Genomic DNA, 144179 nt, shown 5'->3' with positions numbered 1-144179 from the left:
CATCCTCTGTCAACACTGGCACTCTGGTTCACCCATGCCACCCTCTGGCTGGCACACCCATGCCACCCTCGGTGTCATCACAGCACCCTCTGGTTGCCCAGTGAGTGTACATTATTGTGGCAAAGCACACCTGCTAAGTGCTTTCAGTTTTGCAAAATTAAATTACAACAACACCTGCCCTGCCTCAACTGACATTAATGAAGGCTGGCACCTGCTTGTCTGCTCCCTTTACTTTGTGTTGCAATGTAAAAATTTTTTTACAGGATCTTTGTTGGCAATGGCATACTTGTAACTATTCTGTGACTGTCAGAGCAGGGTCACACAATAGTTGCAAGTAGGCAACGAATTCTGGAGGGCCCCTTCAGGAAGCACTACAGGGAATGGTTACAAATGATGAGCTTAACTTTTGCACCTGCTCACATTGGTTTTGCTTTTGCAAAAATCGTTTTTCGGTAATTTCGCGCTATTCGCGAGGCGCGGCGTCGTGCGAAATCGTCCGTGGAAGCCGTGAACCCGTGCGAATTACCCCAAGGTCGAGTATGGGCGCCGCCATTTTGTTTGCGTGACGTATTTCCGTTTCCACCCGCTTTGTGTAATCTCGCGGAATGAGCGCCTTGCGAATACAAGTTCGCACGAGTTCGCGAGAGAAATCGCGTGCGAACTTACTTACGCGCACGTGATCGGGCCGCCATCTTGTTTTTCATTCATTCCTATGTGTCTGGGCATGGTGTTTCTATCCTCTCTATATCTCTGCCATCCTTTCCTTGTTTTAATATTTTTTGAATCTATTTAACTTATTATCTATCCCTCTAGTTTTCTAGCTCTATATTTTTGTGTTTTAGGCTACTTTTGTTTACTTTTCAACTACTTTTTTAAACTTTTATTTTCTTCTTCCCTAGTCTTATTCTTTTTCATTTTTTCTCCTTGTTGCTACCACCTGCCCAGACCATGGTGAAGCCAGCAGTCAAGCTGCCCAAGACGGGCCCCGCAGCCCGTGCCCGGCTCCCGTGTGGCCGTTTGAGGGCGGAAATGGTGGTGCCCAGGGACATCTTCAGCCCTGATGAGGTGGGCGCACTGGTTTACTATGTACAGCGCCGCCTCCCCAGGACCATCGCGGCAGGCGGCAGGATCGCTGGTGGCTACAACAACCGCCAGGAGCGACGGAAGCGGTGGGAGGAGGTGTGCCGGGCCCTGCTTGACATCTCGGGGGTCCAGCGCACCTACAACCAGGTGACCCACCGCTGGACGGATCTCCTGGACTGGGAGCGCGACCTGCTCGACCTGCTGGGAGTGGAGGTCCCCGGGCTTCGTGAGGAGTAGTAGCAATTTTTTCATCACTCACTACTCTGTTTTTTCTCCTGCTCTGTGTGTTATATTGCAAATGTTTGTTTCAACTTTTTTACAAAGAGCAATAATGCTGCCGATTACATTGATAGTAGAGGTAAATTAATATTTCAAAATCTTCTGTGCATTTCAGGTGCACTGCTCTCCTTCTCTGTGGCGGTGCCACTGCTTATTTGTTTTCTATTTGGTGTTCATTTAATTGGGCTGAGTAATGTATGAGTGTACTTTACAGAACTGCGTAATGCTAGACACAAAGGGGCAGATTTACAAGCCCCTTACGCCACGTTTACGCTGCCTTACCTGACGCAACAGCGACGTAAACGTGGCGCATCCCTGCGAGTCATGTACAACGTGATGCATCTAGAGAGATGCGCCACGTTAAGGCCTGTGCCTGAACCACAATGGATGCGTTCCCACGCGGGGGGGGTGGGGGGGGGGGGGGGGTCAGGCAGCTGTGCGCCTCGCAAAAGTGCCTGCGTGAAATCTACAAGATTTAACGCAGGCACTTCTGCGACGCTGCTACGTCAATTCTTTATGCCTGTTTGCTTGAAGCAGGCGTAAGGACTGATGCGGTATGTTGAGTATTGGGCAGCCCTGAGCATTGCTAGAGTTGCATCGCGCCTGCGACGCGACTCTAGAGATGCGCCCCTCTTTTGTCACGAGATGCGTCACGCATCTGCCTACCCTTGCGCCAGGGTGTGCCGCATTGTAATTGCGGCGCATCTGCCGTGACGCAAGGTTAGTTTTGCGTTACGCATTTGTTCTGGCGCACCTCTGGAGGTGTGCAGCCCAGAACTCGTAAGTATGCCCCTAAGTGTCAGATTTCCAATTACCTGCGCATCCCTGCAAAGTGTGCGGCACGCCAGCACCACCCATGGTGCGCCGTATTTACAATGCGGCACACCATGGTCCCGAAACGTCACCGAAGCGTTACGCATCGGTGCCGTAAAGGCGGCTCAATGATGGAGTTGCGTCGCAACGATGGCGCAGCTCCAGCAATGCTGCGTCAAGCCGTACGTCTGCTTCATGCAGGCACAGGGTTTGAGTGGCGCATCATTGTCCTAAATGACTGATTGAAATTTTATATATTCCCCATAGCCACTTTTAGCATGCGTTCATGCGCAGGAACGCCCTCCCTTGCGCTGGAACGCTCCCTTATAGCGCAGGGCTTTAGAATGGAATGCATCTCCCATATGCGTCACGTTGTTAATATACGCCACACCATGGCGCCTCTCTTGTTGTGGCGCTGCGTCACAAAAGTGACGCAAGAACGGAGCAAAAGAGCTGCAAGGGGCTTGTAAATCTGCCCCTAGAGTAGAGGCTCAGGTGCAGTCCTTCCTTTGTAGCCCTCTTTTTGGCTGAAATAGTTGGTTCTTGTTCTTTCTAAATGTTTGATTTGGTTGACAAGGACATCGACAAGCAGCAATCATCAATGTTTTCTGTTCTTTCTTTCATGTTGAACGTCAGGTCCCCCCAGGGGCAAGCGGACGGAACAGGAGGATGCTGTGGCTCCAGAGGAGGAGGATGCAGGCCAGGGCGGCGAGTACTCCTTTGCTGGCCCCAGTAAGTTTTCATTTAAATATAGAGGACCTATTGTTGTCCAAGCGTTCCTAATTTAATTTTTTTGAAATAGTGTTTAGATAGGAGCACAATCCATAATACTACTGTTGCAGGGACAATTCTCCACAAACCGAACTATGGACACTAAACACCAGAGTAATAATATTTCAGAGTGGCGTGTTTGGCGCACTGTATAAACCTGGTAGTGTCAGAGGCACGGACTCCTCCTTGCAAAAATTGCAAAACCTTTCGCTCAGTCACTCTAGTCTGGAGGACCAAAAACCACAGAGTCTATTCAAATTTGAAAGCTTTATTAAAAGTAAACACATATATTAAAATTAAGTTAGCTGGAAATGGAAAAGTGCTTGGTGCTGAGTTGATGAGTAATGGAACACATTTCTTGTGGTCGAGCCGAGCTTTCACCTGGTTTGAAGTTGATATTGCTCTTGTCCTTAGAAGACCAGCTTCTGTCTGTTCAGAGACAAATGGTGTGTGTTAAAATTAAGCAAGCATTCATCAATTGTGACAAAAAAGATCAGCAAGACAACAGCCTTCCCTGGAAGGAGGGACATTTTTAGAGTAGACAGTCAATTACTTTTTCTGTTGTTTTCACATTTCTTCATTCCTTGACCAAATACTAGTGAGTGGTGTAATCTAACATTCTTAAATCTACTTTGTAGGTGGAACATCTGGTGGCGGGGCCAGCTCGGATGTGGTGGTGGTGGTCGACTCCGAGGACAACCCTGGGGAGGAGGCGGCGCAAGTGGCCCAAGAAGATACTGTGAGGAAGCAGACAGTGGTGCTGGCGGGTAGAGGTAAGCTGGATCATGGTACTATCTGACTCTTAGATAGCATATGATGTGTATCTACAGAGAGTAGACGGTCACTGGATGAACTACGTGTTACTTTGAAGAGCATGTAACACCGCACCCGCACGTCCGTTCCAGTGTAGGAAAGGCAAGGAAAAGAAGTTGTAATTTTGTCAAAAAACTACCATGAATAGTAGCAGTAGTTTTTATTGCAAGCACAGCATATATCCGGTTAATAGTACGGTGGCCACTCCCCACCTCTTAATAATTTTAGTAGTAGTACGTCATTCATGTGTGGATGTATCACTGGTCACTCAATAAAAAGCAAATCACCTGAAGTCATCCCATATGTAAGCAAATACATCCCATGTGAAGTGATAGATAATCCCATTATTTATCTCCTTGATTTTCCTTTCCTAGTACTCATTTGCACTGTAGGGTGAAAGTTAAATTAATTAAGCAGTAGCCCTTTTAACAGAGTATTCTCAGTGCCACTCGTAATAGAAAAGTAAGAGCTTCACCACCTGCATGTACTGGACCGGTACAGTAACGCAAGTGTATGTCACTCATCATGGCGTGCGTCTGTTATTTTTCTCTGGTGCAAGTTCACTGCTCTGGCATTATGCCGGCTTGCAGATAACGTACCAAACAATTTTCCTAAACAGGAGAGAAGAAGAAGAATAAGACTGGTGTGTACTGTCATAGTCTACTCTAATGGAAGTCCATAGTGCTCGTACAATTTGTTCCTTAAACTCCCACTAATGTTAGAGCAAGGATGAAGAAGTGGGAGGTTACATAGATACTGGCCATGGGCGTCCACAGAAATGTTTCCAGGGGGGGGGGGGGCAACATCATCACCATCTCCTGACATGATTGAGCACAAGTATTAAAAACATTTTTTTTAAATCTAACACGACATAGAGCTTAAATAAACAAAGAACCCCATAGGGGGAAGAGAAAAATCTTGTGCGGCACCACATCAGACGACCTGGCAACTACATTAAAACAGAGGGGAAAACTAAAAATGCCAGAAAAAAACAATTCTAAATCAGGAGGATGTGGTTATAGAGCATGGGTCCTCACAAACTTTCTCTCTGGGCCAAATTGACAGTGTGGTTTGTGGCCAAGGGCCGCACCGATGGGGGCAGGGTCAGTGGGGGAGGGGGGCGGATCTAGAGCAACAAAAAAAACTATGACCATGAGGTTGAACTCATGCCCCTGCAGGGGACGCCTTCGTCCACTGAGCCACCAGACCTGGCATACACACATCTTTCTTTCTCTCTCTCTCTGTCTCTCTCTCTGTCTCTCTCCCTCCCTCTCTCTCTGTCTCCCTCCCTTTCTCTCTGTCTCCCTCCCTCTCTCTGTTTCCCTCTCTCTCTCTCTCTCTCTGTCTCCCTCTTTCTGTCTCCCTGTGTCTCCCTCTACCTCGCTGTCTCTCTCTCTGTCTCCCTCCCTCTTCCTCCCTCTGTCACCCTCTGGCTCCCTCCCTCTCTCTCTCTCTCCTTCTGTCTCCCTCTCCGTCTTCCTCTCTGTCTGTCCCTGTCTCTGCCCCTATCTGTCAGTCTGTCCCTGTCGCTATCTGTCCCTGTTTCCCTCCCTCTGTCTCCCTCTCTGTCTCTCTGTCTGTCTCTGCCTGTCTGCCCCTTTCCCTGTCTCTGCCTCCATCTGTCTCTGTCTCTCTGTCTGTCTCTGTCTCCCTCCCTCCCTCTCTCTCTCTGTCTCCCTCCCTCTCTCTCTCTGTCTCCCTCCCTCTCTGCCTGTCTCCCTCTCTTGCTCTCTCTCCCCCTCTCGCTCTCTCTCTCTGTCTCACTCACTCTGTCCGTCTCCCTCTCTCTCTGTCTCCCTCCGTCTCCGTCTCTCTGTCTCCCTCTGTCTCCGTCTCTCTGTCTCCCTCTCTGTCTCCCTCCCTCTGTCACCCTCAGTCTCAATCCCTCTCTCTCTCTCCCTCTGTCTCCCTCTCCATCTCCCTCTCTATCTCTCTGTCCCTGTCTCTGCCTCTATCTGTCTGTCGGTCCCAGCCTGCTGTAATTACCATATTGTCACTGGGCCAGCACTGGATGGACCTGCGATCCAGGGGGGGGCAAGCGCCCCCCCTTGCCCCTCCCTGCGGACTCCCATGATACTGGCCTCAATAGTTTTGTACTGCGCTGGCTAGTTGCTAGTTGTACTGTGACACAACTTTCTGCTGAATCATTTTGTGTTAATCATATTCTTAAAGAGCATTGGTTACAGATTATGTCTTTCTTTCTTCATATAGTTGGTCGTACTAAAACATCCAAACCATCCAGGAGTATGCAGGCTCTACTGGCCCGGCAACGGAGGCTGGATGCCACTGTTGCCGAATATCGGCGGCTGGTGGAACTGGAGGGGGAGGACACGCAGTCCAGTACATCTTCTGGGACACCTGCATCCTCCTCCGCGCCCCCACGTTCTGCCGGTCAGCGCAGTGCTCCGGCGGTACGGAGCCGGGCTGGCAGACGCCACCGCCGAGCAGCAAAGGCTGCCCCTCACAGTACTCTCAAGGCTCGCTTGCGCCGTGCAACCCACAGAGTGTCCAACCTGGAGGCGGAGGTCCGCAAGTTGAAGGAAAATCAAAATTTGTTGGAGGGCCTCCGCTTAGACCACGCCATCCTCCGGGAGCAGTACGATGCCCTGGCCCTAAGGCATGATGCCCTGAAGGCCAAAGTCCACAGCATGCATCCCTAGAGTGTCCCTTGCCCATTTTTTAGAGACTTTTGGGGGGTGGGAATTGGGAGTTGGGGTTTTTGGGGACTTTTGAAGGACTATTTATTTGTTGGGGTTAGGGAGGGTCTTGCGGGAGATTATTTTGTTAGGGATATAAAAATATACTTTTTCAAACTTTATCTGAGCATACCTGTTTTTTACTACTTTTGAGCCTGGTGGGTGGTGGTTTTGCAGTAAGTTCGTTTTACTGAACACTGTCATTGTGTTGGTTCACGTGTAATTGGCCAAATGTTTTCCAAAGTAAATGCCTGTCACAGAGTAAGTTAATTCAAGAGTCCTAGGACTTTACTAGTACCACTGTCACTCTTTCGCCTCTCCTAATACTCCATTATACTACCTCCCATCCAAACGCTTATCTTACCTGCAATTTGTGTTTGAGGGCTGGCTCCACCTGGAATTCACAGTGTCCTAAAGCGTTCTGCAGCAGGGCCCCAACTGGAGTTTCCCAGCGTGGATTTTCTGCAAAACAAAAGCAATCAACATTAGAAATGTGGCAGCGGTGCTCACAGACCCCAAAACCCACACCCAAAAACCTAGAAGCCCCACAGACAGCACCCCTAAGACAGGCAAGCGAGCAATAACGCCTAAACGTTCACGTGTAATTGGCCAAATGTTTTCCAAAGTAAATGCCTGTCACAGAGTAAGTTAATTCAAGTGTCCTAGGACTTTACTAGTACCACTGTCACTCTCTCGCCTCTCCTAATACTCCATTATACTACCTCCCATCCAAACGCTTATCTTACCTGTAATTTGTGTTTGAGGGCTGGCTCCACCTGGAATTCACAGTGTCCTAAAGCGTTCTGCAGCAGGGCCCCAACTGGAGTTTCCCGGCCTGGATTTTCTGCAAAACAAAAGCAATCAACATTAGAAATGCGGCAGCGGTGCTCACAGACCCCAAAACCCACACCCAAAAACCTAGAAGCCCCACAGACAGCACCCCTAAGACAGGCAAGCGAGCAATAACACCTAAACATTCACGTGTAATTGGCCAAATGTTTTCCAAAGTAAATGCCTGTCACAGAGTAAGTTAATTCAAGAGTCCTAGGACTTTACTAGTACCACTGTCACTCTCTCGCCTCTCCTAATACTCCATTATACTACCTCCCATCCAAACGCTTATCTTACCTGTAATTTGTGTTTGAGGGGTGGCTCCACCTGGAATTCACAGTGTCCTAAAGCGTTCTGCAGCAGGGCCCCAACTGGAGTTTCCCGGCGTGGATTTTCTGCAAAACAAAAGCAATCAACATTAGAAATGTGGCAGCGGGGCTCACAGACCCCAAAACCCACACCCAAAAACCTAGCAGCCCCACAGACAGCAACCCTATGACAGGCAAGCGAGCATTAACGCCTAAACGTTTTCACCTCCCATTTCCTCCTAACCAATTTCATCCCTTAATAGACCTTGCCAGCAATGGCCCAGCCAAGACCCGTAAACCCAGGCGCAAACAAGTTTGACACCCCCAAACAGCCAAAAAGCAAATCCGGGAAAAAAGCCACACTTATCAAAATGTATTTAAATGAGGACTCACTACTTCCAGTCCCTCTTTAGGTGACTTGTCAACGTAAGTTTCTTCATTGTGCGGAATCCAGGCATCAGCATTACGGGGAATGAATAGGGTGAGTCTGGAGGAGGAGGATAGACGACCAGGACTGAGTTCTTGTCAACTTGTGAACCTGAGGAATGCTGCGGCATCAAAATCAAGACAGTTCTGCTGATGGGCTTGTTGTTGTGATTGGGTGATTACAGTTTTGTTGTGAATGTGATCAAGCACTTGCTAAACAAAGAAAGACAGACACACAGGAATAAAAGTGAATAAGGATGAAAAATAAAGTTAGTGATTCATTGACTCATTTTCAGAACTCGCTGTCAGGGAAGCAGAACTCGTCTTCAAACTCTGCAAATTGAGTCGGTAGTACTTCTGGTAACTGAGGAAAACTTCCCTCAGGTAGGTCGGTGTCCTCTTCTTCCTGCGTGCATTCTCGTACTTTGTAATCTGGTGGTATGAAGTGCTGGTTCATCTTTATCATGGTGAGCCGCTCCACATTTGCGGGCAAGAGGCGGGACCTTTTGGAAGTCACAATGCCACCAGCAGAACTAAAAACACGTTCTGAAGACACGCTTGCAAGTGGGCAAGACAAGTAATTGATAGCCAGGTTGGTGAGGTCTCGCCTTATGTTTCTTTTCCCATGCCAATACGCCAATGGGTCCTCAGTAATATCGACCGCTGTTGAGTCATCCAGATAGGCCTGCACCATTGAAACAATGTTCTCCCGGATTCCTGTACTTTGCACTTCTGTGTCCTTTCTGGGACAAGCAAACCCTAGCTGACTTAGCCAATCCTCTTCAGACATATCGCCTGGGCCTGGTGTAGATGATACGGTTGCTGGTGTGGTTAACGGCTCAGAGGAAAAGTCACTCACTTCTGCCACAGGAACAGATGCAGAAGTGCTTTTTTGGGATGCCTGATGGCCTGCTGATTCACTACTAGTCTTCTCCTACAGTTTCCTTCCGCTCTCTTTCAAAACGAATGGCTGACTGAGCTAGCCAACCTTTGTACTCTGTAACATCTGATGTTTCAAAAGGAATTAATACTTTGCCAAACAATGCCTTTTTGTAACGTGGATCCAGAATAGTAGCACAAATGTAGTGCTGTTGTTTCTTGATATTTACAAGCCGTTCATTGCTAACTAGGCATTGTAATAATCTCTGCGCCAACTCATATGCTTCATTCTTTCCAGCATCCTTTAATTTTGAAGACACCGCCTTGACTTGGTGCTCGAGCTTCAGCAACAATGGGATAGCTTTTCCCAAATTACAGTCCTCCCTGTTGGACTTCACGCGTGAAGACCTCAAAAGGACGAAGCATGTCTGCCAGGCTTTTAACTAGCTGCCATTGCTCCACCGCTAGCATCATTTCTGTCGTAGCACCACCCAGGTTGTAGACATACTCATTGACTCCTGGAAACAGCTCATGCAGACGCTCAAGCATGTAGAAGGTTGAGTTCCAACGTGTTGCCACCTCCTGGATAAGTGCTTTCACTGGCATTCTACGTTCATTTTGCTTGCGCCTCAGCTCCTTCCGGGCCTTAAAAGAATGGTTGAAATGTGTGCATATTCTTCTGCAGATGGTCAGTATTTTGTCGACTGCAAGTTCTTTTTTCAAGAACTTTTGCACGACCAGGTTTATACAGTGCGCCAAACACGCCACTCTGAAATAGTCACCGTCCTCCATGGCCTTAACTACATTGCTGCCATTATCAGTGGCAACATAACCAACCTTGCATTTTCTTGGAGGCAGCCATTGCGAGACCTTTTTGTTAAAGTCATCCAAAATGTTGTCTGCAGTATGACTTTTCTCCATGCCAAACATGGCTAATGTTGCATGTTTACGAGCACCCTTAAAAATCTCGACCAAGTCACCACCTGCATTTATCTGTTTTGCAACCCCTGAAAAAGAGACCCAGTGTGCAGTGATGCACATGTATTCAAGGGCTTGGCAACTGGTCCACATGTCTGTTGTCAGGTGTATAGTGTGAACAGCACTCTTCTGCAAAGATGCCCCAATCAACTCAAGCACCTCTTTATGTAGTGCTGGAACAGCAACCCTGGCAAAATAGAACCAGCTAGGAACCTTCCATTTAGGGGCCAGTGTTGCCACGAGTTCAAGAAAACCCACACCTTCGACAAACGAAAAAGGGAGAAGGTCCACCGCTAGCATTTTAGCCAGCTTAGTGTTATACAGGCGCACAATTGGGTGGTTGCGTTGAAATGGCGCATCTGAGGAGAACATGGCTGTAATGGTGCGCTGGACAAATTTACTGGATGATGCTGATGACTTCTTCGACCCAGTTGTGCTCAGTGTTAACATTTTCCGCATTGGTGTGTCTCCCAGACTCTCATGTCTGTCTGCTGCATGGCCGGTGTGGCTGGAATGACGTGTGTGATGACTATGTCATTGCTGTCATCCTGTTCATCAACATCAGAATGCACCACTTCATCAAGTCCGACGTTCGGATCCATAAGTATGTGCTTTCCGGGGCCCTTCCTTTTAACATTTGATACCTTTCTCAGCTCATGGTGTGCCTCCCTCTCAGATGTCGGAGATGGTTGCCAATCTAGATCCAGATCATCTGATGGAACGGGGCTTGAAGAGGAACTTATACACACCCTCCTTGATCTTTTCCTTGCTGGGGAGCTGGGAGAAAATGAATCATCAGGAGGAGTGGCTTTGTCTTCCTGACATGATACACCGGCTCCAAAGTCAATTTCCTCCTGTGCCCCTACTTCTGGAAGAACAACCATTGTGGGCACTTGCACCGCTCCATGCGCCGCTACATGGGCCTCTTCACTGACCTCTACTTGCAACTCTCCATGGACCTCTCCTTCTCGGTCTTCTCCTTCTCGGCCTTCTCCTTCTCGGCCTTCTCCTTCTCGGCTTTCTCCTTCTCGGCCTTCTCCTTCTCGGCCTTCTCCTTCTCGGCCTTCTCCTTCTCGGACAGCTCCTTCTCGGACAGCTCCTTCTCGGCCTGCTCCTTCTCGGCCAGCTCCTTCTCGGCCAGCTCCTTCTCGGCCAGCTCCTTCTCGGACAGCTCCTTCTCGGACAGCTCCTTCTCGGACAGCTCCTTCTCGGCCAGCTCCTTCTCGGCCAGCTCCTTCTCGGACAGCTCCTTCTCGGACAGCTCCATCTTGGACAGCTCCTTCTCGGACAGCTCCTTCTCGGCCAGCTCCTTCTCGGACAGCTCCTTCTCGGACAGCTCCTTGCGCATGTACTTGTGCTTGTACTAGTAGCCCATGCAGTTGTTGTTGCGGCTTTGGTTGTTGAATAGGACTTGTAAGATGAGTTACAACCTGTGTTGATTGTGTGCTGCTACTTTCTTGCGATGAGCCAACATCACTGGTCGTTGGTGATTGAACCACTAAACAGGCTACCTGTGCAGCACTCATGGTGGACTTTTGTTTTTTCCACAAAAATTTAGTGGTCGAGGCACCAGTCTCCTTGGTAAGTGGTGCCACTTGCTTCTTCTTCTCCTTAGTAGAGACATCTTTCTTGCAAGAGGAGCTACGGGCACCTCTTTTTGGAGCCATCTTCTTCAGATGTCGGAACAGCAGGCCGCAGCAGGACTTCTTCCTGGCACTGATGCTCAACGATGATGCGGAGTTCTTGACTTTGTGCACCTAAAAGCAAAGGAAGACAGGGGAACATCAGTTAAATATATGTTGCATATGTAGCGCTTCAATTAATAGTTTGCAAGTAGGCATTTATGAATACACACGTGCACACCACAATATGGAAATATCAAAAATAAGAATTGCTACATTTTTGGGAAACAGGAATTTAACATTGATCCACGAGAGCCCACAGAGAGGGTTGTAGTTTCATGTACCACTGACTCCCCCTGGGCACAATGGGTGAAAGCAAGGCAAAATGGGTGCAGGCCTATGGCACAAAGCTCACTGCCTGCTTTCGAAATGGCCGCTTGACCCCCATCCACATGGCCAGGACCATGCCTCAAAATGGCCCCCACCAACATAGCCAGCCCCCAACCCCTACTCCAAAAAGTCAAAAAACACAACACAAATCACCACAATCCAATGCCATTCATCAAGTTTCAGAAGGTTTATGCTGCCTGCTGGTGGTTTTCTGGTGCAGAATTGCAATTTTTGCAATTTCGCGAGTGCGAGATTGTTGCTTCACGACGCGAACGTTGCGAAAAACCCGCAAAATCCGCGAACAGACCGATTCTGGGCCCCCTGGGCATAATGGATAAAATCAGAGCACACTGGGTGCAGGCCTATGGAACAAAGCACACAACCTGGCTTCAAAATGGCCCCTAGACCCCCACCCACACGGTACCAGGCAATAAAATGGCCCCCACCCACATAGCAAGCCCCCAACACCACCCCAAAAAGTCGTAAAACACACAAAAATCACCACAATCCAATGCCATCCATGCCCTGGGCAGAATCATGTTAAAATTCAACAAAACAGTTGTATCATGCACCCATAACTAAGCCTGGTCCAACTGGATACTGTGGCTAGCCAGTAGCCACTATATAATATTTTACTTAATGTTTTGAAAAAAGTTCCAAAATTGTAGCTAATGCCCCAAACAAACATCAACTTATCAACTTACTTGTGAAATCAAATTTCTAATCCAAAAGTAATCCAAAGAAAGTCAAAAAGGCCTCAAATCCAAATATCTAGCAGCATCCACAATAAGTAATCCTTCCCAGTCAAGATCAAATTCAAAATGGACAAAGCAATGGGAGGAGCTTGCTGGACAGGAACAGGAAGAACTTGGTGACTGGGGCACTTCCTTCACCCCCCCCCCCCCCCACAAAATGGACTCCTTGCAATTAATTATGGTGCCTGCTGGTGGTTTTCAATTCATGTGCAGAGTTGTAATTTTTGCAATTTCACGAGTGCGAGATTGTTGCTGCGCGGGACGCGAGCAGTGCGAACACAAGCAAAATAATACGCAGCTCGCGAACTTGCAGATTTTCGGTAAATCCGCGGGAGTTCTAGGCCCCCTGGGCATAATGAATGAAATCAGAGCAGACTGGGTGGGCCTATGGCACAAAGCACACTGCCTGACTTCAAAATGGCCGCTTGACCCCATCCACATGGCCAGGACCTGCAGGACCATGCCTCAAAATGGCCCCCCACCAACATAGCCAGCCACCAACACCACCCCAAAAAGTCGAAAAACACAACATCAACTTATCAACTTACTTGTGAAATCAAATTTCGAATCCAAAAGTAATCCAAAAGGCCTCAAATCCAAATATCCAGCAGCATCCACAAAAAGTAATCCTTCCCAGTCAAGATCGAATTCAAAGTGGCCAGGAAATTGACTAAGCAATGGGAGGAGCTTGCTGGACAGGAACAGGAAGTTGGAGACTGGGGCACTTCCTTCACCCCACCCCAATGGGAGGAGCTTGCTGGACAGGAACAGGAAGTTGGAGACTGGGCCACTTCCTTCACCCCTCCCCAATTGTAATTTTTGTAATTTCACGAGTGCGAGATTGTTGCTGCCCGCGCCGCGGGCCGCGAGCAGTGCGAACACAAGCAAAAAATCCGCAGTGCGCGGATTTGCGGATTTACCGAAAATCCGCAAAATCCGCGAGCCGAACGGATTTTACGCCCATGCCTAATTTTCGGCTTTACCGACCGGTATTTGGTCACCTACATCTGGCCCTTTGTATCCTAAATGACGCCCTGTATTTTAATTTTTTGTTTGACCGCCTGTATAGCCCGTTTCCTTCAACTGCTGTGATTGTTTTTTATTGTGTACTTCCATTGCAGATTTAAAGCGCTCTGATACCCTCGGGTGGAACCAGCCCTATATAAAACCTTCTAAATAAAATAAATAAATGGTTGGTGTTCAGAAAGGTCATGGGTGTTTGTACTAACTTCATGTACTTACGTTCGGCTTGGATTTCTACTCACATTTAAGGTGGCAAGAATCAAGAATCAAATGGAAATATCTTTCATTCATCAAAAGTGCATTATAAAAAGAGACCATGGGGCTGACTGCTGATTAAGTCGCATCGCCACAGAAGGCCCTTAACACAGTTGCAAATAAACAAGATAATTTTATGAGCGATAGGGTTGTAAATGGTTCCAAGTCTCATGTCAAGACTGAAGGGAAAGTACGCCATCTGGCAGCTCGGTTATGTAAATCAGTATCAGTAGTGGATGTTTATTTTACATAGTCATAATAATATAAATAATTACACACAGTATAGTGTTGATGGTGGTGAACGTCTCAAGTTTCTCTTTTGCTTAATTTCAGAAGTAACCGCCTGTGTCCCTTTTCACTGTTCAAACAACAGTGCTGTGGATGGAAATGCACATCCGCAAACATCAGCACTGATTGACAATGTCATTTGAGAGGAGGACGCCCCATACCAGAGCCAGTAGGAGGGAGTATAGGACATCACAGTTGTACAGTGTGATGTCCAACCAAAGTGTTCTCTCAGTGAAATCACTGGAGAGAGAGATAAGCACACAAGGGAGGGACATGTACAGATATACCCCAATAACGAGCCAGCATTTCTAAATGGCACATGAAACAACCAATGGCAATTGGTGGGTGTTAACATGTATCAAAAGGAGAGCGAGGAACAGAGGTAGCTAGTGCACTTCCCCGTAAAGTAATGGAAAATAATCAAAAAGAGCTAGCTGTACTGGTGATGCTCATGTGATGTGTGTCAGGAAAAACATATTAGTTTTGCATGTCAAGAAAAACGTATTCGTTTTTATGAAGGCCCTCACCCACCAAGCTAGTTGGTGGTATGCTTCATCATCGGGCCCCACCCAAGGCACTGAGTGTGCCTCGGGTGTACTGCGATGTCTGTTTACAGCAATGCAGTAAGTGTTTGGTGAGTATGCAGTGATGGTGTTAAGAGTGAAATTAAAAACTGTCCATATGGGTGTGCCAGAGCCCAAAGAAGAGGATACACCAGGTCGAGGCTCGACCTATGAAAGTGAAAAAGAAGTGTGCATGAAGTGCAAAAAAGGAAGTGAGTGGTCCCTATAGCACTGTGAAGCGCCAGTCTTTGTAGAAAATACCAACCACAGAAAACAACTTAGTTATGTTTCTAGCTCAAATGCACAAAACCATTGAAATGTCGCTAGTTATGGTTTGTGGTGGAAAGAAACCATAACTTGCATGTCTTCTTTGCATTGTAAATGACATCACACATGATTTCATAGATAACACCATAAGTGACAACATTTATTACAGCACTTCTGTATGTATGTAGTATACAGTATTTCTATAGCGTGAACCTAGGCAAAAGGCAGTGGAGTGCTGTACATGGTCAAAGACAAGCATAAATACAGCGAGTAACACGAGTGGAAGCTGGGATATTTATTTATTTATGTGAAAAGTTTTGTAAAGTGCGATTATAACCCGTACGGGTATCAGAGCGCTCTACAAAAGAGTGGATGCGAAAGGAGGTAGAGGCATGAATACAACAACATAAATGACCTTAACAAACACAAAAAGAGCAACAACCCATCTTATGGGACATGTGAAGTTTCAGGTGAGCAACAAATCTTATGCTGCATGTGGAGAGACAAAATTACACCGACGAGCATAGGTATCAAAGATTATCCACTGGAAATAAAAGTTAGATAAGGTGACCTCAGGACTATTGCTGTAGATGATCATTCAGGAGTAATCATTTAACTTTGTTTTTGAATGAGGCGGTACAGGGGTTAGATCTAATCTCGGGAAGAAGAGTGTTCCATATTCTTGGCGCAAGACCAGAGAAGGCACGGTTGGAGGTTCTTTTCTTTTTGAATTTGGGAGGTTTGAACAGGAGGGTGATGGAGCTTTTTAGGGTCCGATTCACACCAGATAGTGCAAGTTTTATAGCTCGGTAAACGGGGGTGTTATAGTAATTAGCTTTGTTGTGAAAGGTTAATGCATTGTAAAGTACTGTTCTTTGAAGAGGTGACTCTCATCTCTTTCCCAAATTGGCGAAGCGTTGGGACAGTCTGATGATCATGGAGATTCTAGGTGCATAGATTCTGCATGGAGATTCTAGATTCCAGATTCTGGGTGCATAGATGGAAAGATCTCCTGCCTTGTTTTTCTTTTTTATACTTTAGTCTGCTGTCAGATTTAAAAGAAAAAGAATTGTATTTTTTATTACGAGTTCGGATCAAGGTACAATATAGACACTTATACATAAAAGCAAAATAAAGTGCAATGTGAATACGTGTTCAATGTTACATTTAGCAACCCTTCAAGAATACTTAGGTACATTCTAGCATAAACAGTAGGCTTAATACGATTAGAAGGAACAGATTCTATTTATAAATAATCGAATGTTGCACAATTCCCCATTTCACAATAAAGAGGTATAAAGTATAAAGTGACATGTGTATATATTTAGTTTGGAATTGAGTTAAACAACTAAACACCTACATTTACATCAAACGACTTTTTCAGACTAATATTTCCTATGGGTCTCCAACATTTCTCAAACTTCCTAAGAGATACTGTTCTTAGTGCACAGCGCCTTTCTAGTTCTTTGACTTTACACAGTTTTGCTCTCCATAGTTGAAACTATGGTACATTTTTACTACGCCAATTCGGTAAAATTTGAGATCTGGCCACTAGGGCAGATATATATAGACATTCTTCTTGCGTATTACTCAGCGTTTGATTTGGAGAGCATCCCAGGACTGAAAAATAATTTCCGATAGCTATAGATTGGCCAATGTTACTTCGTAGATATTTTTCAATTTCCTCCTATAAGTTTTCTATTTTAGGGCAATTCCAGACAATATGTGACCATGTGCCCCCTCCTATTTTTGCACATCGGAAACATATATATACTATGTAGAAATGCAGGGGTTCTATAGAGTAGCCATTTTGAATAAAATTGCATTCTTTTAAGGTTAGCTCCTCTAATTACTGTGGTGTAAAGTCTGTTAATTCTCCTCCAAGTTGTTCTTGGGATCCGAATCCTTTCTTTTTTACACCATTTATCTTGCATGTTCTCATAGCTAGAAACCGATGTATTATCCTTAAAGATTTTTATCCCAGCCCTTACTGATCGCTTTTCGGGGTTTTCCAGAGCTTCCCTTATTCCTGAACTTGTTGTTAAAGTTCCTGTACCTATTTTTTCTAGAAAGTGCTTTCTTTTAATGTATGACCCTTTGAGCATGTCCTTGGAGTGGGGCAGCCTGATTTCTATCTCAGGCCACTTTTTCCAAGAGTCTAGGTTAAGGAACTCTTTTATTTGCCTATTTCTACTTTCCTCCCACTTTCTCAATACAGCGGGCTGTAGTAGTTTAACCTCCCCCGTATAGAGATCAGACAAACTCGTCATAGCGTTTATTGTCAGAATCCTATAGAAGGCTAACAATTAAGCTCTTTGTTTAAGAATCCATTGGAGTACTTTGTACGCCACTTTCTTTGGATCTTTCACTATTCTTGTAGGGTCCTAAATTTAATATTCTATTAAACTTTTATTCATAAAAAAGTTATCTATTTCCAAAATGTCGAGTTGGGTATGTTGGAACCGGGGCTGCCAGCCCACTTAGGGTAGCATGGACCTGGGTGGAAAGGCTAAATCTGGAAGGCGAATGTGTTGTGCTTGCATCACACTCACTACAACACCCCAGCGCAGACCCACCAAAAATGACACCACACCGTTTTAGTTAAATAGAAAATTTGTGAGATTTTATCTTTCTGCTTTGGATCAGGAAAATGAAGTACATCTTGCTTATTAAAGTGGTACTTAGGACAATATATTAATCAAACTGCACATTACATTTCCTTACAACAATCTGGGCACCTGGTTTCCAAAGTACAAATAAACGCTCAGTCAGTGAGCATGAATAACACCCTTAGATCACCTGTGCCAGGATGCCAGATAAATTAATCAGATCAGTACATTGCTTATAACTGTAACATTAGCAGTCATTCACTTGCGCAATCAAAGTTACATCAAAAATCTTTCTTGACAGGCTTCAGCATCTACTCGAATTAGGCTAAAGAATGAATTTGGAGAAACATCATACTGGCTGTTAAGTCAAGGGACATGGTCTCTTTTTCTTTATTGTGCCCAAGTTGAGTAGCGGAGAGGTATCACTTCCAAAGGGGAATTATACGCTGGGACACCACTATTTTAATTTAGGCAAGTCAAGCTGTTCAAAAGAGATCTGTCCTCGGGGCCAAGTTCTTACCAACCCCGATCTTAAACTGTTCCTCCCCCCCACCCCTCTCAGCCCGGATACCTCTGCGCCCGTCTGGTGCTTTCCTTGCTGTCCTAGGGCAGAGTCTACGGCCGAACTCTCCCCCGTTTTCTCCCGCTCCGGTCTTTCTTTTCACCAAAGACGGCGGGGATTCTGCTGGTCCGCCGAGACACTCAAGGCCCTCCTCACTCTCTGCTCCGGTTCTACCCGAGAAGCAGCCCGGCCTCTCAAAGACTGCTGCAGGCTCCGTCTTGTCAGGGAACTCCAGAATGACAGGGTGTGTGGAGACGCGCGGGGCGGGAGTCCGGTTGCCAAGCGACCCCGCCCTGGGTCTCTTTCTCAGCCGGCGGTGCTCACCTTCTCCTCACGCCTGACGCGGAATATCAGCACATGGCACCTCTGGGAGGTCACCCTGCGGTCAGAAGAGGAGGGGGCTCAAAGGGCACGATCAATTCTTCTCTGAATGAACCAGTATTTGAAGGGTACCAACAGGATTAGCGCTTACTCATAAGGCCCAGCTTGAGACCCCACTCTACCGCAGAGATTGTGGTGGGCATTCTTTCTTTCAGGTAGCCCTACTCAGCCACAACACCACCCTCCAAGGCTTCTGAGGCCATGGCCAGGTCCTCTCACCAGTTTCTGAGGTAAATTAGTTATTTTTTTGAAGTGGCCCCACCGGGGCTTGGTCCTGACAAATTCCTCACAGGCAGGGCCAGATCACACTGGCACGAGGACAGCTCCCACAACCAACTTGCATCCCTAAGAGCAGTCAGATTAGCCTGAGTCACAATCCCCCTCACACTGCAATCTGCACTCCAGCCAGCCCAGTCGTGACAAAATGGCCGCCCAGTGTCCTCCCTTATATAGCCTAGGCCTGGGTCACTAGAGTGGACTAGAAGGTTCTGGAACCCTCTAATGTTATCCTATGGGCCAGAACTCTGAGGTAATTCCTGACAGGCGTCCATCTTAGGAACCCTCTCTATCCACCATTTTAGGAAGGCGCACATGTACCTCAGCACTGGTTAGCAGTGGTGGGGCACCCGGAGACCTAAAGCCACACAAAAAGGTTGGTGGAAAAATAATGGGAGGCAGAAAGGGACCAAAAAAAGAATAAAATAAGGGGAGACTACCCAAAGAGCTGACAGGTCCAACACGCGTCCCCCCAGCTGAAAGTGGGGAGAGCTACCCAATCCCTTGGGAGTTCTCGTCACTAAGGCCGAAAAACCTCGAGAGACCGTCAGCGTTGGCATGGTCCACTCCAGGTCAGTGTTCCACCCTAAAGTCCATTCCCTGTTGGGAGATGAACCACCTTAGCAACTTGGGATTCTCACCCCTCATTTGCATGAGCCAACGGAGAGGTCCTCTAACAGGGTGCCCATACAGAAGCTCAAAGGGGCTGAAGCCCACCCCCTTCTGTGGCACTTCCCTGTATGAGAACAACAAACAGGGTAGGAGGATGTCCCATTTCCTCCGCAGGCTATCAGGCAGACTCCTGATCATGCCCTTCAAGGTTTTGTTAAACCTTTCCACCAGACCATTGGTCTAGGGGTGGTAAGGAGTGGAGAACCTGTAAGTGACTCCACATTCCTTCCACGTAGCCTGCATGTATGCAGACATGACGTTGGCCCCCCTGTCGGACACAACTTCCTTGGGGAAACCCACTTGGGTAAAAATCCCCCATCAGGGCCCGAACCACCGCAGGTGCAGTAACGGCCCTCAGAGGAATAGCCTCTGGGTACCGAATGGCATGATCCACCAATACTAGGATAAACCTGTGACCGGCTGAAGTGGGTGTATCTAGTGGCCCAACAATGTCAATGCCCACCCTTTCAAAGGGGGTGCTAACGACGGGCAGTGGATCCAGGGGAGTGTTCAGCTTAACCCGTTTTCCCACTGGCTTGACAGGACACACACGGTCTACAAAAAGTGTCGGACGCAACCCTCATCTGAGGCCAATAGAAATGGGGGACAAGCCGGGCAAAGGTCTTGTCTTGGCCCAGGTGTCCTGCCAAAGGAATTTCACGAGCCAGCTCCAAAAGGAGGGCTCGGTAACGCTGGGGAATTACCAAGGCCATGGGACGAACCGTGCACCGGAGCCTTGGGTTCACTGTAGACGAGGCCTTCCTCCCAGTAGATGTGAAAGTTCCCTGAAATATTACCTGCTGCCTGGGCTTCGGCCTGTCGCCTTAGACCCTCAAGGGTAGGGCATTCCATCTACCCTTAACAAAACTCCTCCCTGGTAGGTCCACCCTCCACTTGCCACTCTGTAGGGATTGGTAAGTCCTCCAGGGAGACAACATCCCCCACCGTGGACTCCGGGACCAACACCTCAGGTGCCCCATCCATCTCACGGGGTTTGGATGCCGAGGCAGGTTTTCCCCGTCCCGGATCTTCCCCTTGTTGGCAGCTGGCTGTGCCTTTGTTCCAGGCTCCAGCCCTTGCGAACTCCCCATCCGGGCAGTCGCAGACCTCGTGCTTGCACAGGTCCAATCAGGTGATCCCAGCATTTTCGTATGTGTCTGGAACTCTACCTCTTTCCAAGCATTGTGCTCAAGGTCATTTCCCAACAGACAATCAACTGGCACAGCAGGGCTCACTGCAACTCGTAGAAGACCTGCAACCCCTCCCCACTAAAAGGGAACTTCAGCCACAGGATAGTGACCCATTGTGCCGTCAGCCATCACAACTGGGTGGAGTACGTTGGGAATCACCTGCTCTGGGGACACTAGCTGTCTTCTCATGTGCTGGCACCTGAGTCCCTCAGAGCCTCCCCCTCTGGCCATTGATGGTGACCCATTGCCTATACTTGGTAGTATTTGGAGGCACATGGACCTTAGGAACCATCTCACTGTCTCCCAAGAATACTAGGGTCAGCCCTGCCCACTCACCCCCCTTGTCTAGGGGCAGCACCTCCCCGAGCACTACACTTACCACCCCTGGGGTTTTTCCTCCAGTGGGAGGGTGCGCTCTCTTTGGACACTTGGAATCTCCTTTATAGTGTCCAGCCTCACCGCACTCATAGCACCGGACAACTCTGGGCTGCTGACTTTGGTCAGGATAGGTGGGTTTCTGGTAGCCAGATTGGGCTGGGGAACCAGACTCCTTGCCTTGTGAACTATTTTGGGGGCCTTTGTAGAACTCCTTCTATTTATCTTTCCCCTCTTTCTTCTGGGAAGACCCCTGTCCAGCTCTTTGGGAGTCCCCCCAGATCCCTTAGTAGATACTCTGGTACTAGCCCAAGTGTCTGCCTCCTCTGCAAGCTTTCTAGGGTTCGTCAGCTTGCTGTCCACCAGGTGTTGGCGCAGCTCCAGAAAACATTTCTCGAGGAGGTGCTCCTTTAGGAACAGATCATACAACCCCTCGTAATCAGTAACCTCACTGCCCTGCACCCAGCCCTCTAATGCCTTTCTAGCATAGTCCAAAAAATCTACCCAGTTTTGCGTGGGTAGCTTGTGGCTATTCCGGAACTTCTGCCGGTATTTTTCAGGGGTCAGCCCAAACTTCCTGACTAAGGCAATCTTCATGGTGGGGTAATTGGTCTGTTCCTCCTGTTCTAAAGCTAGAAGGGCATCCCTCCCCACAGGAGGCATGTATTTATACAGGTCACCCCCCCAGTGACTTTCAAGAACCCCATGGGCTCTCAATGAGACCTCAATGAGACTTACCAATGTCGTCCCCTACACTAAAACTAGCGACTACATCTTTGGGCGGGTAGAGTCTAGGCTCCCTGGTAACTTCTTTAGGTATGCTGCCACCAATGGGATTACTAGAGGTCCCTATCTGTAGGGCTTTAAGATCCAGTTCCCTTAAAGTAAGTTCATGGATGAACCTCCTCTCCTCCCGCTCTTTCTCTAATCATGCTAGCTCCAATTTTAGCTGTCTCTTCTCCCTCCTGTCCGCTAATTCTGCTGAGGACAGGCTCCTTCCAGACACACTACTGCCCGCCCTCGAAGGTGTCCCAGGACCTGGTAACAGATTCCCATCTTCAGTTTGGTACAGCAGGTCTAATTCTGCGATGGTGTCAGGCTCCATTCCTTCCTCATCCCTCCCCCCATCCGGGTGAGCTACTACCCATGCTCTCAAGCTGGTTTGAAGTTCTGCTTTCTTTGCACCACGCCTAAAGAACACCCCTTCCTCCTGGCAAAATTCCTTAAGCTGCGCCACGGAGTAAGTTTCGAACTCAGCCAGCTCGAACTCCATCTTGCCAGACGGGCCCTCAGAGATTTGCATAGGATTGACGAGACACTTAATAGAAAGGCGTCAAATAGGAGCTACTTACAACCACCACCTCAAGAAAAGATTTTGGAAAAACCAAAAATGTCAATTGAAGAGACTAATTCTTGGAAAACCAAATTGCCAGACAGAGAAAGAACAATTAGGTGTAAGGTGAGTGGTGCACACTAAGGGCCCGATGTAGGTAGGCCGTTACCGATCGGTAACGGCCGAAAATACCGATTTTTGGCCCTTACCGATCGGTAAACAGCCATCAAGATGTAGGGAACAAAAAAAACAAATAATCGGAGTGAAATCCGAATCGGAATGAGTACCGAATGGGAAAGAATCCGATACGTACATACCGAAAATCGGATATGTAACGAATCGGTAAAACACCGAATCGGATGCAAACACCGAATCGGTCCATGTTCCGAATCGGTAGTGACACCGAATCGGAAAATTACCGAATCGGTCCATGTACCGATTCGGTAGTGACACCGAATCGGAAAATTACCGAATCGGTCCATGTACCGAATCGGTAGTGACACCGAATCGGAAAATTACCGAATCGGTGCATGTACCGATTCGGTAGTGACACCGAATCGGTACATGGACCGATTCGGTCCATGTACAGAATCGGTAGATAGACCGATTCGGACATGAGCCGAATCGGAAAACATACCGATTCGTATGAATCGCCGATCGGGAAATTCCCCGATTCCGACAGATGGGGAGATGTAGGGAGGCACAGAAACACCGAAATCGGCTCAAAATCGGTAGAATTCACTCGGTATTTACCATGGATTCCAATCAGGTGGTAACCAACTCCAACCCATATAAACAGTCCCAAAATGCATTGCAACTTGCAGGATGGCAGCTTTTTATGTCATTGCGAGGCGGCTACGGCTACAGCAGGAAGGACAGAGGGAATGGCTAAGAAATGAACAGGTCTACAGACAGAGGATAACCCTGTTCATGCTCACAGAGGCAGAGATACTACAGAGATACAGGCTGGACTCTGACACCATACTTGAGCTCATCAGGGATCTCAAACCATTCTTGGACCACCACACCCCAAGGGCACACGCCATCCCTGCGCACATCCAGGTGCTATGCAGCCTACACCTGCTAGCGTCTGGCAGCTATCAAAGTGGAGTTGCAGCAGCAGGAGGGGTGAGCCAGAGCAGCCTGTCAAGGTTCTTCCACACATTCCTTGACGCCATGATACACAGGATGGACCAATACATCTTTTTCCCTGCAACCCACGCAGAACTGCTACAAACTAAAGCTGACTTCTACCAGATGGCACAATTTCCCCAAATCATTGGTTGCATAGATGGCACGCACATTCCGATTTGCCCACCAGCGGACACCGAATACATATACCGCAATCGGAAGTCTACACACACCATCAACGTGCAGGTGATCTGCAATGCAAAGTGCACCATCACAGACCTGGTAGCAAAATTTCCAGGGAGTACCCATGACTCCTATATTTTCCAACAGAGCGGCATCTATGCACGGCTGATGGCTGGCGAATTTGGTGAAGGATACCTCCTAGGTGAGACACATCATCAGACCCCCATAACACATAGTAGCTAGGTGGAATACATGTATGCATGTGTGTAATGTAACCCCTTTCTCTTCCAGGCGACAGTGCATATGCCCTCCGCTCATTCATGCTCACCCCCTACCTCAACCCCTCCACACCCAGCCAAAGGAGGTATAACCGGGCCCACATACGCACAAGGAATGTTGTCGAACGGACCTTTGGCATCTGGAAAAGTAGATTCAGATGCCTGCACAAGAGTGGAGGTGCAAGGCAGTATACCCCCATCACCTGCTGCAAGATCATAGCTGTTTATGTAATGTTACACAACCTTGCGGTGAAGAAGGGCACTGAGGTGGAGTTGTCTGACTACGAGGACCATGACGACGACGAAGCTGTGCCACTGACACAGCCAGCTGGGGTGTGTACACCAAGTGATGGCAGATACAGACGTGAGGAGATTACTGAGAACTATTTCTGAGTGAGTACAGATGCAAAGACAGCTAAATGGTGGTTGGGAAAAAACAAATTTTAATACTGTTGCAACACAGTTACTGCACTGATGTGCAACAAAAAATGGTGTAAAGGAAAATAAAACAAAAGTCCAAGGATCAGGTTGCTTCACCCGCCCTTGCAAGGCTATTTCTTTGCCCGCTTGCCAGACCCACTGGGGTGTCCCTCAGCCCCCTCTGAATGACCAGCAGCATCTGCGGAGCGCCTGGTGCTCCTACGTGGCTCAGACGCAGCGCTGGCCGGGCTGCTGCGGCTGCTGCTGTCCCCAGCATCACCCAGGTCCAGGGCAGGATTTGAGGCTGTGTTCGAAATGATCATGGCCTCCATAGCAGTGGTGATCCGGGCCATCCCCCTTGTGAGCTCTGCCGTATTCTGACTCAGGCTAGATTCCATGTTTGCGCTGCGCTGGCACAGTTGTGCCGTCGCCGCAGCAAGGCGGCTCATGCAGCGGTTCTGTACCCGGGCATCCCGCCTGCGCACCAGCTCCTGCTCCTCCATTCTGCTACACAACTGGGTTATGGCAGTGGTTAGCCTGCCTAACCCTGCTGCCACCTCCTTATTTGATTCCACGAAGGCCTGAAATCCCTTTACCGTTTCTCCCATCTGCAGGTTGTGCTGCAGGAGCTGGCGTTGGCAGGCCATCGTGGATTTTGCCTGCTGCCTCTGTATCTTCACCATCTTTCCCTCGAGGCCCAGGAATACACTGCCCTCCCGTGCTGGTGCAGCAGTGGTGGTGATGGCACGGCACCGGGCACTGCTGCTGCCGGCCTGCTGAGTGGGCTGGGGTGCCACTGGTGGGGGTGTGGTGCTGGCCGCTCCCTGAGCCCCTGCTCCCAGGACAGGTGGTACTGGTGGCAAAGCCATGGTTGTGGCAGGAGCTGGTGTAGGTGGAATGGTGTCCCTTGTAGGGGAGTTCTCTGGGGAGAACTGCAAGGGGGGTGTGCTGGCCATTTGTGGGGAGTGCAGTGCTTCGAAGTCTATCACCAGGTCTCCCTCCATATCAAGCCCTAGGGTGTTTCCGTCCTCCTCCTCCTCCTGGGCAGCCTGGCTGGTGCTCGGCCCTGCGAGTGCAGTGTCAGATGGTGCTGCTGCCTCTGATGACAATGTTGGTCCGCCTGATGGTGCCCCTAGGTACAAAGAAGCATTTGTAAACTGAGTGCCGATGTATTACAGTCAGTACAATTAAAGCATTCCACATGTCCTTGCATCTCCTTAGACTGTGTCACACTGTTTCCTGTCTTGTGATTCTGCACTGCCATATTTTGCTAACTTCTGCTGATTACATGTACCATGATGCTTGTCTCTTGTATGTTGGTGACAGTACTGTGCTGGGGTTTGCCTATGCATTGTGTCTAATGGGGATGTGTCTGGTAGGGTGTGTCATGATGCGCATGCTTCTTACCTGTAGCTGTAGCTCTCGCAGAGCTGTCCAGGGTCCCAATTCCACTAACACTCTCACTCTCAATGGTGCTGGAGACCAGTTCCTCCAGCTCGGTGAGGGGTGGCGCCGGGTTCCTGCCTCCTCCAGTGACTCCAGCCTGCCTCTGGATCTCTGCCATCTTCCTTTTTGTGAGGCTGCGGATGTCGTAGAATCTCTTCTTGAGTTCATCCACGGACCTGGGGGTGACACCCACAGCATTCACCTTTTGGGCGATTTCGGCCCAGATCCTCCTCTTGGTGCTGTCTGGCACATTGAGGGACAGCTTTCCAAACAGCTGGCGGTGCACCCTCACCACCTCCTCGACCAACACCTGAAGCTCGGTGGTGCTGAACTTCGGCTTCCTCTTCTGGGAGGACTTCTGGCTCTCGCTCTGGTCTGCCATGTTCTTCACTACAGTTCACAACCTCCTACTCCCACTGCTGCTAACTGTGAGTGTTGAGCTCAGGCTGGCTCTCCAGAAACTTCTTAATTAGCTGCACCTGCCAGGGTTGCCACTCCCTGTTTGGGTGGGGGAGGGGGAGCCACCTCATTGGCTGAATCGGCTTTTGCCGAATCGGATTTTACCGAATCGGATTTTACCGAATCGGTAAAATCCGAATCGGTATTATCCGAATCGTATTTTACCGATTCGGTTTCTTCAATGCATTCCTATGGGCCTTTTCGCCATGGGTGTGTTTTCATGGCTACGATTCTATGATTGCCGAATCGGATTTTACCGATTCGGCTATTTCCGATTCGGTGTTAGCCGAATCAGGACTATCCGATTCGGTGTTAGCCGAATCGGTAATTTCCAATTCGTTGTTAGCCGATTCGGTACTTCCCGATTCGGTCCATGCCGAATCGGAACGTACCGATTCTCATTACCGATGCCGACCGAATCGGTATTCATTCGCATTTTTTTTGCTACATCTCGTTTTCCGATTTCAGAATACCGATTCGGACCGCCTCGGTATTTTGAAATCGGAAAATCCCTTTTACCTACATCGGGCCCTAAGTTGCTGTAGGGTGTATGCAAGCACAAATCCGATCCCACCACTGAGCACCAATATGTTGGAACCGGCGCTGCCGGCCCACATAGAGTAGTATGTTCCTGGGTGGAAAGGCTAAATCTGGAAGCCGAATGTGTCATGCTTGCATCACACTCACTACAACACCCCAGTGCAGACCCACCAAAAATGACACCACACCGTTTTAGTTAAATAGAAAATTTGTGAGATTTTATCTTTCTGCTTTGAATCAGGAAAATGAAGTATATCTTGCTTATTAAAGTGGTACTTCGGACGAAATATTAATCAAACTGCACATTACATTTCCTTAGAACAATCTGGGCACCTGGTTTCCAAGTACAAATAAACGGTCAGTTAGCGAGCATGAATAATACCCTTAGATCACCTGTGCCAGGATGCCAGATAAATTAATCAGATCAGTACATTGCTTATAACTGTAACATTAGCGGTCATTCACTTGCGCAATCAAAGTTACATCAAAAGTATTTCTTGACAGGCTTCAGCATCTACTCGAATTAGGCTAAAGAATGCATTTGGAAAAACGTCATACTGGCTGTTAAGTCAAGGGACATGGTCTGTTTTTCTTTATTGTGTACACGTTGAGTAGCAGGGAGGTATCACTTCCAAAGGGGAATTATTAGCTGGGACACCACTATTTTAATTTAGGCAAGTCGAGCTGTTCAAAAGAGATCTGTCCCTGGGGCCCAGTTCTTACCAACCCCGATCTTAAACTGTTCCTCCCCCCTCCCCTCTCATCCCGGATACCTCTGTGCCCGACTGGCGCTTTCCTAGCTGTCCTAGGGCAGAGTCTGCAGGCGAACTCTCCACCGTTTTCTCCCACTCAGGTCTTTCTTTTCACCAGAGACGGCGGGGGATTCTGCCGGTTAGCAGAGATACTCAAGGCCCTCCTCACTCTCGGCTCCGGTTCCACCCGAGAAGCAGCCCGGCCTCCCAAAGGCTGCAGCAGGCTCCATCTCGTCAGGGAACTCCAGAATGACAGGGTGTGTGGAGACGTACGGGGCGGGAGTCCGGTTGCCAAGTGACCCCGCCCAGCGTCTCATTTTCTGCCGGCGGCGCTCACCTTCTCCTCACGCCTGATGCGGAATCTCAGCACACAACATCTCTGGGAGGTCACCCCGCGGTCAGAAGAGGAGGGGGCTCAAAGGGCACGACCAATTCTTCTCTGAATGAACCAGTCTTTGAAGGGTACCAATAGGATTAGCGCTTACTCATAAGGCCCAGCTTGAGACCCCACTCTACCGCTGAGATCGTGGTGGACGTTCTTTCTTTCACGTACCCCTACTCGGCCACCACACCAACCTCCAAGCCTTCTTAGGCCAGGGCCAGGTTACCCTCACCAGTTTCTGAGGTAAATTAGGTATTTCTTTGAAGTGGCCACACCGGGGCTTGGTCCTGACAAATTCCTCACAGGCAGGGCCAGATCAACAGGCACGAGGACAGCTCCCACAACCAACTTGCAGCCCCTAAGAGCAGTCAGATTAGCCTGAGTCACAATTCCCCTCACACTGCAGTCTGCACTCCAGCCAGCCCAGTCGTGACAAAATGGCCACCCAGTGTCCTCCCTTATATAGCCTAGACCTGGGTCACTAGAGTGGACTGGAAGGTTCTGGAACACTCTAATGTTATCCTATGGGCCAGAACTCTGAGGTAATTCCTGACAGGCGTCCATCTGAGGAACCCTCTCTATCCACCATTTTAGGAGGGCGCACATGTACCTCAGCACTGGTTAGCAGTGGTGGGGCACCCGGGGACCTAAAGCCACACAAAAAGGTTGGTGGAAAAATAATGGGAGGCAGAAAGGGACCAGAAAAAAGAATAAAATAAAGGGAGACTACCCAAAGAGCTGACAGGTCTAACAGGGTAAAAAATCTGTGTTTGTGGTGTGCAAAATTTGGAAAATAGTATTCTCTTATGTTTGGGAGGGACAACCCTTCTTCCTTCGAAAAAATTTTAAATGCCTAGTGATACTCTTTTATCTTGGTGCTTTGTTAGCCCACAGAAAAGATGAGAGCAAAGTATCTCTATCCTTAAAAAATATATCTGTAGAGCGCATGGAGCTGCTGCAAATAATAAGTTAAACTGTGGTAGAATAGACATTCGGATAAGTGCAGCTCGTCCTAAAATAGATAATGGTAGTTGATTCCATTGTGTTAAAAGGTGTTTCACTTTTTGTATCAGGGAAATACAATTCAGCTGAAACAGCTCCTCTACTTTTTCTGTCACATATATCCCTAGGTATCTCTTTGGGCGTAGAGTGTACGTTGGCCTTAAATTGGGCAGTAAAGTATCCACGGAACAGCTGCATAAAATACTTTCCGTCTTGGCCTTATTTATTTTGTATCATCTATTGCTTAAAATTCAGAAAAGATCCCTATGATCTCTTCTTGGGTATGATCCTTGGAGTTTAAAAAAAGAACAATATTGTCCGTATAAAGTTTTATATTAGTCATACCTTGTAGAGGTGTGGTATGTATCATTTTTTATCTTAAAGCTATTTCCAGAGGTTCAATAAAAAGGGCAAATAAAATAGGGGAAAGGGTGTCTTGTACCCCAATTTATTCTACAAGATCCTACATTTATTGAATTAATGAATATTTGCACCTGTGAGCCTTTATAGAGTTTGCTTATTAATTGTATAAAACCTTCTGCGAAACAGAACTTTTCAAAGATAATGATAAGACAGTTACAGGATACTAAATCAAAGGCTTTCACAGTGTCTAAAAACCACACCTGGGTCTCAATTCTATTCTATGGAAGCAGTCCAGGGCTTCTATTAAAAATGTTGTGCTTGTCGAAAGCTGTCACCCTGCCACAAATCCGCATTGATCTGTGTGAATAAGGGACCCCACAATTCTATTGAGCCTGTTTGTAAGAGGTTTCGTAAAAATCTTATAGCCAACGTTAAGAAGACTGATGGGCCTATAAGAATTGACGTTTTCTCTCTGTTTATCTTTCTTCAAAACGTTGACTAGTACTGCTGTGTGGAAAGAGGCCGGGGGTTCTCCTCCTTTCAATAGATAGTAGCTAATTTTAAGATTTGTATATTAAGAGTTGGGGCTAATCTTTCATATAATTCTGCTGGTAGCCCGTCCTCCCTGGTCGCTTTACAATTGGCTAATGAACCAATTATCAGTTCAACTTCTTCAATAGAGAATTCCTTTAATAATGATTCTCTAATATCACTGTGCAGTGTAGGGATTGGCAGTTTATCCAGGAAACTTGTAATGAGTTCTGGTGACATTTGTAGGTCTGACTGATAGATTCCCCTGTAATGTGTCAGAAAGGCAACCCCAACATATTTAGTGTCTGTCAATTGTGTTTTAGATACTTCGTCCTGAATACTTTCAATTCTATTTTTTTCCCTCATCTCCTTTGCCTGCCATGCCAATAGCTTCCCAGTGTATTTACTCTCCTCGTATGCCTTTTGGAGATATGTCCTACTTAATAGACCCCCAATTGATAATAATACTCCAGCATCTGCGATTTCGCTTGTAGCAACTCCTGTTTGTTTTAAAATTCCTATACTTCACATGATCATTATTTGCCTTTGCATAGCGTGCCTCAATTTTTACTCTTTCTTCCTTTTTAGCCTTATGTTGAGGTATTTCTTTTGATGTAATTATTCCCTGTAAGGTGGCCTTGAATGCATCCCAAACTATATTTATTGGTGCTGAGCCTGTGGTGTAAAAAAAAAGAAAGTATTAATTTTGTTGGCTATTTCCGTACACCAGCTCTCCGTTTCCAAATTCAGTTTATTAAGATACCATCTCATAGGGTTTATCGCCCTTGAGTCTACTCCCTCTATTTCCATCTTTATGAAAGCTTGGTCTGAAAACACATTTGGGATATGATTGTATACGTTGTTCCTGATGCCATGAGAGATCAGGAAGAAATCTATCCTGGAAGCCGTATCATACTTTGCCGAAAAGCATGAAAAGTCCTGTTTTCCCAGGTATTGAAGGAATTTTGACAGCTAGCCAGGGCAATAGCTACGAGGGGCTTGTTTTGCTTTCGGGCTTTCTTAGAGGAATCCACTGAAGGGTTTTGGAGGAAATTAAAAAAAAACCCTTATAATAGGACCAGGGACACATGAGAGTGGCTGCTTCAGCTATAGCAGGGGGTGAGGATTATCCAATACTGGGGCATAGATTGTGGCCAGAGTTAGACTTGACTGATTTAGAATTCCATGCACAAGCACACACTTGCCCCCTGGGTCTGACTGGGTAATTTTTACTTGGAAGTGTACATGTTTCCCTATTTAAATCCCTACTCTCTTCTGCGCACATCCTGCGTTCGCTGAACATTGGAAGCCAGCCCATTTCTGCAAGATTTTACTTGCATCAGATGCATTTCAGAAATGGGTTTCCAGTAAAAAAATGGTATCCAGGTTATGGCTCCTAAGCCAGCCTTCAATTGCATGAGCCTTACGTTTATTATTCAGGCCATTAACATTGAGAGAGAGAACCGTAATATTTTTCTTACTCATAGTTATTTTATCTGAAGTTGACTAGTGACTTTGCATGTTGGCCATAAAGACAAAATTTCCCCCTGCGTGTCCCAGATACTAATATCTTTGTACTACTATTCTAAAGTGTAGGTATATATTGCATAGTGACAGAGGTCAAAAGTGCAAAAAATAGCATGTAGATAACAGCGACGCATACAGTACCTAAGATGTTTAAAGTGACATGTGCTGATATGGATCAATAACACCTGTAGAAAACAGAAGTCTAAAGTGCAACAACTAGTAATAGATAGCAATAACATTTACAGTACCTAAAATCTATAAAGTGACATATCCTAGCATATTAATAGCAGCAACACATACAGTACCTAGAATGTTTAAAATGCCATATGCTGATATGTATCAATAAAAGCTGTAGGAGAAAAAAAGTTTAAAGTGCAAAATGCGAAATAAGTAGCAATAGCATTCACAGTACCTAGAATATAAAAAGTGGCAAGTGCCAGCATGAATCAAAACCCTAAGACACAGACCATAAATATCTAAAAAAAAAAACACTAAGTATCAAATCTCTATACAGCAAATTTCTTGGCAGCTGAATATCTAAAGTGCTGGTGGACCGCACACAGTAATTATGATACCTAGAATGGCAAGTGCCAACATGAGTCAGATCTAGCTCATAGCAGTAATAAGTGCTTTTTGCTATCGCAGGTGACCTTTGATTAAGATTCTTGAAGAACAGGCAATTATGATGTACCACTATAGTTCCTATATTGCTTAGTGCTAAATTATATTCAGGATGTATCAGGACTATATATAAAGTGCTCAGTATGATCACCTCCATTTTAAATCCTAGAAAAATGACATACCTGAAAGTGCCCAAAACATATGCACATAAAATAAATAGTGCATATGTACAGGTTCCTACTAGATCTATCGCTAAGGTGGATCAGACCTACCAGCGTATATAGTAGCCGTATCGTGCCTGAGTTCATTAGGGAGTTTGTAAACATGTTGCCGAATGGTACATTATAACCATAGGCCATTTTATGCTGCAGGTAGAAATTACTGATTGTGTTTCTCAATAGCTGATTATTAGATAGCCTGCAGGAATTACCAGAGACCCGAATCATGGTGAGATAGTCAAAAATATCCAAAAAGCATCAGATTTTTCCCATAAGAAACTCTGGCAGCGTAGGTCTTCCTATCTAGTTTGATCTGTGTTGCATTTTCTATTTCATAAAGGCACCTACTGATCCTATAACGTATTATTATTATTATTATTATTCCGAGTTTTGTATAGCGCCTGGTTACCAATAGGCATCCCCGCGCTTATCAGAAAATAACACAGCTACAAGAATGCAAGGATTAAACAGAGAACAAAAAAGTTTTTAAAAGTTTACGAAACCTGAAGAGACTGGCTTCGGAGCGCAGTTGTAAGGGCAGTGAGTTCCACAAGGAGGCCACATTTATTGAAAACCTTCTGCCCCCAGTTCTTGCCTTTTTCACCCTGCCAACCTGAAGGAGATGTTGGTGGTCAGAGCGGAGGGAACGAGAGGCCTTATAGGGCTGGACCATCTCCTCAAGAATAGGTGGACCCACCCCGTGCAGGACTTTGTGGGCGATGCAGAGTGACTTGAATTTCACCCGGTCCTTCACAGGGAGCCAGTGCAGTGCCCTCAACGCCGGGCGGGCAGATTGCCGCCTAGGGAGACCCTTCAAAAGCCTGGCAGCCGCGTTCTGCACTTGCTGCAGTCTGTTCAGGGTAGATTCGGGTGCGCCCAGGAAAAGCGCATTGCTGAAATCCAGCCGCGAGATGATAAGTCCCTGGATGAGAAGCCTTCGAGTGGCCACTGGGAGCAGGGGCAGAATCTTCTGGGCTGAACGGAGCAGGCCAAAGCACACGCCAGCAGTCTTTTTGGCATGGGTTTTAAATGATAGGTCCTGCTCCAGCCATACCCCCAAGCTCTTGATCTCCTGCTTGGGGGGGGCATCGGTCCCAAACAGTCTGGCCAGCTGCTGGGGGGCAAAGATGGAGAGGAGTTCCCCAGCAGCATCAGTTCCGTTTTGGAGCCATTTAACTTTAGGGCTGAGCTGCACATCCACGTGTAGATCTTTTCAAGACACGTGTGCAGCCGGTCGGGATGGTACGCCGACTGGGAGAGGCCTACCACCAGCTGGGTATCATCAGCGTAACTGATGATTTTGATACCCAGCGGCCGTACCACATTCTCCAGGGGGGCCATGTAAACGTTGAATAGGGTAGGGCTCAATGAAGAGCCGTGTGGCACACCACACTGGAGAGGGGTAGAAGATGATTTTTCCTGGCCTTCCCACACCTCAAATGTACGACCTTCCAGGAAGGAGGCGAACCATTTGAGGGCCAAACCCGTGACCCCCACCCCTGACAGCCGTTGGAGAAGCACCTGATGGTCCACGGTGTCAAAAGCAGCGCTGAGGTCCAGGAGGATCACTGCCACTGATCCCCCCGAATCCAGCATGCTCCTCGCATTCTCCACGACCGCCAGCAGGGCGGTGTCGGTCCCCTGACCGGGCCGAAAACCCGTTTGGGAGTCGCCCAAGAGGGAATTGGCTTCCAAGAAGTTGGAGAGGCGGCTATTCACCAACTTCTCAGCCACCTTACTGATACCCGGCAGCAAAGAGATAGGCCGAAAGTTGGCGAGATCGGCGGGATCGAGGTTAGGCTTTTTCAAAAGAGCCTTAACCACCGCCCCTTTCCAACTGGGGGGGACCACCCCATGGGCGAGAGACAGGTTTATCAAGTCTGTAGCAGGGCCAACGATAGTAGATGACACCTGTTTAAGATATTTAATAGGTGCTGGGTCTTTCGGGGAGCCACTCTTCATAGATCTCAGCACCGACAGGACTTCCTCCTTAGTAACTGGACCAAGGGAAGCCAACTCCGCCAATGGTGACTCAGGTTGGGAGCTGGGATTGTCCTCCAAAGAGGAGATCTCACCTAGCCGGGGAAGGGAAGCCAGTATGTTGTCGATTTTACTTTTAAAATACGAGGCCAGTTCTGTGCATTTTTTGCAAGGGTCCTCGTGGAAAACCTGAGGGTCGGGGGCAACGTATAGGCTCAAATATTATTTTTTAGAGAATGAACATGCAAACTCTCCTTTATGTAAATGCTACATCTCCTCCGGCTCCCTCCCTTCCGCTCTCCCTCGAAGGACGGAATTTCCCTCTATTCCCTTCTTCCTCCGCTCTTGTTGGATGCCATTTTGTTGCATCCCTCTGCACCCTTTGACTCACCCTTTTCCATCTTTAAAACAAAAAAACAAAAAGGGGAAGAAGCAAAATGCCCAGCAAATGTACTATTTGCCTTCAGTATACTAAGCTGTCTATTTTGATCCAAGAGAGAAGGGGAAAGACAACTCTGTGAGAAGTGATTGAGCCTCCTGGATGTCTGAGAAAATATAAAATCTCCTTTTAGCCAGTACTTTAAGTTTCGATTGCAGCACAATTGTTGCTTGAACTCCTCTTCCTTTGAATATATCAATCTTATTAACAAAGTCTCTCCTTCTGTGTGCAGAAGCTAGCTGGGGACATGTCAGAAAATATTCTGAACTGCTTAATCTCTGTCGTGGAAAAGGATCTTTTGGCAATGGGGGTACTTAAAATGTGTTCTTTTATTCTGCAGTCCGAGAAATTCCACAGTATTGTCCATGAATATTTAGCATTAAGTTGCTTCTGAGCTCGGACCCCATGAGCCCTAGTTATTGTCAGGTCCCCTTGCAGATCTGGCATTGCTTTACTAAGTAGTGACCCTGCCCACTCGACCATTTCTATACTTTCTGATCCTTCCGGGATTCCCAGTAGCCACAGATTTGAGTGTTGATTATAGTTTTCTAAGTCCTGAAGTTTCTGCTCTACTTGGCTTTTACTTTTACTCAGAGCCACTGTATCTTGATTTACTGCAGAGAGTTTGTCCTCCAGATCTGAAATACAAGTTTCAGACTCTTCCAATCTTTTTGACATATTTATTGTGTTCTCTTCAAGTTTAGCCAGTCTTTTATGCAGTTGAGGAATTTCCACTGCCTGAGATGCTTTAAAATCCCTGCTCTCATGCAATATGGTAAGTAGCATTTTTTGGATTGATGCTTCTTCTCCTTCTCTTGAAGTCTCAGGTACTGATGTTACTACGTTTTTAATACTGGCCTTCCCTCTGCTCAACTCGACCAGTGAAGAGTCATTTATCTCTGCAATATTTTGAAGTGGAAGAGCAAAAGAATAGGCATATTGTAGAAGATTGGTCACATCTTGCACTGCCAGGCTAGGGTCATTTTAGTCTACATCTTCGTTGCGGAGTTGCAATGTATCTCTGGGTCCACTCACAGCCAGATGTTTTGATTGTTTACAAAAGACAGGATATTGCTTTGGGCTGAGTAGAGCCCCACTATTCGCATGATGAGTTGCTTCACTTGGATTTGGAGCTATGCCATTGTGCGACCCCATGTGACCCTCTGGTGATTGGCCATTTTCTATTTCCAGATCCGATATGTCCTCTTCATCCCCTGATGGATCTACTGGGTTGATAGGGCCCGTGGGGTCGTTCTGTCCATGCTGTTTTCCTCTCTCGGCTAAGGCTAGGGCATTGGCCTTTAATTCCATTCTCTGCTGTGTAGTTCTCTGGCCTCTTATTACTCCTCTTGGGGCTGGAGAGGGAGTGGTTATCTGCCCTGACAGATCTGATGTTTCTTTTTTTTCCTGGTTTGGGTTGTTTTGTGCGCATTTTGTTTGTTTGCAGGTAGGTAGTACGGCCACCAACACTACCAACAAGCCCAGACTGAAGGTATGCACCAGATATCAACCCCAGACTATAGGATGCTAATTAGTATTAGATAGTATTAGGTAGTTGATTACTGACCACCTTGTCAGCTCAGCTTGTGAGTAATAGTGTGCAGCAACGCGTCAGTGACACAATAGACCAAAGGGCACTATATGTGAGGATGAAAGAGGCAGTATAGGTATAGGATACTGTAGAAATACTGTAGAAAATGCTATCCGGTAGTGAGCTTACTGTCTCTGCTGTTTTTGCCAGTAAGCACTTCCTCTCCGAAGTCTACAATTGTAGTGCCTCCAACCATTGCTCCTTCGTTCTACTTAATTGCCTCCTTAATGACCCTCCAGAGCATCTCCCCACTGACTTTCACACAGTGGCTAGTTGTTAGTTGTCTACTTTTATGATCTATAATGGTGGGAGGCTGGAGGAAAGGGGCCCTGGAGGTTTTCTCTCCCATGGTGTGCTCAAAACAGCAGTATCAGTAACGGAGCCGGCGGCCAAAAGCAAAAACAAAAACCAAAACCACAGCCAAAGCCAGGGCCCGGAGTGAAATGTCCTGCGGGACAGATAGAATGAGGGCTGGGAGCTAAGAGCTAGGAGCTGAGAGCGTCAAGTGGGAGCGCTGTGGCGTAGTGATGTAGCCATGTGGCCATGTAGTTTTATAGTCTTATAAAGCCTTATAGAAAATCAGCCACATTCAGCAGTGTTCAGCAGTGTCCAGTGCCCTGCCCTCATCCTTGGAAGTAGTGTGGTATATAAATTCACAGCGGGTCTTCAATAAGCCACAGCAACAGTGTGATTCCCGGCAGCACAGCGGGGGCTCACCGGAGCTTGGTGGGACTCAGATGGTGGTATGTAGCATGCAGAGATTTCTTCCCCCATTACCCCATAACGCCTGTTTCAGTGGAAAGGAGATTTTTCCATGCATTCGCATCAGAGGCTCGGGGGAGACAGGAAGCAGGAGCTGGAGATTGAAACAGGAAATGGGTGGAGCTATGGGTGAGTCTGCCGGAGCTAGTAGCTACGTGTGAGGGCCACGCCTGCCAATTTCAACGGAAGTCTGCCGTCTGATGGTGTTCTGGCCACGTGTGTTCCGAGAACCATCAGAGATGATGAGCTTGCCCGCGAAATAAGTAGGGGTGCTAGTTGGGGTGGCTTCGTAAATGATGCAGCTGGTTTTGAAGATAGTACGGGTCAAAAAGGCGACTCAGTGAAATTCAATCAGGATGGGGGTGATTTGATCATATTTCTTTAGGTATCGGAGGAGGCATGTTGCAGGTGTATGATGCCCTTAATGGGTGCCAGCCTGGAAGATGCAAGAGTATGAGGGATTGAACAGCAGTCCTGAAGTTGCTTTTGGAAGGACCAGTTTGACTTCCTTTTTAAGAGTGAGCTAGTACCAAGCCGTCTTAGTATTTTGACGATGTGTTCCTTGAGGATGAGGTTGGTATCCAGGGTGCAACTCTGTGTCACTTGAGGTACCGGTCTAGAGGAAAGTCTCAGGAGCGGTCACGGAGTCTGAGGTCGTCCTCCGACTCCAAATCCTTGGGACACTCTGGTAAGTCAAGGCATAAGAAGAAGTCAAAGAAGCCTTTAACTTCTTGACTTCTCCTCATTCGTTAGCTGACAAGATGAGGGAGAATCAACATCCACAGCCTGCCTCCATGGTAGAGCCTGAGCCTGGGCTGACTCTGTGCCTCCCCGGCTTTCTGGGAGCCAGAGCAACCCCCCAAACAACTGAAAAAGTTCTATGAGGTAATTTGCCTCATATTTGGGTGGCCCAATCCCTCCAGCTTGCCTTTGAGCCCCATGGAGTCGGATGGGACCTCATTTGATTCTTCGCCCATGGCTCTGTCCCTGTCTCCAGTGGACGCCCATTGTTCCATTCCAGCTTTGCAATGGAGGCAACTGCTTACAACAAACAGGCTGCAGGCTCCACACCGGAGTCTGCAAGAGGAAGACCAGCAAAAGCAGGGGTAAGTAGAGAAGTAGGGGGTCACAGGGGCACTGTCGATTCAGCTCACCAAGGCCCAGGGGCTTCAGGTACAGGGGTGACTTTAGATGTTGGATTCTTTTTTCTAGAGCCGGTCTTGGTCAAAGGGAGCCTCTGGATTCAGATTTTCTTGGATTTCAGGTGGGATCAGCCAATGCTGAACTTGAGGTCAGGATCGCTGGGGAACGCGTTCCAGATCAGTGGGCCATGTGGAGATGGTCCGGAGGCATAGGGTGCAGAGTAGGCAGGATTTACGAATCTGGAGTGCACTGGAATCCTTTTTTTTTTAAAAACAATTTTTATTAGAAACAAAGCAGGAGTAAGGACATTGCATTGACGGCTCGTATACAGGTGGTCAAAGAGATTACAATATTATGCTCCCATCATCAATCTGGCAAAGGTCCACGCAGTACATTCCAATAATGACATAATAAACTATCCGTGGGCCGCTCACATACTCTCGGGTGAGGAGACTACCTCTAGACACTCTATCTCTAATTATCCTCCGCTTGTGCTAATATCTTGGAATCCTTTCTATTGATTTGTTGGGTGATAGAACCGCTGTCCTCTGAAGTTCTGGTCTTTATCAAAGTTCAGGTAGTCTTCCTCTGGTTTATGGAAGTTGCTAGCTGCAGGACATATGTTGTCTTCTTGTAGGGTCTTTAAAGCTGAAGACAGGCCGGAAGGGCTGGTACCAAGTCAACAGTCATCTTCAGGCTTCGCTGCATGGCATTGTTGCAAGGATCCTGCTCCTACACAGAACTGTGCACTGAGACCCAGGACATCAGTGAATTGTGGTGTACCAGAAACTCACCTCAGTACCTAGAAAACCCCAACCAGCTCGCATCAGTGTCACATTAGCTTTTCGTCCTATAGCAAAGTAACCTATGATTAGACAACCTAGAACATGTGACTTAGGACCAACTCAGGAATGGTGGGAAGTGAGAACACTCTTTCGTTATACTCTCATACCAGTCCACAACAGGAGTAAATAAGAGACACGGGTAAGGTTAAAATATTTATTTTAACGACGTGCTCTCAGGTGCAGTATCTTTGCCATTATAGGCAGACATATGATTAGAAATATTATGTTCAGCATTGTTACAATTCCATAAAATACAAAAGGAGAAATCATATTACAATGATGGTGAAAACAGGTCATATAGCGCCTAGTTATAACATCCTCCCTATATAGGAACTATGTTTATAAACTATAGATAGTCTCTTAGGCTTGTGTGGGGGACCACATTACCTCTCCGCTCAGCAAGAATAAATCACATCAGTATAAGCAAAAGCTCTCTGCATCCCTGGAAACAGAAAATCTTCCAAGTGTGTGTAATCATGGCAACTGTGCCATAATAAAGGCACCAGTTGGCTCACAATTGAACTGAACTGAACTGAAAAGAGCTCTTATTCGAATCATCTTGTTGAACTCTGCTTTCAAGGTCAGAATAGAAGGCCAGATGGATACATCAAGCCTCTCATGTGGAGGAGGAAACAAAACAATCTTACAGCAAACAACACATTGGGAAAAAGTAAGGAAGTACGGAATTCACACAAGCATACCACAGCAATCTTCATTATTTAATAACAAATAACTAGCATTTGCTAACAACGTGAAAGTGAGTGTAAGAGCCGGGGTGGGGGTACCTTTCAAAACACAAGCAAGATTAGGTGCTGTAACATTACACAAACTGTGCAATTGCAGATTTCTACAGACTAATGAGTGATCTGGTGTGGATATGCAGTAGTCACCTTTTAAATAAACGTATTTTCCTTCCCTCAAGCACCTATATGTAAACAGAAGATTCCAGACTTCATGAAGATAAGCTCTACCTAAAGGTTCAAATCTGCATATGGCATAGTGTTTCATGCATGATTCAAATTTAAACAGAGGGAAAGGTAGAGTTATTAACCCATGGATAAGCCAAACTGCTGAATTCGACTCGGCCACTGAGATTGGTAACGGCTCCAATTTTTCAACATGCAACAGAGAAAACGTGGCATCCTTCATTGACATAAATTGTTGTTTAACAGTCAAATTACCTTGTAAAAATAATGAAGTTGTGTTTATGTAATCCCAAGGCACCCTCCCAGATTTTAACGTTTGAAGAGTCCATGCAAACTGCATAGTAGAACGCAATTGATTTTGTCCATGGTACCGAATTGCAACATCTTCTTGTACAATATCAACAACAGATGAAACAATATTATCTAACGTGTAAATATGGGAAGAAAGGGTTTTAATGCTATTATCTTCAACGGTAAGCACTTTTTCTAAATTGGTCTGATCAATAGCTCTGAGCCTAGAAGCAGCTTCAATCTGGGACAGTTTCCAAACCTCGTTGTACACAGCATATATCCATCTTTTCGATCTGCCCGTTGCAGGACCTTTTACAAAATCATTCAAATCAACGCTGTCAGTCAGTTTAGACAAATGCAATTTAACTGACGCTAAGGTAGAGTGTTTGAGCTAACTCTGACACAACGTGCCTACAGAATAGGTGGTGACCAAATGTTGACTCTGAAATCAGGGTCTAATCTAACCTCTGTATAGCCAGGGGTCAGACCCAGAAAACGGTGCTGGCAGGAATCTGCACTTTTTTGCCATAGCAACTAGCCTTTGGGATTAATGCTGGAAATATAAAAAGAGGAATTTCTCAACAGGGCCTGTAAATCACTCAGGGAAGTACTGGTGTAATTATCCCAATGGAGATATTCACCCAAATCAGGAAACAAAGGAGCATTTAATGTTTTTAAAGTAGCCAATCCAAAGCAGGTTGTTTGAGAAACAGAAGCATTCAGAAACAACATAGGGTTTGGGATGAGGCATGCACGATGCAAAACCTCGGTGCCTTGCACTTGCCAACTTTTAGAACCCCAAACAAATTTAAGATCAACAGTATCCTTCCACAGCTCATAGCTCTCAACAGCCAACTGGTCAATAAAGGACTCAGAGTACAGTAATTTTGTGTGGGTAAGTCTAACCTTGGAAGAGGACTTCTCAGTCATCTTAAAATAAAATGCATCAGGGTTTGATTGATCAAAATCAGTAAAAATAAGAAAACTTTGTTAAAAGCTTTTTTGGGCTGCCTTCTACAGGTGCAGGACAATGTTCCCACTGTGTGTAGTTTACCACATTTCTAAATGTATTAGCTTTATGCAGAAAGTGATTTCCAAAAAGCTGGTAACAGAATAAATCGCCATAGTTAGCAGAATCGAGATAAAAATCTTCAGCACTAAAGGCAGCATAATATTTCAAATCAGAAAATTGAGCCTCTACGGCCCGGATGTCCCAATCATCAGAGCGAATATTTTGTTTAACCAAATCCCCCATAGAAACACGAAGTACATTGGGGACATTAATAACCTCTGTGGGCCCATGAATCTGGAACTTTACAGCATCCCATACAATCCCATCTAAAACAGGCCAAGCAGTTATATTCACAAATGTCTGGTCCCTCTTCATTATGTGCGAAGAGCAGTGGGGAGCCAAAGTTCTATCAATTAGTCTAATTGTAGTTCTTTCTTTAACGTAGTGTCCATTTACAAAACGAAAAAAATATACCACAAAACCAATGGACATGAATAAAAAAAAATTAAAAAGCACTAACCAAATGTAAGTCCAAGGAGGAATCAAAAAATGTTTTTTAAACCAAGTTGCAAAAATCGAAACTTTTGAAGGGGACTTTGATGTGGTAGAGCCAGTGTCAAATGAAAAATGTGATTGATTAGCCACACGGGTGTCCTAATCAGGCATAGAGAAGTCAGTGGGGTAACTATATCCGGCAGCACCAAGAGGATCACCAGCAGGTGGACCCACAAAGGATTCGCAACTGTATCCACCTTGCTTGACACAAGACCGCCGGTGTCATACTAAGAAGAATCGGCCACCCTGTGTAGTTTGACATTGTAGGTGGAGATGTACCTGTTCCCCTTTTGGCCAGGAAGAGGAGGTAAACTGACTGTTCTTGTACCCTACACTCCAAGCACAGGAACTGGAGCTCAATAGGAGGGGCCAAATTCCTTCTTGTTCTCGACCTTCTCTCGGACCAGTTCTCTAACTCGGGGTAGCCAGCCGACTACTGGAATCTGCAACGCAGCATCAGATGTTGAGGGTAAATATTCCTTTGCAAGACTGTCTCTGGTCTTTTGTAGGTCCTGTAAAACATTAGAATGTTCATCTACGTCAAAGGATGCGGCCCCGCCGCCATGTCTAGACCCTCAAGGTCCGGAACAAACATTTTGATGCCAAAGAGCATTTCATATGAGGTCCGCCCACCCAAAGACGTTCTAGGGAGATTATTTAGTGCACGCTGTACGCTATTGAGTTGGGTTAGCTAGTCTCGGTCAGTACCTAATACCTTATCTGTCAAGGATTGCTTTAACCCCTTCCATGCTGATGACAGCCCCCAGCCGTCATGCACTACGGTGCTCGTGTGCTGATGACAGCTGGGGGCCATCATGATCCCGCCCACTCGCGATTCTGCCGCACAGGCGCGCAGATTCGCGGCCGCATGGCAGGGGTTAAGTCACGGTTCATTCGCTTCATAACACTATTGCCCGATATGGAGATGAAAATTTGACTTGAACCCCCAATGAACTCATGGCATCCTTGCATACCTTAGAGGTAAATGCTTAACCCTGGTCCGAATAGAAGGTTCCACATGCAAAAATTTCCACAAAGACATGCAAATCCCTTACGACAGTTCTGCAATCAACACTGCATTGCGGCCACAACCACACAAAGCGTGTGCGCGAATCAACTGCAACTAAGATGTACTTATACGCAGTATCCGATGAGAAAGGACCGCAGTGATCTAAATAAACACATGCAAGCGGTTTATAAGATATGTACAACTGTCTTTGGGGCGGGTGTGCAGCAGTCGAAGGTTTAATCTGTTGACAAATGCCACATTGAAGGACATAATCACGCGTCTGTTTGTACAAACCCTGCCACCAATAACGTTGCTGGAGAAGAGACACAGTAGCTGACACGCCGGCATGCGATGAGGCCATCCCAGCGTGGGCTGCTGTAATCAAAGACTCCCTGCGGTCCGCATTGGGGACCTGCCACCAACATCGTTAATTCTCACATAAGGAACTTTATATGGACTTAAATGATATTACCCTAGAGAAACCTCTAGGGTAATTACCTCCCTTCTCTGTTGCGGCAATAGCTGCCAAGATGTCATCATCAATCATACTTTTGGAACATGTGATTGCTGCTATTGAGTATGTTGCAACTGCTGTCTTAGCGGCTTCATCCGCAAGACAATTGCCCACAGCGTGAACTCCGACAAGCTGGTGACCGAGAGTATGAATTACAAGCACAAGTGGGAGCCGTTCTTTAAGCTCAGCCATTCGAACCCAGATCATTTTATGTTTTATTGTGCGACCTTTGGAGTCACGCTAATTATTTTGAGTCCAAAAGGGTAGATTGTCATTGTATGATTGAACACAGTAATAAGAGTCACTTACAATAAGAGTAGTCACACTGGGATCTGCGTACTCCAACACAAGCATCAGAGCACAAAGCTCTGCCACTTGGGAGGTACAGTCACCTAATGTCTGTGTATGTACGACATTGGACTTGAATTTACTGTCCACCATAGAACCAACCACAATTGCGCAGGCTGAAGAATATGCGTGCTTCCGTCAGTGTAAATGATACAACGGAAATCCTCAAGTAGGCGCATTGTCAGAGGAGCAGGATGAACAAATTCATACTGCAAGAACTCCTGAGTCTGCAGAGAGGAATCAAAAATGATTCTTATCACCAGGTTGGTGTGGTTATCACGAGTTAACAAGAATTTAGATTCTAGAAGATCCGCCTGCAAAGATTGTAAGATGGCTGAATGTTCAGGCAGCCAGCACGATTTGGAGACAGTTGTTTGTATCAAAGCGTAAAGAGGCTTGATATGCTAGGCATATTCGGAAATGTAGGTAAGCCCGAAATTCAAAAAGCCCAGCATAGACGCCTGCACTGTTCTTATTGCCCATAGCCAAACGCGAAATTGGCGTTGTTTGCCACCACTGGTAAAAGCTGTCCATTACTACTAATACGGGACAGGTTATGGGCGAAAAGGCCATCGATATGTCAAGTGTGGTTTTAAACTGTTTGTGCACATGCGGGCGTGGCTTGGACGCCGATCGGGATGGCGGCGTGAGCTCGCAGCTCCGCGCGGAATCCCGCTAATTCTCCTGTTTTCGGGACCCTAGGCGACCCGAAGACGACGTTCCTGCCCTCTGAAGTGTAAGGGGACAGCTGGGTGCAATCGGAGAGTCGCTGGGGGACTGCTGGCCCCGAGAAGATCGAGAGAAGAGGCGGCCGAGGTGTTGCCGAGGGTGAGAAGAAAATGGCGGCGAGGAGGTCGGACGGTCCCGAACTTCAGCCCTGAGCCAAGTTGTCGCCGAGTGGCAAGAGATCCTGCACTCGGCTGCCCGAGGCACTAGGATTGGCGGTGCTGTGTCCTGAGACCAGGGGACGCTGACCTGATTCACCCAGGAGCTCGGGGACCCTCGTTGGCCACCGCCCTGAGACTCATCCTTCCCCCCTCAGGCCGGAGGGGGGTGACGGGACGGAGCCCGTCCACCTGGCCATTGTTCCTGAGAGCGTCGGCGGGGACATTGCGCTGCCCGGTGCCCGGAGACCGGCACGGAACCATGGGCGTAATCGCAAAACGGGCGACTGGACTTGTGACGCAGCACCCTGGCATGGCGGCGATCGGAGGGCCGATACCCGGGAGTCGCGAGGGGGACTCAGCGACATCGACTCGGCTGAGTGAGAGTCCCTCCCCGGAGCTTGATCAGGAACAGCGGCTGAACCGGCGTTTGGATGCCATCCTTGATGCGATCACCTCCACTAAGGAAGCATTGCACAATGACATTGCCCAAGTGGCCACGGGCCTGGGGCTGCTACGCGCGGATCACGCGAAGCTGGCAGACAGGGTCAAGGACCATGACCAGCTGTTGCTGGACCTGAAGCCATCGGTGGTGACCGCGGAGCACAGGATCACGGACATTTTGGCCCGACTGGACTCACTGGAGCGGAGGGCGGAGGATGCCGAAGGCCGCAATAGACGGAACAACGTGCGGGTCGTAGGCCTGCCGGAACGGATTGAGGGGGAGGATGCGGTGGCCTACATGGAGAACTGGTTCCGCACTGTGGTGGCACCGGAGGGGCTTACTCCTTTTTTCACTCTGGAGCGAGCTCACCGGGTGCCTGCTCGCCCGCCGGGCTTGGCCGCCCCCCCCGACCGATGGTGGTGCGGCTCCTCCACTACAAGGACCGGGATCTTCTCATCCAGCGGGCCAGGATGTCGGGCCCGTATGAGGTGGAGAACAGTAAGGTAACGATCTTCCCGGATTACACTCAAGCGGTCCAGAAGAACAGGGCATCATTCCTCGCTGTGAAGAAGGAGCTCAGGGAGGAAGGCATCCAGTACTCCTTGCTCTACCCAGCCAAGCTGCGGATCATTATGGACGGCACTACGCACTTTTTCCAGACTCCGGACGAAGTTTGGCAATGGCTCGAGTCATATAGAGCGGGGACGGACACATCACACCAAAGTAGGCGAGACCAACCCAAGCAGCCCCGGGTGAGGCAGTCACAACGCATCAGATCCCGCAACAGGCGCCAGCGGGAGAAACGGGAGGCTCAAATGGCGGCGGAGAAGAGGGATGCGCTCGCAGCGACGGCGGCCATTACAGGGTCGCAACAGAACAGTGAACGGGCAGAAACGGACTCGGGAGGGGAAGGCAGCAGAACAGGAGAGGAACTTTCAGAGGCGGAAAGCTCGAAGGGGCCGATAGTAACCCCACAGACATCGGATGGTATTTTCTGCGGCTGAGATAGAACTGGGACTAGATCGGGACTTCATGGTAGGGTGATATCCTGTTGATGGAGGGCGGGTTGCCGGGAGGGGGAGCTGTGTGCTTTGGAGGGGATGAAGGTGCGGGGTGCGGGCTCCGCTAGCTGGGGTCGGCGGCGACTCACCCCCCTTGGGCCCTTAAGGTCGACTGTGGTGGAGACCACAGGGTAAGTGTGTGAGAAGTTGGTTCACGGTTTGGATGGGGGCGGCCATTGAGTTCGTGTGCTCTGTCCTGGGGAGTGGGGTTTGGGAAGTGTTTCAGTTTTGGGAATGTTCGGGGGGGGGCAACTCCAATGGGGGGGCCATGGACCTTTGTTATTTGATTCGGACTGTACGAAGTTGGAATGGGGACATTACCTAACTTGAAATGCCTAACGTGGAATGTCCGGGGGCTGCGGACCATGGTGAAACGTCACAAAGTACATGCATATCTGGTACGCAGGGGGGTTCAGATTGCTATGCTCCAGGAGACTCATCTCACCAAAAAAGAGTGCGCTGCCTTGCAGAAAAGATGGCGGGGCCAGGTGTTTGGCACCACTTACTCAGCGTATGCCAGGGGGGTGTTGATCTGGGTGCGGGCGGGGATACCCTTTCAAGTGCTGAACCAAGTAGTAGATCCGGATGGTAGGTTTGTGGCGGTGGAGGGGAGGTTATATGGACGGGATGTGGTTTTCTTCTGTGTCTATGCACCGAACACTGACCAAGGCCGATACTTTGATAGTCTCTCGGGGTCCTTGGCCTCTTTCCTGGCGGGTCCGATAGTGTTAGGGGGGGACTTCAACTCGATTACGGATGTTGCTCTGGATAGGTCCCATCCCCCCCTAGTAGACTCTCCGGTGCGCAGGCTGGCCGCGCACAGGAAGGACTGGCAGGAACGATGGGGGTTGCTGGATGTCTGGAGGGAGCGGCACAGGGGAGCCAGGGATTATTCCTTTTATTCCGCTCTCCATGATCTACATGTCAGGATCGATTCGGTGCTTTGCGGGGGATCCCTAGCCCCATTGATTACCCATGCGGAGTACCTGGCTAGGACTATATCCGATCATAACCCCCTATTGGTGCACATTCAGTGGCAGAGAGAGCGCTCAGTGATACCAACATGGCGGCTTCGGCCGGAGACGCTAGAGGATTCTGTGTTCAGCGATGCGGTTCGGCAAGGCATTGATAGTTATTTCGGAGTGAATGAGGGCACGGCTGCGAGTAGGTCTACTGAATGGGATGCAATGAAAGTGGTGGTGAGAGGGGTGTGTTTGGGTAGGTTCTCAAATGCTCGTACGACTGTGCTGAATGACCTAATGAAAGCGGAAGAAACTTTGAGGGACTTGGAGCGCCGCAGGCCAGCTAGGCCGGGTCTACAGGCCCAGTTGTTGGAGGCGAAGGAAGTGGTTGCCACCGAGACGGAACGTTTGAGGTGCTATGACTATAGGCAGTACATCATCAGGGCACACGCAGAAAGGGACAAGGTGGGTACCCTCTTGGCCAGACTAGCTAACCCGGAACTTAGGGGCTGCCCGATCCTCAGCATTAATAACGCGCAGGGAGAGATGGTGTACTCCCAGGCAGCGGTATTGGAACGATTTAGGGGGTATTATGAGGAACTATACCGGAGTCAGCTGGGAGTGGGGGTTCAGGACATCGCGGAATACCTGGGGGAGAGGCAGCTCCCGGTCCTGGACGAGGAAGACGTGAGGGAGCTGGGTAGCCCGATCACGCTCACGGAAATACGGGTGGCCATCAAACATATGGCCCGCAACAAGACGCCCGGGGTGGACGGACTGCCAATTGAATTCTACCAACAATATGTGGACAGCTTGGCGCCCAGGCTGCTGGTGGTGTATACGGAAGCCTTCGAGACGGGGGCATTGCCTGGGTCCATGCGGGAGGCCTTGATTGTACCGCTCCTCAAGCCTGGCCGGGATGCCGCGGATGTGAGGTCTTATCGCCCGCTGTCCATGCTGACGGTGGATTATAAGATCCTGAGCCGAATCCTGGCCACCAGGCTGGCCCCGCATATGACGGGCCTGGTACATAGGGACCAGGCCGGGTTTATACCCACGAGGAGCACGGCGCTGAATATCCGCCGCCTGGTGGGAATAATGGACGCCATCTTGGACAGGGAGGGAGCACCGGCGGTTCTGTCTGTGGACATCGAGAAGGCCTTTGATAGCTTGGAATGGCCTTTCCTGGATGGAGTGCTAGAGAGGTTTGGCATGGGCGAGGGGTTTCGGAGGTGGACGAGGGTCTTATATACCTCGGCGACGGCGAGAGTACGATTGGGCGGCCTGGTGTCTGCGGCGTACCCGGTGGGCAGGGGAACGCGACAGGGATGTTCTCTCTCCCCCCTATTGTTTGCCCTGGCGATGGAACCCTTGGCGGTCCATGCGAGGTCAGGTGACCGATACGCGGGGATAGTTAGTGGCGGGCAGTGGCATTATATATCGCTATACGCGGATGACTTGCTCCTGTACCTAGCTGACACCTCGGGGGCATTGGTTGGAGCGATGGATCTGTTGTCTGAGTTCGGCCGGCTGTCGGGCCTTAAGGTCAATTGGGCGAAGACTTGTGTGTTCCCGCTGCGAGCGGGATCGCCAGCCCCTAGCAGCGATTTGGGTGTGGTATGGGAACCCTCTTGCATCACCTATTTGGGTGTCCGCATTTACCACGCGGCTGCGGACCTATTGGAGGGCAACATTGGCCGCTGTGTCCGGGCGCTGCGGGGCAGCTTGTCTTTCTGGTCAACCCTCCCGCTGACAGTCAAGGGCAGGATAGCACTGTTGAAAATGGTGGCGCTCCCCCGCTTCCTCTATTATTTCCGAACGCTGCCTGTCTGGATTCCCCAGGGGGTGTTTAGAGAACTGCGGTCAATGATAATTGGCTTTCTATGGGGGCATGGCCGCCGTAGAGTAGCCCTGAGCACGCTACTTCGCCCCAAGCTGGAAGGGGGCATGGCTGTGCCCGACCTCGAGCTGTATTATCTTGCAGCGCAGTTGCAGGTCCTTACACAGAACGTAGCCAGGGTGTTCCGGGGCCCGGAGGAGGACCGGGATCGGGGAATACAACGCCACGTGCTGTCCTACATCATCATGCAGCAGCGGCTCGAGTTACGGGCCCTCACCATGGAAGAGCGGACGCTCCGGTTGTGCTGGCAAAGGAGCCTTCGGAGAGCGAGGGCATCGCAGCCTTATGCCCCGGAGATCCCGATCGGGATGTTGACGGCATTGCCGCACGGAGGAGATTGGTCCCCGTTGCTGGATTGGGAGGAGGCGGGACTGCAGGTGGTGGGCGACTTGTACATAGATGGGGCTTTGGCGCCGTTCGAAGTGCTCCGGGACCGGTTCGGGCTGCCTGCTGGGGACTTCCTCCTACACGCGGCAGTAGTGGCTGCCATACAAAAGCACTGGAAAGAGGGGCTCCTGGAACCCACGACGACTATGGCGTGCCAATATGTGGTGATGGCGGCTGGTACGTTCAAAGCTGTGACGTGCCTCCATAATAGGATGCTGACCGAGGGGCTGGAACCACTCCAAGGGCTCAAGGCTAAATGGGAGGTGAGCGTCGGCCGGCCCATACCGGATACGGCATGGGGTCACATCCTGCGACGCACGTGGAAGGGCACTAGAAACGCGCGTTTTCAGCAGGTGCATTTCTATGTGCTCCATAGGGCCTATTTAACTCCTGAGAAATTACAGAGGTACTTTCAGGTGCCGGATGCCTGTTGCCCGCGGTGTTCGTCCCCGGGAGCGGACATGGACCACTTGTTTTGGGGGTGCCCACAACTGGGGACCTATTGGGCGGAGGTAGGGGAACTTCTGAATGAAGTGACTGACAGGGAGGTGGAATTCGACATGGCGGCGTGCCTATTGCTCTGGTTCCCGCATACTAAGCACACCAGGGTGACAAGCAAATTCATAGATCTGGGCCTGATATTGGCACAGAGGGAAATATCGTGGCATTGGAAGTCCAGGGGGGGACCCTCACTGCGTAGATGGAAGAATGAGCTGCTGCGGTGGTCTGACTGCGAGAGTGTGCTCCGGATGAAGCAAGCTGTAAAGTTGGGGAATGAGAAGGCATTGGATGCGGCGCGTGCATGGGAGTTAGTGGTACAGGCTTTGCGTGATTCTTTGGTAGAGGACGAGGATGGCGAGAACTAAGCCGCTGGACACCGCTGGGCGACCACAGAAGTATAGTACCACGCACTGTAGTGGACCCATCCAATTCGACAGGACGAGGCACACACCTTAGCAGTTGCCAGGGGAGGGGGGGCTTTGGGGGGGTTGGTTGTAGGGTGTTTGGGGAGGGCCGGAAGCCATTAGATGGTCGCTTGTTAGGGCCTTGGATCTACTGGGACGGTGGATACTATGTGGAGGGTAGAATGGCTGGGTAGAGCGGCCAGGTGTGACGACCCATAGCGCCTAGGGCAGGTCCCGACAAGGGCGACATCACTGACTATCACTGGGATGGCTGACGGGAATGTTGTTGTGGGTGGGGGGGTAAAAGCAGATACGCAAAATGATCTTTCAACCAGGGTCCCTATGGGACGTGCACTGTGATGTGTTCCTCTTGAGCGATATAATATGCCGCCCGGCCTCCGGGATGCGGGCTGAATGGCTGTGTACGACTGGGAATTCTTATTGGACGGGGGGATCTCACAAGTGTACTGGCTGATTAATTGTATCCTGTGGTTTATAACTCTGCAATAAAAATATATTTAAAAAAAAAAAAAAAAAAAAAAAAAACTGTTTGTGCACAAGACTATCCACAAGGGGAGAACTGTGAGTATTTTGTACCACACAAGTACGACAATGTGAATTAGGGTGGCAGTAATCCAATACCAAACAGTAAGAGCCGTCAGGCTTAGTCAGAGAAAAAAGAGGGTTATTCATCGGAGACACACATGTTTCAATCACACCTTGATATTCCAATTGTTCAAGGATATCTGCCACGGGAGCTTTCGCTTCACGTCGCATGGGGTATTGGGGTTGAGCCTGTGGCATAGACTGTAAGGGAATCTCATGTCTGGGGGAAAATTGATCCCAGCCACAATGAGTACGGTACAAAGCCGGCGCAAGAACCTTAGCCTAATCTTCTGCAAAATGCAGAGCCTGCTCCTTCGGGTCTGTGTGGGTGAAACTGGGAATGATTACCCCTTCCCCCTGCGGAGCAGCTGAGACAAAAGGAGGGGGCAAGTCGACCTCCGCCAACAAAATGTAATAAGAAGTAGTTAGATTCTCCCCCAAAAAACCTTTTATTGTGCGCTGTATGTCCCCTTCAATTAAAAGGTCAATTTCAAAAAGCCTATCAGGGGGAGCCACTCTAGTGTCAGCTGTCTCGACTACAACGAAGGTGTCAGTCGCTGTCACCTTCAGTAGTGGACACAGCGCCTCTCGCACTATGGTAATCTCCGCTGTGCAGTCCAACAGCGTCAGTGCCCATGTCAGATTCCGAAGCTGCGTTCCCACTATCTGTGGCATATCTCGCTGTTAAAGCTGCAACTTCCTTCTTTTGAAACTGAGGCCTTTGACGCAGTGAGTCGTTCTGCTTGCCTTTTCCGTCAGCCTTACGAGGCTGCTCACGGCTCTGTTGGGCACCTTGTCCTCTGCCACCGCCTCCTCAACCAGTGGGTGAGACCGATGTTTCCTGCAAAGAGCAAGGAGAACATTGTTCAGGGACCTGAAATCTATCAGGTGACTTAATCGTAGTGCGGTCGTGCAACTCATATGTACGCTCAGTAGAAGTAGGTGAAGCAGAACGGGACCCCTGTTTCTGTTGCTGTTTCCCCTGTTTTTTATTCTTACTCCAATTTTGTTTCAGAACTTTCTGGCGGTCATCTTTATCAGAAGACACCAGCTGAGTTTGCTGCTGTGCTTGTTTCTTAGAAAAAGGCTTAACAACCAAACTATTACGGCCAATGTTCTTATAAGCTTCCGTAATAATTCTTGGTAACTGACGGGGTTTCTCGGCCTCGGGAACATCAGGCAGAGCATTAGACACTTGGAAACTTACCGCATCTCCCTTAACATTAGCAGGGACGAGATCGCAAACCATGTCAAAGGCTCCCACGAGTCGCATTCCCAACTCTACAGCCGCCTCCGGTCCGTGTTCATCTTCAACGCATTTAATGACGGAGGGCAGGACAGCCATTGACAGGGTGCCGAAGCACCTAGTATTGACTACGGCAAAAATCACACCCCATGAGGTACTGTAATTTATGTCCGGCACTAAGTCATTCTGCAAACTTATTGTAAGGATACTGTGTTTCTCCACAGGAGTGGTATTAGGAAATACTGCCTCCAGTTGGTCAAATTTCTCGGCAGGCCAGAAAGGCATCTCATCCTTATCCTGGGGTCGCTTGCCCCCATAACCGCATTAACCAATTAACCATAACAGGACTAAGCTTCAGCCCGCTCGGCCCAACTGGATGCGCCGCAACACCCGAGGCCCCACATGGAAGTTGCGGTAAATGTAATGAACCAGACCACTTATCACTGACACTGCAGAGGCATAAAGGGGCCTCAATTCAGCAGCTGTACAACGACCCGCATTAGGGTGCGGGGTATAACCAGCTAAAACAGGCCAAGAAGCGCCTGCAATTGACAATGGTCCCATTCTGACCGCTGTTAAAACGTGGAGGAGGCAGCCATTAAACCAAACGTTATGCTGCCAAGCAGAAATCGGAACTTCCTGTGTTCTATATGGAGCATAATCTGCAGGTACGGTAGTTAGAGTGTAAGTGTGAAACACATTAGTACTACCATCAACCACAGGAAACGTGACCCATGAGTAAAATAGCTCAAACGGGTACGCTGTGTCAGCAGATACAACAAAAACCACTACCATGCCGTCCAAAGAGACCTTGAAATCCTGCAAATGATTGCGCACAACCAAGAGACTGTGTACTGGGATATCAACCGCAGCCATATCGACACAGAGAAAGATAAGTACAATGCAATATAATGAAGCACGACTGGGTAGTAATTCAATGGAAACCGTTTTGAAATATCAAGCTTAAAAAGACCAATGTAACTATAGGTAGATTTATCTATCACCACTGTCAACCGAAAACAATAGTGAGGGGATCGTGGATTGATATAAGTACTACTCGAGAGTCTCACAATAAAACCACTACATTAGGGGCGCCATGTTGCAAGGATCTTGCTCCTACACAGAACTGTCATAATAAAGGCGCCAGAATATCAATTGGCTCACAGCTGCCATTTGTTGTGTCTAAAAACGTTTGTGGATCATTTTGAACAACAGCTACCATGTTATGATAACCTTGACGGCTTCAGCACTCACTGCGCAGACTAGGGGCACAATGTAAGTCTATGGATGTCGAAAACAAGCCTTTTCTCATGTGCAGACATTCATAAAGCCTAACTTACTAAAACATCTATATGCAGTGTCATGTGCAAAAAGCGGCAAAAGGTAAAATGGAGTTTAAACTTCTAATAAGCCATGCTAACATAACATGCATGCAAAGCAGGCCTTAGGCCACACTACTGCGTCTTCTTTGTCCTTCTTCTTAGGTCACAGGTAACTCATTTCAAGGTCTGAGGTAGCCTCCTAAGTAATAGATATAGGGGCGTTTTAACAGAGTAACAGGTAGGGCCAATGGGCACCTTACCTGGGGTGACTACACCCAGTATTATACTCCCCTCCTGTGGGAAGGGGCATAGTCCTAGCCTCCTAGCCCTGATTGGAGAAGTCCCCTCATCTTCAAGATCGAGGGGACTGGCAAGTGTGATTAACTTTGCCTCCTCTACCTGAGGGGGGAGTTGGCGAAAGGTGGGCACCCCCCCAATCTTTCTATGTTTTTCAGCCGGTTTTCCCACCCAAAGTGGAGGTGTAAACATGGGGCTGCCATCTGCTGCGAGAAGCAACGGCTGGGGTCATGTTACAAAGGCAGCAGGCCTTTGAAGCTTCTCCTTCAAGCACTGTGCCCATCCTGAGGGAGGAGGTGTGACACCTCCACCCAGGATGCGCATTGTTGCTGGTCCCAGAGAGCAGAGGCTCTCCATCCAGGGAGAACAAAAACATGAACAATACAGAACCAATGACTATGCACCACAGAACTAGCTGTGGGCACTTCCCTTTTCAGGACGAAATCCCTCACTCACCAGAGGTGACATGCTTCATCATATGGGATTCTCCTCCCATAGGAAAAAACTAGTTCCACAAACTATCTAGTAGTGGTTTGTCACACTCTCTGATTTTGTAATAGACCCAAGGATTTCGTACTGTTTAGTGATTAAGGGCCAGATGTAGGTAATTCCGATTTACCGACTCTTAAATACTGAATCATACCGATTCGGTATTTAAGAGTCGGTAAATCGGAAGGGGGCAGATGTAGGTAATTCTAATTTGAGAATTACCGAATCTGTATGATTCGGTATTTACCGATTCGGTAAATACCGAATCGGTATTGCCCATTGATTCCTATGGGCCTTGAAGCCCATAGGAATCAATGGGAAATACCGATTCGGTATTTACCGAATCGGTAAATACCGAATCCTGCAAGGGTGCAGAGGGTGTCACTTTGACACCCTCTAGCACCCTAAGTACAGGCTTGTGTGCCATGTGGCACACATACATGCCCTAAGGGCATGTGTGCATCTACACCTGAATTCGGTATTTTACCACCCAATTGGATTGGGTGGTAAAATACCGAATTCTGAAGGCATGTACCTACATCTGGGTTTTACTGATTCGGTATTTTACAGAATCAGTAAATTTACTGATTCTGTAAATTTACCGATTCTGTAAAATAATGGCCCTTACATGTCAAAAACCAATTACCGTTCGGTAACGGCCGAAATCGGCTGTTACCGACCGGTAATTGGCGACCTACATCTGGCCCTAAGTGTTGAGGATTAAATCTTGTGTGGTCTAAAATATTTCCAGAGGCTTTGAACCGTTTGGTAATCTGCATCCATCCAGGGATCCAGAAACATGTCTGTGTGTGGCAGGCTGCATAAAGCCAGTCACTGACCACACCAGGGTCAGTATGTTTTCAGGGGGCACCTCTGAGGTGGAAACTGGTGTGGGAACACACTGCTTCACCTCCCAGCAGAGTCGCCCCTAGGCATCATGGTAGATGCAGTTCAGTTCGCCAAGCGAGTACACTTGAAAAGTCTCTTGAGTGTTTCACCAGGTGGGTGCAGATTAGTGCTGGCCATCTCTGGACACGTGTTTCTGGATTATTATCCGTCATCAGCAGAGATCAGGCAAAATTATTTGGGGTTGCTGAGCAGGCTGCCGTATTCTTGGATCTCAGTATCTCTCCAGGCGCGCAAGTGCCTCTCCACGAGCTCGTCAGCTCAAAGCGGCTCGAGGGAGCCTTTAAACATGAAACTGGTGTGCGAGCACACTGCTTCACCTCCCAGCAGAGTCGCCCCTAGGCATCATGATAGATGCAGTTCAGTTCGCCAAGCGAGTACACTTGGAAAGTCTCTTGAGTGTTTCACCAGGTGGGTGCAGATTAGTGCTGGCCATCTCTGGCCACGTGTTTCTGGGTTATTATCCGTCATCAGCAGAGATTAGGGGCATGTCTGCTCATGCATATAGAACCTCATCTGCGGTATAGTGCACCCTGCCTTAGGACTGTAAGGCCTGCTAGAGGGGTGACTTACCTATACTTTCATGCAATACTAGCTGGCCTGGCACCCAGGAAGGGCACCATATCGACCTAGTAGTCATTTTTACCTCACAGGGGCATGCAAGCTGCAGGGGCAGTGACATGGGGACCCTCTTCAGGTTCCAGGCCCTAGGTACCCGGGGCACTACTTACTGGGGACTTACAGAGAGAGAAGTACCAATTGTAGATATGTTTTAAGGGAGTAAGCACTGGCACAGGGGGCCTGGCTGGCAGGAACCCTGTGCACCGCAATTGAAACAGCACCCATGTCCAGGCAAAAAGTGAGGGCTAACCATGTCAAAAGAGGTACTTTCTCACAGAATACAAGAGGTTGGACTCAATTGGGAAGTAACTGTTTCCTTCCGCCAGCCTGGCATTGCAGTCTGTGAACACTGCATTCCTATTGGATTGTTACTCCCACACTCTGTGGGACACGGTTGCACAAATGCTGCTACAGGCCTGGGGGGAGTTCAGAATTGTGCTCACTCAGCCTGTAACCGATGGGAGAGACTCACACTGTGAACCTGACAGGACTGACTCACTGGGTAGAGCGTGACAATGATGTGCCACGTTAAGACGACTGGCTTTTCGGAGGATGTCCAGGCATCCCTAATAGACATGCCTTTCTATGGCATCTGTCTTTTCAGAGACAAGGTGGATTTGGCACTGGAGCGCTTTAAGGGCAGTCGGGCTACGGCCAAGTCCTTGGGCCGGTCTGTGGTCCCACATTACCCCAATCTGCCTTTTGCTCTGTTCATGGCTACAGAAGGGGCTTCAAATCGTAAGAATTCCCTGCCAGCCACCAAGCTGTGCATGCTCCCCAGCCTCTGCGTGGCTGAGTGTGCAGTACCCGCACACCTTCAGTTTGCTCAATTCTCCACATCCCTTGCAGCTGCAGCCTCCAAACCATCCGAATCTGTCCCTTTACCACCATGGGCATCCAGCTGGCAGGATTTTCTATCATCTGCCCCACTGGCAGTCCATTACATCTAAAAGGTGGGTTTTGCAAATCGTCTGAAGGGACTACTCTCACCCCTTTGCTACAACCCCTCTTTCCATGCAACCATTTAAACCGGCTGACGGTGAATCATCTGTCCCTTCTCTGCGAGGAAGTCATGGCTCTCTCGGCCAAGGGGAGCAGTAGAGAGGGTGCTGGTGCCAGAAGTAGGCTGTGATTGTTATTCTTGCTGCTTTGTGGTTCCCAAAAAGGACAAACGCCTTCATCCTATTCTAAATATATAAGCCCTCAACTTCTTCCTCAAGAAGAAGAAATTCTAAATGCTCATGTTGGCTCAGGCTTTGTCTGCTCTGAACCTAGTAGACTGGATTGTAGTTTTGGATTTGCAGGATGCCTACTTCCACATTCCAGTCCTGCCTGCACACCTGCAGTGTCTGCAGTTTACGGTAAGCCATAAGCATTTCAGTTTACTGTTCTCCCTTTTGGCCTTACTAGCGTCCCATGGGTGTTCACCAAGTTGGTGGTGGTTGCAGCTCATCAACGGAGATCAGGAGTGCCAGTCTTCCCCTATCTCGACCACTGGCTTTTGAAGGCAGGCTCACTTAAGACTGTCTTCTCCCAACTCCAGACTACGGTAAACCTCTTGCGCTCACTGAGGTTCACTATTAACATGCCGAAGTCACACCTGACTCCCTTTCAGATGCTCCCTTTCATTTTAGCTGTTCTGGACACAGTGCAGTTTTGGGCTACTCCTTCCAAGCAGCGAGTCCAGGATATTCAGGCTATCATGCCGATGTTTCAACCTTGGAAGAGGTGTGGCGCAGTGGCTAGGGCGGCTGACTCTGGAATCTGGGGATCACAGTTCGATCCCTGGCACCGGCGGCAGATTAGCCCAGCACCTTGTGACTCTGGGCAATAGCTTGCTTAATTTTCCCAATGGCCCTCAGCGCCTAGAGACCCTTACGGGTGATTGTGCGCTTTACAAATGTGGATTATTATTATTATTATTATTCCTGGATTTCAGTGAGGCAGACCCTGAGGCTGTTAGGACTTATGGTCTCCTGCATCCTGCTGGTGACTCATGCACGAGGACATATGTGAGTTCTGCAGTGGGACATGAAGTTTCAAAGGGCACAGATTCAGGAGAAACTTTCCGACATGGTCCAGATCTCGAGGGAACTGTGAAAGATCTGCAGTGGTGGCTCACAAACCATGATTGGGTCAGAGCCCAACCCCTCTCTATTCCCTAAACAGATCTCACAGTAGTGACAGATGAGTCACTCCTGGGATGGGGCGGCTATCTGGGAGCGGTGGAGAGCAGAGGACTCTGGTCTCCGGCGGACTCTGCACCAGACATCCACCAGCTGGAGCTTCGTGCGATCCGAATGGCATTAAAAGCCTTTCTACGCTACATCAAGGGACAACTGGTACAAGTGTTCATGGACAACACCACAGCCATGTGGTACTGCAATAAACAGGGGGTGGTGGGGTCATGGACCCTCTGTCAAGAGACTCTGCACCTCTGGTCATTGCTGGAACAGAAGGGCATATCTCTACTGGTTTAACACCTGGCGCACTCGCCAAACGCCAGAGCAAATGAATTAAGCCATTGATGCCTAGTGGATCACGAATGGTGTCTCAACTCGGAGGTGATGCAAGGTGTCTGTTAGAAATGGGATCTCTGGCTGGCCATGGCTTGCGCCAAAGTCAGTCAGAGACCACCACTCTAAGTCAGGGCAAGGAAGTTACACGCCAAGATAACCCCTGCTCACCCTCTAGGTAACGTGACGCGAGCAGCAAGGCTAAACTTGGAGGCTATGTAGGTTAAGTGTTTGCCCGCGCACCCAGCAACAATACCCAAGGCCCACCACAGAGGAAACTCCACATAAGGTTATATGTAAAAATACTAGAAACAACAAACAAACCTGACAGTCTATAGTTACGCTGAGTCAAAAGTGTTCTTACTGAAAAAGCTAGTCATCAAAACTGGACATGCCCTGGACCAGCCTTAGAGTAGTCAAAAGACGCTATTGATGTAAACAAAGTCCTATCAGCCCACCCTCGTGGCGGAGCATCTTCATTTAGGACATATGAAACCTGGCGGGTGTCTCCGTGCCTAGATGAATTGGCAGGATGACATATGCCCAAGGTTCAATGAGATAGTGTCCTCGCCACTGGCGGTGCCGGTACAGTGCAGTGCAGTGAAAGTAGTGAGTGATGTTAAAATGACTATCCAGACAAAAAAAGACTTTTATTTGGTATTCACCTGGACGCCAATTAAAAACAAGTGAGAGAACAGTGTGAAAAAATCACTGTATTCTTTGCTAATAGGTCAAAAATTGGTCAAACAGGCCAACATGTTTCTGCCTTAAGGTGAAAAGTCCACCGGCATTCGTCAGGGCCAGAGATATTTATACTGCTACTGCAAAGTCGTACTCAAACTTAAAGTGTGAATTTAAAGTGAAGAAAATGATATATAGTGACTTATATCGTCTGTTAGACGATCCTACCGTATCCTTGTCAATTCTATGATAAGTAGAGGATACATTCCTGTAGGGAAAGAGAAACACAGAAACACACCCACTTATTATTATGTTGATGTGTGTGTACAATGCCAGGAGCCATAGGGGTCCTGGATCAAGTGATTCAGTAAGAAACAAAGCAACTCAGCTAAGCCAAACTTCAATTAAGTGGCCAGTAGTGTTTAAGATATCGGTTGCCCGTAGGGTCAAACAACATCTTATGATTATATAAAATTAATCCATTATTTGACTTACCCAGAAAGTTTTGGGAGTACAGCCTCACCTCACTTGGCAACGACTCAGAGTGATGAGGCCCCGCTCTGTGCACAAAAAATAAATATGAAAGGCACAATTGAGAAGCCTCATAAGTGTCTTATACCATTGGTATCTACTGCTATGTGCATATAACTAGTTCGTAATCTGCCCGAAATATTCACTTCGCCTTGACATCCATGGTTAGTGAAGCATTTGAGAAAAACGGGTTTGTAATATGTTAATAGAGCATGACCTTAATAAGTCCTGCTGGGATGACATGGAAATTCCACTCAATTGTCTATCATGGTCCATATGGTAAGGAGATGTAATGTATTCTTACAACACCTTGTCAGTGTAGACAGCCCTGTGCTCTCTGTTGTTTATTCGTCAATAACCTCCTTCACCCTTGTTCTTAAAAAGATGTTGGAGGATTGATGACTCTGCAGTTCACCAAGGTTAGCCTGCACTACTCTGTTTTTTAAAGAGCTAGAGGGATGTTAAATAAGAATATTAAGAGCCAAGGTAGTCTTGAACTCGCTGCGACCCCCAAGTGAAAAAAATATAGACAAATCAGGTCCTAATGGTCCGTAGCAACCCGCAGCACACTCACCTCTCCGTCGGTACCCCTCGGCAAAGTCCTGAGCCGAAGAGGAGGCACTGACGATAGGCGGGAGACGTGTTTAAGTACCCACGTTGATTGGGGTAGAGAAAGGCGATTAGCCACAGCTGTCGAAGTCTAGAATGTCAACCAGATCAACATCCCCGCGATGTATTTAAATGCGCATGCGCGTCAATGAAACCCAAAGCGGGAGCTGCGTCCAGAAGACCTGGGCATGCGCGATTAGAGCTTCGCCTTTGCGTGCGCGCATGCACAGTAGCTCGACACTATGAGGTAAACAGCGGCGCATGCCCGTCTGCTGTTACGCCGGTTCAAAGTTCTACAAGATGTAATCGTAGCGGCGTAAGCTTAACCCAGAGGCCGAATATGCAAAGTAAAACACCCGGCCTATGGAGTTATGGCATCCCCTTATGTTTATAAACCATAAACAGTTAGTGCAGGTTTGGTGATGAACGCGCATGCTCAGCAGACTGTCACTACAAGATAAACTGTGATACATGCGCAATTGCTAATGCAACAATATTGATCATCTCGGGGCGAATGAAATGCATGAGTATCACAGGGGGGCCGAGAATGTCAACAAAGGGTGAAAATCAGCCGAGCACCCGTGGCCACCACCAAGGAACAAGGTCAACATTATGTAAACCCAGTATACAGTACTTTATATCTTGTTTAACCCGTGATTGCCCTGTGCGTGTTATGGAAAAAGGTGTACCCTAGGGCAATGGTCAAAATGATGGTGCTAGGGACCTCCCATAATAAGGCCATATAGTAATGGATGTGTAGTCCCTGCAATAAAGGATAGCTTGAATGTGTGGTCAAATGTAGGAATCGACCCCACCAAGCTGTCACCCGTGCGACCAGACCCTGCTTAACTTGTTGGTACTGAGCTATTCCAATTGACAAGTGTGCAGGTCAAATAGACACCCATGGGATGTTGTCATTCAGCCCTACCACATCCGGTTTCAGTTTGAAAATCCAGCGTTGTTCTTTGACAAAAAGAAAACGGGAAACATCGGTGATGTGTGCAGGGATATACGGCTGGTCAAGGACCACCCACCTCAGTTCATCTGCTTTATGTTTTGCTGCCAGGAAGTGAGTGGTTAAGCGCGTAGATTGTTTGTTGCAGCGAATTGTGCTCTTGTGTTCGCTTATACGTGTTTTGACTTTCCTGGTGGTGTGCCCTATATATGCCAGCTTGCATGGGCACGTGATCATATAGATCAACTTGTCAGAGTTGCAATTGGTGTGGGTGTTTAGTTGCCAGGGTCTGGATGTTCCGATGTCAATGGACAGAGTCTTCTGGGTCTGAGGACACACGGTACATCGACCGCAAGGGTAATGCCCTCGTACAGGAGGAATGTTCCAAAGGGGATTAGTAGTAGCTGAAGGTGCTCTGCGCACAGAGATGGGTGTCGTGTGTTCTAGACTATCTCTGATACTGGGCCCTCTTTTGAAGGCGAAAAGAGGTCTTGGTATCTCACCAGAAGCTGTGTTCAAAATCTTCCAGTGTTTCAACACTGTTTTCTTCACCCCATTGGATAGAGTGCTGAACGTGTGTACCATCGTCAATCGATCTGAGGAAGTCTTGCTCGCTCGATGTTCTAAGAGGGCCTCTCGATTATTATTGAAGGCTCTCTTCTGTGCTCGGCGTACTAGATGACCGGGATAATGGCGTTCTTTCAAGTGTTTTGTCAATTCAGTCGCATGTTGTTTGTACAGATTGGTAGAGGAACAATTTCTTCGTACCCTCAAGAATTGCCCTACGGGCAGATTTTGGCGAAGGGTCTGTGGATGGAAGCTTCGATAAGACAGAAGAGAGTTGCGTGCCATGGGTTTCTTGTAAAGTCGACTGAGTAAGCCTCCTTCGCCTGGAAAGATAAGTAGATCTAGAAATGGCAACTGTTCTTTGCTGTGTTCCATTGTGAATTTAAGATGTTGGTTCCTAGAGTTCAGCCAGGTGTGGAAATTAGTAACCTCCATCTCAGAGCCTCTCCAGATAACCAAGATATCATCAATGTATCTGCGCCACAGCAACACCTGACAAAAGAAAGGGTTGCTGTGGGTCAAAACATGGTCCTGCTCAAACTGATGCATGTATATGTTTGCAAGACTAGGGGCAAATACACTCCCCATTGACGTCCCAGAGACTTGGAGGTAAAGATCGTCTTGGTATTGAAAGTAGTTTTCCATCATGGCCAGCCTCGCGCATTCCATAATGAAGGGCACAGGCGTGATGGTATCCAGTTGTCTAGAGTCCAGCAAGGTCCTAATGCAATCCAAAGTATCTTGTTGCGGGATGCAAGTATAAAGGGACTCAACGTCGAAGCTTACCAGCAGGTCGGTCTCGACATTGAACTCAGTATCAGCTAGTAGGCGCAATACATCTGCAGTATCTTGAAGATACGTAGGGGTTTCCTTAACAATTGGCTTGAGGAAAAAATCCACAAAAGTGGATAATGGCTCAAGTATAGAGCCAATTCCCGAGATGATTGGGCGTCCAGGGGGCGGTCTCTTCTCCTTATGAATTTTAGGCAGACAGTAAAAGTAAGGTACCACCGGATGTGTTGTGTTGAGGTACCTTGCCTCTTGGCTCGTGATCCATCCTTCACATGATGCTTCTTCAGTGAGACTCTTGATATCATTGGAGATCCTGTTGGTCGGGTCTTCTGTAAGTCGACGGTAAGCTTTGGAATCACTCAGTTGGCGTATACACTCGTTGTGATATGTAGCAGTGTCTAGCAAAACAATTGCTCCGCCTTTGTCGGCTGGTTTGATGGTTATTGTTGTGTCTTTTGACAAACCAATAAGTGCCTTTTTTTCGGTCAGCGTCATGTTAAAAAATGTTTGCTTTTTTCTTGCATCCATGTTCATAATGTCATGGGTGACTGCTTGCTCAAAAGTGAGGATCCTCGCAGGTACTTGATGGTTCAGAGGCGTGTACGTAGACTTGCGTTTCAGACCAGTGTTACGGTCCGGCGGGTCTTCCAGATCACTATTATCATTATTGGTCTTGAAGAAGAAATGTAAGCGAATTTTCCTAAAAAAGGATTCAAGTTCGCATCTCAGGTTGAAGGGGTCTCCTTCATGAGTCGGGACAAATCCCAGTCCTTTATTGAGGACTGAAGTCTCTACCGGTGTAAGTGTCCGGGAGCTGAGATTGACTACAAGGTCGCTGTCCTGAATTAGGTTGAGCCTCTTCTGTTTTCTGTCGTTTCTGGTGCCCAATTCACAGTCTGTTGGCCTCTCCTCCGACCACGACTCCTCCCTCGGCCCTGCCATAAAAAAGACTGATCCATGTAGAAATTTGGATTAGGGGGGTAGTTAGGAAATTGATGGCCCATGGGTGGTGGTCCCATCGGTGGTTGGTGATATCCCCAAGGGGCTGGAGGCCACCATGGTCCAGGGTTCGGATAATACTGTGCTCCTCGCCCTCTGTTTGCTCGTCTCTGGGAACTTCTCCCTCGTCCTCTGCTTGGTGTTCCTTGGTTTGAATCATGTTGGTCTTTAGAGTCTGATTCTGAACCTGAGGAAGAATAGTTGGACCCATATCTTTTTCCTTTGGGTGTGTAGACCGGAGCTACATAGGAGTCACTAATATATGGATAGGCGACTTCCATAGAAAAGCGTGCCAAGTCTTTTTTGAATTTTTCTATTTTATTCAACAGAATATTATCATAATACTCTTTATTAGTTTTGTTGGTCTCGTCCAAGTTCTTTTTGTAAAGCACAGGTCGAATGGCTGCATTGATTTGACCTTCCAATACTTGAATCTCAACCAATATGGCGTCAGCTGCTTTTTTTGCAGTTTTGATGATCAGAATGAGCCAATCGCGCGTGCAGCGCCATGCGATTAAGGCCCAATCTTTCAAGAATCCCTTATCTGTCAGAAAGAGGCGAGGTGTATTAGTGACTATTAGACCAGATGGTGCACACTTGCCATGGAGGTACTCGTTCATCACTACCCCATGTAGGGAAATACGGGAATGGTTCTTTTTTAAATTCAGTAGGGTCACCCAGTCATCCTCAGTAGTCGCAGTGGATGTGGAGGGTAAATCGCCTAAAATGCTGGGGTTGTCAGTAAGTAGGTTGCTAAGGTCCTCATCATCGAACGCTAGACCACCAAAATCAGCCATAGCTAGTGAAAATGTAGGGCAATTATATAGAACAAGTGAGCAGAAACAACACTAAGTGAATGTTGTCAAGAATGTGACCCGCAGCCGAGGCTGCTCAATACATGGAAAATACTAAATTTCAAAGGAGGGTCAAGGGTAAGTAGTTTAAAGACCGTCGAGGTCAAAACCCCTACTCAAGCTACTAGAAACAACAAACAAACCTGACAGTCTATAGTTACGCTGAGTCAAAAGTGTTCTTACTGAAAAAGCTAGTCATCAAAACTGGACATGCCCTGGACCAGCCTTAGAGTAGTCAAAAGACACTATTGATGTAAACAAAGTCCTATCAGCCCACCCTCGTGGCGGAGCATCTTCATTTAGGACATATGAAACCTGGCGGGTGTCTCCGTGCCTAGATGAATTGGCAGGATGACATATGCCCAAGGTTCAATGAGATAGTGTCCTCGCCACTGGCGGTGCCGGTACAGTGCAGTGCAGTGAAAGTAGTGAGTGATGTTAAAATGACTATCCAGACAAAAAAAGACTTTTATTTGGTATTCACATGGACGCCAATTAAAAACAAGTGAGAGTGAGAGAACAGTGTGAAAAAATCACTGTATTCTTTGCTAATAGGTCAAAAATTGGTCAAACAGGCCAACATGTTTCTGCCTTAAGGTGAAAAGTCCACCGGCATTCGTCAGGGCCAGAGATATTTATACTGCTACTGCAAAGTCGTACTCAAACTTAAAGTGTGAATTTAAAGTGAAGAAAATGATATATAGTGACTTATATCGTCTGTTAGACGATCCTACCGAATCCTTGTCAATTCTATGATAAGTAGAGGATACATTCCTGTAGGGAAAGAGAAACACAGAAACACACCCACTTATTATTATGTGTGTACAATGCCAGGAGCCATAGGGGTCCTGGATCAAGTGATTCAGTAAGAAACAAAGCAACTCAGCTAAGCCAAACTTCAATTAGGTGGCCAGTAGTGTTTAAGATATCGGTTGCCCGTAGGGTCAAACAACATCTTATGATTATATAAAATTAATCCATTATTTGACTTACCCAGAAAGTTTTGGGAGTACAGCCTCACCTCACTTGGCAACGACTCAGAGTGATGAGGCCCCGCTCTGTGCACAAAAAATAAATATGAAAGGCACAATTGAGAAGCCTCATAAGTGTCTTATACCATTGGTATCTACTGCTATGTGCATATAACTAGTTCGTAATCTGCCCGAAATATTCACTTCGCCTTGACATCCATGGTTAGTGAAGCATTTGAGAAAAAAGGGTTTGTAATATGTTAATAGAGCATGACCTTAATAAGTCCTGCTGGGATGACGTGGAAATTCCACTCAATTGTCTATCATGGTCCATATGGTAAGGAGATGTAATGTATTCTTACAACACCTTGTCAGTGTAGACAGCCCTGTGCTCTCTGTTGTTTATTCGTCAATAACCTCCTTCACCCTTGTTCTTAAAAAGATGTTGGAGGATTGATGACTCTGCAGTTCACCAAGGTTAGCCTGCACTACTCTGTTTTTTAAAGAGCTAGAGGGATGTTAAATAAGAATATTAAGAGCCAAGGTAGTCTTGAACTCGCTGCGACCCCCAAGTGAAAAAAATATAGACAAATCAGGTCCTAATGGTCCGTAGCAACCCGCAGCACACTCACCTCTCCGTCGGTACCCCTCGGCAAAGTCCTGAGCCGAAGAGGAGGCACCGACGATAGGCGGGAGGCGTGTTTAAGTACCCACGTTGATTGGGGTAGAGAAAGGCGATTAGCCACAGCTGTCGAAGTCTAGAATGTCAACCAGATCAACATCCCCGCGATGTATTTAAATGCGCATGCGCGTCAATGAAACCCAAAGCGGGAGCTGCGTCCAGAAGACCTGGGCATGCGCGATTAGAGCTTCGCCTTTGCGTGCGCGCATGCACAGTAGCTCGACACTACGAGGTAAACAGCGGCGCATGCCCGTCTGCTGTTACGCCGGTTCAAAGTTCTACAAGATGTAATCGTAGCGGCGTAAGCTTAACCCAGAGGCCGAATATGCAAAGTAAAACACCCGGCCTATGGAGGCAAGACAGCGAGCACAGCTTGGGTAAAGGCCTGTCGCCAGAGGAGCTGGCGGACAGGAAGGAAACCCGGAATCACGAAAGAAAGTTGGCAGAATTGAAAATCCAACTGGAGCTGGAAACCAAAAGAATGGCGCTGGAAGAGCGAAAGCATCAGATGGATTATGAAATCAAGATGAGGGAGATAAGTCTCAAGGAGAGAGACTTGGATCGGCCTCCCTCTGGTGGCAGCACATCGCCAGTGCAGGTAGAGTCAAGAGTGCACATCCCGAAGGACGTAGTTAAGGAGTTCTTTAAGGGGGATGACATAGGACAGTGGTTTAGGGCATACGAGGTAGCCATGTCCTCCCAACGGGTCCCTGACAAGGATTGGGGAGCGGGGTTGTGGGGAAGGTTCCTTAGCGAAGGGAGAGATACCTTGCTAGATTTGCCCGTTGAGAATCAGAGATCCTATGCCCACATGAAAGAAGCTTTATTAAACAGGTACGGGCTTACCCCTGAAATGTATAGACAGAAGTTTAGGGGATGTACTAAGCGGCCTGGGAATACGTATGTGGAGTATGTGACTTACTTTTGCAGAGCACTGGATGGTTGGGTGAAAGGTAACAAAGTGAATGATTTTCAAGGTCTCTTTGATTTAATTGCATGGGAGCACTTGTCTGATCACTGTTTTCCTGAGTTACGCCAACACCTGATCGATAGCAAGCTGTCCAACCCGAGGAAGCTTGCTGAGGAGGCGGACCGCTGGCTCAGCACCAGGGTCCACAAGGGTCCCGTGGGAGATTCCGCCAAGAGTGGGCAGGGTCCCCAGCAGAAGAGTGGGGGGGACAAAGGGGGAAAACAGAAAGGGTTCCAAAAAGGCCCCCAAAGTAGTTCCCAAGGGAATCCGCAGCAGGGTTCTCAGCCTCCCCCACCCCCGAAGCAGAATGGAGCCCCGACAGGTAAACCTGTTCCAAAGGGGCCCTTCAATTGTTTCAAATGTGGCGAGCCTGGGCACATATCCAGTGACCCCAAGTGTCGCCTATTTGGAAAACCTGCACCCACTGGTGCTCCGCCCCGACAAGTGACTAGCGTTCACCTGGGAGAAGAAATGATGGTCCCGGGGGGTGGAGATCCCGTTCACATGACCCTGGTCTCGCTAGGAGACAGTGAGATGATCCCTACGAACTACCTGCCCTCTAACACTAAGAAATATGGGCAGGTGGTGATCATCAATGGCAAGGAAGCTGAGGCTCTTAGAGACACAGGAGCCAGTGTGACTGCAGTGAGGCAGCACCTGGTGTCTCAAGAGCAGGTTGTACCCCATGCCTACTGTAGGGTTATCAACGCTGATAATTCTGAGAGTCAGTGTCCGATGGCTCAAGTTCCCTTCGAGTGGGGGGGGGTCTCTGGTACTCTGCAGGTCTGTGTGAGAAAAACCATGCCTGTTGACTGTTTGCTAGGGAACGACTTGGAGCACTCCCCTTGGGAAAAGGTGGAGAAAGCGACTCACCTGCGGATGGTGGGTCTGCCTGACTGGGCGTGCGTGACCACCCGGTCGATGGCAGCCAGTAAGGGTGATCGAGAGGTCCTGGGGCCTGATGGAGAGGCCCAGGAACCGGCCTTAGGGAGAAGGCGCAGGGGGCGCGGGAAACCGGCCCCTGAAGTTCCTACGGTCCAGGAGGAGGCAGACCTTGAGGGGGATGCCCTGGAGCCTACGGGGGAACAGATCGCCGAACTGGGGGACCTGCCTGAGCTGACCCATTGGCAGCAAGAAGGAGGACCCTCCAGGGAGGAATTCTGCAGGGAGCAGAAAGAATGCCCTTCTCTCATGGGTATGCGGCAGCAGGCTGCAGACCAGGCCAATGGTGTTCAGGCCAAAACACATTACGTGTACTGGGAGAACGACCTCCTGTATTCGGAGCCTAAGGCTGCTGAACCTGGGTCAGCCCGTGTGCTGGTGGTACCCCAGAAGTTCAGAGCCTTCCTACTGGGTCTGGCTCATGATGTGCCTTTAGCAGGACATTTGGGGATGGACAAGACCTATGACAGGCTTGTCACCCACTTTTTCTGGCCCCAAATGCACAAGAGTTCCGATGCGTATTGCAGAACCTGTCCAACTTGCCAGGCAAGTGGGAAGACGGGAGGGAAGAACAAGGCTCCCCTCCAACCCTTCCCTGTGGTCGGTACGCCATTCCAGCGAGTGGGTATTGACATCGTTGGGCCTCTGGACCCCAAGACAGCCATGGGCAACAGGTTCATCCTGGTCTTGGTGGACCATGCCACCCGGTACCCTGAAGCCATCCCTCTGAGGACAGTGACGGCTCCCGTGGTGGGGCGTGCACTGATGGGAATTTTCTCACGAGTAGGATTCCCTCTAGAGGTGGTGAGCGACAGGGGGACCAATTTCATATCGAAATATATGAAGTCCCTTTGGCAGGAGTGTGGCGTAACGTACAAGTTCACCACACCCTACCATCCCCAAGGTAACGGGTTGGTTGAAAGATTCAACCGAACCCTCAAAGGCATGATCATGGGCCTGGAAGGTCCGATGAGGCGTAAGTGGGACGTCCTCTTGCCATGCCTGCTGTTTGCGTATCGCGAGGAACCACAGAAGTCCCTAGGGTTCAGCCCCTTTGAACTGCTGTACGGTCACCCCGTGAGAGGACCACTGAGTTTGGTAAAGGAAGGCTGGGAGCAATCTCCCAGGAAACCTCCCCAGAATGTATATAGCTACATGCTGGCCTTCAGAAACCAAACCAGACGCTTCAGACAACTTGCCGAGGCAAATCTGGAAGCGAGCCAGGAAGAAATGAAGCGGTGGTACGATCAGAATGCCACTCTGGTCGAGCTTCAGCCTGGACAGGAGGTGTATGTCTTGGCCCCAGTGGAGCCCTGTGCCCTTCAGGATAAGTGGACAGGACCATTTGAGGTTGTGGAGCGCAAGAGCCCCGTGACATACTTGGTGGACATGAAGACGCCCAGGAACCCTTTGCGGGTCCTACATGTCAACCGCCTCAAGCCCCACTTGCGAAGGTCCGAAGTGGGCATGTTGTTGGCAACCGATGACGGAATGGAGGAGGAGTCGGAGCCTCTTCCTGACCTCTTGGTGGCCTGTGAGAAGGATGGGTCAGTGGATGGAGTTAACCTCTCACCCTCCCTGACCGCCGAACAACAAGAGGACTGCCGCCAGTTGCTGGGGCAGTTTCCAGACCTGTTCTCCCTGGTTCCGAGTGTCACAGATTGGTGCGTCCATGATGTGGACACTGGAGACAGCTTACCGGTGAAGCATAAGGCTTACAGGGTAACTGACAGGGTACGGGCCTGCATCAAGGAGGAGGTCTCCAAGATGCTTGCCCTCGGGGTGGTTGAGTCTTCCAGCAGTCCTTGGTCCAGCCCCGTGGTCTTGGTTCCGAAGGCTGCTGCGCCGGGAGCCACACCCGAACTACGGTTCTGTGTGGACTACAGAGGACTCAATTCAGTCACGAAGACTGACGCGCACCCCATCCCCAGAGCTGACGAGCTCATTGATCGGCTAGGGGCTGCCCGGTTTCTCAGCACGTTTGATTTAACGTCGGGATACTGGCAGATCGCCTTGACCGATGGGGCAAAGGAGAGGTCGGCATTCTCTACACCAGATGGGCATTTCCAGTTCCGGGTTATGCCATTTGGAATGAAGAATGCCCCTGCCACCTTCCAGAGATTGGTCAACCAGGTGTTGGCGGGACTGGACGAGTTCAGTGCCGCCTACCTGGATGACATCGCGGTGTTCAGCGGCACCTGGCCCGAACACCTGCGACACCTCTGGGAAGTGTTGATGGCCCTGCGCAGAGCAGGCCTCACAATCAAGGCAAGCAAGTGCCAGATTGGGCAGGGTTCAGTGGTGTACTTGGGACACCAAGTTGGGAGTGGCAAGGTAGCCCCCTTGCAGCCCAAAATCGAAACCATCCTGGCATGGGAACCCCCCAAGACCCAGACTGCAGTGAGAGCCTTCCTGGGGCTCACTGGGTATTACAGGAGGTTTGTCAAGGGCTATGGCACGATCGTGACCCCCTTGACAGAGCTGACTTCGAAAAAGCAGCCCAGGAATGTGATTTGGACTGACACCTGTCAGAAGGCTTTCGACACCCTGAAGACTGCCATGTGCACGGCGCCCGTGCTCCTGGCCCCAGATTTCTCCAAGGAGTTCATTGTGCAAACAGACGCTTCAGAGCATGGTGTAGGGGCTGTTCTTTCACAGATGACTGAGGAGGGCTTTGACCAACCCGTAGCCTTCATAAGTCGGAGGTTACTTCCACGGGAAAGTAGGTGGAGTGCAATAGAGCGAGAAGCATTTGCTGTGGTCTGGGCGCTGAAGAAGCTAAGACCCTACTTGTTTGGGTCTCACTTCCGAGTTCAGACGGACCACAGGCCCCTCAGATGGTTGATGCAAATGAGGGGTGAGAACCCGAAACTGTTGAGGTGGTCCATTTCTCTACAGAGTATGGACTTTACGGTGGAACACCGCCCTGGCACCGATCACGCCAACGCTGACGGTCTGTCCAGATTTTTCCGCCTTAGTGATGTGGAACTCCCTGGGGAAGGGTAGTTCCCCCCACATTTCAGCTGGAGGGGACACATGTTAGACCTGGCACCTTGGCGTGAGTCTCCCTTCCACTTTTTGCTGATGTGCCTCCGATGTTTTGCTGGTTTTCCGATACTCAGGGCACTGCGCCACGGCTGATCCGTGCCGCAGTGCAAGTGCTCCCTTCTGTAAATTGTACATACGATTGGTATCCATGATTGGTGCATTGGATTTACTGTTAGTCCCTAGTAAAGTGCACGAGAGAGTGCCGGGGCTTGTAGATGCCAATACTGCTGGTGGGCCTGCAGCGCTGGTTGCGCCACCCACCGAAGCAGCCGTAAAGATGTGTCTGGGAACTGCGACCGCAGAACCCGCGTGCGGTCTCGTACTGTCACGCTAGCTGGGCAAGTGTCCCCACTTGCCAGCACCGACCCTTCCCTTGACTACATATGAGTCACCCCTATGGTAGGCCTGCGGGCAGGGTGCGTAGTAGGTGCAAGGTAGGACAAGCCCTGATGTGCGCGGCATGTCCTAGTAGTGACTTACAACGAAGACCGTATTTCACTATTGAAGGCTACCTGCTCCATTAGGCCAGACTGAGCTGCGAGGATTATTACACCCTATAATCCCCGCAGGCTCAAGGAGCATGGTAGCGAGTCATGTTTAGTATGCCTGAACTCAGGATGATAAGATATTTCTTGTAGTCAAGTTTATTTTAATATCCAGGGTTTGCAAATGCTACTTTTAGAAAGTTAGCCTTTGCATGCTTAACCATTTCAGCCGCCTCTGCTGGTATGTGTATCTGACTGTCTGGGATGTGTGAGTGACAGGGCTGGAGGGATGACAGGTGGTGAATGCGCAGATTACACCTTAGTGGGAGGTAGGAGTGCCTCTTGACTCGAACTGTCACTGTGCTCGGCCACCCCAATGCTGGCTCCACCCCCCTGGGGAGCGGCGGATGACTCTGCCGGCACCTGGCCCAGGAAGGGCGAAGCCCCCATCAACAAGGTACTCTGGCCACCCCTGTCCGGACAATGCTGGCTCCACCTCCTGTGGGGCGTCTGATGCGCCTGCCCCTCACACTGAAAGCAGAAGCCGGAGTACACCCGCGGGGGTACTCCAGAACTGAGAGTGGCTACGCCAAGGCCCCCTGGCCTGCAAGAACAAAAGAATTGGCCTATAAAGGAAGGAGCCCTGCTCCTTGAAAATTAGATCCGGTTTGGGCCACAGAAAGACTCTGCCCTACGAGAAGGACCGTGAGAGACAAGGAAGGGTGCTGACTCTTGCCTGTGTCTGGTGCCTTGCTGCTGAAGGAGAGGAAGACAATAAGACTACGAAAAGACTGTTGTGCTACTTGTGCCAAACTCTGCAAAAAGATCTCCAAGGGCTTGCAACTGAACTTGCCCCCTGACCAGCGTCCCAGGACCAGTGGACGCTACCCCCTTGGAAAGCGACTGCGGGTGCTGACCATCGCCGCAGCACTGACGGAGGAATCTCCTCTGAGGCATCAACCTCCTCCCGACCACCGTGACCAGGGCCCCAAAGCAACAGCAGAAGCAAAGTGAGGACCAGCCGCCACTGGCCCGAACACCGTGACCGCGACTGCACCGGGAGCCCGAGAGCAAAGCGAAGGAGGACCCGTCCGGTCCGAGCTATCGAAGTGACGGCATAGCGAGCCATCACTCACCTGCAAAGACGGACAACTGCCCTACGAGAATCCGCAAGGTCGGTAAGCCTGCCCGACAGCCCAGTTGTGAGCCCACAGCTGCACCGACATTTGGCTGGGTACGTCCTGCACTTGGGGACCGTACTGCCACTTGTCACCACCGCACAGCCGCCGCCTCCAGGGTCGGAGCGGACGACGAGGAGAGGACCCTGCCGCCACAGAACACCGCTGCCCCGGACGACCAGTGACCTGCTCGGCCGAAGAGCCGCAACGATCAGCGACCCCGGGAAGGCAACGCGACGTGGGACAGATCCCTTGGAAGCCGCCGGCTCCACAAGAACATTAAGTAACCCCGGCCTACGGGCCTCAAGAGAACTTCCATAAGAACTGTGGTAACCCGAATTAAGTAACTTGCAACCGTCTTCATAAACTTATTGACTGTATTCATAAGCCTGCTTAAAATCTATATAAAGATATATATTTTTACAAGAATACAGTCTGGTCTCGTTGTGTGGTGGGTTGGTTGTAAAGGTGTACTGTTGCAAGTGTTTAACACTATGTGCCCCAAAGATTAGCCTGCGACTGCTTAAGCCACACTACCTAGAGGGTAAGCAGAGGTTGTCTGGAAGGTAACCCTCAGCCCTGACGAGGAAGAGAGAGTCCCTGCTTGTCGCTAGTGTTACACTGCGCCAACTAGAGCCTCCCCCTTCCTACACCGAATATGCAAAGTAAAACACCCGGCCTATGGAGTTATGGCATCCCCTTATGTTTATAAACCATAAACAGTTAGTGCAGGTTTGGTGATGAACGCGCATGCTCAGCAGACTGTCACTACAAGATAAACATATTTATTTTTTGTGCACAGAGCGGGGCCTCATCACTCTGAGTCGTTGCCAAGTGAGGTGAGGCTGTACTCCCAAAACTTTCTGGGTAAGTCAAATAATGGATTAATTTTATATAATCATAAGATGTTGTTTGACCCTACGGGCAACCGATATCTTAAACACTACTGGCCACTTAATTGAAGTTTGGCTTAGCTGAGTTGCTTTGTTTCTTACTGAATCACTTGATCCAGGATCCCTATGGCTCCTGGCATTGTACACACACATCAACATAATAATAAGTGGGTGTGTTTCTGTGTTTCTCTTTCCCTACAGGAATGTATCCTCTACTTATCATAGAATTGACAAGGATACGGTAGGATCGTCTAACAGACGATATAAGTCACTATATATCATTTTCTTCACTTTAAATTCACACTTTAAGTTTGAGTACGACTTTGCAGTAGCAGTATAAATATCTCTGGCCCTGACGAATGCCGGTGGACTTTTCACCTTAAGGCAGAAACATGTTGGCCTGTTTGACCAATTTTTTACCTATTAGCAAAGAATACAGTGATTTTTTCACACTGTTCTCTCACTTGTTTTTAATTGGCGTCCAGGTGAATACCAAATAAAAGTCTTTTTTTGTCTGGATAGTCATTTTAACATCACTCACTACTTTCACTGCACTGCACTGTACCGGCACCGTCAGTGGCGAGGACACTATCTCATTGAACCTTGGGCATATGTCATCCTGCCAATTCATCTAGGCACGGAGACACCCGCCAGGTTTCATATGTCCTAAATGAAGATGCTCCGCCACGAGGGTGGGCTGATAGGACTTTGTTTACATCAATAGCGTCTTTTGACTACTCTAAGGCTGGTCCAGGGCATGTCCAGTTTTGATGACTAGCTTTTTCAGTAAGAACACTTTTGACTCAGCGTAACTATAGACTGTCAGGTTTGTTTGTTGTTTCTAGTAGCTTGAGTAGGTGTTTTGACCTCGACGGTCTTTAAACTACTTACCCTTGACCCTCCTTTGAAATTTAGTATTTTCCATATATGTAAAAATAGCCTTTGCATTATACCAAAACACATTAGATGAAAACACACACTTTACAATGTGCCAACAGGCACGGGCAGAATTTACAGGGGATATGTACAAGACAGGGCCACATGGACCACTGTCAGGAATAGTCACTTTTTGAACTAGCACTTAGAACATAGAATTTAAATTCACTGCAGCACAAATTAGAAAATAGCACACAACCAGTAACTACTGGTAACAGGTAAGTACCACGTACGCAACCCTAACCACCTTAGGAAAATGTCACGCAGGGAACCAGGACCTCACTAGCAACCCTTGTACTAGCAAGAACAACCACTTAAGTATTACAATACCTGTAGGGGTATAAGCATGAACATATTACACAAGATGCAACACGACATTCAGAGGTGTAGGGAAGGAAAACACATGATGCATAACATACCTTCAGCGGTGTAAGAACAATGCACATGATGCATCAAAATACATTCAGAGGTGCAGGAAAACACAATTGCGCATAAGCCACCACCTGTGGCAGTCCCTAGGCCAACTGGCCTTGTGGGGGCTAGGACGCCTTGTGTTCCAAAGTCAGGGTCCTAAACGGAGCAGCTGCCCACTAAGTGCTGGGCAGCTGTGGAAGCAATGATGGGGCCAACGTTGGAACCTCGCAGGCTCTGACCAATGCAATGCCCCTGAGCCTCTCTGGGCTCTAAACACAATGTGGGCTGTGAGCCTCTCTGGGCTGTAAATACAAAATGCCCTCAAGAGCCTCTTTGGGCTCCAAGTAAAGGAATGTCGTGTCGTTGGAGTCCCGCTCGGGGGACTCGAACTCGCAATTGCCCCTAGGAGCCTCGGTGCTCCAAATCACAAAAATGCTGCATTGAGCCTCGGGGCTCCAAATCAATGCTGCCCGTTGTTGGAGTCCCTCACGGGGGACTCAAACTCACAATGGCCCCCGGAGCCCTCTCAGGGCTCTAAAACAAGCAATGCCCCTGGAGCCTCTCAGGGCTCTCCACCAATGCCCCACTCGTTGGAGCGGCCCTCTTGCTACCGGGGCCGCTCTGGAAAGAAAGAAGAAGCTGCCTCCGCACTCACCAGGACCACGCTGGTGTTGCGGGGGGCAGGAAACACTGCTGGTCTCTTCCTTCAGGCAGCGCGGGGCTCCTCTTCAAAACCGGAGCCCCGCCTGCACTCCCAGCCTTCTCCTTCGGCGTCAGGGCTCTCCTCTCGCTGGGGGAGCCTCGTGGACAGACGCAGCTTCTTTGCTGGGCAGGAGCGCGGTGTGGCCTCCCATCCGCTTCCTGGTTCTCTTGCTCCTTCCCCGATGACGCGGCGGGAGGATCGGCCGGCTGGGCCAATCCCAGCGCGGCCTGCGGGGGATGCCGGTGGCTGCCTCTCTTCCAGGGGAAACTCGGCCTCGGGCCGCGGCGGTGAAACCACAGGGCTGATGAGGGATAGGCTCCCTCTTTAAGAATCAATATTTGTTGGCAGGGTCCCTGGTGGGGTGGGCACCCGTCAGAGGACTAAAAACGGCCCATCAAGCGCCCCCAGGCGCTGGAGAGAGAATGTAGCATTCCCAAGCGCTATCACAGCAATATAAGCGGTTCCAGGCGCTAGAAGCAAAGTAAAGCACTATTAAGCGCTGGTGGCCAAAATAAAGCGCTCCCAGGCGCTAGTTGGCCCAAAAGACAGCAAAAGTCCTCCAGGAAATGCAGCAAGGCAGGGGGGGCAAGGCTGGGCCCAGGGGCCAGCTCACTGGGCCCTCCAGCCAGAGAGGTGTTCCTAGTGGCGGTTCCTCCTGGCGCCCAGCAGCAGCAGACCCCCTCAGTCAAGATCAGGAACAGAAGAACTTTTTATCTAAAACATGCCCTTGTCTTTGCTCAGGGTGAGGGGAAAATACAGTCACAGCTGGTTTGTGAGCACTCTTGATGTGCTCAGCCCCTCACTCTATTCACTGGCAGGGCTAAGGACATTTGACGCACCACAGGGGGCGGAGCCAGCATTGTGTGGGGAAAACCCAGCCCTATTCAGGTCCCAGGTGCACCCCTCCCCTCACATCAGCATGCTAATCTCTCCACTCACCACCGGGCAGACCCATCCAGACTCTTGGAACCAGACTCACCAGCCAGCTCCAGCCAATCACGTGCCAGCACACTCACTGCACACGTACACCCATGTCTAGAAGTGACACTTCCACACTAGACACATATACGCCGCATACATCATTGCGCAGCATTCAATCACACGAGTCCGCACGTACCAGACTCGAGCCTGCACACCTCACTCATCAGGAACAACCAGGGACACAGACATTCCCCATGCATTCCTATGGGAGGGCAGGCCAACCTTACTCCACGCACTCAGAGTGCGCACGCACTTTACACTGGGACACAGTGAAAGTGCGCAGAAACCAAAAATCACTACCACCAATTCACATTCGAAAAGCAAAATGTTCAGGGGTGAACCTGCCAGAAGGGCCAAGTCCAACAGTGTCTTTCAATAGTGGGGAGAGCCTTGGTTAGATCTGTTTGCCTCTGCCAATAAAGCACAATATCAGCAGTTTTGCATGCTGGACAAGGCAGTTTTCACTCGAAGATGCTTTTTGCCTCAAGTGGAGCTGAGGCCTCCTGTATGCCTTTTTACCCTAACCACACCTGCCTAGAGTTCTCAAGAAGATATAGAATGACTGGGCCCAAGTCATCCTTGTGGATCCATATTGGGCACAGAGAGTTTGGTATCCTGAGCTACTGAGCATGGTCATTGATCCTCCAATCTGGCTGCCTCATTGAGAGGCTCTTGTGTTGCAGAAGGAGAGGAGGGTTCTCTACTCGAACCTGTCCACTCTCTGCCTTCTTGCGTGGAGATTGTGCTGCAACAGTTGACAGCCTTCCACCATCCTCATGTAGTCTTTAATATCATCTTGGAAGCCAGACGTCCCTGCATCAAAACAGTATACACTTGCTGTTAGAAAGAAATTGTGGCATGGTGTGCAGGAAAAGACATTGATCCTCTTTTGGCCTCCCTTTGTGAAGTCTTACTCTTCATCATTTCACTTACCGAGCAGGGCTCTGCTCTTGGCACTCTTAAGGGCTATCTATCTGCACCTTCTGCCTTTTCGTGGCTGCCTGACCAACTCTAATTTTTTAAGTCCTCTATTGTACATAGGTTCTTAAAAGGTCTTGTCCACCTATTTCACCATTTACATGTCTGGGTGGGACTTTAATCTGATAAGGACTTTTTAATGTTCTCCTTTTGAGCCTCTCCATAAGCTTCTGGTGATCAAAACAGCCTTTTTTGTGGTGATTACATCTGCCCCTAGAGTAAGTGAGCTGCAGGCCTTGTCATCTAAGCCACCTTACCTCTCAATCTATCCTGACAACCTGGTGCTTCACACAAGGGTCTCCTTTCTACTGAAAGTGGTCACCCCATTTCATGTAAGCCAATCAATTATCCTGCGTACCTATTACACTCCTCCACATCCCACCAAAGAAGAGGAGCGACTCCACCGTTTGGACCCGTTTCTTCTACCTTGACTGCTCACAACAGTTCCGGGTGGATAACCAACTCTTTGTGGGTTATATTGGTACAAAGAAGGGTGGGGTGGTGCAGAGGCAAACTGTAGGAAGCTGGCTCTCCATATAGTGTATTAAAATGAAGTCCACTGTGCAGAGTCAAGTGGGTACCCAATTGGCTTACAGAGGCAATAGTAAATAATACTAACGCTCTCTTTTCTGCTGCGAATTGCCAATTTGGGTATTTGCGGGTTGGCCCATCAGTGGATTGATTCGTTTTTGCAAGGGCAGTCCCAAAGGATCCAATTGAGCAATCAAACATTAACCAGGGGTGACCTCACCTGTGGGGTCCCCCAGGGCTCAGCTCTATCTCCCCTTCTTTTCAATGTGTATATCCAGCCATTAGTGGCAGCTCTAGTCGCTATGAATTGTCAAGTATTTAATTATGCAGACAACATCCAACTTATTTTGCAGATTGATAATTCCCCGCAAGCTCAATCTTGCATACAGAACATCCTTAGATACACTGTTAATCGGATGACAGCCAATTCATTAAAAGTCAATCCGGACAAGACATAGATCCATGTAATTTCTTCTAAAGGTAACCCCTGGAATGACCTTTTTTGGCAACAAGATCTCAGCACTGTCGCTAGGCCAGTGCCTGTTGTTAAAAGCCTGGGTATTAAGATCAACGCCAACTTCTCCCTGGCCAATCAAGTGTCCTCTGTGGTTGGCACCTGCCTGGGCATAATTCGACAGCTGTGGAAACTGGCCCCCTTGCTCTCGCCTACTACTCTACAGACGATCGTATCGGCCACTATAGTGTCCAGGTTAGACTATGGCAAAGCCCTTTATATCGGTCTTCCTGAGAAACTAATCAGCAAGCTGCAGGTGATTATAAATGATGCAGCTAGGCTGATTTTTAGGCTCCCCTGAAGGGCTCATGCCACCCCTCTGCTGTGTAAGCTGCATTGGCTCCCGGTCAAACAGAGAGCCAATTTTAAGGACCTTTGCGTTGACCACAAAGCCATTTTTGGCTAGGCGCCTGGCTATATCAAGGAGCACCTGATGAAATATGCTCCTGGACGCACACTGCGATCGTCCATCGCGGGCCTTTTGGCCCCCTCATGTTCCAAAATGGCATTGAAAGGTGGCAAAGCTTTCTCTGTCTTAATTTCCCTAATTTGGAATTAATTACAGACAACCTTCGTAAGGAACCTGCCCACCTCCCCTTCAGGAAGTGTCTTAAGACTTATTTGTTTAGGGAAGCTCTGGCTATAGTCTAATACATTGGTTCAGTGTTTTTCTTGGATGGTAGAAGATACCTGAGCTTTCTCTGCAAGCGCTAAGAGACCTGCTGGAGATTTTGCACTATATAATCTACAATTAACATAACATAACATAGTGTGGGCGAGCAGTTAGGCTTCTCAAAGGGTAGTGCTAAGCATGTGTTTTACTCACAGAGGCAATACATGAGACAAGCACTCAAAGAATAAATCCGAGACTAAATTAGAAAAATAATACTTTATATAAGGTTTAACTCAAGAACATCTTTCAAAGGTAAGTACAATTTTCAATACAAATATTCACAGGTAAGTAAAACGTTCAAAACTGTGTGCTTTTATGCACAATTCAATCCTATGGGAGCAAAAGTCTAAGATGCATAAAGGTAGGTACATTCGGTTTCAGGGTTTCACCTTCTAGGATTAGAATAGTTGTAGGCCACAGTTCAAAGTATTACCAGCTGTTCATCGGGAACCACCTACACCAGGAGCTTGGTGCTGGTGAGGCTGGTAGCTGGAGCAATAGAGAAAGGGGGTCACCTGAAAAAAGGCTGCACAGTCAAACTTGTGGGTAAATCCGGGGGCTATCAAATGGGGGCTCAGGTCACAAGGAGTCTTGCAGCATGGGGCACAGCTGGTTCGTCAGGACCCAGACCTGGGGTCTCACAGCACAAGGGTTTGGTCGACTAGCCTGGGTGCGCAGAGATGCACATCGCGATCAGGGACAAACAGCTGTCAGGGGCAAATTAAAAGCAGCTAGGCCACTCTGGAAGTGGTCTCAGTCATGCTGATGTCCCTCAATGGCTGCATAGTCATGGAGCAGTGAGAATCTGGACTTTACACTCATTGATGGTGTTTGGTGCAGGGCATCTTGTTCCCATGGGGTTGGCACTGGACGGCTCTGGTTGGTCCTGCAGTTTTCACACTCTGTGGGGAGACAGATCTGAAGTTCCAGGGAATAAGTACCTTCCCCTGGTTACCTGCGGTGTTGGTCTGGCTGGGGAGCAGCAAGGTTGTGGACCGGAATTTGCTTGTCGGTGCCTGTGGCCTACAGGGGATTAGCTGCTTTACTCCAAGGGAGACTGTTGGTGCTTTTTTAAGTGCTGGCAGGCTACCCACAGCTTTGGTAGTTCTCCAGCTCACAGGGGGAGTCACTCTGTCACGATTGTCAAGAGAGGGCTGAGGCTGGCAGGGTTTCATGCCAAAGTTCAAAGAACTGTTGCAGTTCTCGCAAGACTGTGACTCTTCTTCATCCTTTTTCTGTTGATCCATCGAATCTAAGTTCTTGGGTTCAGGGGTGCCACCTAAATACTCAATTTAGGGTCGTTTAAGGGTAGTGACATGTTGACTGAAAAGTGAGGTGAGGAACTGAAGTCTAAATTAGACTCTATGAGTAAGTCGAAGATGCAGGGTCACGTTTAGGAATTAGCGTGATGTATCTATTTAATTCAGTATAAACACCAACGCCCTGATAAGTATCAAATAATCCGATATTTAGTAGTTGCCACTCACGTTATATAAGCCCCTCTCATTGTCGGGTATTATAACTTAACCCGATCAGCTCCATTTTGTGGCCTAGTCTGACCGTAACACTAACAAACCTATCACGCTTTAGTCAGTAAGGTTTGCTCTTTCAAAAAATAGCATCACAACTGTAAAGAACTGCTGCTCCTGCATGTTAGGCCTGGCAAGGTTATAGGTGGGGGTAGGCTGGATAAGCACATTCCAGGAGGCGCTGCGCGAGCCCTCTTGAACATTAGGCAGAAGGGAGTCACCCTCATCGACCTTGCTATAATGAACTGAGCCGAACTGAAACTGCTTTGTATGCCATATATGGTTCTTCCTTTTGAGCAACCTGTACCAACTTGTAATTTTACTTCTTAGGTAACGGTTTCGAAATGTAACAGTATATATATGATCTCTTGCTAATGTGTCTTCAGTCTTCTCGGCGGACCTTGAGGGGTTAGGTCGCGAGAGGCTCCTCTGGCAGAGTCTTTCTATAATAAATGATTGAACCTTCTTCACTGCCAACTGACTGGTTATTGATAATTGGTATCTGGGGCTAAAAGTAAGTATAGCTCTATATGCTATTATTTATTTTTCGGTATTTCAGTTGGCGACTCTTGGTTGAGGGGGTGGACTGACCAAAGTTTGGTAGTTACTCCGCTCTCCCGATCAGGGAGCCTCAGCTGCTACTGACCCGACGCCGGAGTCCTACGGGTGTAACCAGAAGCAGACCGTGTTGGTCTTCAGGAGTTGGCAGTGGAGAAACTTGCAATCAAACCTGAGTGCACCAGGTGAGTGATTCGTCCTGTTTTGTGTTGGATACACTTTGATTTTGGTTATCGGTATTTGGTAGTTTGAGACCACGGAGAACTTGGTGGAGATCTGACGGGGCAGTACTGAGGTTGCACGGGCGGACGCTCCTGTTTTAAGCAATCTTGGTGAATAATAGAGATATGAACCAGACGCCTAGGTGTGATTTGTGATATTTCGCACCCGGCCGGACTGCTCTCGGGAATGCTGGCAGTTACGATTGGGTAGACCTTGGACAGATCTGGAGCGGCGCTTAAACAGCGGCTTAAGCCAGAATAGTCCAGGAGGTGAACCAGAAAGGCTGTTGGATGGTCCGTTGGTCGGTCTGTGGTTTGAAAACCTGTGTGCCTTATCTCTAGGTAGTCTGAGGATATTACTACTTAACTTTGGGTTTCTTTGTTAAGAATTGAAAAGTACACAAGTACTCCATGGGCAGGAGTCGACGGGCTCTGCCTTTTTGTTTGATAAAGACATGTCAATTTGAATAGTTTCTCGTCTTTTATGTTGTCAGAAGATTGTTGTATGTTCGTTGTATGTGAATAATTGAGGTTGCTTGGACATGACCATGTGTATGAGAGTGTTGTAATTAACTTTATTTTCCTTCCAGACAGAAAAATTAGACTCTAAAAAAGGAAAAAAATGCCGTGCTTCAGTAAGTTATGTTTCAGCTGTATTTGTTGGAAAGGCACAAGATTGGATGAGAGTCAGCCATCCCCTCCAGAAGGGAGCCCTAGTCATGATATGCATTGCAAGCACGGGATTACCCCACTCCTGTTTAATACCTTATGGCAGAAATATACAAAGGACAATGTAGAACTGCAATGGCCGTTGACAGGATCTTTTGATGAGAAAAAGATTTAATATTTACAAGATCGTCTGTTTTCTAAACGAAGCAGACAATCCATGTTTGACACGCTTAATATGTGGCAGAAAGAAGCAAAGCACCGGCGCATTAGAGCAGAAAAGTTAGTTAAGATAAAAGCAGGACAGACTGTCACCCAGAAAGCTGTTGCTTATGATAAAAATCAGACTGAACAGAATATTGATTATTTGAATAGACAGTTCAGGTTGCAGACAGACAAGAGTTATGTTAATCGAAATGAAGCTGAAGACGAAATAGAGGATTTATTGGATGTTCGACCTCCCCCACCGTATGCGCCGCAGTGCGTGTATCCGACTGTTCCCCTTCAGGTGCCCACTGCTCCCCTTGCACCAGCCCCCATTGTAGCAGTATCTCTAGCTACTGCTGGTACTTCAAGTACCACACCTACCTCACTGAGAGACACAGCTACCCTAGTACCCGGTATACAGCAACCTATAGGAAGTTCTCGTGTAATTTTAGCATCCCCAAGTCCTATATGGACGTCTCAGTCGGCTGGTGCAACGCCTGAAGTAAGGGAACAGACTTCGTTAGGGAACGCAAGTGGACTAAACGCTAGGCGACTGTTCGCTAGGGCAGCAGTCGGATTTAGTGAAAAAGAAGCAATAACAGAGCAGGCAGTTAAGTAGATGCGGAACAATGTGTACACTGTTACTGACTTATGGAGTACCATAAGGGATCTTGAACCCCTCATGCAACAGCATGCACTATATCAAATGTCTTGTTACCTTATTGAGATTTGGGAACAATGTTTTCGAGACGGGTTCGCATCTCGGATATTTTATGACATTATGGACCGAACTCATAAGTTTGATCTAAGCCCAGAGGAGGTATACAGTAATGTAAAGACATTAGTGAAATACCGAAGTAGAATGTTTTTGAAATGCCCCAATTGGGATTCTCAACGTCCCATGATTTTCCATCCCGAAGTACCCGAACTACGTAATGATCAGGATGTAGTAACGAGAGACAGAGTAGAGGCTCGGTTTCAGGAGCAATGGGTATACACTCCATGGAAGAGAAGTGAAGTTTTGGCCCTAAAATCACAGCTCCCCGACCCCCGTAAGAATCCCACCGCCTACTATGAGGAATTGACGGAAGCTGCGGCTTCAGCAGTAATGACTTTAGCTGATGTTGAATTGTTTTTCGGGCTCTTGGTCCCTGTGGATATATGGCGACAGGTACACGACACTGATCATGTTGCAGAGTTAGGAGGCACATGGGAACAGTTGAAAGAATGGGATAAGGACCGCAAACCAGGGGACAAGCCGAAAAATGAAATTACTACTCTCCCAGCCAAAATTATTGCTTACATGCATTCCTTGATTCCCCCTCGCAAGGTTGATTGGGACAAATTGACAGCCTGTAAGCAAAAGGTTTGAAGGCACATTCATTGATTTTAGCGGGCAGGACCTTGCTACGGAGGGTGGGATTCGTTTATTTGTAAATCGCTTCGTGACCAACTTGTTACCAGAAGTCTCTACCCGGGTACAAGCTGCCGAGAGCACTTGGACTACATCTACCCCTTCTGTTATACTAAGTATGGCTCAGTACTATGAGCATCGGGAAAATGAAAGTAAGGACAAATTGGAAAAGAAGGCTAAGGACCTCAAAACTCGAGTGTTATTGCAGCAAGTTGTCCGAGGACGAGGAGGAGGAAGAGGCGGCCGAGGGCCCGTGTCCAGAGGGGTGGGGACAGGAAGGGGTGGAGGCCCAGTCCCGACTTTGGGGATAAATCAATGTGCATACTGTAAACAGGAAGGACATTGGAGAGCCCAGTGTCCGTTGTTGTTAGCACAGAACGGAGCTGTCCGAGGGCAGGGACGTGGTCGAGGTGGTCCAGACCGGAGTGATATGCGTAGAGAGGAAGCGGCGCAAGGACATTCTGAGTGAAATCATTTTGACAATCCACAAGGTAGGCAGTACTTTAACGAGGGCTATGAATTTAGGGACCAAGATGGGTATTTTTATACATAGGACAGCCAAGGACAGAGTGGGGGCCAAGTGTCTATACCCGTCAATCAACAAGGACCCTATGTGAAGGGGACATTGATGGGGACTTCTGAAAATTTTTTGATTGACACAGGAGCAATGAACAGTTCAGTTGCTTGATCATTGGTCCTAGGGGCTGCTCTGTCCGGGCAAAATAATCTTTTGGTGGGATTTTCAGGAGTTCCGGTGGTAAGCCCCATCTCCAGGTCGCTCCCATTCACTATCGGTCCAGTTACTGTGGACTCTCCCTTTTTGTTGACTTCGCATTGTGGCGAAAATGTATTGGGTCTGGATATGTTAAAGAAATTGAATGCAAAAATTCACTGCTCTCCAGACGGTGTCTATCTGACAATACAATCCCCCAATCGAGATATGAAACAGTACTTTGCTAAAAATTAGCCCCTTCAACCTGAATTCGCCACTTTTCCCTCTACGCTGTGGGCTGCGGATGTCGGTAGGTTAGACATCCCTCCGGTCCATATAACATTGAAACTGGTGTAAAGTTACCACGGATACCTCAATATAAGATTTCACCGGCTGGCGAGCGAGCTTTACTTTCCATTATACAGGATTTGATCGATAAAGGTGTAGTAGAGGAAACAGCTGCTAATGTTTGTAACAGCCCTATTCTCCCGATTTTGAAAAAAGCTCCTGACACTGGGAATTCTGAAAACGTCGATACATATCATTTTGTGATCGACTTAAGAGAGGTTAATAAAATTGTGGTGCCCCAGTATCCAGTGGTGTCTGATATAACTACCATACTTATCAGGATTCCCCCGACTGCAAAGTATTTTTCGGTCATTGATCTAAAAAATGCTTTCTTTAGCATCCCAATTCATCCAGATAGCCGTCAGATTTTTGGCTTCTCATTATCTGGCCGCAGTTTCAGATTTTGTCGCGCTCCTCAAGGCTACACCGAAAGTCCTAGCATCTATAGTCAGGATCTTATAGCTGTTTTAGACGATTTACTTTTGCCTACGGGTAATGTACTCCTACAATATGTGGATGACTTGCTGGTGGCATCGGACACTGAAGATGGTTGCAAAGACGCTACTGTGAAACTATTGACCACCTGGCAGCGAAGGGTAATAAGGTGTCCCTGTCTAAATTTCAATATTGTCGACAGGAGGTGACCTAATTAGGTCATCTACTGTCGAAAGCGGGGAGGCGTTTGACTCCTGAATGTATTACTACTATCTCTAACATGTCTGTGCCTTGTACCCAGCGTGATGTTCGTGCTTTTCTTGGCATTACCTTCTACTGTCGCCAATGGATTCCTAACTTTTCTCTTCTTGCTAAACCTTTGTTACATTTAACCACTAAAGATATGCATGAACACTCTTTTGACTCTCTGAAATCTGCTCTTTGTTCTGCGCCCTTCTTGGGTACCCCTGATTACCGTAAACCTTTTCTACTTTATGTGCATGAGGTTGACGGTTGCTCGCTTTCAGTGTTAACACAAGGATTTGGTGGTAAGCAAAGACCTTGTGCTTATTTTTCGGCCACATTGGTTAATGTTGCCAGAGCGCTTCCTAGCTGTCTGAGGGCCACTGCGGCTGTTGCGGTGGCCATTCGATAGTCGGAGGGACTCGTTCTAAATTCTAGCTTAACGGTGATGGTGCCTCATGCTGTAGATGCCTTGTTAAATAACAATGCATCTTACGAGTGCATGCCTTACTGGTTATGAATTAACTCTGTTTGCCCCACATATCGCGATTAAACGATGTGCTACTTTGAATCCGGCCACATTACTGCCTCTCCCTTCAGATTAAGGTAAAAACGATGTGCATGATTGTATATTTCGGACAGAAGAAGAAACGAAGGGAAGAGTTGACCTCACAGACATTCCTCTTTCTGAGCCCCAAGGGGAGTTGTATGTGGATGGTTCTTGTTTCAAGCCAGCAGATGGTACAACAGCTGCATATGCAATCACAATGCTAAAAACAGTAATTGAGACTTCTCGAGTGCCCTATCGATCAGCCCAGGCTGCTGAGCTAGTGGCATTATTATGAGCTTGCGAATTGAGCGAGGGGTTGGGTGGAGGTTAACATCTATACTGACAGCCTATACGCCTACGGCGTGGCCCATAGCTTCGGGCGGCTGTGGAAGGAAAGAGGTTTATTACCTCTCATTGTCAGAAAATACAGAATGGTCCCTTAGTGTTGTGATTGCTCACGGATCTGCCATTACCCAAAAGAGTAGCAATAATAAAATGCAGTGCGCATAAGACAATAGTGGATGATAGTGGGGAAGGGAATACCTTTGCTGACCAAATCGCCAAACAAACGGTCCAGTCCACACTCTCCTCGATGTTTGTAACCTACTTTGCAAGGTGGGTGGAAGAATCTGATTTGTTTAATAATACCATAGAAAGTGTGCAAGAAATACAGAAAGGAGCTACCCTGGTGCAGTTGGCTTGATGGGAGCAGGAGGTAGGAAGGTTGGATGAAAATAACTGTTGGGTTGATCTGACTAAAAAACAACGATGGTTATTGCCCAATGCTCTGGTACAGGCCATTGTAACTATGGCTCATGGCCCAGCTCATATTGGGGTAAAAGGCATTCGTGCCTTATTGGACCCAATATGGAATAATCCCAATATTCAGAAGGCGGCCGTCCATTTAGTCCAATATTGTATGGTCTGTCTGCAACACAATCCGGGAAAAGGGGAAACTGTTCTGAGTGGGAACTTTGCACCCCCAACTTTGCCTTTTGAAGTGATCCAGATGGTCTATATCCATATGGAACGCGTCAACAACCTGAAATATGTTTTAGTGGTGGTCTGTGCCTTCGGCAAATGGGTTGAGGCCTACCCGACTAAAGAAAACACTGCCCTGACAACAGCAAAAGCTCTTCTTAAAGAGTTTATCCCAAGATTCGAGTTCCCCCGTTTGATTTGGTCGGACAACGGGGGACACTTTAATGGGGCCCTTGTAAAGCATATCTGCGACGGGCTGCAAATAAGACAGAAATTCCATGCAGCTCGATACCCCCAGTCAGCAGGATTAGTTGAGAAATATAACGGAATCTTGAAATTAAAAATGGCAAAAATCCACGAGAGCACTAGCCTAAAATGGCCTGACACCCTACCCTTGGCTCTAATGTCGTTACAGTTACCACTCATTCACGTTCCGTCCTATCGCCCTATGAGGTGGTTTTTGGACTGCCTGCTAATGTTTGGGGGTGTCTAGACCTAAATCATTTAAAGATGTTGAATATCCTATGTTGATAGACTATCTGTACACTCTGACCAAAGATCTCCGTTCTATTCATCAGCAGGTAGCATCTGTGCTGCAGCCCCTGCCAGAAGGCCCCGGTCATCGTTTGGAACCTGGCCAATGGGTGCTAGTCAAGAAATTTCAGCGAGACACCAGCCTGGCTCCGAGGTGGTCTAAGCCACACCAGATTCTCCTGGCGACATGGACGGCAGTGAAGGTGGACGGGAAGAGACACTTGATACATGTGTCCCACCTGAAGAAACCTCCCCTCCCGCTTCCTTATGATCGGCTGCATCCAGATGGAATTCTGACACAGGAAAGTGAGGGAGCCACTAGATTTTTTCCTTTTTCTGACGCCCTTTAAATTGAGCAGAGGCTAGAAGAAGGAGTGACGGGATCGGGTGAGGCAGCACCAGTGGAATCTGAAATTTCCCCTGATCCTGTCGTTGTCACTTCGCGCAAAGTCAGTAGTGGCTCTGATGAAGGAAACACACCTTCTCCTGTGTTATTTGCTGATCAGGAAGTCCCAGGTCATGTCCGTTACAACCTGTGGCCAAGAAACATCACGGTACCTAGGACGAAATGGTTAGGAGATAAGGAAAGACTTGAGTAAATAGGGTTTGATAGAATTCTTCTCTGAGGTGCTGACCGAGACACTGGACTGAACCCGTTGAGAGCTGGAACTTTGATATTTGCTCTGTTCAGAAAGAAAGACTTTTGCATCCCAGGGCCCAGATTGTATGTTTGTTTTCCCTTCTGTATCAAGGATTGCCACACAAATCAATTGTTTCTTTCGAGATGAACGATAGGAGTCTGCCTGTGAGGCTCTAGATGGACACAGGGAAGAAGAACCATCTGGCAGGAAGGTCTTCTTTGTCCCAGTATAGTTTTGGACTTTTAGCTAGGAACTAGTCGTATTGTGCCTGAAGAAGAATGCCCTTTTGCTCCACGATATTTACCTTTTTATGTACACATGTTTTCTGCTTGGACCACGCGTGTGGAGGTAGCATTTATAATAATGATAGTGGTTATATTAGTAATCTTTATGAGTGTGTTCATATATTTAGAGTACCAGTATCCGATGCAGACAATGATGAAAACCACTGTTGCCCCTCCAGAACATGTGTTGTTCTCGTTAGCTCCCCACAAGGAAAGACATCGTCAGACATGTGCTAAAAATGTACATGTGGAAATGCTTCATCAAACGTATAGTACCACTAATATTACCGACTGTTGGGTTTGTGGCCTTTTGCCATCAGTCAAGCACAAACACGACTTGTTCCTCTCCTTACCCTTATCATATTTAGGTAGTTGTGAAATATGGTCCCAGATGCTATCGGCCATGTATACTCATTATGTGGAAAATCCTAAACAGTACACGGAGAAAGACTATAACATGATTCTAGCATATATGGAGACACAACAAGGTTTTGATCCAGCAGGTAATGATTGAGAGGGATCTTTAGATCCGAATGCCTGTATGAATTTATACACTACTCATGAAAATAGTTCTTGGTTAAAAAATAAACTTTTCGATTTCACTAACTTCAATCATACACAGTATTTTCAGCAGTTCATTACTAGAAATGTTACTAGCGATTGAATTATGCCAGTATCCATTTTGAATACTTCCTCTGCTTTCTGTGTACAGGGTATGGGACATGTGCAGGTCAGGAATAGTCTGTGTAACTATACCTACAGAATGAAGAGTTTCAGCAGCCCACCATTATTGACCCCTCCAACTGTTTATTTTGTATGCTGGGAAAATGCCTATACTTGGTTACCTCGAGGATGGGCAGGTCGATGTTATTTGTCTTTCCTGTATCCCCCAGTGTATATAGCACCAGTTATATGATTCTGATACAGTTTCTAGTAGACACAAGAGGGAACTTGAGATGTCCGAAGTTGATCAGACTGATACTTCATTGCAACAGTTTCATGATGTTGCCAAAGGATTATTTCCAATCTGAGGTCCAATCCTCACAAGTAGAGAAGTTAGACAATTGTCCAGGGTGGTGGAGAGAGTCATTAATATTAATATTACTGCAGATATTATGACAAATATAACAGAAGAACTTCAGGCCACAAGACTTGTCTCGCTTCAAAACCGAATGGTTTTGGACGTTATCTTGGCTGATCCAGGAGGAGCATGCCGCGTGATCATCAGTTCCTGCTGTGCTTATATTCCAGCCTCCGTCCCCACAGTTCATTTAGCAATCCAGAAGTTACATTGCTTAGCTTCAGAGATACATGCAGATAATGGGTCCTGGTCACTGTCTGGTTGGTTCTGGGGACTGTTGTCAACATGGGGATGGAAACTATTGATGATAGTGGCCGGGGCTGCAGGCATCCTATTCACTTGCTGTCTCTGTATGCAATGTGGTCCTGCCTGTTGCTCTTATTGCGCCACTAAACTTACAACCCTGATGGTCCCTTCTCCTGTCTCTCCCAAAACTCAGATGCTCCAACAGGAGGTTAGTGAGTTGATGGCCATTGATGAAGAAATTTTTCAGGATTAGTCACTGATTAATTAGCTATATCACGCTAAAAGGAGGGTTTGAGGAACTGAAGTCTAAATTAGGCTCTATGAGTGAGTCGAAGATGCACAGTCACGTTTAGGAATTAGCGTGATGTTTCTATTTAATTCAATATAAACACCAACGCCCTGATAAGTATCAAATAATCTGATATTTAGTGGTTGCCTCTCATTGTCGGGTATTATAACTTAACCCGATCAGCTCCATTTTGTGGCCTAGTCTGACTGTAGCACTAACAAACCTATCACGCTTTAGTCAGTAAGGTTTACTCTTTCAAGAAATAGCATCACAACTGTAACGAACTGCTGCTCCTGCATGTTAGGCCTGTCAAGGTTATAGGTGGGGGTAGGCTGGATAAGCACATTCCAGGAGGTGCTGTGCGAACCCTCTTGAACGTTAGGCAGAAGGGAGTCACCCTCATCGACCTTGCTATAATGAGCTGAGCCGAACTGAAACTGCTTTGTATGCCATATATGGTTCTTCCTTTTCAGCAACCTGTGCCAATTTGTATTTTTCCGTCTTAGGTAACGGTTTCGAAATGTAACAGTATATATGTGATCTCTTGATAATGTGTCTTCAGTCTTCTCGGCGGACCTCGAGGGGTTAGGTCGCAAGAGGCTCCTCTGGCAGAGTCTTTGTATAATAAATGATTGAACCTTTTTCACTGCCAACTGACTGGTTATTGATAATTAGTATTGGGGGCTATTAGTAAGTATAGCTCTATATGATATTATTTATTTTTCGGTACTTCAGAGGTCCATATCAGCTTTTTATAATCTTAACATCATATACAGATGAAATACAGATCAAACCAAACACAGCTACCCCCAACTCGTAAAACTGTGAACAACTACAGCATGCAGTGATCACAGCTTAGAGATATACATTTCAGGCTAGTCACATTATCACATGCAGTGGTCTAAAATTCTAGTACATGGACTCAGCCTCCCGGGTGGAGCCTAGTAAGATCAGGTCCGGCCTGATCCTAGTCTAACGGTATCAAAATGTACCCACCATGGACCCCAGATCCTTACATGTTTTTTGGGGCAGCCCCTTGCCTTATATATCGACTCATCCCCGAGGGAGCAGTAGTCCATACCCCTCTACTATTCTGGAAAGGGGAGCGTCCTCCAGCACCAATAGCAGGCTATGTCCCTCTTGGCGACTATACATCCAATACCAGCTAATAACTTATGTCCTACATGACTGTCCCTTCCCAAGAACACTCCCAGCAGTGCCTTTTTGGGGTCCCTGTCAATTAAGAAGCTAATTACCACCTCTGGTGTAACGCACATACATGACCAGCATCTTTGTATGACCATGCACTCCAGATTACGTGTATGAGTTAATGTGCATGAAGGTGCCCCTAGCTGTCTTGCATCGCAGGCATGCATGGTCTAGGTTCTGTCACATTTTTGATAATCTCTCTGGCGTAAAATAAACCCTGTGGAAATACTTGAACTGCATAAGGCACAAACGAGTGGGGAGTACTAAGAGCCTGGCTGCTAATTTTGCCTTGATCCATTCTTTCTCCACCATTTTACCCAGGTCATGCTCCCACTTCTTCCTCTGGGTCACATAAGGGTCAGGTACATTTATAACCAGTGCTTTATAAGCTGTGAGACTCCTGTATCTGTAATCTTTTTCATAGTGAGCTTTGACTTTAGAGGTTAAAGTCCTGCAGAGAGGTGGTTCTACCTTTCTAGACCGCAAGTGTGTTTCTCAATTTTGAGTAGAGGAAGCATTGGGATTTGTGGAGCCCAAAGCCTTCTGTTATTTGCTGATAGGATAGTATGTGGTCTAAGGAACCAAACATCCCTGATCTTGGATAGCCCAATTCTTTCCCAGGTCAGGAACCCAGGTTTCGTCTGCAAGTCTGGGAAGCTCTGCCCAGGAACAGGTCAGATTTACTAAGGAAGGTGTATGTTGTTGGCACGGGTTCCCACAATGGATGAATCTCCGTCCTGATCATCCTCCCCTTCCATGATCCCTATTGCCTTCCGCTCCTCCACTTTGTGCTACGGTCTCTAAGCATGAGCCTCTTCACCTGATTTCAGTCACAAAACATTGACTGCGGGGCAACCAAGTATACCGCTGCAATTTCCTTTCCTTCACACAGTTCAATTCTGACTCAGAGTTGTCAAAGATGAAGGATTTACCTTGGAACATAGCCTTTAGTCAGGCGGGAAGAGCAATATGTACTGAAGCTGCATAGTCCTGAGGTTCTGCTTCACTTTATGAAAGGATTTTCGCTGGATTTGCATGTTTGCATTGTAGTCAGGGAAGCTTATGACTTTTTGGGATTGGGAACAAGCAGTTCAGAGGATAACACCCCTCTCAATGTGATTGAGTACTTTGATGAACAGGGCCCGTGACAGGGCACCTGCGAGTGGCCTGGGGGCTAGTGCCCTATGGTCCCTCACCAGCACAAAACTTGCCTGCAAGCCCTCCTCGGGGATCCAAGAGCTGAACCAGTGTGTAAGAAACTGCACACTGTCTGTGCATTCCTTTCCCACCCTTGGAAATGCCCATTAGTCTCATATTGTTGCTTCTTGATCTTCCTTCTGCTTCATCAGTTCGCTTCTCTAATTGGGACGCCAGTACTCTTAGTCCTTCAGCTTCTGGGTGGTACTTATCTTGTCTTCTACAGAGGGAATCTGGTTTTCAGTTTTCCTCATGCAGACCAACAAATTTCTAAGGTCCTGCCCAAGGAGAGAGACCTCCATATCTACTCCTGGAGGTTACGATGAAAATGTTTAGTAGTTTGTAGAATAGTATTGGATGAAATCTCTTAAATTTGGTAAGAGTCAGGGCCCTTATCAATTTTGCCCTGAAGCATGGTGGCATGTGCCTTGTCCTTCCCCATTTCTGTTTCAAATTGTTCGAGGGTGCAGTTTTTGTTAAGGCCACCCCCTCAGACGTTAGACTAGTGAGCCCAGTTGTTTCTGTTCCTGTTTCCTTAAGTTCCAGGGAGAGAGTGTTCCTACTTAAGTCAAACCCCTAGGACACAGAATAGTAGCTTGTACTGCTGCCCAGTGCACACAAGCTGCGTCATTGATGCCTCTATTGGAGGCCAGGAACAACAGCATTGCCCGATTGTTTCTAGCTCTGGTCTGCCCACTGCAATTCTCTGTTGGGGGCAAGTATGAAGGATGTCAGGCAGGCCCCACAGCTCTGCCTTGCCTCTGAGGCCAGCTTGTTAGTTCAGATGCTTGTCCCCTCTGATTAGAGAGGAGGGAGGTCCAAGAGCAGGCACTCTGTAGCAGCCAAAGGTCGCCTTATTAAAGATGGGAGGGAGTGCGCCTTCAGATGGATGGGCTGAAGCGCCCCTTTCTATTGCTACCTCTCCAATTTGCCTTTCTCCCCAGCACTGCAGCCTCACTAGATGCTTCCGTTAACCAGACCACCTAATCTGCCAGCACTCTACTGTCTGGGTGGGGGGTGCTGATGAGGACTCCACTGCTGGCATGGAGCAGAGTGATGTTGAGCGGAGCCGAGCTCTGCCCCAGTCAGGGGCACAATGCTTTTCCTCCCCTCTGCTTCCTCCTTTGCCACTGGTCACCAGAACATTGCATCAGCTGCCCTCTGCTGTGACTCCCTCTTCCAGCCTGTCTTGCCCAGCAAGGCCTTGTCCAGGTTGGCCTATAGGAGTCTCCCAGGGAGCTGTATCCTGTCTCAGCTGTTGCATATTCTGCTGCGTGTCAGCTCCCACGGGAGAAAACGCTCTGAGAGCTGTCTTGGCCAGGAATTTTACTATGGGGAGGATTGGTGCTTTGTGTCACGGAGCTAAGTCTAGCTGTGAATACTATCTCGGGCTGCCAGGAGCTCTGTATATTTTACTTTAGCCTCCGTTGGGAATGGAAGTTCTGATCACTGATTGCAGCCCTGAGTGGGCATCTGAGTGAGTGGCGATGTGTGCAGAGCTGGACCTGTGTTGCACATCCCACTGTGTTACTGCACCTTTGCTTCTGTTGGCACGTTCTAATCCTTGGTTGTGGCCTTGAGTGGGAAATTGAGTGGAGATGATGTTCAAGGACGGGTAGTGTTAAGGGTTAGTAACAGGTTTATAGGACTCATGGAGTGTAGTGTTAAGGGATACTTAAGACTTTGTATGGCTAAGGGGAGGGTAAAATTAAGGGGTAGTAAAGAGTTGGTATGGTTCTCGTCAGTGTAGCATTACGAACTAGTAAGGTTCTTTTAGGGTTTAGTAAAGGGTAGCCTTAGGAGGTAGTAAGGTAATTGTAGGTTTCAAGGAAAAGTAGCATTAAAGGGTAGTAAGGAGTGTGTAGGGTTCAGCAAAGGGTAGCCTTAAGGGGTTCCAAGGGGTGTTAGGGTTAGGGAAAGGCAGTGTTAAGAGATAGTAAGGGTTCTGTAGGGCTCAGGGAAAAGTAGCTTTTAGGTGTGGTAAAGGGTTTGGAAAAGTAGCATTAAGAGTTCGTAAATGGTTTTACGGGTTCAGGGATGGATAGCGTTGAGAGATAGTAATGGGTTTTTAGGACTCAGGGAAGGGTAGAGTTAAGAGGCAGTAAGGGTTTTCTAGGGTTCAGTGAAGATTAGCTATAAGAGGTAGTAAGGTGTGTGTAGGGTTCATGGAAAGGTAGTGTTTAACAGTAGTAAGTAGTTTGTGTGGTTCTGGGAATAGTGGATTTAAGGGGTAGTAAGGGTTTTCCTGGTTTCAGTGAAGGTTATTCTTAAGCGGTAGTAAGGTTTTGTAGGCTTCATGGAAGAATAGCATTAAATGGTAGGAAGGAATTTGAAGGGTTTAGAGAAGGGTAGTCTTAAGGGTTAGTAAGAGGTTTTTAGGGTTCAGGGATGGGTTGCGTTAAGTGCTGATGGGATTTTAGGGTGCAGGGATGAGTTATTTAAGGACTTGCTATCGGTTTTAAGGATTCAGAGAAAGGTGGCGTTAAAGGGTAGTAAGGGTTTTTAGGGTTCATGGAAGGGTAGCATTAAGGGGCTGCAACGGATGTGTAGGGTTCAAGGAAAGTATTACGGGGTTGTAACTGGTTTTTAAGGTGAATAACATGAGCATATTCATTATACAGTCCACAAAAGCATTCAATCATGAGCAAGCAGCTCTCCCAAAATCCACTCTAACTATATTGTGTATTGGAAACAATAGATCAGGCTCCAAAGCAGTCTGAAGCCAAGCCCCAAAAAAATATTACACATGTGCCTAGGCTAACTAGTTAATTGTAAAAACCTCATAAAATGTGCTGTAATACTGTATGAATTTTAACTACGTGAAAGTCAATGGTGCACTTAGTTTGATGATAATGGACTAGCTGTAACATTATCAGCATCAGTAGCAGTGGTACAATAAGGGATGATACTATCAAGGGCAGCTAGATATAATGAATATGACATGAATTGCATAACAATTTTACTGGTATTAAATATGATAGTTTACATTTATATTTATCAACGTATTTATTTGTTTACTCACAGCTTTTATTACATTGTTATGAAGGTATTATTTTGTACATATTTTAATACATAGCCAATTTCTAATGCAATGTATTTATATGTATAGGTTTTAATATGCTTATTTATTGATATTAATCACATTTATAAATAATTTATTGAAATTAGTATTTATCCAGCCCAATTCCATACTGTTGATAGTCTATTCGCAAACAAGCGAGAGATATGTTGATCATTGACTAAAAGGGATTATACATCAATACATCACAAACTAGTTAAACCTATAGAATCTTGTTCTAAATAAATGACAGTGGACAATAAGGAAAACCTGATTTGGTTAACATAGGAACCACACTTGCTCTGACCTAGCAAATCATATATACTCGAATTTTAAGGAGTCATATGAATTTTATCACACCCCATCACGATTTATTTACATAATCACAGTTGCACCTTGTCTCACAGACATACATGAACCAACGTGTTTTCAGATGGGAGAAAATTGCATCTACTAGCCCATAATGCATTACAACAGATTGTAATGGGCATAAATTGATTTATGTTTATATTGACATGTACAGCTTATGCTGATAAATGAAAGTACACAGCCAGTAAGGTAACAAACACTTTAAATTGTCTTTAACGGTTTTTAATTATTTTTAGGTATTATAGCGGGATGTCATAAACATTCTTTGAAAACACATGTTAAATCTGGCATTCTAGTAACCAATTCCCGTAACTTGAGCGTTTGAAAAAATAATACTGCTTAACTTCTATGTCTATGATTTAAGCACGTCGAATTAATGTCTTTTTGCACGCACTTGTCACTTTAAATTTGTTCAGAGTTAACCTACCTGTGTCATGTGATCAAGGCTCGTCAGAGCCGAAACGTTATGGCGGCACAGCAATTAACATCTTAGCAATCTGGAACTTTGGGTCCATGTCCGTGTTTGAAGCGCAGTTCTATATATATGTATATGTATGTACACGTATGTATATATATATATATATATATATATATATATATATATATATATATATATATGCAAAATCGGCTCCACACAACTTAGCGCAGCACAACTCGGCGTGACACCAGAAGGAAGGAGACGGACCAGCCAGGTACAGCAGGAATGTTATTTATTTCACGAAAACAGCATATATATATACATTATGGCGGCACAGCAATTAACATCTTAGCAATCTGGAACTTTGGGTCCATGTCGTGTTTGAAGCGCAGTTCTATATATATGTATATGTATGTACACGTATGTATATATATATATATATATATATATATATATATATATATATATATATATATATATATATATATATATATGCAAAATCGGCTCCACACAACTTAGCGCAGCACAACTCGGCGTGACACCAGAAGGAAGGAGACGGACCAGCCAGGTACAGCAGGAATGTTATTTATTTCACGAAAACAGCATATATATATACATATAACCTACTGGCAGTCGCCAGTAGGTAGTTATAGTTAAAACCTAGTTTCCATAGGAAATCCACAACATTCTATTTGGAATACCTTTGGCGCTGGTGAACGAATCTTCACGAATTTCTCCAGGAAAATGGCCTGCTCCGCTCTGCTCCTTCCCTGAAAGTTTGGGGGTGATTCATCAAGTGGGGGCTGAGAAAAAAAGGGGGTCCCAAAACGTGTTTTCCCCATGCAATTTTCCATAGGGACCTTTAGCCAGGGCACAGCCCGAACGGCTGAACGGAATTACACCAGATTTGGCAGAGAGGTAGAGTTCGGTTCGCAGATTGTGCTTTTTGTTAAATGGTGTAAATCCATTCAGTAGTTCCTGAGAAAATCAAAAGTAAAATCATAGTGATATCTAGAGACGAAGTACCGTACGTGTACAATTACGAGCACGAGCTGCATGCTGATTGGCTGTCAACTGTCTGTCAACACTCTGAACCAGGAAGTGCTGGCAGCCATCTTGTGCCTCGGTAGAACCAAGCCACAAGAAAACAGGGAAACAAAGGTGAAAACGAAGAAAAGGGGGCAGGGTAGAAACACCCTGACCCCCTAGGCCTGCTCAGGGGGTTCCACAAGGACCCCCAAGGACCCCGAATTGTTTTTTTTTAATAGCGGGATACGCGTATGGTACACGTTCACTGCCGACCCCCTAAAAAAATTAAGGCACCACTCTGCAAACGCGCCCCCGGCAGCCCACCAACAACCTCCAGTATGCGCCAGGGGGCTGTCTTGCAGAGACATGTAAAGAGGACACACCCCTTTTTACACCTCTCTGCAACGCAACCCCCTGGCGCATACTGGAGGTTCCAGGTGGGCTAGTTGGTGCCTAGGGACCCCCAGTATTCAAGGGGAATTAGTTCCCCCTCTTCAAATGCGCCAGGGGGCTGCCTTGCAGAGACGTGTAAAGAGGCCACGCCCCTTTTCACACCTCTCTGCAAGGCAGCCCCCTGGCACATACATGAGGTTCCTGTATCTGCTCAGGGGGTCCCACAAGGACCCCCAAGGCCAAAAAATATATATATATTTTTTAAATCCCTGGATACGCGCATGGTACATGTACCCTGCCGATCCCAAAAAAACTATTAAGGCACCACTCTGCAAACGTACCCCCTGGAAAATAATTCCCCTTGAATACTGGGGGTCCCTGGGGGGCAAGTAGCCCACCAGGAGGTTCCTGGTGGGCTAGTTGGCCCCCAGGGACCCCCAGTATTCAAGGGGAATCAGTTCCCTCTCTGCAAATGTGCCAGGGGGCTGCCTTGCAGAGATGTGTGAAGAGGCCACGCCCCTTTTTACACTTCTCTGCAACGCAGCCCCCTGGCACATACTGGAGGTTCCTGGTGGGCTAGTTGGCCCCTGGGGACCCCCAGTATGCAAGTTCCCCCTCTGCAAACGTGCCGGGGGGTGTGTTGCAGAGAGGTGTAAAAAGGGGTGTGGCCTCATTATATCTCTCTGCAACGCAGCCCCCTGGTGCTTACTGGAGGTTCCTGGTGGGCTACTTGACCCCCAGGGACCCCCAGTATGGAAGGGGACTTAATCCCCCAACTTAGAATGCGCTACGGGGCATGTTTGCACAGTGGTGAAGGAAGGTGCCGGGGCAAGAGGTGATATGTGTGCAAACATGCCCTGTGGCTCATTTTAAGTTGGGGAATTAATACCTCTTCAATCCAGAGGTCCCCTAGGGGCCAACTAGCTCAACAGGTACCTCCAGTAAGCGCCACGGAGCTGCGTTGCAGAGTGTTGTAAAAAGGGGGTGTGCCCTCTGAACACCTCTCTGAAATGCAGCTCCCTGGCGCATACTGGAGGTACCTGGTGGGCTAGTTGCCTCACAGGGGACCTCAGGATTGAAGAGGAATTAATTCCCCAACCTAAAACGCGCCACAGGGCGTGTTTGCACCATGTCACCTCAGGCCCCACCTCCTTCCTTCACTATCGAGCACAATATTCCTCTAAAATCAGCGGAACTACGAATTCCGATTTACTCACCTGTTATAAGGAGAAACCTCAGTGCTGCATCTTTCAGCCCACTACTGATCCTGAAAAGTAATTCTAATCGTAGTTACAGTAACTTGAATTTCCTTCCATAGGCTAACATTGACATGTTTTAGTTGGAAATTCTTCGGTGTGGAGTTTTTGAACTTTAAAAAATTCCTTTAAAATCAGCCGAACTACGAATTCCGATTTACTCACCTGTTATCAGGAGTGACCTCAGTGCTGCATCTTTCAGCTCACTACTATTCCTGAAAAGTAAATATAACTGTACTTACCAGTAACTTGAATTTCCTTCCATAGGATATCATTGCCTAATATATAAAATATATATAAATTAAAAAAATATTAAATAAAAAACATTTCATTTCAATATTTCTAAAAACATTTTTTTTCAATTTATATTAAAAATATGTAATGTAATTTTAAAAATAAATATCTAAAAATAAATACTTTAAAACAATGTAGTAAATTAGTATAAAAAATATAACAATTAATACATTTAAAAATTATCATTTACAAAACCTTTGAAATTCACTGAAAAAAACATAGGTTTCAGCCACGTTATAGTTAGGAATTAGCATTTACAAAACCGTAGAAATTCACTGAAAAAACCATAGGTTTCACATATGTTATAGTTAGCTGGACATTTCACTCATACAAAACCATTGAAATTCCCCCGTTATAGTTAGTTCAGCTAACTATAACTTGCGCGCCCGCAATGCACTGCTGATGATGTCACATATTACATCACTCATGACATGGTCATTATTCAACTAACAACCATTGACAAAGCCAATAGTTCTGGCTTGTTCTAGGTGTAACGTTACTTGCTCTAAGTGTAACATTACTTGTTGTATTATATATCTGGATGCAATGACAGAAGCAACAAAAATACCAGTCAGGCGGCACATTATATTAAGCACAGATTTTTAGCTTATGTATTTTAAGCCACACATTTTATTACAACAAACACCCTTTTGGAGAGACCTCCCTAGTTTTTTCATCCCACTTAAAGCTCTGGAAACAACTGTAGGAAGGTGGATATCTGACTATGGTTACCCCCAAACGTTTTGCCTGGTGTTTAGCTGGTTTTTGACTTAGTTGGCCTGGGATCCTGCTATTCAGGGCCCCAGGCTGATTGCTCTCTCCTTAAAATGGACTCCATGTACCTTAGGTGCATAACACAATTGGAATTGGTTCACCTTATTGGCCCCTGTAACAGTGTACCATAGGTACCCAGGGCATAGGTGCATCCAAGGCCTACCAGGGGCTGCAGCATGTATTGTGCCACCCCTGGCCTGGCCTCCATATTTGACACAACTGGCTGATCACTCAGCTGGGGTAAGTTGGTGTAATCACCTCTTGCTTAGGTACAGTATGCCTGTGCCTAACCCTAAACTGGACACATATGTTCCTATCAGCCACTCCTATGGAAGGCCTCATCAATCCTGGAGGCAGAGTGCTTGGAAATATGTGAGATGGTGCTCTAGCATGAGCTGAGCCTGTCTGCAGCTGTCGGGAACCACTCCCTAAGCTGTTCCGGGATATTGCCATACCATATACTCTTAAGTGCATTATAATCCTCGCGGTTAAATGCTATCTTTGGTTTGACTTTATCAAAACATGTCGAGTAAGGTGTCATACGAATTGGAATACTATCCCCTCGACAGTTCTGTCGACGGGGATAGCATTCCACCCTTCTAGAGGGACACGACATGTGTGTAGCCTTAACCCCGGTTAAAGTTAACCAGTGCCTCAGCATCACAAAATGGATGCTGCCACCACAGACACGAGTCTGGCCTCCTGCTGCTGACCGAAACTCGGCAGATGGTGGCCTGGACAAAGGGTTTCCTGCCTTGGGAGGTGCGAGCACCACCCCAGACAGGGTTTTGTGTATTGGGTAGGACAGGGCTGAATAGAATCAGACATGCCCGGGGCACACAAGGTGTCCCCGTGCATAGGCCAGTCCAAACCGGTCCTGGGACTTTCCAGACCCAGGCTTGGCGCGGAACTGGACAAAGGAAAGGGGGTGTAACCGCCCCCCTTTCTGGTTCCTCCCAGAGGAGGGACCTAGTAGGTGATCCACCCCTCAGATTGGGAATAAGAGTGGGAGCAGTGCCATTGCACAGCAGATCATCCTGAATCAACTTGAAACTAAGAAGACGACTGGACTTCGACATTCTGCTGCTCAGAAGACTGAAGAGAATCTCCCTTGTGGCCTAGGAGTGGCCACCCTGTGAACACAGGCACCAACCAGCAACTCGACGTCTGCTTTGCCGCCACCTCCCGCCGGAGCCTGAGCCCAGAGCCCAACAAGAACCAGACTCCCAGACCTCTCAGAGCCCGATCCACAGTCCTTGCAAAGAAGGGACCCGTGGAGGCACCGAGTGCCTTGGGACCGGACCTCTTGGAAGACACTTTAAAAGCTGACTGCGCAGCTTCTGAGGTATCCTCGACGTTGTGCTTTGGGGACTGTGAACCCCCACCATCGAGCATCCCTTGCACCGAAGATCAGCCCCCCAGCATCTCCACGATCTGCGTGGGTCCCTTTTGCATTGTGCCACTCAACGCGTCATCCCGGCCACTAGCCACGTGGTCAGCGGCCATCTTGGCGACAAAACCGACAAACTACACAGCGGGTCTGGTTGCTCCAGACTCACCCAAGCTCCTATGAAAAGGAGCCCTCGCTCTGATCTTGCTGGTCCGAGTGTTAAGCATCTTTTGATTCCTGCATGGCTTGCATTAGCCAAGGCCTGTTTGCTCTGATCAGGTCGCCGACACCGCCAACAGCGAGAAGCCTGCGTGGGACAGCTCGTGACCGACTCCTGGACGTCCTCAACCCCCGGTGTCCACGTGGCTGCAGAGAGAAGCTACACAACAACGCCTGTTTGCACCCGACATCGCCTGGTTCCAATCTGGTTCCACGGTAGTCACTGGCTAGTGACTTTGAACATTGTCCCCTCTGCTTTCAGGTCTTCACATCTTCAGATCCACCCTTGGATCCACCGGAACTCTTCACATCGAGCCGCCTGCAGCATCTTCAGCTCCAAGCACCATCGACCAGCGTGACGAAACCCGACACTACTTTGACCCTGTGCACCCGCTTCCTGTGGGTGAGGTAACTCAGCTCCGCCAGTGTTCCTACACTGGTACACATCTCAAGGGCCTGTGTCTTAAGTTTCAGCGTTCTAGGTCACTCGGAAGGTTCCTAACTCTTTAATTTTGTACTTTTTACGCACCATAGACTTTACATTGGAAAGTGCGTGCACTTTGAACACTGCACCCGAGTCCCGCGGGCCTTTCCCGACTTAGTCACTGCTAGTCTCGAATAGCTCCAGCGATTCCCAAGGCCCTAGGCCTGTTCCCTTTCCTATTGGTATCTCTTATACCACTTTCTTAGTATATGGTTTAGGTGGCCCCTAGGGCTCATCCACATTGTGCAACTTTTGTGTATTTTAAACTGTCTTGTGATTTAACGCTTGTGCTTCTGTGCTCATAAAGAGTCCAGGGGATTTTATAGTTAATAAATCAATATATATTTTCAATATATATCTGTGTGGTGTCCCTTTCATTTGGTATTCAAGGGGGTTGTGTATGGTAATACAGCTGGCTTCACATGCCTTTCAGAGTTTAGCCTAAGACTGCTTTGTCCACGTTACCACTAGGATAACTGGTCTACAAGGTTGAATTACAACCATCACCATAAGGGTTGCTTGGCATGGTACAAAGTGATCACTAAGAATTAGTGAGCATTATATACCAGGCCAACTTCTCACATTGGTGAGCAGCGGATTGGGATCTGAGCTTGCTGTTGTTTTACCATTACAATCTTTGAGATTATCATTTGAAAGATCATACAGGTACCTGCTAGGTACATATAAAACAAGACTAGTATACATAAGTTCTACTGAACTTAGTTGCTGTAGAGCAAAGGGAGTAGCACACCCTAGCTACAACTACTAGATAGGTTTAGTAGGTAAACACCAGAGTAGGTAGATTGCAACACATCCACCCACACTAGAGCAATGTCTGGAGCAGAGGGTTCCACTGGGAACATCCCTGTTGAGAGTGACCCTCCAAGGGCACCATCCAAATTTGCTATTTTCTCCTTTAAGGAACTAAGACAGCTTTGTGTCTTAAGGGTTCTGAAGACAGGGCCTTCCCCTACTACAGACCACCTAAGAGAGCTCTTAGACCAGTCTGAGACTCTAAAGCCCTCTAAGGCAAACCCCACAGGGGATGCTGAAGGAGGCCATCCTTCAGAGGATGACACTGTAGACACCCCTGTCCCTATCATCCTGGTAGATGAGGATGCCCCCATCACTGGAGCTCCTCGGGTAGATGAGGAAGAAGAGGAAGAGGGGGGAAGCAGTGAGTCAGATGATGACAGAAATAGTTAGGTGCTGGTCAGTAGACTGAACCAGGCTAACTTAAGCCTACTTGGGAATGAATCTGGTAACAACCCATTCAGACCCCCAGGTGGACTTAACCAGAAGCCTAGGAGGAGAAGGACTCACTCAGGTGACTCTGACAAATCCCATGCTTCTAGAGGCTCTCATGGTCACTCCAGAAGGGAGATGACTAGCCCTCAGAGAAGGGAACATGAGGCCAAAATGAGAGAGGCTGAGCTTAGGATCCAGAAGCGAGAATTAGAGGTTGCCCTGGTCCAAGAGAGACTTGCTAGAGCAAGACAGCCTAGAGAGAGTGGATTAGGATCCACTGGTGACAGCACTATCCAGAAGGATAAAGACAGGTCCTTTGATACAAGAAACCTGAGTAAGATTGTGCCCCCCTACAAAGCTGGGGATGATATCCACAAATGGATGACTGCACTTGAGAGAGCCTGCATGGTACAGCAGATCCCTCAGGAGCAGTGGGCAGCAATATTGTGGCTCTCCTTTGAAGGTAGAGGCCGAGACATACTCCTCACAGTTAGTGATGGGGATTCTAGAAACTACCTGGTCCTGAAGAGTGCTCTGATTGATGGGTTGGGCTTAACCACTGAACAGTACAGGTTAATGTTCAGAGACACCCAGAAGACACAGACTCAGGACTGGTCGGAATTTGTGGAATGTGCCACTAAGGCTCTGGAGGGCTGGTTGCTGGGAAGTAAGGTTACTGACTATACAGGATTGTATAATTTAATTATGAGAGAGCAAATCTTAAGTAATTGTCAAAATCAGCTTCTACATCAGCACCTGGTTGACTCTGATCTGACCTCCCCACAAAAATTGGGTAGTAGGGCAGACAAATGGGTCAGAACCAGGATCAGGCCTAAGAACCAGGGTGGTGACCAAAAGAAAGAGACTACCAAGCCTCAAGAGAAGGGTGGGGATAAAAGTAAGGAAAAGACTTCCCCAGGGCCCCAAAACTCCAAGAATGGGGGTGGGTCCCAAGACACTTCTACAACCCAGAAAAAGCCTTATTGTCATACCTGTAAACAGGTGGGGCATTACAAAACAGATAGCTGTTGTCCCAAGAATGGCAATAAAGAGAATATACCTCCAGGTAAGGCTCCAACACCTCCTGTCACTGTTAGCAGTGGTCCCCCAGGTGGTGGGAGCACCCCCAAGAATTTGGGTGGGTTTACTTTTGGAGGACAGGTGGACTCTGGCCTATCCAGGTCCCCTAACTCAGATACTCTTGTCTATGAGACTGGCATGGGGTTTGCCAATTTCACTGCTTGCCCAAACACTTTGAGCAAGTATAGAGAGGAGCCCCTCATCAATGGCTTGAAAGTTGAGGCCTTCAGAGACACAGGGGCTAGCATCACCATGGTGGCTGCATGTCTAGTCCCCTCAAGGCAACTTTTACCTGATGCCAAATATCAGGTGACAAACATTGATGGCATAGAAACCAATCATCCCATGGCAGTAGTCAATCTTAGCTGGGGAGGTGTCACTGGCCCAAAGAGAGTGGCAGTGTCAGCAAACTTGCCTGTAGATTGCCTACTGGATAATGATTTGGAAATCTCAGCCTGGGCTGAGGTTGAACAGCAAACCCATTCTAGAATGGTAAATCTCCATGGAAAGGTTAGTGGGGCTGTAATGGCTACAGCCCCAATTCAAGATGTCCTTCCTGAAAAGGTTGGGAGGGCTGAGCAAACCTCAGCCCCATCTTTAGATAACTTCCCTCCTGGAAAGAGTAGCAGGGCTGTACTAGTAACAGCCCATACCCAAACTGAGTCTCCTCCTGAAAAGGTTGGTGGGGCTGTGATGGCCACAGCCCAAACTCAAACTGATACATGGGTAGTGAAGCCTGAAATGATGGATCACTCCATCCAAACAGAGAGCATTGAGGAGGAAGAGAAATCTCCCTCCCACCAGACTTTAGGAAAGGATCAGCCTCCTCAGGGAACTGATCTTACCCCTGATGAAGGAACTGTCCCAGAGGTTGTTAGGCCTGGCCTAACAGAGCCTCTGATGGCAGTGGACCCTTCTCAGGTGGGACCCAGTCTGGAGCAGGTAACCTGCCCCTCTCTACCTTGCCTTACTCAGCCCAGGGCTGCAGAGGACAAGAAGGACAGTGAGACCCAAAGGGCCCCCTATCAAATAAAGCACCCCCATCAACAGATTAGGGGCACCGAAACTAGTAGCCCTAGTGAGGTGCAAACTTTAAAAACTCCTGAGGGATCCCCCTTAAAAGTAGTTAGGGACCTCCTCCAGATGGATATTGTTGGGCACAGCCAAACCTGGGACCCTAAGGGCCCAAACCTGAACTGTCCCTCCAGTAAACCAAACAGAGGGACTCAGCCTCCAGCTTTAGGTAGCCAGAGGTTGACCCTGAGAGCACAGTGCAACTCAGTCAAAGAAAGAAAGGCACACATGGTGGAGAGTGAATGGAGGAAGCTGAGCCCTACAGAGGAGACTCACTTCAGTACTCCATCTCAACACCAGCCTTTGACTTTGCAAAGACACACCACAGGTAGAGATTCCCTATGGTGGAGACCCTCAGATACCCTTAGGGTGAGGGATTGCTTAGTGGACCATGAAACAGGGGGTTACCAAGCCAGAGCTGGTACTTCCTTATATGGCCACTTAGGCAATATAGGCTTACCTGGACAAGGATAGCCTTATCTTCTTTCGTTTGGGGGGGTTATGTAGGAAGGTGGATATCTGACTATGGTTACCCCCAAACGTTTTGCCTGGTGTTTAGCTGGTTTTTGACTTAGTTGGCCTGGGATCCTGCTATTCAGGGCCCCAGGCTGATTGCTCTCTCCTTAAAATGGACTCCATGTACCTTAGGTGCATAACACAATTGGAATTGGTTCACCTTATTGGCCCCTGTAACAGTGTACCATAGGTACCCAGGGCATAGGTGCATCCAAGGCCTACCAGGGGCTGCAGCATGTATTGTGCCACCCCTGGCCTGGCCTCCATATTTGACACAACTGGCTGATCACTCAGCTGGGGTAAGTTGGTGTAATCACCTCTTGCTTAGGTACAGTATGCCTGTGCCTAACCCTAAACTGGACACATATGTTCCTATCAGCCACTCCTATGGAAGGCCTCATCAATCCTGGAGGCAGAGTGCTTGGAAATATGTGAGATGGTGCTCTAGCATGAGCTGAGCCTGTCTGCAGCTGTCGGGAACCACTCCCTAAGCTGTTCCGGGATATTGCCATACCATATACTCTTAAGTGCATTATAATCCTCGCGGTTAAATGCTATCTTTGGTTTGGCTTTATCAAAACATGTCGAGTAAGGTGTCATACGAATTGGAATAATATCCCCTCGACAGTTCTGTCAACGGGGATAGCATTCCACCCTTCTAGAGGGACACGACATGTGTGTAGCCTTAACCCCGGTTAAAGTTAACCAGAGCCTCAGCATCACAAAATGGATGCTGCCACCACAGACACGAGTCTGGCCTCCTGCTGCTGACCGGAACTCGGCAGATGGTGGCCTGGACAAAGGGTTTCCTGCCTTGGGAGGTGCGAGCACCACCCCAGACAGGGTTTTGTGTATTGGGTAGGACAGGGCTGAATAGAATCAGACATGCCCGGGGCACACAAGGTGTCCCCGTGCATAGGCCAGTCCAAACCGGTCCTGGGACTTTCCAGACCCAGGCTTGGCACGGAACTGGACAAAGGAAAGGGGGTGTAACCGCCCCCATTCGTGGTTCCTCCCAGAGGAGGGACCTAGTAGGTGATCCACCCCTCAGATTGGGAATAAGAGTGGGAGCAGTGCCATTGCACAGCAGATCATCCTGAATCAACTTGAAACTAAGAAGACGACTGGACTTCGACATTCTGCTGCTCAGAAGACTGAAGAGAATCTCCCTTGTGGCCTAGGAGTGGCCACCCTGTGAACACAGGCACCAACCAGCAACTCGACGTCTGCTTTGCCGCCACCTCCCGCCGGAGCCCGAGCACAGAGCCCGCCAAGAACCAAACTCCCAGACCTCTCAGAGCCCGATCCACAGTCCTTGCAAAGAAGGGACCCGTGGAGGCATCGAGTGACTTGGGACCGGACCTCTTGGAAGACACTCAAAAAGCTGACTGCGCAGCTTCTGAGGTATCCTCGACGTTGTGCTTTGGGGACTGAGAACCCCCACCATCGAGCAGCCCTTGCATCGAAGATCAGCCCCCCAGCATCTCCACGATCTGCGTGGGGCCCTTTTGCATTGTGCCACTCGACGCGCCATCCCGGCCACTAGCCACGTGGTCAGCGGCCATCTTGGCGACAAAACCGACAAACTACACAGCGGGTCTGGTTGCTCCAGACTCACCCAAGCTCCTGTGAAAAGGAGCCCTCGCTCTGACCTTGCTGGTCCGAGTGTTAAGCATCTTTCGATTCCTGCGTGGCTTGCATTAGCCAAGGCCTGTTTGCTCCGATCAGGTCGCCGACACCGCCAACAGCGAGAAGCCTGCATGGGACAGCTTGTGACTGACTCCTGGACGTCCTCGACCCCCGGTGTCCACGTGGCTGCAGAGAGAAGCTACACGACAACGCCTGTTTGCACCCGACATCGCCTGGTTCCAATCTGGTTCCGCGGTAGTCACTGGCTAGTGACTTTGAACATTGTCCCCTCTGCTTTCAGGTCTTCACATCTTCAGATCCACCCTTGGATCCACCGGAACTCTTCACATCGAGCCGCCTGCAGCATCTTCAGCTCCAAGCACCATCGACCAGCGTGACGAAACCCGACACTACTTCGACCCTGTGCACCCGCTTCCTGTGGGTGAGGTAACTCAGCTCCGCCGGTGTTCCTACACTGGTACACATCTCAAGGGCCTGTGTCTTAAGTTTCAGCGTTCTAGGTCACTCGGAAGGTTCCTAACTCTTTAATTTTGTACTTTTTACGCACCATAGACTTTACATTGGAAAGTGCGTGCACTTTGAACACTGCACCCGAGTCCCGCGGGCCTTTCCCGACTTAGTCACTGCTAGTCTCGAATAGCTCAAGCGATTCCCAAGGCCCTAGGCCTGTTCCCTTTCCTATTGGTATCTCTTATACCACTTTCTTAGTATATGGTTTAGGTGGCCCCTAGGGCTCATCCACATTGTGCAACTTTTGTGTATTTTAAACTGTCTTGTGATTTAACGCTTGTGCTTCTGTGCTCATAAAGAGTCCAGGGGATTTTATAGTTAATAAATCAATATATATTTTCAATATATATATGTGTGGTGTCCCTTTCATTTGGTATTCAAGGGGGTTGTGTATGGTAATACAGCTGGCTTCACATGCCTTTCAGAGTTTAGCCTAAGACTGCTTTGTCCACGTTACCACTAGGATAACTGGTCTACAAGGTTGAATTACAACCATCACCATTAGGGTTGCTTGGCATGGTACAAAGTGATCACTAAGAATTAGTGAGCATTATATACCAGGCCAACTTCTCACATACAACGCCATGTCACAGTCGCCCCACGTCAAGGCACTGTGCATCATGCATGACTCAAGCCTTCCACTTTTTCAGATTGCCTATGTGCAGGAGCATAGTGAACCCTGCTCCACCCCACCCCTTGCTTTAGGAACTACAGCGAGGGTGGAGTTCTTGATGGGTCTCATAATTATTGTGAAAAGGTGAGTGAGTAAGTAAGTGAAGGGATGGCTGGATGGATGGCTGGATAGGTGAGTTAAATGATGGATGGATGGATGGATGAGTGAAAGGGTGGATTACGGACGAGTGAATGGGTGGATGGATGAGTGAAAGGATGTATGGATTGATGAATTGATAAGTGAAAGGGTGGATTGATGAATTGATAAGTGAAAGGGTGAATTGATGGACGGATGAGTGAAAGGGTGGATGTAAGGCTGGATGAGTGAGTGAAAGGGCAGGTAGATGGACAAAAGGATGGATAGATGAGTGAAGGAGTGAAAGGGTGGATGGATGAGTGAAAGGATGGATGAATGATAGGTTCAATGGATGGATTCATGAGTGGATGAGTAGATGTATGGGTGGGTGGGTGGGTGGATGGAAGGATGGATGGCTAAGTGAAAGGGGAATTGAAAGAGGAAGGGGGGATGGGTAAATGGATGACTGAACAGGTGAATGGCTTGATGGATGAGTTAATGGATGAATGGGTGCAAGAATGGATAGATGAGTGTACGGATGGATAGGGTGAAAGGGTGGATGGATGGATAATGGATGAGTAAAAGGGTGGATTGAAGGATGGATGAGTGAAATGATGGATGGAAGGAAACGTGATGGATAGGTTTGTAAATGATGAATATGGACATGGATGGGCACACAGATGGAAGGACAGAATAAATGGTGAAAGACTGAATGATGGATGAAAGTATGATTACACATTGTAAGCCCCATTATCTTAAGCAGCATTTCCTGATTTTCCCATGAGTGATTGTCTCTATATAATATGTGTGTGTTGTAACGCACTCCAAAACTCTGCCCCACATACTTGGGATGAGTAGCACTATAGAAAAATTAAATACACATGAGAGAGGGTCTATGTGAAGATGAGGGGCGCCATTGGAGGGTTGTATCAATGCCAGACTGGCCGGACCGGGCATCAGGCATTTTCTCTGGGAGCTGGAAATGTGGCAGTGGTATTGTTACCACAAACAAACCTGCACATTTGCTTAAAGCTGCGTGTATACTGACAAACCATGAAGTGCACAATTGTCTCAACCTAATATAAACTTATTTTCACTTGTACATTAGTAGTTGTCTATTTACTTACTTATATACTATTGCGCAACCTTCTCTGATGTGTCTGTAAACCTTACATTTTGTCCGGAATTTTGACCCCCTGTCCTGAATTTTTGTGCTGAATTTTGACACCTTTGTCCTACATTTTTACACTCACTGTCCTGAATTTGCACCCATGCCAGTTGGTCACCCTAGCATCATGGCGATCCATCCAGGTGCCAGTAGCTGGGGGGGGGGAGTGGGGCGGTGATCCTCGGCGTTCAGATGGAAGCAGGGGGCTACTAATGACAGTGACAAGTGCAGGCGGCCTGCAACCCACTCATCACCACCACATGAAGGAAGAAAAGAACCCCATCAGCTCGTTGACCCAACTTCAAGAAAAACACTTTCAGAAGCCATGGAAAGGCAGAAGATTTTGCTGTCTGTGAGTCTGTCAAAGTGGATTTGTACAATAAACCCATTTGAAAAGGAAACTGCATTAAATGTCTGCCCTATCACGGTCACCGCTCAGCGTCTTCAATCCCTCATTCACCCCTCTTTTAAACCTCACGTCAACTCGTCTTTCTCAAATTTTGGGAGGGGGGGGGCTAATTCATCTAGTCAAAGCCATGTGCAGAGTGGAGATGCAGGGGCTCTAAGTAGGGGTGAAAACACAACAAAGCCTCATTACCAAGTAAATGGTCTATTAAAGACCTGTGTGAAGTACTGTGGTGCGGCTGTGTGTGTGTGGTATGCCGGGAAGCTGTCTCAGCCAGGCACACACATTCTTATAACATTCATACCCCTCAGAATGAAAAATCACCACTTCTAGCTGCCTCGTCATGAGGTTGGAATGGGAAGATGTGCACAGCAGGGGGAAAGGGCTGGCCAGTGCAGGTGACGCTTTTCTTTTGAATAGGAATTTCTGCTGGCATCATAGCCCACTGTTTGCCATCTGTACACTTGTATAGATGTGTATTCCATACAAGTGCAGAGACAGCACACCCTGGGCTATGACGCCAGCAGGAATTACTTCACAAAGGAAAAGTGTCACCTGCACTGCCATCCCTTTCACCCCGCTGTCTGTGCACTTGTCTGGAATGCACATCCACGGCGCTGCTCACCAGATAAATGGTGAACAGGGCCATGGATCTGTCTCTTTTTGCATCCAAGGGCACCGACGAAGAAGCAGAGGAGGCCCAGGCAAGGAGAATCCAGGAGACATTTGACACACAACTATCTAGAAAGTGAGACCTTTGGGAGGGGCTGGGAGCCAGGACGACAGTGCTGCTGATCAGCCCGACTCCACCGAATAGTATCATAAGAGCAGGCAGCAGTTTGTAAGTAACTTCCAGTAACTTTAATGCATTTTACAACATCACCAGCATTACCTACCGGCTGCATATCTAGGGTATGTATTTTAGACTTACATGCATGGAAACATCAAAGAGGACAGTCCCCTCCGAATATGCAAATGTAGTGTAAGCTTGTAGGGGCACTTTTGGTTCACTTTTCCAATGTTAAAACTGATACAAAAGTGGCGCAAGGGGCTTGTAAATCTTCCCGTAGCGTTCAGATTTTGGGATGCCAGTGGGGTAATTTTAGGGGTCAGGGTGGGTATGGGTTTTAAGGGGGCAAGAATATTTTTAGGGTTCAAGGACGGTATGAGTTTTGGGGTGCCAGGGGTCATTTTAGGGTTCGGGCGGGTATGGGTTTTATAAGTGCCAGGGGAAATGTTAGGGTTCAGGGTAGATATGGGTTTTGGGGTGCCAGGGGCAATGTTAGGGTTCAGGGAGGGTATGAGTTTTGGGGTACCAGGGGGTAATTTTAGGGTTCAGGGTGGGTGTGGGTTTTGGGTTGCATGAAGGGGACATTTTAGGGTTCAGGGCGGGTATGGGTTTTGGGGTACCAGGGGGACAATTTTAGGGGTTAGGGCGGGTATGGATTATGGGCTTTGGGGTGCCATGGGGCTGATTTTAGGGATCAGGGAATATATGAGTTTAAGAGGCCAGGGGGGTAATATTAGAGTTCTTATGTGTGCTCTAATTGTTGTCCAGTTTCAACTGCAGAATTCACCACTTGTTTTTCTCAGCTTGGCCTGAGCATTACCCAATCCTGAGTGTCTGCCATTTTAGCCCCGCCCCTATTGATTAACATTAGCCATGCTCCTTCGTTTGCCAGGTTAGCCCCCCCCTGGAAAAATGTCTGTGGATGCCCATGCTTTTAATGCCATTCCTGCCACACCATTAAAGAACATTAGAACAATTAAAAATACCCGAACCAGAACACACTAATCCATGAATATCCATTGAACCGAACATTCTTCCTCTTTTAATCCTGCAAACAACTTTTCTCCTTTAAACGTTGTTAGACCTGTCAGCCCTAGGGTGGTCTTTCCCTACTTTTTTTCGCCCTTGCCTCATTTTTCCCACCTTCTTTTTGTTGGCCCTTAGGTCTCCGGGCACCTTTCCATGGCCAATCCATGCTAAGGTGCAGGTGCTCTCTACTTCATATATGGCTGCCACTGGCCCCTGCTACTGCAGCGTGGTCTTTTACTAGTAGCACCCTAGTTGCCAGGAGCTGTCTGGAACCCCAAACACTGTTGCAATGCCAGCCTTCCATCGCCTGCCCATAGTTAGAGTGGGGAAGCTCCTGGAACCTTCCAGAATAGAGGCGGAGCCTATTTTTGCCGCTTTAGAGAGTGGTCACCTGACCTGAGCATATATAAAGAAAGGGAGGGAAACTTTCCAGTCAGTTGGGGCATCACTGACCTGGGGCACCCATGCAGGAGATTTAGGCGGTAGGGCCTAGTCAGGGACCCATGCCACTGGGAGTTACAGGGCTTAGGTGCTGCCTTCCTAGTAGAGTGAGGAACCCTGAGCTAGCCCACTGATCTGGCCCGGCGGGAGGGGAACCCAGGGACCAACTGAAGTGACCTGCTGACCAGCCCTCAACTCAAATCCCCCCCCCCCAAGAACCTGCTATCTACAAAGGGCGTAGGAACCATCAAGCGCCAAGAAGAAGACCCCTTTCCTATACAACCAGGTCTACTGGGGATCAACCAGGTACTGGGCTGTGCCACCTCTGCGCCCCCTTGCTGCAACCTGTGTCCCCAGCGCTGTCCTGCCTCATCCTCCTGACTGAACTGTCTGAACAGCTTGCTAAGCGCTAGTCCCCTGAACTGCCTCACTGGTCCCAGCTGCCTTTCCAGCTCTCTTGTACTGATCTGCCAGAAAAGCACTATCCCTCCCAAGCGCTGTCCTGAGCGCTGGACTGTGTGGGACTTGCCTGCTCCATCTCAGAGCTGTGAGGCCATCATAGCGCCGTGTCATTGGCCCCTAGCGCTAACTCTGCTGAGCGCTGCATTCCTCGGGCCTGCGGAGAGCCTCGAGGTGCTATCCTCGCCAAGCGTCTCCCCCCCTGACAACGCACGGTCTCCTCAAAGCGCTGCTGTCCCTGTGAACCCCCGCCGAAGAACGCACCGTTGTGGCCCGGCGCCACGTCAACGAAGGGCCGCTGTCATCCCCGGGGCCTCTGCGCTCCCCCCACGAGTGTCTTGCTGTTGGTTGCCCCCCCAGCGACCCCGACATCACGAGAGGGCTGCCGCATCAGGAATTCCTGTCAGGCCACGAGCACCGGAAGGGCCGCATGAGGCCTGAAGATTTCCTGCCTTGCTCACGTGACGGGGGGTCGGAAGAGACTTCGCCCCCGCCGCGCATCCATTGGCCCACAGCTGCTGCGCCCCTGCAGGCCGCACTGCCATTGGCGGTGGCGGGCGGGCCTTCCCTGAGCCCAAGTAGGATTGGTCCCCAGGCCCTGGCGCCATCGCGAGGCCCGGCACCGCTTCCTTAGCGACGTGGGGGCTCCCCAGAGATCGCGAGCCCCCACCTGCCAGCGCAGGCCCCCAAAGGGCCTGGAATTAACCGGCGGGCCATGTTGGGCCTGCCAGAGGGCCGGAGCTCTCCCTACCGGAAGAGACCATCACAAGGGGCTGGAGCAGGCCCGAAGACTGAGGTAATACTCCGTGTGGGCGGACAAAAAAACTTGACCGCCCCATCTCCGGGGAAGACTGTGTTTAGGGCCCGAGTGCAGCGAACCTGACCAAAGGCCGCTAGTGACTGCTGGGCCATGGAAGTAGCCCCTGGCAGGGGGAATCAGTACATTACAGGATATTATTAGGCCCTGATCCATAAAAAGCTTGTTCGGGCCGGATGCAATGGGTTTATCTGATGAAATGTTCCTATCTGATGGGCGGGTGATTTCTGAATAAGGAAATCCTTGTGGCGAGAGTTAATGCCACCCAGGTTCAATGAAATGTTTATGCCTGCCTGATCTTTTGATGAGATACCTTTTACTCTTTGTTACCTGATGCAGTGTTTGGATCCTGAAATGTATGGTGATGCCTAGTTAATGAAATGTTCTACAGTTAATGAAATGTACTGCTGAAATGTTTACTACTGGCTAAAGGCAAGGTTACTCCGGCTACTGGGTCTAAGGAAATGTTCACCCTTGCTTGGTGAGAAGTGGAGTGTAATGCCTACAGTAACTAATGAAATGCACTAATGAGTTCCTGATACTTTGCATATTGATTACCCTGCTTCTAATCTTATATAAAAACCTATTGCTTTGAATCAAACGTAACTGGTGTGGTCTAAGTCCTTGTGTGCACTTATTGTCTCAGTGGATGCGTGTGCTGTGTAGTCACTAAACACCTAAGCTTTCGGGTGCCTACTTGCTCGTGCCAGGCTACCCCCGGGGAACTGGTGACCCCAGTTCCTACATTGGTGCCGAGCGATGGGATCCAGGACCTGTGACTATACAGCACCCTCCAGTGGGACAGAGTGCGCTGCAATTAGACTGGACACCTATCGTGCCTACAAACTTGCTCAATTGACCCCCCACTCTCTAGCCTGTAGAGTGTGTAGAGACCTGTGTTGACCCAGTATTGTACCTACGTCCTACTATCTTTCCTTGATTGTATCTGGGTCCCCACCTGGCAAAATGGAGTTCCAGCTACCGATCTGGAGGAATACACAGTGGTGCAGCTTAGGGAATTTTGTCAGGGGATGGGGGTGCCGGTTGGGCGGAGAGCCGCAAAGGAAGAACTCCCCACCGGCTTGAGGGCATGGGTAAGGGCCCACCCAGAGGAGAGAGGGGACGGGGAACAGGAGGGACAGGTCACACAATGGGAGGCGGGCACTCCAGAGGACCCAGGCCTGCTCAACATTGATATGTCTGACAATATGTTGCCAGGAAGATGTTCCGGGGAAGGGAGTAGTGTATCCAGGGGGAGTGCGTCGTCACAGGAGTATGAGGACAGGAGGGAGGAGAGGCGATTGAAGTGGGAGCTTGCCAAGCTAGAGCACGAGAGGGAGAGAGAAAGGGAAGATAAGAAGCTTGCTTTGGAGAGAGAAATATTAGCTATGGAGGAAAGGAAATTGGTGCACGAGCTCCAGCTTAAAGTAATGGAGCTGCGAGCATTGCAGTTGGGTGCGCCAGGAAGTCCTAATGGTGGCAGCGTACCAGGGTCTCAGCAGGAGCCCAGATTCTGGTTACCCAAGGAGGTGATAGCGAGCTACACCCAGGGAGATGGCATTGCTAGATGGTTGGAGGCATATGAAGTGGCCTTGACCACCCATGGGGTGCCTGAGAAACATTGGGGAGGTGGCCTGTACCGTTATATACCTCCCAACATCAGGGACACCCTCCTGTACTTGGATAAGGCAGACCAGTTCAGGTATTCCCCCATGAAGGAGGCGCTCATTAAAAAGTTCGGCCTCAACCCCGAAAGGTATCACCAGAAGTTCTGTGGCAGCCATAAGCTGTCCACGCAGAATTGGGTGTTTTTTTTTGACTATGCCCATAAGGCTCTGGATGGTTGGGTGTGTGGCAGCGAGGTGCATGACTATGAGGGCCTGTACAATCTTTTTTTGAAAGAGCACCTCTTGGATAAATGTTTTCAGGAGCTGCGCCAACATCTGGTGGACCGCAAGCTGACTGATCCCCGTGAGCTTGCGGATGAGGCGGATACCTGGGTTAGTACCCGGGTGTCACACAAGGGCCCCTGGGGAGATGGCCCGAAAGGCGGACAGGGCGCCCCCCAGAAGAAAGAGAGGGGAGATAAAAAGAAGGAGTTCTCATGAGGCCCACAAACTAGACAGTTTGGGAGAGGAGTAGGTACCCCACCTCAGTCCAGTTTCCCGAAGCCCACTTACCCTGACAAGAGTCAGCAGCCAAAAGTTGTCCGGTGCTATGAGTGCGGAGAGGTCGGACACTACAAGGGAGATGCCCAGTGTCGAAAATCACCCCCAGCCCCCAGAGGTGGCAAGAGTCCCGGGGTGACTAGTGTAGCACTTGGGATGGAGCCGCCCCTAGATAGGGAAGGGGAGTGGACAGGCCTAACCCTGGTTTCACTTGGGGATAGAGATATGGTCTCAGTGACGCCCCTACCATCGAATACTGCTAAATACCAGCAGAGGGTGAAGGTCAATGGGGAGGAGATGGATGCTCTGAGGGACACAGGTGCCAGGATGACCACTGTAGTGAGGCGGCTGGTGTCCCCTGAGCAGGTAGTACCTGATGTGTTCCATCCGGCCGTGTTGGCTGACGGCAGTCTGAGCTACTATCCCGTGGCTCAGGTTCCCTTTGAGTGGGGAGGAGTTCAAGGCCCGTTGAGAGTTGTGATAAGCCCTGCCTTGCCTGTGGACTGTCTGCTGGGTAACGACCTAGAACATGCCGCCTGGAAGGAAGTAGAGTTTAAGGCCCACACTGAGATGCTGGGGTTACCAGGGTGGACTTGCATAGTCAAGCGGTCCATGACTGCCCGGCAGGAAGCTCAACCCGGGTTGGAGCCTGAGACAACGGCCCAACCCAGTGCTGGTCGTGAAAAGGAGAGTGAGCCTCTTCCAGACCTTCTGGCAGCCCAGGAGAAGGATGGTTCAGTGGAGGGAGTTGTCCTCTCCTCATCCTTGACCCTAGAGCAACAGAGGGACTGCCCCCAGGTATTGGCTTAGCACGCCTCGTTGTTCGCCCTTACGCCTGGAATTACACATCTGTGTACCCATGATGTGAACACAGGGGACAGTCCGCCAGTAAAAACCAAGTCTTACCGGCTGTCCGAGAAAGTTAAGAACAGCATCTAGGGTGAGGTCGCCAAAATGCTGGAGCTGGGGGTGATTGAACCTTCCAGCGGCCCGTGGGCTAGTCCGGTCGTGTTGGTGCCGAAAGCGCCCCCCACGGGCACCACACCAGAACTTCGGTTCTGTGTGGACTATTGGGGATTGAACTCTGTCACCAAGACAGACGCTCACCCGATCCCACTGGCAGATGAGCTGATTGACCGGCTGGGAGCAGCCAAGTACCTCAGCACCATCGACTTGAGATCAGGGTACTGGCAGATTGCCATGGCCGATGGAGCGAAGGAGAAGACAGCGTTCTCCACCCCTGAGGGCCACTTCAAATTTAGGGTGATGCCCTTCGGGCTTAAGAATGCTCCGGCCACTTTCCAGCGGTTGGTGAACCAGGTGCTGTCTGGCCTGGAGTCCTTCTCAGTGGCGTACCTGGATGACATAGCTGTCTTCAGTAGCACCTGGGAGGACCATCTGTAGCATCTCCAGGAGGTGCTGCAGGCTTTGCCACGTGCTGGCTTGACCATCAAGGCTAGCAAGTGCCAGATTGGACATGGATCTGTCGTCTACCTGGGACACCTGGTGGGCGGGGGTAAGGTGCAACCCCTCCAGGCCAAAATTGAGACCATCATGGCCTGGGAGCCCCCAAGACCCAAACTGAGGTCCGAGCCTTCCTCCCTTCCTCGGCCTCACTGGATACTACTGCAGGTTCGTCAAGGGATATGGCACCATCGTAGCCCCCTTGACCGAGTTGACGTCCAAAAAGCAGCCACGCAAGGTGATCTGGACGGCTGCCTGCCAAGAGGCATTTGACACACTGAAGTGCGTGATTTGCACCAATCCGGTGCTGGCCACTCCTGACTTCCAGAAAGAATTCATTGTGCAGACGGTTGCCTCCGAGCACGGCGTGGGCGCTGTGCTTTTCGCAACTCAACAACGACGACCAAGACCAACCTGTGGCCTTTATCTCGAGAAGACTCCTCCCTCAGGAACGGCGATGGAGTACCATCGAGCAAGAAGCCTTCGCTGTGGTCTGGGCCTTGAAGAAGTGAGGCCATACCTCTTTGGCTCTCACTTCCTGATTCAAACCGACCACCGACCCCTTCGCTGGCTCATGCCGATGAGAGGCAAAAATCCCAAGTTGCTAAGGTGGTCCATTTCCCTACAGGGGATGGACTTTCGGGTGGAACATCGGCCCGGAGCTGACCACGCCAATGCTGACGGTCTCTACCAGTTTTTCCGCCTTAGTGACGAGAAATCCCTAGAGGTTGGGTAGCTCTCCCCTCTTTCGGCTGGGGGGGACGCATGTTAGACCTGTCAGACCTAGGGTGGTCTTTCCCTATTTTCTTTTGCCCTTGCCTCATTTTTCCCACCTTATTTTTGTTGGCCCTTAGGTCTCCGGGCACCTTTCCATGGCCAATCCATGCTAAGGTGCAGGTGCTCTCTACTTCAAACATGGCTGCCACTGGCCCCTGCTACTGCAGCGTGGTCTTTTTCTAGTAGCACCCTAGTTGCCAGGAGCTGGCTGGGACCCCAAACATTGTTGCAATGCCAGCCTTCCATCGCCTGCCCATAGTTAGAGTGGGGAAGCTCCTGGAACCTTCCAGAATAGAGGCGGAGCCTATTTTTCCGCCTTAGAGAGTGGTCACCTGACCTGGGCATATATAAAGAAAGGGAGGGAAACTTTCCAGTCAGTTGGGGCATCAACGACCTGGGGGACCAATGAAGGAGATTTAGGTGGTAGGGCCTAGTCAGGGACCTATGCCACTGGGAGTGACAGGGCTTAGGTTCTGCCTTCCAAGTAGGGTGAGGAACCCTGAGCTAGCCCACTGATCTGGCCCGGCGGGAGGGGAACCCAGGGACCAACTGAAGTGACCTGCTGACAAGCCCTCAACTCAACCCCCCCCTCAAGAACCTGCTATCTTCAAAGGGTGCAGGAACCATCAAGCACCAAGAAGAAGACCCCTTTCTTATACAACCAGGACTACTGGGGATCAACCAGGTACTGGGATGTGCTACCTCTGCGCCCCTTTGCTGCAACCTGTGTCCCAGCGCTGTCCTGCCTCATCCTCCTGACTGAACTGTCTGAACTGCTTGCTAAGCGCTAGTCCCCTGAACTGCCTCACTGGTACCAGCTGCCTTTCCAGCTCTCTCGTAATGATCTGCCAGAAAAGCGCTATTCCTCCCAAGCACTGTCCTGAGCGCTGGACCGTGTGGGACTTGCCTGCTCCCTCTCAGAGCTGTGAGGCCATCATAGCGCTGTGTCATTGGCCTGAGCGCTAACTCTGCTGAGCGATGCATTCCTCGGGCCTGCAGAGAGCCCTGAGGCACTATCCTTGCCAAGCGTCTCCCCGCCTGACAACGCACGGTCTTCTCGAAGCGCTGCTGTCCCTGTCATCCCCTGCCGAGGAACTCACCGTTGTGGCCCGGTGCCCCGTCAACGAAGGGCCGCTGTCATCCCCGGTGCCTCTGCGCTCCCCCCACGAGTGTCTTGCGGTTGGTTGCCCCCCCGGCGGCCCCCGGCATCACGAGAGGACCGCCGCATCAGGAATTCCTGTCAGGCCACGAGCGCTGGAAGGACCGCGCTAGGCCTGAAGCTTCCCTGCCTTGCTCACGTAACGGGGCGTCGGAAGAGACTCCGCCCCGCCGCGAATCCATTGGCCCACAGCTGCAGCACCCCCGCAGGCCACACTGCCATTGGCGGCGGCGGGCACGCCTTCCCTGAGACCGAGTAGGATTGGTCCCCAGGCCCCGGCGCCATTGCGAGGCCCGGAACCGCTTCCTTAGCAATGTGGGGGCTCCCCAGAGATCGCGAGCCCCCCACCTGCCAGCGCAGTCCCCCAATGGGCCTGGAATTAACCGGCGAGCCGCGTGGGGCCTGCCTGAGGGCCGGAGCCCTCCCTACCGGAAGAGACCATCGCAAGGGGCCAGGGAAGGCCCGAAGACTGAGGTAATACCCCGGGTGGGCAGGCAAAAGGCCTGTGACCGCCCCACCTCCGGGGAAGACTGTGTTAAGGGCCCGAGTGCAGCGAACCTGACCAAAGGCCGCTAGTGACTGCTGGGCTATGGAAGTTGCCCCTGGCTGGGGGAAGCAGTACATTACAGGATATTATTAGGCCCTGATCCATAAAAAGCTTGTTTGTGCCGGATGCAATGGGTTTATCTGACGAAATGTTCCTATCTGATGGGCGGGTGATTTCTGAATAAGGAAATCCTTGTGGCGAGAGTTAATGCCACCCAGGTTCAATGAAATGTTTATGCCTGCCTGATCTTTTTGATGAGATGCCTTTTACTCTTTGTTACCTGATGCAGTGTTTGGATCCTGAAATGTATGGTGATGCCTAGTTAATGAAATGTTCTACAGTTAATGAAATGTACTGCTGAAATGTTTACTTCTGGCTAATGCCAAGGTTACTCCGGCTACTGGGTCTAAGGAAATGTTCACCCTTGCTTGGTGAGAAGTGGAGTGTAATGCCTACAGTAACTAATGAAATGCACTAATGAGTTCTTGATTCTTTGCATATTGATTACCCTGCTTCTAATCTTATATAAAAACCTATTGATTTGAATCAAACGTAACTGGTGTGGTCTAAGTCCTTGAATGCACTTATTGTCTCAGTGGATGCGTGTGCTGTGTAGTCACTAAACACCTAAGCTTTCGGGTGCCTACCTGCTCGTGCCAGGCTACCCCCGGGGAACTGGTGACCCCAGTTCCTACAAACGTAAAACTCTATGCCCCTCAAATGTCTCCAATACGTCCTCCTCGCGCTCTCCTCTGTTGAAACAGAAATGATCCCATGAACCTTCCTTTTTCACATAAAACATGCACTTACAAAAACCAAGTAGATTTATTATTCAAACTAATATTAGATAAGCGTACAAATATTAATGCATTTCTACATTTGTCACCCCTCTGTTTCCTTTTTTTTTTTAAATCTGCAATGGGTGTTGGAGGGTAGGATAATGTTAGCCTCTGTGCTCTGTGTCTTTAATAAAATCGTGATTCTCATTTCACTTCGCTTGGAGAATCACCATTTAATTTCAAGACCGGAGGCAACCATTATGCATGTTGGAATCTCTTCAATACAATATTTGACATATGCTTTATTGATCTGAAATAATGTTTTGCAAACAATTCACTTTAGATCAGTCAACCACTTTCAAAATTTCCTCCAGACGACCACCAGACAAATATAACTTACTTGCCATTTGCTCTAGTAAGGAATGCGATTTGTATTTGTTCACATCAATGCCAATTACCTTCATAACATTCCTAACCAACCCAGCAATAGTTCCTGTACTCACTGCACCATAGCGTTTCCCTTATGATATCAATAACTGATCTTCCCCATGCTTTCTGAATTTCATAGCTCTACACTCATATTCTCTTATACCTTCCACTACACACAACCTCTTTGCTTCAGGCAACCTTAGATAAAAATATTGACCCTGACTTGTCTTAGTCCTTATCCAAATGCCAAAAAACACTCCATCTGGGCTTGATGATTTATTACATTATCTCCAATGTTTTCACATCTGATATTCTTCTGCATGACACCAAACACAATAAAGTTGCCAACTTTTCAGAAAGTCTCTTTAAATCCAAATATCTATTTGCAGGGCAACTCAGAAAAAACATTGGCACTGCATTTACATCCCACATCACACTGTAACATGCTTAAGGAGATTTTTTCAATCTCATACTCTTTAGAACCCTACAAACCATTAGATCAAAGAAAAGCCTGCTTAAGTAAAAATATGTTTTTTTTTAAATGCACACAGCATCCTTGGGAACATTTTGTGTTTGGTTACAGTGATCACTCCAATCAGTTCACTTTGCTTGAAGAATCGCCATTCTCACACAGATGTGTCTAGAGTTGGGGGGGGGGGTGGAGGGCTCGTGCCTCACAAGGACAGCATTCTCTTTCTATAGATTGTCACCAACATGTGTCCAAAGGTGGGAGCTTGTGTCACAAGGAAATTGGGCGGACAGCGGACAGAAGTAGGTTTACGGCCAGAAGCCTCACATCGAAACTAATACGTTTCATACAGAGGAAATCCTTCCCCTGCCCTATGATGTCTATAAATACCCCAATGAGAGTATTTTGATCTGCTTTTCCTACGTGTACCCAGTGCGATATATGCTGACACCATAGGCATATTTTTGCCCCTTGGTTCCAGGAGGTAGGACTGGGTGCCTCTTTTAGGGGGTGCAGACCGTCCACTTCCCTGGATTTTGGTCCTGAAGAAAACCTGGTTAAATATTACCTTCATGGTTGAAACATGTAGACCAGATACACATAGAGATACACAGGCTCATAATCACCCTCACATTATCTCGCCATTGTTTTTAACATTGTCCAGTTGCTTGAAAATAAAGTCTTATTTATCCCAAGTTAAACCAGGACAATTTTTAACACACCTTTTTGTTCATGCACCTTCACTCACAACTTGCTCCACTGCAATCAGGTGTTGTAGCACACCCTGATGGCGCTAGGTCATTAGGGTGGACCCCGATGATGAAGCATGTCACCACTAGGTGGTGAGTGAGGGGTTTTTAACAAAAGGAGAATTCCTTCCTTTTGTTCAACTACATACCCCATTAGGAACCTCTGATTCCACATGGTGCTACTCCTCCTTTTGTTTATACCGATAATTACCATGGGGTACAGGAGTACTCCCCGTTCACTGGATGTGAACAGAATCCCTTGCTCTCTCCCTTGTTATTTTATTTCACTTCCATGGATTGCCACCCAGATGTTTCTAGCAGTTGGGGTACTGGCCTCTCAAGGACAGCAGGCGGCCCTTCTTTTCATGGATTCTCTCCCAGATGTGTCTGAAGGTGGGGGCTTATGTCCCTGAAGGACAGTGGGCCCTTTCCTTTAATTCTTACCTAGATATGTTTAAGGTGGGGGGGGGGTTCAGGCCCCTGTAGGTGAGCAGGCCCTTTCCACGGATTGTCACCCAGATGTGTCTCGACTTGGGGTCTTGATCCTCACCAGGACGAGCAGGCCTATTCCATGGATTCTCACCCAGATATGCCTACAAGTGCAGGGCTCGTGCCCCTCAGGAACAGCAGACCTTTTCTATGGATTGTCACCCGGATGTGCCTAGAGGTCCTGTCTTGTGCCCCTAAAGAGAGCAGGCCCTTTCCGACATATGTTTAGAGGTGGGTCTCAGCCCCTGTAGGTGAGCAGGCCCTTTTCATGGATTGCCACCCAGATGTGTCTAAAGATGGGGGGGCTTGTGCCCCTCAGAGATGGAAGGCCCGTTCCATTGATTGTCTCTCAGATGTGTCTAGAGATGGGGAGCTCATGCCCCTCAAAGACAGCAAGCCCGCCCTTTCCATGGATTCCCTCCCAATTTCAATTCAATTCAGTTTCAATGTATTTATTTATTTTGTTTTGGAACTCTGACGGAGGTCCACAAAAACACATTAACAGATTAAAAAAGACAAACTTTACTTACAATACAAAATTCTTCCTTTATACATCGCTGCCGCCTAAGGGGAATTCTTATTTCAAGGGTGCTGTATAATGTGCACATAGTGCAATAAATACATAAGACAATCAAATATCCAACCAACACACATATTATGACATAGGAAAAAAAATACTATTAAAAATGTCCTAATAAATAGACAGGAATGTTTTAAAAATGTATATATCTTATGACAAACCATGTCATTCGGAGGAGACAGAACCAGAAATCTGGACTCCTGGGCAGAGTGAATATTAAATTTGATAAAAATGGCTTTAAGAACACGCGCCTAGCACTTTGCAACTTTGTACATACAAATAAAACATGATTTAGATCTTGGATTTGTAACTGGCACATTTTGCAGATTCTTTTCTCTCTTGGTATTTTATTCCAGATACCGTTGACTTCTCTCAGAGGCAGCAAATTAAGTCTCAGTAGGAGTATCAGCCTTCTAGTCCTGTGAGGGATATTCCCGGATAAATAAGGCTGTGGTTTATTCCCCAAGGCACTCCCACTGACCACCTCATTACTCAAACCGGACTGACTTGAGGCAACATCTCTCACCAAACTGATAGAGGGTATGGACTTCTTTAAAAGCTGTTTCAATACAGACTTAGGCATAGGAGAAGCGGGGTTCAGACTAAGACCAAATGTTTCATTTGCATATACAAAGGACCTAAAAATCGTTGATTGATCTTTTAGTGTGTTAAACATTTCTGTTCTCAGGGCAGCCCTAAGTGAACTCTCCACCCCCTCCCCCCCCCCCCAAGAGAGGGGGTTGCCCCACTGCAGAGCCACTGCCAAGGATAAAATAAAAGAAGAGGCTAAACCAATTTCAAGACATAGTACATGTGGGGCAGCCAAAGAGTTTAGATTGCAAATTTGACACAGGATGTGTCCTTTAGCCTTATCAAAGGAGAGCCTATATTTCATATCCAATACCTCGGTGGCATATATTAGTGAAGGAGGGATTTTAACCTTTAAAACTGATAAAACATGGCCAAAGTGGCATCTCCCACAAGTTTTGTAAAAATCTGTGTAATGCATTTGCCTGGGAGACAGCCTTACTAACACAGTGTTTAATGTGCTCCAAATCTTGGCCTGTTTTCTGAAAAAACCTTCCCCAAATATAGGCACGAGTCGACCAATTTCAGTTCTTACGAAGCAAGCATCCATTTTAGACACCTCTTTATTCTAAGTCCTTTCTTGCGGAAGACCAAAATCTTGCTCTTTGCATTTTTAGGAAATGGGCCTCTGCATATTTACTTAGGGCATCCAGATGACGTGGCAAGCTAATGGGCGTTAGAGAAATATTGCAACACTATCTGTCTATAATAGAGAGCCAACGGGCACTGTACCGATTCTGGGGGCATCCCCCTTCACAGAGTTCAGAGCACTGGGGAGATTAGCAATATACAAAGAAAACAAAAGGGGTGCTAGTAGGCAACCCTGCTTAAGCCCATTGTATGTTCTAAGTTTACATGATAACCCAGTGAACCTCCCATCAGAACTTGGCACCAGGTATCTGTATACAATTCCATAATAAGGCCCAGAAGATGCTGAGGTATGCCAAGAAGAAGGAGCTTTCTTCACAGCGTTTGGTGATCCACTTTGTCAAACGCCATGGAGAAATCAATAAAGGCTATATACACTGACATACCCTGTGAGAAAACATATTTCTCCACCATAGTCTGAAGGACGCTATATTGTACAGGGTGCCATGGTTCTTTCTAAAACCAGCTTGTTCCGGTGGTAGAATATTCTGATCATACGCCCATTGTTGAAGATGACATAATAAGTTTGCCTGAGGCGTCCAGCAGGGCAATCTATCTAAAGTTAGCCGGCAGTGTTTTTGGTCCCTTTTTATACAGAGGGACAATAATACTCCCCTTCCATGAGGGGGGATGTTATGCGTAAGTGGCTCTAAAAATTCACCCCATGCATCTGGCTCATTTTTGATTAGTGCAATTGGGATTCCGTCCAGCCCTTGTGTGCCGAAGGTTCTAGCATTCTTTATATAGCTTACCACTTCCTCCCCTGACGGAGGGCCAAATTCAGTAAATTCAATAAAAGTGTAATTAACCCCATCAGTCATCACAGGAGAAACTGGCTGTTATTTTTGTATAATAGGGATATGTAGTCCACCCAGTCCTTCTCTGGGATCGGTATGGGTAGAGCCCTCTGCCTAGAATCACAATATTCCACGATCAGGTGGCAGTACTTTCTTGAGTCTTTGGCCCTTGCTGCTTCCCTCAGCCCAATCCACTTATCGTCAATCTCCCTTCTTTTTCCACTAAGCATACAGCGACTTCTTACTTGCTTAAGGCGATTAATATCCTGCTGCCGATCAGTAAGGAAATGTACATACTGTTTTTGGACAAGATGGTTAATGGCTTGATTTAAAGGTATCAGAGGGGACGTACCCTGTTTGGGCAAATGAGATCTGGAAGATATAGAACTTAAATTACATATCTTCTCCATTTGGGTCTCAAAGAAGTGAATAATATTGGCATGAGCAAGACCCTGCTTTTCTACATAAGCCTTCTTCACAATTGAGCCTACTTCAAAGGTGTTTTTTTGCATCCAGAAGGACTGACGATTTGCTTTATTAAATGTAATCATGCCCTGACCAATATTCCCCGGATCCGGTAGATCAAAAGCCACTGTCTTTCCGACTATGCTATGGTCGCTCCATATCGACGGGAGGACAAAGAGATTATCACAAGCCCCAAACATTTGATTAGCAGGCTCTCTCCCATTTAGAATAACAAGATCTAAACTTCTGATGCTATCAAGCAGGAGCAACCCCCGTTTGTCTGTTTTTATTTTATTTGGTAATATAATCTCGGGAATGTGCCAATTTTCCTCTTTGTCAATATTGGCATAAATCCCCGAAGCAGAATATTACATTTTGGCATTTAGATCCCCCATTACTGTCACTAGGGGGCATTCTTCCCTAATAGCTATATCCTGAATAAAAGAAAAAATGCACTCAAAAAATGATAAAAATTTCTCCTAAGAGGGATATACAAGTTTGCCACCAGGAAGGAAGTGGACCGGGCAGAATCTCCCAAACAAGTCAGCTTCACACATATACAAAGGTTTGAGGGATGACATAAAACCTTCTAGTTCCAATTAATAGAGTTTTTCAGCAAAATGGAAACCCCCCCACTAGCGTGTCCCCTTTCAGAATGCTTGGCATCGCATTCAAACTCTTTGCAGGACCACGTTTCTTGTAAGCATATGATTAAAAGGTTCATAGTTTTCAAGGAATTCATTTTTTTTTCATTGGGTCCCAAACCGGTCATATTCCTGGACAAAAGTAGCCCACCCAGGCTACCTCAATGACACACACCTTACTACTCCCGGATGAGTGTTTTTCACAGCTCTTGCAACCCAGCTCCACTAGGCAGATTCATCTTCTAAATCCGGGGTCTGAGGGGCAACTGCCACACCAGACACAAAATTTATTGAGCAGCCCCTCCACGGAGACCACTATATCTGTGTTATTACCTACAACAGAGTACTTGGAATTAGGGCCCAACACATCTAGCCCCACTGACTTAATAGCCCTAGGAGGTTTCAGATAATGAATTTTAGAGCCCACAGTTTGATATTCATCATATTCTGTAAGGGATGCTATGTTGAGCCCTCGTTTAAAAAAATGCTTACAATTCTGCAAAACGAGATTGGCCACTATCAGGGAGCCAAAAGTGACCCTAGAATAAGGAATAGTGAGTAGTGTTCTTACGTCTTTTAATGGACACTGTCTCTTTATCTTGGAGTTTGTATGTTGCTAAGCTGCAGCATCTGAATGTTAATAGTACATCATCTGGATCGGTGAGCAGCCGTCAGTTGATAGCTGCTGGACGTTGGTGCAGTGGTGCTGGATGAGGTCTTGTGTATCATCTACCTCTTCAATAAATCTGTTCCTGTAAACCTAAAGTTGGAGTCTGCACTTCATTACATTTGGTGACGAGGATGGCTTTAAGGAATGTCAGGTGGAATTTGACCATTTAAAGAGGTGTCTGAATGGAGCCCAGGATCTGAGTAGCTTTGATCCGAAAAAAAGGCTTATTTGATGACTGATGCAAGTTCCAAGGGTCTGGGTGTTGTGTTATTTCAGAAACCTGAAGGTGTCAATAAGGTTGTGCTGTTCATGTCAAGACCTTTGAGAGGAGCAGAGTTGTGGAAAGAGAGGCTCTTTTCCCTATATTGGGCGATAAGTAAACTACATTTTTTTTATGGGGTAGTGAATTTGAGGTATTAACTGATCATAAGCCTCTGAAGAAACTCTTTGAAAAGAAAGGGATTGACTTCGTCTCGCATCGCATATGTAAATGGATTGTTGCGTTGCAAGAATTAAATTTTGTAGTGTCATATCTACCAGGTGCAAATAATATTCTAGCGGACTGTTGGTCCAGGTTGAGAGGTGTAAATGATGAAATTCCAGAGCCTGATTGTTTTGGGGGAGAAGAATTTGAAGAAGGTGTGGATGTTTATCTCATTAGTGAAGGGGTTATTGCGGAAGAAGAATGGAAAGTTGCGTTGAGCAGAGATCTTGTGTTAAAGAAGGTAATGGAAATGGTGATAAAAGGATGGTGTGACAAGAAGGATTGTGATCAATCTTTATTAGGTTATTGGCAAGTCAAGGATGAATTTACTAATCTGGATGGTTTACTTTTGAGGGGTTCGAGATTGGTACACTCTTGTGAATTGTGGCCAAGTTATTAGCTCATGCTCATGCCAGTCACATGGGTATTGGTAAAACAAAGGAAAGGTTGAGAGAATTTTACTGGTGGCCAGGCATGGATGTTTGGATTGAGAGAGAGGTCCGTAATTGTCAGAATTGTGTCTGTTGTGATAAGATATTGAAATGTAGGACGCAACCCATGGTCATTAGAGACGAATCTGAGGGCCCATGGTTAGATGTGGCAATAGATATCATGGGTCTCATTAGGCTTAGTTCTAGTGATACTTATGTTCTTGTGTGCATGGACATGTTTTCGCGTTGGCCGGAAATAAAGATAGTGAACTTGGTTGTTTCTTCCGTGGTAATGGATTTTTTAGATTCTCTCTTTGAAAGAGAGGGTTTTCCTAAAACTTTGTTGTCAAACAATGGAGTGCAATTTACTTCTTCTGTGGTTGAGGAGTTCTTGTCGGTTAGGGGTATCAAACACAAGAAAGCAGCTTTATATCACTAAGAGAGTAATGGTGTAGTAGAAAGATTTGTAAAGGTGCTGAAAGAAACCTTGCAACAAGCTGTTGCTACGGGTGCTAATTGGGAGATGGCTTTAAGGAAGAAGGTGAGAGAGTACAGATTTACACCGCATTCATCCACAGGGGTTTCTCCATTCCAATTGTTTACGAAGCGTGTGGCTAGTACAGAGGTGTGTCCTTCTTGGGTGTGTGAGAGAAGAGTGTCTGTGGATCCTAAGGCATTTGATAGTCCAGGGTGGAAGGAGAGAGAGAGAATGATTAAAGAGAAGAGAAAAACTTGGTTTGGTTTGAGAAAGGCAGTTAAGGTAACCAAGATTCGTGTAGGAGATTGGGTCAAAATAAAATCTCCTCGCTTGGGCAGATCAAACTCAAAATTCAGCATTCCTTATAAGGTCATAAAGGTTTTTAGAAATGCCATTCGAACTAGTGGCCATAAAGTGTGGAATCTGAATAGGGTTGCCAAGTGTCAAGAACCTAATTCTTTACCTGCAGTTAACCCAAGGAATCAGGAGGCAATTGGATCTGCCAGGCCACGTTGATTCATACGTAAACCTTCCAGATTTCTAGACTAGTCTTTATGGGTGGTTTAATATTCATTGATGTATTTGTGTATTGTTTATATTATTCATATGTGTTATTAAGGGGGAGGTTATGTAGTGTTCTTACTTCTTTTAATGGACACTGTCTCTTTATCTTGGAGTTTGTATGTTGCTAAGCTGCAGCATCAGAATGTTAATAGTGCAGCATCTGGATCTGTGAGCAGCCGTCAGTTGATAGCTGCTGGACGTTGGTGCAGTGGTGCTGGATGAGGTCTTGTGTATCATCTACCTCTTCAATAAATCTGTTCCTGTAAACCTAAAGTTGGAGTCTGCACTTCATATACATTGATCATCACATTTAGAATATCCTTACTTGCTATCAGCTTTAATGCCTCTAGTTCCAAGAACAAGCTGAGAATGAATCCTCTGTTTACCGGAGTGGATTCATTATCAAGTAGACAGGTAAAATCCACAATAGAAGATAAACCAGTCTGTATCTCCCTAGTTTTCTTTGGAGCATCCCTCCAGGGGATCCATAAAGGGACCCTATCGGTGAAGCTGATGGCTTGTGTACCACCATGTGGCTGAAAGTTCAAATGTGAGACAATATTAGAAGTTGGTGCCTCAATGTTTCTATTGGACGGAGATGTGGTCTCTGTGGGGGTTTTATTCAGCCCAGCCTGCGTAATAATTGGAAATTGGGGCCCTCCCTCTAGGTTACCATCCACCCTGGAATCAATGACCCCAGACCCTGTCTGTAACGAGGGAACCCCATATCCAATTTGTATTTCCCCTCCCGATGGATCAGCTATCTCATTAATCAAGAAGGGATTGGTTGCCTGAAGGGGCTGCTACAACCAGAATGGTGGGGGTACTACCGGTCCAGGGTCCCCTAATCTGGTACCATGGGCGCTCTGGTGGGTTCTCTTGGGTTACCATCTGCTAACAGTGACTTAGGGCCCCCCTTCTCCATTAATAAATGAGTATCACTCTGGCTTTCCAGGATCCGGTAAAACATTTTTTTGATGCACTTCGTTTAGAAAATTGTCTCTTTTTTATGTTTCTTTTTCTTATTTTCCCCCTTATGATTTAGTGCTGGGCTATCCCTCTTAACTACTTTCTGTTCTCCCTTTCCTGGCAGAATAGGGGTGTGTACCTGAGTGGAGGGAGATATTAAGGCCTCTCCCTCCCCTCCCACCCTTTCTACCTGCTTGGTTTGCTCAGTAGGGCCCCTGGTTTTCTCGCTTCTCCAACGCCCCCTTTTCTACCCTTCTTAAACAGAGGAAAGATTTTCAGGGTAGACTTTTCCAGAGGGGGGCTCAGTTCAGCCTCCTCAAATAGTGTGCTTAAACAAAGCTCTTCATTTTCGAGGTTACACAAAGGAACTATGGGGGGGCACCAGGAAAAGAGGAGTTCCTGCCTGTACTGAGGTATCTCTTGAATCTCCTGAGGGAACGTATGGTACTGTCCTCTCATTTAGCCATTCTCCCATCTGGGAGTGAATCATAGAGATATGTATGGGGTCAGACTTATTTACCTTTTGCACTTCAAATTGGATTACAGAAATACTTTCCAATATGTGGTCAGAACTCAGTACAGATTTCTCTAATAAAGACAATATAGAATTTAAGATTTTTTCAATACAAAGAAGATATTCTGAGGGCACACCATCCCTCTCATTTCCCCATTTAGATTGTGAGCCAGGCAAAAATACACCATGGGCAGACTCCATAGAAGTACCTATCAAATGACTTGTGCTACAGTATAACAAAGGCTTAGAAAGACGCCTAGGAGAGGAGCTTACAATTGGAGTGTTTTTTTTCCCTGGGTCCGCTCTTTAGCTGGTCTTCCTTATGCGTAAAGTCAAGATGGTCTCCCCAGTCTCTTGTTTGACTTTCTATATCGATGTCTGGGTGCATAAAGTTTTCGCCTGGCATTGGCTCTTCACATAACCTGCCTTCTCCACCGTGGGAATATTACTTAGACGATCATCCGGGCCGCCATCCCCGCATGATCCCTTGTGGGTGTCCCCCAAGCTGGTGAAACATCCAGTATAGCCTCAGATGTACAGTCTTTCCTTGACTGCATTGACTGCTTTGTCCTATTTAATAAAGTGATTGGCTGACTCTGCAGGATGACAAGAGGATCGAAGTCCAAAAATGCACAGGGGGGTGCGTCAAGTGATTGCTCACTAAGACCATCCTCCCCTCTTTCAGAGATCTGAGCCCAGGCCCGGGTCCCTTCACAAGACTGCACCTGGCACCCAGCAAGACTACCATGGATTCCCTGTGATTACACGAGATGCAACAAAGAAGATGTTGCAGGAAGTGAATTAAAGGTCTGGCCTTCTTGGACCACTGGTACCACCTCAGGAGTGGTCGGGCATCTTTCGGAAAAAGCAAGTTATAACAGGGTGGAATTTGTAGCAGAGATGCTTTAGTTGTCTAGTGCCACTAAACGATCTTCTTAATTTATGAGGTTGACTTGGTGATAAGGAGAGCACACGCCCTGAGCGCAATTTTCTGGAGGTCATCTCGCTCTAGTTTACAAGCTTGCGTGCCAGCTTGACTCCTACCTCCAGTCGCTTTATCGCTTAATCAGGATAACGTGCTTCAACTTTCCGGCCACAGCATGTCAGTGCACTGCATGTGCCCAGGACTTGTAAATCCAATCCTGCTGGTGGGTTTGCAGCACTGATTGTGCCACCCACCAGAGCAGCCTGTAAAGTGTGTCTCAGGTCTGCCATTGCAGAGCCTGTGTGCAGTCTGGTACTGCCATGTTGACTGGACAAGTGCACCCACTTGCCAGTCCCTAAACCTTCCCTTTTATACATATTAGTCACCCCTAAGGTAGGCGTAAGGGCAGGGTGCATTGTAGGTAAAAGGTAGGACATGCCCTGATGTGTATGGTATGTTTTTAACATTCTGTGTTTGAAAATAACACTTTTAGAAAGTAGGTATTTTCTTGCCTAGCTCTCCAAGCCTGCCTCTGCAAGGTTTTGCATTCCTTGTCTGGAGTTTGAGTGACAGGGGCTGGGGGATTCCAGGAGACAGGGTGAGTCAGCACAGTGCTGTATAGAGAGTTCTGCATGCAGATGGGAGGGAGGAGTTGCACCTGGGACCTGAATAGGGCTGTGCCTTCCCTCCACAATGCTGGCTCCACCTCCTGTGGCGTGTCTGATGTCCCTGGCCTACACACTGAAAGGAAAGAAGAAGTCTTGTCAACAAAGTGCTCCTGGACTGACAAGAACTTGTTTGGACTAGGCAAAGGCCTCTCTGCCTTCAGAGAAGAAAGGCGAAATGAGTATACAGGGGTCGACAAATGTACTCGCCCGCTCGCAAATGCGAGTGAATTTCCTGAAGGGCGAGTCAGTTTCAAGGTCTACTTGACCGGCCTGGCGAGTGCTTATGTGGCACTGCAGTAGCAGATGAAGGCTCTAGGGGGCAGCATTACAATGGCAGCAACGACGGCATCCAAGTATCCAGTGCACGCGGTGCGCGGTGAAGGCTCTAGGGGGCAGCATGCAGGCACCACCTAACTTAGTGGTGGTGGTGTGGTGCGCTGCCTATTGTTTCTCTGGGTCCCAGGGCCGTCAATCTTGTAGCGTGCGAAAGCGCTACCAATGACGGCCCTGGCCTGCCCCCGCGCGCTGTGCTGCTTAAAGTGCAGCCGTGACGCAGCACGCCACCACGCGCGCGCTCTTCGGTGGACTCGGGAGTCGGAACAGAGTGCAGGGCGATTTGGAGGTTAGTCGTTTTTATATATTGTTTTGTTGCAGGCCTTATCTTAAATCATGACTGCTCGGTGTCATATACTATCCCTGAAAATGAATGCCTATGGTGAAGGTAGCCTTACTGCACACCTAGTTCCAGTGTATCGGAGGTGGGCGTCAGCGATACTTGTTATGAGGACTGTCTTGTTGCCCTGAGTCACACAAGCCGCACAGAACTGGCCCGACACTGCAAAATGAGAAATGATTTAGTACGCACATCAAATAAATGCTAACATTTTTAAACCTGGATATCTCAATAGCTGACTGTCCCACTTCACTGTATTTTCCTTTGCCATGTTTAGTTTCTGTACCTTTATACTCGGACCTGCCTTATTGTTTCAGTATAATATTGGGCAACCCAGATGCCGGTTGCTCTCAGTGGGTTGTTATGTTCATTTATTGCCGCTAGCCTCTCACATAACTCAAGTTCAGGGCTCAGTCAACACGTTGCTCTCGAGTACTAATGCTGTTCTACCCATCCAGGTATTATTCAACACGGCACAGATTGTCGGTTTATTGTGAGGTCCATTCCTCCACCTAGAGGCCTCCTCTAGGAAAGTGCATAACAGTGCTTTCTGTGCCTGTTGCCTAGTCGATTGTGTTTATCTTGGCTTCTCTTTCTTCATGTCCACTGCCAGCCTACAACCTTAAGGGTTGCATGTGAACTTCATCTAGAGTGCAGCAATTCGCATGCTATTTTCGACCTTTTATTTTCTTTAAGCTTCTGAAATATGACATAATTTATAACTTACAATATCCTGCGATCTTCAAAAATACAAAGCTCTTTGATTAGTTTTGTGGCGCCATAGCTTCTTGCCAGATGAACACTGCCTCCTTCCACACTTGACTAAGAAAGTGCCTGCACGTATAGTTGGCTATGGTGTTTGACAGTGCTGGGTTGGGTGACACATAGGCATGATATCCGTTCGCTCCAGGACTCGCTGTTACTGCTCTTTTAATTTGTACCCATAATCCGTTTTTTAAATTCTCTTTTTGATGTGTTAAAACACAGTGTAAAGTATTAGGCTGTCCTCATTTGCGTCAAATTTTACTGTGATTAGGCATCAGCTTGTGCGAGAGCTGATCATGCACAGTGTACCACGCACACACTTAATGTTGGCCTTATTAGCTCTTCTCGCATGCCTGTTTAAATAGTTTTTCAGCGCCTCCCTTCCCTGCGTTGCTTATTCCTCTATCAGACACAGTTGTACAATTCCATTTAGTTACTCTTCAGGTCCCCATTGGAGCAGAGTGACTGCTGCCCTATTGTAACAGTGGGGGCATGTGAAATGACTCAGTTAAGCACTTCTGTTGTGTGATTTGGAAGCATAGACCCAGAACAAGAACTGCAACCACCCCAATATTAACATTTTATTTCTAAGAGTGATTTTACCACCCTGATTTGCAGATAAATTGTTCCAAGGCAGCTCCTCAGTTTCCTCTATAGATCAGTTAGTATTTATTTTGGAGATTTGTATAGAGAGGATTTTGTTCCTAGAAGCAACAATTCTCTCGTAGCAACGACAGACTGCATTGTGCTTTCCAGCCATTATGATGTCACAATTGTAAAACTGATAATGTGGGATGTACTTGCAAGTAGTGGGGAATAGGACAGGGGTTACCAAAGACGATAGAAAAAAAGCAAGACTGCAGAGAAGACAGTCTCCAAAGGCAGTGTTCGAAATTTAATTAACATCGAGTCCCTAATTTGCAACATTTGTCTGACTTTGTTTTGTAGATCTGTTTTACACACAAACCATCTAAACAGATATATGCAAGTTGCATTAGAACATTGTTTGGTGAATTTGAATGTTTCCCTCACCTTCATTGCTTGATTTTGCTTGCAAGAAAGTGTCACTCATCACCTCTAAGGTTCGAATTGTGCACTGATTGTGTGACCACTAATTACCACACCCCCAGTTTCGCCCCAAAAAGTAAGTTTAGGCCCAGAGTTAGGTTTTGGGAGGGGGGAGTGAGCTTCAAAGACATGATCGTAGATGTTGTTTCCGTAAAAAGATGGCGCAATTAATTGCAGGGAACACAGCCTCAGCTGTGCTGCTAGAATCCACAGGGTAGCGTTACCCCCAACGTAACATTAAAACTAGAGTATATTGGTTTGTCAGTGCCTGTTTCTGAATGCCAGGAGTACGTTTTGGGAATGATTAAGGTTGTGTCCAGATCAGAGAGATCTGGTAGCTTTCATTTTTGCTGCGTGCTGGTTATTAGGGAGCAGGATTTTCCATTATGTGACACTGTGCCTGACCGGAGACTTTTTAACTGTTATGTTCGTGCCTGCCTGGCTTAGCAGTGTTGCAGCTGGCCCGCTGGTGATCCCATGTGTCTGTGGTGGGTAAGTTGACCTTGGTCCTTGCCTCCTTTTCTTTTGTAAGTCTTGTTGGTGCATTGCTGTGATGAAAGTCCAACTTGATCCTGTCTTGGGAATTAGGAAGAACTGGTTTGTCCTTAGTCCAGTGCCAAAATGAGTCGTCCCAAATGAGAGAGCAAACTGTTAAAATGGCACAAGTGCACCTGAGGAGCACATGCAGTATTATTTGTGCAAGTAAATTCTGAGGGCAGTCTGAGTGAGTTTTGGTGTGAGGGCTGGGAAATTTCCATAACCGTGACTTAACTGAGAGGAGTGAGCTTGCACAAAGCAACTTATGAGTAGCAGATGACATGTTAAAGTTTATGGCGTTTTTTTGCCATGTATGTTGGCAGAAACGTTCACCACGGCACTTTGATACACACATAGGAAGGTAACTGGGTGCTAAATTAATAAAATGTGCTGTTAATTTGGTTGGGCAATGTTTTTTTGGGTTGTTGGCGCTGCAAATGTTTTGTAAAAAATTCATATGCGATCAATTTGTGGGTCGAGTGCATTGCTGTTAGGTCGAGTAGAAAAGTCTACTCACTCGACCTGCAGGTCAAGTAAGATTTTTTAGATTTGTCGAGCCCTGGTATACATATTGGGACCCAGACCCAAGAACTTTAGATCACTTCTGGGAATCAAGACAAACCTTTGCTGAGGAGAAGAACTAGGAAGCTGAAGGAGGAGATTACCCCTGTACTGTGTGTTTGGGGGTTGGCCTGCAGTGGTTGCTTCATTGCCAAAGAGAGGAGAAAAGGACTGACTGTGCTTTCTATCAACTTAAAGAAGACTCTCCAAGGGCTTGAAATAGAGTTTACCTCTTGCCTGAAGTCTCAGGGATACAAGATTTCACCAACCACCTCCCCCCGAATTCCCGTGCCTGGAATTGAAGGGCCTGATGTTGTGCTGGGCCTTCTGAGAGACTGTGTGTCACTGGGAGCTGGAAGCGCGACGCAACAACGAGAAGCGTGTTGCAGCTGCTGTCATCGCATCGCTGAAGAAGCGAGCCGCCACTGTCATCATCGCATTGCCTAAGCACGGCGCATCGCCGGAGAAGCGGGATGCTGCCACAGAGGACATCATGGCTTCACTGGCTCCAAAGATCATTGAGTCCCTGCACGACCGTCGGGTGTGCACGTATCGCACCAAGGTTGTCTCATTGCAACCAAGATACCATTTTGTCGCATCGCACCGGAGAAGAGTATCGCATCGAGTTGCCATCTTGTCACATTGCACCGGAGAGCAGTAAGAAACCGATGCATCAACTACCCACACAGTAAGGAAGCGAGCATCAACTCCTCTGTGCAGCAGTAAGGAACCGACCCATCCACTTCCCTCCAAGTAAGGAACCGACGCATCACCTTCACTGCGACCCTTATGTTTTCTTTACGTTACGCATTCCAGGGACATTGAGAGTAAAGTGTTGCATTTACAACTTGAGAGAACTGAGCTATTTTATAACCTTTTAGAGACTATTTTTGAGTACAGTATTGTGGATGTTTGTCGTTTGGTCTTGTGTTAAGTCTATATAAAAATACCTATTTTAATAATACAACCTTTGTGGTGTCCATCTGTAGTGTTGTCACTGTATTACTGTATGTGTACACACTGCCTCTGAGATAAGCCTGCCTGCTCATGCCAAGTTACCAAGGAGGTGAGCAGGGGTTATTTTAGGAGTGTAGCCCCTTACCCTGACTAGACGCAAAGGTCCCTATTTGTCACAGGTACCCACCTATGCCAACTAGAGACCCCCAAATCTAACTCTGCAGCTCTAACAAATTCAGGCAGTGTCCGCAGAACCCCTCTGCACTGCACTGTACTGGCAAGCCCAATTTCACGGGAGGCGAGCGGAAACAGGCTTGCACCATGCAGGATGGCAGAATACGAATGATGGGTCAGCGAATGGCGGGTCGGTGGTGGCTGCCGCGATGACTGCAGCAGTTAGTGTAGCCACAGTGTGGACGTAATTAAAAAACCCCGGGTGAAGTGCGGGGACCGAGGGCAGGGGGAAGAGAGACCTGAGAGCAGGGCACACTGGGGCACAGCACGCCACACTCAACCTAGTTGGGCCACTTCCGTGGGCACAACCGGGCACTTCATTCTGCGGCCACCGCTCTCTCCACACCTAACCTCAGCTTGTTTCCAGCTCAGCAAAGTCCGGGCCTACTCCGATAAAGGGGAATGTGCACGCCGGCCACCAACGCTCCTGCCGAGCTCCCTCTAGCCTGCAGCTCTCTCGCGGCTACTCGCAGGCTTCCCACGTCAGGGACACTCTGGGGCATCAAAACTCAGTCACGATTGGCCGCCCGCCTCCTGCTGCTGGATGCAGGATCATAGGGGCTCCCACCGCCAGAAATCAAGAATCAGCCGGAGCCGGGGGCCAGCGGTGGAACGTGCAGAAGAGTACTGTGAGGCAGAAATTCGGCGTCCCTCTCCTCGCTCGCTTGCTTGCGGTGTTGTGGTGTCAGGAAAATGTGGAACGGAACCTGACCAAATCTCTCCTAACTCTCACAGTGTCTATGCCTCAGGCCTTGCTTCCCTCCCAGATGTGTCTAGGGATGGGGACTCATGCCCCTCAGGTACAGCAGACCCTTTCTATGGATTCTCTCCCATGTGTTTCTAGATATGTGGGGCTCCCGCCCCTCAAGGACAGAACGCCCTTTAAATGGATTCTTATCCAGATGTCCCTAGAGGTAGGGAACTCGTGCCCCTCTGGTGCAGCAGCCCTGTTCTACGTATTTCATTACAAGCTACCATTAAGCATTATTCTTTTAATGCAACTTCAAGCAGCCATTTTAAAGTTATACATTACAAAAGCAAAGATCTAGAATAGAATGCTCATGTGTTACAATGGAGACAAGCGTAGATAGATCTGCCTCTTTTAAATGCGGCTTCAAGCAGATAAGTTCTATTACCATTACTATCTATTACTTACTACTTTGATATTGTGAACTGCTTTGTTTACCAATGATATTGCTGATACTTTATATTACCTTGTTTTGCTTGTACGACTTGCCGTGTTTGGCACTTTCAGCGGGACGACCGTTATTTACGCGGCCTTGTCGATCTGCAGTTCTGTGTCACCTTGCTCATTTCCACTTGCGTAGATACGCTGCATACTCGCCACGTTTTTCTTTTCTGCCTAACTATTTTGTATCGCGGCGTGGCTCTGTCAGGCATTCCAATTTACGGAGTGTGGTCTGCGCCGATACTTTTTCTTGCTTTGGGAGCCTTCCAGTATTCCCCCCTTGAGTCCGGGCTTACTGGCAGGGCTAACCTGTGCCTGCCAACTCACTTTGCTCTCGGTTTTTTCCTTCGCCAAGGAGTCTCTCCTGCTTTCAAGGAAAGGCACCTAGGCAACCATTACGCGACGTGCTCTGTACGCATCGCACACGTTGCTGAAGTCCTGTGAGGCCTCCAATACAAATTTTAAACAAGCATTTGCAATGCAATAGGTCTCGCATTAGGAAAGTTTGAGTTATTGGTCTTGTAAATGACAATTTTTTTATTTATGTGTTGTTTTTGAAAATAGCTAAATTAATAGCTTTGTCATTTACAATGCCAATAGTTATAACTTTCGCAAATGTGACACCTATAGCATTTGTAATGCAACATGTTTTGTATTTACATGACTTAGATGTATTGATATTACAAATATCAATGGCTTGTAATTTTTTTTAATAATTAATACTTAAATAAAAGTGATTGTCATTTATAATGGCAATAGCTTAAACTTTTGTAAATAACTTTTGTGAAGATTATGTTCAGTGTATTTTATTGTGACGAAAATCCAAGAACAGAAGTGAAATATTAACCGCATGCGCGCTAGCGGGTTTTCCCGCTGTGCGCTGAAATTTCAAAAAATAGCCTTACATGACAAAGCCAGCTCGTCATGCGCGCAGGGCAGGTAACGCCCATGACGAGCTGGCTTTGTCACCAGCGTCGTAGGGGTTAACATCTTTTTGTGACATTTGTAATAAAGCTTGAAACATTGAGAGAACATATTTGAACCAGTGATGCTGTGGTGATGCTGAGTGATGCTGTGGTTACGCTGATTGATGCTGTGGTTGCGCTGAGTGATGCTGTGGTTGCTCTGAGGGATGCTGTGGTTGTGCTGAGTGATGCTGTGGTGATGCTGAGTGATGCTGTGGTGGTGCTGTGGTGGTGCTGAGTGATGCTGAGTGATAATGTGGTGGTGTTGAGTGATAATGTGGTGGTGCTGAGTGGTGCTGTGGTGGTGCGGAGTGATGCTGTGGTTGTGCTGAGTGATGCTGTTGTTGTGCTGAGGGATGCTATGCTTGCGCTGAGTGATGCTGTGGTTGTGCTGAGTGATGCTGTGGTTGTCCTGAGTGATGCTGTGGTTGTCCTGAGTGATGCTGTGGTTGCGCTGAGTGGTGCTGTGGTGGTGCTGAGTGGTGCTGTGGTGGAGCTGAGTGATGCTGTGGTGGTGCTGAGTGGTGCTGAGTGATGCTGTGGTGGTGCTGAATGGTGCTATGGTGGTGCTGAGTGGTGCTGTGGTGGTGCTGAGTGGTGCTATGGTGGTGCTGAGTGGTGCTGTGGTGGTTCTGAGTGATAATGTGGTGGTGCTGAGTGGTGCTGTGGTGGTGCAGAGTGGTGCTTTGGTGATGCTGAGTGATAATGCGGTGGTGCTGAGTGATAATGTGGTGGTGCTGAGTGATAATGTGATGGTGCTGAGTGGTGCAGTGGTGGTGCTGGGTGGTGCTGTGGTGGTGCTCAGTGGTGCTGTGGTGGTGCTGAATGATAATATGGTGGTGCTGCCCCCTTCCCTCCTTGCCCCAAAGTGAGAAAAGACAGCCCCTGCTGCTGTTACACTCTCTAAAGAGCAACCAGGGAGGCAGAAGGCTCTCGTGTGGGACCTCCAGTATGGGCAGGGGAGAGAAAGTCACCAACTATTCTTCTGTTGCGCTTGGCCAGCTCTCGCATTTGCTACTCCAGTTATGCTTCTGTCATAGCATGAAAGAGACAAGCAGTTCTAACACTGGCATAGTCCCTCAGTCTCCTGGGCAGCTAACAGAAGGCTGCTTAGAGGCTAGGGGAAACTATCTGCAGGAAGAAGCCGGGACAAATAAACAACCATACTAGATCCCGCAGTGGAACAAATGCCTAGATTTATATGTGCACCAATACCAGCAAAGGGCAGAGAATTCAGTTATTAATGGATAGAGGTATGGTGGGGTTGGGATTGTGATCAATGATATCCTGGAAATGTATGAGCATGCTGACAAACACTCAGCAGCTTGGTGCTAAAGTAGCAACATGTAACATGATACTGAATGTGCATTGACTCCCTGATTTCTCATTGTTTGTATTTTTGTCTAAATAAAAAGAGTTATTGAAAAAGAAAAAGAAAAGATACCAGGTTCCAACTATTCATGCAAACAGGATACCTTCAAAACTGCCAGTAATCCATCTTGAGCAACCACAGCTTGCAAAGACAGCCACAGGCGGTCACATCTGTGCACCTAGGATATCCTTGAATTAAGCCACAGGGCTCCAAATCAAACCTTTTACCTCTTTGAGTTAACCCCAGATCTGTTGTATACACGGGTTTTCTCATACTGCCAGGGTAGATGCTCAAGCAGGTTCTTGCATGCCTACAGCTTGGAATACCCCCCTCCCTCCCAGCAGCACCCTCTGTTACCGCATCCTTGGGGAGGGGGTGGGAGAAGCGCTTAGCTGCATGCTGCGGTACCACCCTCCCAGGCCAGCAGGCTCCAGGCAGAATGGAGCTTTAGAAGGACCTCAGTAGGGGCATAAGGCAGGCCCGGCGGTACAGGAGGGCCCCGAACGCTTAAGGGGTGGGCCCCCATTCAGCCCAAGATCAATGAATACCAGTGAGATATGGGAGACTCAGGGGCCCCATCACTTAGCCTTATGCCAATGGACCGAGGTTCGCAAAAATGTTAAACTGTGAATGCACACAAAAGCAAAAATATGCACAAATATCTCAAAGTAATAATCTGTATTTGATGGACAAATTGAGTAAACGTGTTCGGTGACATTCAAGCAGCTGGATAGGTCTCTGTAAAATATGAGGCAATATTTTTAGACAAGCATGACAAAGTGTTTTTAAAATCAGGAGAAACCGAAATGCAAACCAGTTTTGAACATAGCGAATACCCATTTGACTAATACATCCATGCTCTGAGAAAATGTTATCTCCTTTGCAAAAAAAAATACAATGGTGTAAAGAAATACGTTAGAAGCTTAAATATCTCACTAACATCTTGGATTAAGTAATTTAAAACTAAACAGTAAATGAATACATTTTAGGAGGGCTAGGTAATAAAAAACACCCCTCTGAGTTACATTTTCTCTGCTCAACCGTAGAAATTTAGGCTATCCAACAAATAAATGCATGTGTGCTGGGAGGGTCTGAGCGCTGCACATAGAAGCCATGATGGTTTTAAGTTATTAACAGATCAAAAAGCGATGGATGCCTCTCTGCTTTCCTTAATCTACATCATCATCTAGATGTATTTAAAGATACTTTGTGCACTAACAAACGTAGTTAAAGGCTTCGATAACATCAGCAGAATAATCTGCATCATTACACTGAGTCGGTATCAATCAATACAATCACTTGTACAGGGAAGGCACTGTTAGGCGCGTGCATTCCGGTCCATTAATATTATTTAACACTGTTCCCAATCCATAACCAGGGCAACAAACGTTCTGTCTCCTTATGCCGGGAAGTCAGCAGTACAGCTACATTTTGATAGCATTTTGAGATATTTCACAGCAGGCGGATACAAGCACTGGGCAGAGAGTATTCGGGCTGCGAGGAGACGTGGGAGGGCGGGGGCTGCCCGCGCCTGCGCGCCATGCGCCATTCATAACTTTCGTTATGAGGAGCCCGGAGCCTGTGTTGCAAATTGCGCACCTCATCATTGTTGTACCCCGCGAAAACAGTAATTAGCATGCACATACCTTGCAATCAGGGTCTAAGCGGTGATATTAACTTGGTGCGTGAGGCACCTCCAGCAACTATTATGTCGGGGTCCAGTGTGAGTTGGACTCAGCACCACCTCAAATCTACTACCCTCCTATCTGCGCACACCATGTTTACAGCTGTACAGTGGCTTCGTGTCATGTGTGACACCTTCTCCCGATCTTGACTTTTTAAAAAAACCAACCGTTAGGCACACTCACTTTACCTCAGTCAGATAGGGTAAAGTCTTTGGAAACGCCATTCTCCGATCTCGCCATTCAATGAGGAGCCTAGTGCATTCTGGGAGCTGTAGTCTTTGCTAACATCGAATGAACCAACTGGACTAAGGTATCAGAATAGTGTGGTTTCTACAATGAAAGCCCAGTATTGGAGCAGCATGCTGTCTTAAGTGAGATGACGTCATGGGTCACGCTACAGAAGGGTAATCCACTCAGAAGGTTGTCCGGGAATCCTTCTGTACGCCTGTTAACAGAATAAACCCAGCGGTGCAGTACTGAAAATTATTATAAAGCAACACAGGCCTAGCGCTTTCTAATGCTGTGAACCCCGAGCCCACCACGTCATTTCCGTTGAGCATTGGCCTACACATCCTATCGTACTAGTATTAGAAAATAAAACATTTGGTTAAAAAAAAAGCACTGGGCTTGAGAGTATTCGGGCTGCAAGGAGACGTGAGAGGGCGGGGGCTGCCCGCGCATGCGCAACATGCGCCATTCATAACTTTCGGTATGAGGAGCGAGCCCGGAGCCAAAGCGAAGTGCAGGAGCCGAAGTCCCGGGTCCCAGGAGAGGGCCCGGGTGAAGAGCAGCGGATAGCAGGGCGGGGCTCCCATGCCTAAGGGGAGAGCCCCGCGTCGTGCTGCCAAAGGAGCTGGAGTACAGAGATGATGTAAGGGGGGTGCGCGTGTGAGCGTGTGTGTATGCAGTGTGTGTGTGTGTGCGTGCGTGCATGTGTGTGCCTGCCTGCATGTGTGTATTGTGTGTGTGTATGTGTGTGTGAGTGTGGCTGTGTGTATGTGTGTGCGCGCGACTGAGAGAGGCTGAGATGGCTGACTTCCTGGGAATCTGAGATAGGATATGTGCACGGCGCCGGCCTGGGCGTGCGAGCCCACGAGGTGCAATCGACGCGCGTTGCCGAACCCTGTCTCAGATTCCCAGGAGACTGACAACAATAGTTGTTGAGCTAGACGCTAGACGCATGCTTCGCATGCGCACTCTAGCTCGACCTAAAAAGAGAGTCTTTATGAGCACAATCGCGTTGCTTAGCAACACGCAAAGAAGCAGCTGATCGCTCGCACTGTCCTGTTTCAAGAAAATATTGACGGTTGGGACTTGAGCGATCAGCTGATTCTCCCTTCTCCTTTAGGATACCTTTTGGGATTATTTCAGATCCTGCTTCCAGTTACCTTAGATCATTTAATCTATCGGGGGCTAAAATGGCAACTGTTCGATCAAGCAGTTTCCAACAGACCAAGTGTTTTTAACCCTTGGGATATTTATTAACCAGGTTCTTCTAGCCCTTGGAATATTTAATATTTATTATTTACTATTTATTTCTGTATACCTATAATTTGCAAGTCCCGTATCTTTTGAGTTAATTAGGTGCTAACACCTTGTGTATTAAGTTAGTA

The sequence above is a fragment of the Lissotriton vulgaris genome, chromosome 1_1, assembly GCF_964263255.1.
Source record: "Lissotriton vulgaris chromosome 1_1, aLisVul1.2, whole genome shotgun sequence".
In the NCBI taxonomy this organism is placed as follows: Eukaryota; Metazoa; Chordata; class Amphibia; order Caudata; family Salamandridae; genus Lissotriton; species Lissotriton vulgaris.
The sequence above is the reverse complement of the archived record's forward strand: the minus strand, read 5'-3'. Positions refer to the sequence as shown.